General features: G+C 41.7%; 1 long non-coding RNA gene across 1 annotated transcript; it reads left to right on the plus strand.

Moving 5' to 3' along the window:
* The first annotated feature begins 11,860 nt into the window (after positions 1-11,860).
* On the plus strand, positions 11,861-119,210 carry LOC126262795 (uncharacterized). Its single transcript, XR_007546760.1, has 3 exons — positions 11,861-12,035; positions 82,446-82,555; positions 119,117-119,210. It is a non-coding gene; the product is annotated as an uncharacterized LOC126262795 (long non-coding RNA).
* Positions 119,211-126,716: the final 7,506 nt, after the last annotated feature.

The following is a 126,716-nucleotide window of genomic DNA, read 5'->3' on the forward strand; positions in this document are numbered from 1 at the left end:
CCCGAGAACACTGTGCTCCTTGTGGGAAAATGTGGAACTTCTCATTTGATCATTGAATATAGAAATGGTACATTTAGTTACTGAATATAATTAAGATTGAGTTATATTAGGTATTCATACATCAGAGGAGCGATGTGGGTGTCACATGTGTTCAGTTAGATTAGTTGCAGAAGGCTCTCTCTGGCGCGAGTATGAACGTGCAGGGTCGAGGCTGTGATGTCAGCAGTCGCCTGCTCGCTGGCCGTACACACGTGAGAGAGAGAGAGAGAGAGAGAGAGAGAGAGAGAGAGAGAGAGAGACGATCTTGGATTACGTAATGGGACCATGCAGTGGCTGTGTCCTAGAGCACATGGTGAACGAAATGTATGCAGCCATCTTGAATAACGATACTTTTCTCATCACCTGACATCGTGGTAGCGCCCTCTGCTGGTGGCGAAATTTACTAAGCCAATTGGTGTCCAGACCCAGTGGTGAACACATCTGCATGAAATTGGTTGAATAATAAATACAAGTCCTTTATTCCCACGAATCATTAGGACGAGGTGGCCAGTGAGGTTAGTACAAGTGTGCTTCCTTTACCAGCATTTTTTTACCTTAGCAACGAAACGCCAAGTGAGCTTTGTTTACCGGCAAAATTCAAAGTTTGCGCCAGTTTGTAGGAGGAAGTAGTGGTCGGTTGACTTAAGTCAGTGGAGGTAGCCCAAATGAGCTATCTTCGTGTGATTTTCTTTGTTTAGTAGAGATAACCGTGGTGTGGTGCATTATCCTGTTGGAATTTGAACTTCTCTCCTTTTTCTGGGGGAGTGGCACTTTCCTGCCAAAATTCAAACTTTCTGTCAAATTCGCCATCTTGAATGACGTCACCACTACCATCTTGGATGACGTCATGTGCTGTGGCCTAGTTACATGATGCCATCTTGGATGACGACATCGCCGCCATCTTAGATACATCTGGCAACAATGTGATCTTGTAGTGCCCTTGTCGCAATACTTATGTCTACTTCTATTTCACAGCATAAAAGTCACTCATACCAGGTTATTCGAAATTATTTTTAAAACGAGATGTAACCTAATAGGGGATGTTTACAGGGGAGAGAAAAACTATATGGGAGTGTTTACACAACCAACCAGAAGCGGTATGGGTACATCGCTTTACGAAATCTGCTTTCAGCAGCGCCAAGTAAACTTCGTTCGTCGTCGTTCAGAGTTGCTTGCCAACACTGGAAGCTTCTGCGCCTCCTAATCACGGTGTTATATGATGGTGCTTTGTTGCCATACACTTCCACCAGATTTGCATGGATTTGCGCAACATTGCTCTTCCTGAAATGCAGAAAATAAGTTACCGCTAGATTCTGCGCTTTATGAGGGATGATCATAAATTTTCGATAATTAACTGAAAAAGTTAACTGATTTTTTTTGTTAGTTTGTCCCTGTAGTCCTGTCAATGAAAATTATTTAAACCAACAAACTCTGGGAGGTTGCACGGGACACCAAAACTCTTCTCAAATGTCATAATTACCTGTGAGCAACTGTACATAACATGGGTACGAATGTGACGAACGTGAGAAACATCCATCACGAGCAATTGTTAATCCACTTCACTTACAGCGTGTGCACAACCTTGGGCCATCTGATTATCCACTCAGAGCGCAGTTTTCACACTTGCGTGTTCGATTCCATGATTTGAGCCCTCTGGATTGTGTTTCGAGAGATGTGCAACTGTGTTTACAAATCCCTTGTTCAAACAGAAGACGATCTGGTTGCATGGATAGTAGCAGCAGCAGTAGGAATTAAAGGCACCCCTACAGTGTTTGACCGTGATAGAACTTGACCCACCGTTTACATGTCAGTAGAGGTAATTTTTGAACCGCTACTGTAACTGAAGTAATTGTGTCGTGTTACTGTTCTCTCATGGTAATAAAGTTAAAATTTGTTTGTAGCACTTCTTGTCCTCACGCGAAAACACATTAGGAAAAATGTTTTCATTGTCCAGTGCAACTCTCAAGAGTTTGTTAGTTGGATTAATTGTCATCAAGAGAAAACTCATCTATTTCTTTAAAAACTCATCAGAGTAAAATATGACCGAGAAGAATATTTGCTTCTGCCTCCCAGTATCCTTTAGCGGCGTGCTACGTTGCTTTGTCGCGAAGATTTCAGTGCATATACCATGGCTACAGACCTGTACCTGCGAACCATAAATGTATTACTTTATTTTTTTGTAAATTATAATGAAAACCTTATGACTTCCCCGCCTACATACCTTTTTTTATCACTTCCAGGAGGCAGTGACTAGAGAATGGTAAGTAAAGTAGTCATCAACCTGAAGATTGTTCTCAGCACTACAGTGCTTTACTAGGCATGTTCCTATCGCAGATGGTATGCCTTTCTCTTCCTCCTTCTTTTGTACTGATTTACTCAGCTGGTTACAGGAGAACCTACAGTTTAAAGTGGATTCCAAACTACCGTGTAACTCGGCATTTTGCACATTAAAAACACCAGTAGCGAAAGAAGCGATAAGTGACGGGTTAAGACGACGTTGTAACATAATCACGACACACTAGCCCATTTTTGTTATACAGAAGTGAAAATCACGTATATTTGTAGGAAATTTAACATTGTCTTTTAGAATACTTGTGCACAGTGTAAAGCAATAGTTTGAGATGCAGCATACCGTCAAACGCAGTCAAATGATATCGCGTTTGATATCAGTAGTACAGTATATAACAAGACATCAACGATTCAGATACAGGGTGGAACCCGGTACAAAGGCAATATGTCTTGTGCGGTGTTATTGCCTGCGTGCGCGCCTTTACTGCAGATGGGAAACAAGGCATCATTAGAGTGCACTGCGTGTTGTGTACATAACCTATGACTGTGACAGTGCCAAGCAGGAAAAGATATTATGTGATGAAAAAGCTAAAATTGGTGCGTTAAAGGAAGTGGAACACTCTAACCGTCAAATCGACAAAAAACTGAACCGTTCAAGTACAGTGATTGATAATTTCTTAGATTGGGCGTACGATATGAACAGGACGGAAAACATGAGCACAGTAGAAAATTATCTGAGGCGTCGAAGCGGTTACTTTGCCGCAAAGCAAGGGCCACAAACCTTTATTCTTCTCAGCTCGTTGCTGACTTAGAGCTGACATAACTGACAGACATGAAAAGCAAATTTGCTAAAATGACAACTTCCATTCAAGAAACCCAAATATAAACAGACTAGATTGGAGTGAGCCGAAAAACATATGTTAGGCACTTAAGAATTGCATAAAACAGCATTCAATAATGAGAAGTAGTTTTAGATGGGCCCGATGGATTTCAGTATTATTGGTATGATCTGAGAACAGAGCAACAGATAAGAATGAGTTGAATTTTTGCTGATCAAGGTGGTATGATTTAGGCAGCCTTCTACGTTAAAGATATATCACGCATTGCTTGGCTTAACACTAGAATGAATTCTTTAATATTCACACTGAGTTGCTAGAGACAGAACTGATTGGATGTATGAGGACCTAGCGGACGAAGGTCCAATGTTTCAACAAGACAATGCATCTGTGCATGTTTCTGCTACATCCAAAGAATGATGATAAAAGATATCGGTTTTGTTCTCGCCTGCATGTAGCCTAAATCTGAACCCCGTGGAAAACCTTTGGGGAATACTTTCAAGGCGTATTTATCGACATAGAAGGCAGTTTGAGAACGTATGTGAGCTGAAAACAGCGATAAGAGAAGAGTGGGCAGCAGTTTCACCGCAAAAACTACAAACCCTAACAAAATCAATGCCGAGAAGAATTTTTGAGGTAAGTGGGAACGACAGAGGCTGGACAAACCACTAATGCAATAGCTCAACAACAAAATGAGTGCCTTCATACCAGTCTCCATCCAGCAAATGCAAACGTCTTAGTATGTTAGTAGTGTTATGAAAGAAACTATGTAATTCTGTTACCATTGATGTCTTATATGTATCGACTACTTTCATAATAAATTAGATAATGTGCGCTTCTGACATTGTACTATTACTTTCGTAGGAATCTTTCCCAGGGAATTTTCGCTACTGTAGAGTGCGACAGCAGCGACCCAAGCGGACAGAAAGCTTCACTTCTGCATACGATAGCTGGTGAGTGCGAGTAGTGGTGTTCATATTGATATGTAACATAATTTTTTGCAGTTGGGAGTGTATATAGTGACATAAAAATCGACGCTAACTAAAAAATGACACCACATTTGTCTTTCTTTAATTTCGTAAAGACTCAGGAAGTATGTAATGGTACATTACAGGATAGCTTAATTATGAGTATCTTGTAACACAGAGATATTTATTGAAGATTTTCGTTTTCTTTTAAGAACAACAAAATGGCTAGTAAGCTGCAGATCTTTTGAGGAAAGAAGCTGTACATATCTACTCAATAACGTTAGGTTCTCGTTACTAAAATTCCAGTCCAAGCTGCCTACATTATTTAATGTACCAAATAGGCCACCACAGCTGTGATTGATGGAAAACCACACTGACGTGATGATAAAATGTTAAAAGCAAAAAAGCTTTTTTCCAACCACAGAAGTAACCGGTTCCACAATGGTTAGATTAGATTCGATTAGATTTATTTTCATTCCAATTGATCCGTAGTGAGGAGGTCCTCCAGGATGTGGAACATGTCAAAAAACAACAATACATGACAAATATTTACAACTAAAATAAATAAGCTAATGTACCATTCCACAGGTCCCAAGTGGAATGATCGTCATTTTTTAATGAACACTAAGAGTCATTTTACAAATACTAATGCACTGAATTTAAAATAAAAAAGTTTTTTATTTATTTATAAGGTAATAAACATGTAATACAACTACTATAATACTTATTTAAAATGAACACATTACTGCACTGAAATTGTGCAGAAGTTAGATTGTACTTTTATATATATATACACAAATCAGTTGGTTTTACTGAGAAATTCATCAATGGAGTAGAAGGAGTTGGCCACCAATAAATCCTTTAGGCTTCTCTTAAACTGAATTTTATTGGTTGTTAAGCTTTATATGGCTGCTGGCAAGTTATTGAAAATGTGTGTTCCTGAATAATGCACACCTTTTTGTACAAGACTAAGTGACTTTACATCCTTATGAAGATTATTCTTATTTCTAGTATTGATTCCATGAATTGAGATATTGGTTTGAAAAAGTGATATATTTTTAATGACAAATTTCATTAAGGAATAAATATATTGGGAAGCAGTAGTTAGTATCCCTAGTTCCCTAAACAGGCTTCTGCAGGATGTTCTTGAGTTCACACCACATATAACTCTTACTGCACGTTTTTGTGCCCGGAAAACTTTAGCTTGGCTTGATGAATTACCCCAAAAAATTATCCCATATGACATTATGGAATGAAAGTAAGCATAGTATGCCAGCTTTTTCATTTTTATATCCCCTATGTCTGACAAAATTCGCATTGCAAACAGCGATTTGTTAAGACGCTTCAGCAGTTCTGTGGTGTGCTCCTCCCAGTTGAATTTATTATCAAGCTGTAATCCCAAGAATTTAACACTGTCCACTTCTTCTATCTTCTTGTCATCGTATGTTAGACATATACTCATGGGACTGTGTTTTTTCAAAGTTTAGTGACAAAGAATTGGCTAGGAACCAGTGAATAGGGGAAGTAAATGAGACTCATCAGTGGTTTTGCAGGATTTGTAGTAGAGATAGGAAGATACTAGAACAGGAGGGGAAAATTGCCGCCCTTCAGGCCGAGTTAGACAAGGCCAGGGGAGATCTTGACAGGTTAAGGAGCGAGAAGGGTAAAGAGAGGTGGGAAGTGGCAACAGGCAACAGGACAAACAGGCCTAGAACTTTGTCTGACAGCTTTATGGTGAATGTGGAAAGTAGATTTGACCTGTTGCTTCAGTTAGAAGCTGGTGAGCCTCAAGCAGTTGCAGGTGTAGACAGGGCACAACAAACTTTCAGCAGCAAATTGAAAAGTAAGAATGTAGGGAAATCAGTAAAGAGAAAGAAAGTGTTGTTGTTAGGTAGTTCCCATGGAAGAGGTGTTGGCCAACTTTTGCAGGATGAACTAGGATCAGAATACCAGGTCACCAATTTTTTTAAACCCAGTGCTGGTCTGGAGCAGGTCACAGAGGATTTAGGATCACTTTGCAAAGATTTCACTAAGGAAGACACCATGGTTATAGTGGGTGGGGCAGGTAACAGTATTGACAGAGGTCCTGGGTACAGTATAGAGAGTGACCTGGCGAAGATTGCATCAGCATCGAAGCATACTAGTGTTGAGTTTGTATCTGTTCTTGGGCGCCATGACCGACCTCATTTGAACTCTTCTGTCAAGAGAGTTAATTTGGAGCTGGAATGGCTGCTCATGTCGGGTGCGGGGTCACACATTGGTGTGGTTCATGTTGATTCTCTCAGTAGGTGGGATTATGCTAGGCATGGCCTTCACCGCAACAGGAAGGGGAAGGGTAAATTGGCTGGGGAAATAGCAGGAAAGTTAAAGGGGGGAGGCACTGTCGTGAGTGGTAAAATACCAGTGGTTATAGGGTTCAGAAAAGACCCTTTTTTAGGGCAGGGAGGACAGAAAGAAAGCAAATTTTAAGAGAGGTTAGAACTGAGACAAACCTTCAGTTTGAGAAAGAATTTTCAACTGTCAGCAGATATTTTAACTCTGAAGCTGTACTGGCCCATTTAACAACCGAAAACAAAGAAATAGTGGTTTCTGGTGATTTCAATGTAGATTTCCTTAAAGACTCTCCCAATAAGAACTTATTTGAGTTAGTAACACTATCATTCAACTTAATTCCCACAGTAAAGTTCCCCACTAGGATAGCCACTTGCTCACAAACAGCCATTGATAATATCTTTATAGAAAAGTCCAATGAACAAAATTATATTACAAAACCAATAGTCAATGGCCTCTCAGACCATGACATGCAGTTCCTTCTGTTAAATGTTAATACTGAACAGGATATAAAATCTGTTAAATCTGAGCTCAAGAGGGTAATCAGTAAGCCAAAAATTGATTATTTTAGGACACGCCTCAGAGACATTCACTGGACTGATGTTTACAGTGCTCATGGCATGAATGAAAAATATAACATTTTTGCTAATAAAGTGCTTACCTTGTTCGAACATTGCTTTCCCCCAAAACTTACCAAGGTTAGAGCAAAGTCTACAAAGAAGCCATGGATTACTCGAGGAATAGGGGTATCTTGTAAAACAAAAAGAAAACTGTGTCTGTCAATCTGAAACATTTCCAATGTTGATGCTATAGCACATTATAAGAAATATTGCAAAATATTAAAGACTGTAATACGGATGTCAAAGCAAATATATTACAAGGAAAAGATAGTCATATCAGATAACAAAATAAAGACAATATGGGATATAGTGAAGGAGGAGACCGGTAGAACCAGACATGAAGTGGAACAAATAGCATTAAGAGTAAATGATACATTGGTGACAGATGTGTATAGTGTTGCAGAACTTTTTAACAAACATTTTATAACTGTTACTGAAAAGATGGGGTTGTCAGGTTCAGTAGATGCTGCTATGGATTACCTTAGACCAGACATTTCAAGTAACTTTCATAATATGAATTTGACCCTCACTACCCCAACAGAAATAATGTCCATCATAAAATCTTTAAAATCAAAAACATCTAGTGGGTATGATGAAATATCAACAAAGTTAATTAAAGAATGTGATTCGGAGTTAAGTAACATATTAAGCTATCTGTGTAACCAGTCGTTTATCAGTGGAATATTTCCTGAATGGCTGAAATATGCTGAAGTTAAGCCACTGTTTAAGAAGGGAGATAAAGAAATAGCATCAAATTTCCGTCCAATTTCACTGTTGCCAGTATTCTCAAAAATTTTCGAAAAAGTAATGTACAGTCGTCTTTATAACCATCTTATCTCAAATAACATACTGTCAAAGTCACAGTTTGGATTTCTAAAAGGTTCTGATATTGAGAAGGCTATCTACACTTACAGTGAAAATGTGCTTAATTCATTAGACAAAAAATTGCAGGCAACTGGTATATTTTGTGATCTGTCAAAGGCATTTGACTGTGTAAATCACAATATCCTTTTAAGTAAACTAGAATATTATAGTGTAACAGGAAATGCTGCAAAATGGTTCAAATCTTATATCTCTGGTAGGAAACAAAGGGTGTTATTAGGAAAGAGACATGTATCAAGCTATCAGGCATCATCCAACCGGGAACTAATTACATGTGGGGTCCCACAAGGTTCCATTTTGGGGCCCTTACTTTTTCTTGTGTATATCAATGACCTTTCATCAGTAACATTACCAGATGCCAAGTTTGTTTTGTTTGCCGATGATACAAACATTGCAATAAATAGCAAATCAAGTGTAGTCTTAGAAAGATCAGCCAATAAAATATTTGTGGACATTAATCACTGGTTCCTAGCCAATTCTTTGTCACTAAACTTTGAAAAAACACACTACATGCAGTTCAGAACTTGTAAGGGGTGTCCCAAGAGTATATGTCTAACATATGATGACAAGAAGATAGAAGAAGTGGACAGTGTTAAATTCTTGGGATTACAGCTTGATAATAAATTCAACTGGGAGGAGCACACCACAGAACTGCTGAAGCGTCTTAACAAATCTCTATTTGCAATGCGAATTTTGTCAGACATAGGGGATATAAAAATGAAAAAGCTGGCATACTATGCTTACTTTCATTCCATAATGTCATATGGGATTATTTTTTGGGGTAATTCATCAAGCCAAGCTAAAGTTTTCCAGGCACAAAAACGTGCAGTAAGAATTATATGTGGTGTGAACTCAAGAACATCCTGCAGAAGCCTGTTTAGGGAACTAGGGATACTAACTACTGCTTCCCAATATATTTATTCCTTAATGAAATTTGTCATTAAAAATATACCACTTTTTCAAACCAACAGCTCAATTCATGGAATCAATACTAGAAATAAGAATAATCTTCACAAGGATTTAAAGTCACTTAGTCTTGTACAAAAAGGTGTGCATTATTCAGGAACACACATTTTCAATAACTTGCCAGCAGCCATAAAAAGCTTAACAACCAATAAAATTCAGTTTAAGAGAAGCCTAAAGGATTTATTGGTGGCCAACTCCTTCTACTCCATTGATGAATTTCTTAGTAAAACCAACTGATTTGTATATAAGTACAACATAACTTCTGCACAATTTCAGTGCAGTAATGTGTTCATTGTAAATAAGTATTACAGTAGTTGTATTACATGTTTATTATCTTATAAATTAATAAAAAAACTTTTTTATTTTAAATTCAGTGCATTAGTATTTGTAAAATGACTCTTAGTGTTCATTAAAAAATGACGATCATTCCACTTGGGACCTGTGGAATGGTACATTAGCGTATTTGTTTTAGTTGTAAATATTTGTCATGTATTGTTGTTTTTCTGACATGTTCCACATCCTGGAGGACCTCCTCACTACGGATCAATTGGAATGAAAGTAAATCTAATCTAATCTAATTAATGTACACAAATATTTTATTAGCTGATCTTTCTAAGACTACGCTTGATTTGCTATTTATTGCAATATTTGTATCATCGGCAAACAAAACGAACTTGGCATCTGGTAATGTTACTGATGAAAGGTCATTGATATACACAAGAAAAAGTAAAGGCCCCAAAATGGAACCTTGTGGGACCCCACATGTAATTGCTACATTTGGCCACAAAATGGAAAAATCTTAGCACATTCGCTTTTTAAGCGAAAGTAATTACCTTTACAGGAATATTCATGAATTAGAAAGTTGAGTAATGTGCAACACTGTGCGAATCATTGGACTCCACACAAAACTGTTACATATCACGGGAAGTGCCTATCATAATAAGAACAGAGAAGAATATGAATACAGGCTTCTCACGCATGAAATACGTGTTTATATTTTCTTGCTTTCAGTAAGGTAAACTACAGTTATACACATATTCTAAAGTATTTCTTCATGAATAAGTTGTAGCTTGTTTAACTAAGTCAGTGAGATTCGACTTTTTAAGTTTATTTCACGAACATGCATGGTCCCTCATAATTTAATAATGCTTGTATCGGAAAAATATAACTATTTTTTTATTAACTAAAAAAAATTAAAATCAAGGATCAATCTCATGGCTTGTTTTCTCGTCATGTAATATTCTGTCAGGCGGTAACAATAATTGTCGCAAAGTGAGTGTCACGACTGAGCGCAGATCGAACTCGAGACCTCGAAATTTGCAATCTGGCTCATTACCACTGAGTCACACTACACTGAGGTAACAACCGTCATATGACAGTGATATGCACTATGTGGTGGTAGTGTCGCGTACACAAAATGTGAAACGGCAGTGTATTGGCGAAGCTGTCATTTGTGCTCAGGTGATTCATGCGAAAATGTTTCAGACCTAATTATGGCCGAACGACGGGAATTAGCAGATTTTTAACGCGGAATGGTATTTGTAGCAAGAAACATGGGACTCCCATTTCAGAAATCGTCCAAGATCTGCAGTGTCAAGAGTGTGCCAGAGTACCAGATTCAGGCATCACCTCTCACTACGGACAAAGCAGTGGCCAAAGGCCTTAACGACCGAGAGCAGCAGCGTTTGTATAGAGCTGTCAGTCCTAACAGGCAAGTGACGCTGCGTGAAACAACCGCAGAAATCAATAATGGACGTAAGACGGACACATCCGTTAGGGCAGTGCACAGAAATCTGGCGTTAATGGGCTACTGCAGCAGAGCGCCTTTTGCTAGCAGCACGACATCGCATGCAGCGCCTCTCCTGGGCTCGTGGCCGTATCGGTTGGGCCGTGGACGACTGGAAAACCGTGACCTGGTCAGATGAGTCCCGATTTCAGTTAGTACGAGCTTAAGGTTGGGTTCGAGTGTGGCGCAGATCCCATGAAGTCATGAACCCAAGTTGTCAACAAGTCAGTGAAGAAGCTGTAGGTGGCTCCATAATGGTATGGGCTGTGTGTGCATGGAATGGACTGGATTCTCTGGTGAAACAGAACCGATCATTGACTGAAAATAGTTATGTTTGGCTACTTGGAGATCATTTGCAGCCATTCAAGAGCTTCATTTTCCCAAAGACCGAAGGAATTTTTATGGATGACAATGCACCATGCTACCGCGTCACAGTTGTTCAAGATCGGTTTGAAGAACATTCTGGATAATTCGAGCGAATGATTTGGCCACCAAGATCCCCCAACGGGAATCCCCATCGAACGTTTATAGGACCTAATCGAGAGGTCAGTTCGTGCACAAAATTCTGCTCCTGCAACACCTTCGTAGTTATGGAAGGCTATAGACGCAGCATGGCTCAGTATTGCTGCAGGTGCCTTTCGACGACTTGTTGAGTCCATGCCACGGCGACTTGCTGAACTAATCCGGGAAAAAGGAGGTCCGACACGATGTCAGGAGGTGTCCCATGACTTAAGTTACCTCAATGTATTAGAAAATGTCAACCAGGGAACTTAGACGGGCGCACGTTTTAAGGGAAGTCCTTGGGAAGTCCTTCGCGAGGGTACGTTTGCCGACGACGTCTGGTGCAGTGACAGGTGACGAGGTGAAGAAGCGGGCAGACGCCGTCGGTCCCGTTGACGCGCCGTTAGTTGCTGTAGCTGGAGGTATGTAGATGGGATGCGTGTGGCGCGCTGCCGCGACCGGTTCCTCCGGAGCCCCGCGGCAACGGGTCATCGCCGGCCGCCTCTCCTCGTTGTTTTTGCTCCCGCCGATGGAAAACATTTTGGTGGAGGGGGGGGGGGGGGAGAGGGCTGAGCACGGCGTCCTCCAGCAGGTCTTCGGCTGCCGCCTGGAAAGTAGTCCAAGTTCAGAGGCGGACGGAGGAGCATTGTCAAGACCGCGCCTGCCTGGAAGCTTTCTGTCGCCCCTGCGCTGGTGCCAGTCGGTACGTACTTTCGGACAGGAGGAAGTCCTTCGAGAATGCTGCGAACGAGAGTCGTTAAAAGAATATAGAGAGACCTGTCTTCTGAATAACAAGAACGCCGAAAATGACGACAAGGTAAGCTTCAACGATGGAGCGTAATTCTTCTGTACTTTTGGGAATGTTATTAATAAGTTCTTCTTTTTGAGATATTTCAAAACGAAATAAGCACTTGATCACATAATGTAGGCCTTCATGGCCAGTAGTCATACACAACCAAGAATGAAATCAGTATATTTTTGACTCTTGTTTGTGTCAGATCTTCTTCGGCACTTGGCCGAATCTGTAAAGATTAATTCAGCACTTAACATAGTGCCTAGGTTGGTATCGAGTTCCTTGACTACCAGAAGGCATTGTATACAGCCCGCCACTGTCACTTCGTATACAGAATCCGATATTATAGAATCTCGGGCCATCTTTATAATTGGATTCAGGGCTTCTCAGGAGATAAATCTCTACCGGCATTTTTTAGAGGAGACTCCACCCAAAAATTTAACTTTTCTTCAACTTTGCAGATTCCATACAAATTTTATAATCATGTCTATCATATAAAGATGTAACAATGCTCAAGTTGTGAAGTCCAGAACTAAATTGGTTTTTGAATTTTTAATATGCTTTTAATAGTATTCTTGAACACCAACTTTTGGTACTCAGATGTAAATTTTCACATTCCAAGTTTTTTAGGTACTTTCACACGACATTGTTCAATAATTCTATGTATACATTTTATGAGAAAAGTTATTACTTAGCTTTAATTTTCTTTTAAAATTTCAAACGTAAATTTACTTGGAATATCGGTACATAAATGTGGTAATACAATAGACAAACTAAATTTTCTATTGTGTTAATGCCAGAAGCAGACTTCGCTTTGTTTGCAGATGACAAAAATATTGCAATAAATAGTATGTCGAGTGTAGTTCTAGAGAGATCTGCTAATGGTACTTTCATGAATGTTAATAAATGGTTTAGAGCCAACTCACTGACATTAAACTTCGAAAAGACTCACTATATTCAATTCAGAACCTGTAAGAGGTTTCCGCCCAGCATATGCATAAAGTATGAAGAAGAGCAGATAGAAGAGGTTGACAGGCTTAAATTCCTGGGATTACAACTTGATAATAAATTCAGCTGGGAGGAGCACACCACAGAACTGCAGAAACGCCTTCACAAATCTGTATTTGCAATTCGAGTGTTAGCTGACATAAAAATCAAAAGCTTGCATACTTTGCCTACTTTCATTCCATAATGTCATATGGTACAATATTTTGGGGTAACTCTTCAAGTCATTTTGGGGTAACTCTTCAAGTCAAACAAAAGTTTTCAGAGTCCAAAAGCGTGTAATACGTATTATTTGTGGAGTAAATTCACGGACGTCCTGTAGAAACCTCTTCAAGGAACTGGGTATACTAACTACTGCCTCTCAGTATATTTACTCCTTAAGGAAATTTGTCCTAAATAATATATCTCTTTTTCCAACAAACAGCTCAGTTCGTACATACACTACCAGGAACAAAAGTGATCTACACAAGGAATTAAAAGCACTTACTTTAGTTCAAAACGGGGTCCACTACTCAGGAACACTCATCTTCAATAATTTGCCAGCAAACATAAAAAATTTAGTTACAAATAAAGATCAGTTTAAAAGGAGCCTGAAAGACTTACTAGTGGCCAACTCGTTCTACTCCACTGACGATTTTTTAAAATAGAAACAAATGATGTATTGTATATATTCATACTATTAGTATTGTTATTTCAGCTTTTTAAAAAGAAAGAAAGAAACTGACATGTTCCACATCCACGAGGATCTCCTTAGCACGGATCTATGGAACGAAAAACTAATCTAATCTAAGTAAATACCTCGGGATTAGATCCTGCATAAAGTTAATTGAGATTGGTTGATATTTAGGACAAAAAGTTGGCATTGAACGCAGAAATACAACCTTATGGGAAAATGGATTTTTAAATACTATTGAAAAACGAATGCCAGTGCAAGACACATACGTATTACCTTCCTGCTCCCGTAAGGCGGCTTTTTCTCGTAATTTCAAGCTCAGCGTAGTCTTTTACTTGAATTTTTGCTTCTCCAGGCAGTGTCTTGTGGACTGCTTCGTTGACCTCTAGCTAAGCACACCTTCTTCTGGGAGAATGATAAAGGACTGCTGGGACCCCAGCTCTCTTTAGTCTTCAGACATCACATACTGAACTGTAAACAGCTTTTGCAAGAACCAAAAGTATCTTCTTTTTAGACACAAAAATTTCTTTGGGAAGTTTCGATCAGATGACACTGCAAACTTTCATTCGCATTTTGTGTTTTGCCATCAGTGCATCTTGCCATTAGTGCATCAGATGTAAGTCTGTAATAGACAAGTACCAGTTTGACAACAACAGTCGTACTAAGACGAGTGTTATTATCTCTGTGCCGGCCGGGGTGGCCGACGGTGTTAGGCGCAACAGTCTGGAACCGCGCGACCGCTACGGTCGCAGGTTCGAATCCTGCCTCGGGCATGGATGTGTGTGATGTCCTTAGGTTAGTTAGGTTTAAGTAGTTCTAAGTTCTAGGGGACTGATGGCCTCAGAAGTTAAGTCCCATAGTGCTCAGAGCCATTTGAACCATTTTTTATTATCTCTGTGAGGTCCTGCTACTTGACCTAGTAAGTGCAACTCGAATACAGCCAAATCGTTTTGGGATCTAAGAGTAAACTCTCCAAAGATGTGAAACAGCCCTTAAATTTTTTTAAAAAATGTGGAAGTTTTAGGTTGTTTTCTCCCATTAACAGCGTAAAATCATCGGACGAAGACCAACTTCTGGAACACCACACCAGAGTATTGTATGATCGTTACTGTTCTTGATGTGTAGGGTCTCCATTGTAAGAGTCATTACCCCCCCCCCCTCCCCATTTTTCTGTTGTTTTGGCAGATATTTGCGATTTCATGTTTGCAAGGAGTAACTAGAGTCAGCCGACAAACAGTGCTCACGTCTTTCTTGCTATGCCCAGTGTCGGCAGAAACCATCGTTTCGTGTTCTGTTTCAAAATGAGTTTTAAAGCGGAATTTTACGCGACCATTCGATAGAGCGGTGCCAGATTAGTCTATTACGATATTTGTTTCATAGATATACGAGGGTCACTCCAAAAGAAATGCACACAATTTTTTTTAATCCAACTTTTATTCTACATGTTTGAAAGTCTTACAGTGTGTAGAAACATTCTTTAGGAAAAATATTTTCATTTCTCTTCATAATTTCCATCCCTCTCAACTGCCTTACATCATCTTTGAACCGGTGCCTGTATACCCGCACGGTAAAATTCTGGACCAATCTGTTAGACCCACTGTTTGGCAGCGTGCACAAGGGAGTCATCATCTTCAAACCTTGTTCCACGAAGAGAGTCTTTCAGTTTCCCAAAGAGATGGTAGTCACATGGAGCCAGGTCAGGACTGAAAGGTGGGTGATTCAGTGTTGTCCATCCAAGTTTTGTGATCGCTTCCATGGTTTATTGACTGACTCGTGGCCGTGCATTGTCGTGCAACAGCAAAACATCCTGCTTTTGCCGATGTGGTCGAACACGACTCAGTCGAGCTTGAAGTTTCTTCAGTGTCGTCACATATGCATCAGAATTTATGGTGGTTCCACTTTGCATGATGTCCACAAGCAAGAGTCCTTCGAAATCGAAAAACACCGCAGTCATAACTTTTCCAGCAGAAGGTGTGGTTTTGAATTTTTTTTCTTGGGTGAATTTGCATGAAGCCACTCCATTGATTGCCTCTTCGTCTCTGGTGAAAAATGATGGAGCCATGTTTCATCACCTGTCACAATTCTTCCAAGAAATTCATCTCCACAATTCTCGTACTGTTCCAAAAGTTCGCTGCATACCGTTTTTCTTGTTTCTTTCTGAGCCACTGTCAACATCCTGGGAACCCACCTGGCACAAACCTTTTTTAACGCCAACACTTTCAGTATTCTGCAAACACTTCCTTCCCCTATCCCAACGTAGCGTGACAATTCGTTCACTGTGATGCGTCTGTCAGCATTCACTAATTCGTTAACTCTCTCCACGTTGTCTGGAGTGTGTGCAGTACGAGGCCTGCCACTGCGATGACAATCCTCAATACTGCCGTGCCCGCTTTCATCACGTAACCTGCTTGCCCACCGACTAACTGTACTGCGATCGACAGCAGCATCTCCATACACCTTTTTCAACCTCTTGTGGATGTTTCCCACTGTCTCGTTTTCACAGCACAGGGATTCTATGACAGCACGATGTTTCTGACGAACGTCAAGTGTAGCAGCCATCTTGAAGACATGCTGTGACGGCGCCACTCACGGGAACAGGTTGAACTAAGTTTGAAAACAAGAGGGAAGGACGTATCTACACACTGTTAAACTTTCATACATGAAGAATTAAAACTGTATTTTTATAAAAATAGTGTGCATTTCTTTTGGTGTGACCCCCGTCTCTTAACAGGGACAGTAGAACATGAAGAGTAACCAGTACTCCAGCAGCGACTGAGTAGTGCTGATGCATGGCAGTAGCGGTCAGCATGAGTCAGGGAGGTGCTCTCACTACTGGAGTACTGGTTATTATACTGGTTATACACCAGAGAAAACGCACTTGACGGCACTTGGAAGGGTGTATTAACAATCTGGTGGAAAACTTCAGATGTTCCGTCAGCCTGCTCATGGAGGATGCAGTTGTATGTAGGAACGCTGTAACCCCAGGGAATTGTAGCGTAATTCAGTTATCTTGCAGAGGAACGACACTTCTGCAAGGACTGTCAGCAGACTCTCAGTGTAAATGAATAAAGCGTATTGCTCACGAATACGTGGAAAAACCCGTTACTTCTCGATCACTGTGTTGGCGACAAGTCATTGGGAATAGCAACAACATCGAGTAGGAGTTACTGTCCAGAGTGAACTACAGTCGAACAACCACAGAAAAGTAGCTGTAGGAAAAATAGGTAACAGGATAGGGATTCATAAGAAGAATCCTAAGAAAATAAAAGCTGGCTTGTGAACTGCAGATGTACAGGGGCTGGACAAAAATGTGGATCACCAGAAGCGTAATACATTACTATGCGTAATACGGTGTAGGGAAACCTCTGGCATCCAAAACAACTTCCAGCCATCTCAGAATGGATAAGCACATGTCAAGGGAATCTTGTTCCATTCTTCCTGCAAAATATTCGCAAGTTCAGGTAACGGAAATGGGAGTGGATAGTGATCACGCACCCTTCTCTCCAAAGTAGAACACAAAGGCTCAGTAATACCGAGGTCTGGTGAATGGTGGGCAGGGGAGATGCGACAACCTATCCTTGTGTTCACAAAACCAGTCCTGGTCAATGCGAGTTGTGTGAACAGGGGCCCTGCCCTATAACAACACACCATCACCAATGAGCAACAGTCATTGGATTTTGGGATGGACCTGATGAGCCAAAATAGTCACATAATCCTTGGCAGTAATGCGACCTTTCAGAGTAACCATAGGACCCATGGAATACGATGATATGGCTGCCCAAATCATCACCAAACTCCCACCATATTTCACTCTTGGACGTAAACTCTTCAGGAATTGAAAACAGTGTGAAGCAAGACTCATCTGACCAAATGACATTCTTCTGTTGCCCCATAATCCAGAATTTATAACTTTAGCCCCACGTTTTCCTACTACGGGCATTTGCATCACTGATGAGTGGTTTTTGAAATTCCAGCTCACCATGCAATTCCCGGTTTCTGGAGATCACTTCGTGTTGTCTTGGTGCTAACAGGGAACGCGAGTGTGAGAGTCAGTTCTGCAGTCACTTTTGCAGCTGTTGTTCTCTTATTTCTCGTCACAATCTTCTTCAATGGCCGTCTGTCACTATCACTCCACACGCACTTTCGTCCGCGTTGTGACTTAGCGGATGACAACACTTCTGCTACCTTAGTTACAGAAGCACCAATAATTTGCCCACATTCCAATTCACTTAGACCCGACACAATGCTCTCACAACTACACAGAAAACTGTTCTGACCACGGTCCACGCTGAACAACGTAGCACAGGTGCTATTCGTGGTCAAAGAAAACAACGCAATCTGCAAGCTTGGATAGCATGCGCATTTTTGTTTAAGCATGGCTAGGACATGCGTTTATATTGAAGCTTGCGTTTCCCGCGGTGTTTCCATATCTTCGTCGAACCCCTGAATATTTACGTGAAGATAGTAAATTGTTGTTCTAAGCAACAGTAATCGGTGTAAACATTTACTCTCCAGCGTACATCGATGTTAAATAGACTTGTAAAAGGATTACGAAAGTTTCAATTAAAAAAAAATTAGACGTTAACGTGAATAACTTGCGTCAGTGACTGTATATACGCGGGAGAATCAAATGAAAACCTTCATGTTTGTAATAACAAATCGAAATTTCGCGCCGTTATCCTGGAAGTTGGTAAGCGTGCTACAAACAGCGTGAAGAATGGCCTGTAGGTGGCAGCATAGTGCAGATGCAAACATACCGTCGCAGTATCAGTATAAAGATGGCCGCCCCACGTGCGACTTGCGCCAGGGAAGAACAGCGTTCTCTTATTCGGTTTTTGCGTAGTGAAGGTGTGAAACCTATTGAAATTCGTCGACGAATAAAGGTTCAGTACGCTGATGCATGTTTGTCACAGCGGCAAGTCTACGAATGGAGTAGGAAGTTCGCAAATGGTGTGACTTCAGTGGAAGATGCTCCTCGTCCAGGTCAGGCACAACGAGTTGTGACTCCACAGAACATTGCAGAAGTTGAAGCTATAGTGAAGGAAAACCGCCGAGTGACACTGAATGACACTGCAGCATGTTTACAGATTAGTCATGGGTCAGCAAACCACACTGTTCATGGTGTGCTCCAGTTTCACAAAGTGTCTGCAAGATGGGTGCCATGGCAGCTGACTCCTGAAATGAGAGAACGACGTGATGATGCTTGTGAAGAACTTCGGCGCTTTGAACGAGAAGGTAATGGTTTCCTTCCAAGAATCGTCACTGGGGACGAAACCTGGGTTCACTTCCACCAACCGGAAACGAAGAGAGCGAGCAACCCAGACCTTGCCCCAAGTGATTTCCAAATGTTTGGATTACTCAGAGACGCAATAGGAGGAAAGAAGTTACGTTCTGATGAAGAGGTACGCCACACGGTGCATGAGTGGTTGCGCGGACTACCAAAAGAATTTTTTTATAATGGAATTTATGCACTTTGTAAGCGCTGGAGGACTTGCAATGAGCGTGGGGGAGATTATGTTGAAAACTGATACAGCTTTGTACCACTTCAGCACAGTAAATAACATTTAAAAAAATATTTAAGGTTTTCATTGGACTTACCCTCTTAGCAACTTCATGGTGACTGCTAGCGTTGCAGAAGAAACGTAGTAATAATAAACCATGTAACAAACGAGACAGGACTGAAATAGGAAAGATACTCTGTGCTGAATAGCACTTAATAGTATTTTGTTTAAGAGTTTTGGCGTAACATAAAAACTTTAAATTTACATTCGTTGTTAACATATTTTACGCCTTCAGAAGAGTATTACGAACTACTGTCAGTCTTTATTTTCGAATCCTCTTCATCCCTGTTGCTGTCCATGTAACAAAACTCTTCTATTACTTTTAGCGTCTCTTTACATAATCTAATTCGCTCAGTATAGTGTGGCTTAATTCAATTACACTCCGTTATCCTTCTTTACTTGTTTTGTGATGTAGATAACAGATACATAATTGTAAAAAGTGGTTAGTTGTAGCTATGTTTTGAGTACCATTCTGGAATTCATGTGAAGTCATTTAGAATCAGCAATGCCGGATGACCATCTGAACCCAAGTATTCCCTGAAACACTATACCAACCTTTTCGAAAACAGCACCATCTGAAACAACAACGAGAACGACAATGTTGTCTTACACGAAGTGTATTCGCAGCTGCAAATATGGACTACCATCGGGTGTATAATGGAATGACGACAATGAAAATTTGTGCCGGACTGGGACTTGAACCTGGAGCCTTACCATGAGGCCAGACCCAAACTCCCCTATATCGTGAACCATGTGTCTCCAACCTGCACTCGTATATCCGTTATGCATATTTCGTACAGGATAGAAATTTTAATTGAAAGCCGCTCGCCCGGTGTCGGCGGTTATATACGATATTGCAATGCCTGTTTTATTCAGAACGAATGCATGTCCGAAGGAACATTGCGTCGTACTTCTGAACAACGCAGGCACTGCAGTGTCGTGTATATCGTATGTTGCCGTACGACGACAGTTGTTAGGGGAGGGAGGAGAAAGTTTGTCTAGGAGACAAATATCATGATGAGTTCCCAGAGAAGAAGTCCGTTGCATGTGGAACCAGTCAATTTCAATCACGACGTAATGAATTAAATTATTCCTAAATTTCACGTCGAAGGATTTGTTCGCCGATGTTTATCTCTAATACACTCCACCGACAGCTTCTTAAACACTACGTAGTTCAAACAAATGACACCATCGAACATACCTTCTTACCAAAAGTAAGTCAACCTGACTGTGTTTATCAGTTTACGTAAAAAAGGTAAACCAAGGAGAATGTAAATCTGGGCGACAGGACGAAGATTTCCACCGCCTTAATTCAATACAGGTCCGCTGTCTGACCACTAAACTGCGTCGCCTGCTTCTATCTTGGAAATAGCCTTTGGTCAGTACAGTGGGATGCCTGACTTCCTTTTGTCGGACGTAGCGCAGCAACTCGATGCAACATGGATTCAATAAGTCGTTGGAGATCCCTTGCAAAACCGATGGGCCATGCTACCTCTAAAGCCGTCCATAACTGCGAAAGTGTTGGCAGTGCTGCATCTTGTGCGCGAACTGTCCTGCCGATTATGGGCCATCAATGTTCGATAGGATTCATGTCGGGCGGTCTGTGTGACCAAATAATTCTCTCGAACTGTTCATAACGTTCTTCAAACCAATCGCGAACAATTATGGTCCAGTGACATGACATCGTTATTTGGGAACATGAAGTCCATGAATGGCTGCAAATGGTCTCCAAGGAAGCCTACTATAACCATTTGCAGGGAATGATCAGATCAGTTGGACCAGAGGACCCAGTCCATTCCATGTAAAGACAGTCCACACCATTCTGAAGCCACCACCAGCTGGCACAGTGCCTTGTTGACAATTTAGGTCCTTGGCTTCGTGGGGTCTAACCACATTAGAACCCTACCATCAGCTCTTACCAACTGCAATCGTAACTCATCTGATCAGCCCACGGTTTTCCAGTCGTCTAGAGTCCAACCGACATGGCCACGATCCCAAGACAGACACTGTAGGCTATGTCGTGCTATTAGCGAAGGCACTCGCGTCGGTCGTCTGCTGCCATAGTCCATTCATGCCAAATTTCCCCGCACTGCCTGCACGATCACCAGATCGGTCGACAATCGAGAACATATGGACAACATCGGACGACAGTTCCAGTGTCATTCACAAACAGCATTAACCCTCCCTTTATTGACCGACCAAGTGCTAATGTACCAGCATTTCAGGTTTGCAACGGCTTATCTGACGCTTACATTAACATGTGATCTTGCAATGTTAGTCCGTTAAATATGTTACCTAGGCTAATGTATTCCGGAAATTTCATTACTCTACATTAATTATTTTATAGTGCTGCGATTTTTTTCCGTCAATGTAGTTCAGCAACATCGTGCAAGACAGTATGTGATAAGAAAATTCTGTATGAAAAGCGACACCTACCAAGCTGATGAAATGTTTGCGGGATATCAGACGAATGTCAGTGTCGTCTTGGAGTATCTTTTCAGTGAGTTTCCCACCCATCGTCTTCAGATAAAATGTCGAATAGGAAGCTCCGCGAAACGTTGCTTCAAGAAACGGAGTCACTCGGCTGATAACCAGAGAATTTTTCCTCAGCGAAATTCATCGAGAAAGCGTGCGTTTCTAACAAGCTACGTAAATAATAGACGTGCTTTCCTGTCCGCAGTCGGCGAATTGTGTTGCTCATCGGTGTTTAACCGAGAGCACGATGATTTGAATCACGGTCGAGGAAGAATTTTTGTCACCGGATTTTGGACTGTCGAAGGAGGGGAGCTGACTGTGTATAGTCTTTATAAACAGATCGTGGGCCTATTGGACAAGACACCTCGTTTACCGTGGACAATGAGGGTGTAGTCGACGTACCTATGATCCATCTGTCTGACTGGAAATTATTGTCGATGCCCACCTTACTCTTCCAGAGAACCTCACTTCTTGGCAGCGCGAAGCTACATCCTCTTTCTACATTTGAGTTCTTTCTCACTGACAACAACACAAACTCAGAACTTATAATCTCCAGATTTCCGATTTTGTAAACGAATTAACGTTCCCCTCCTTTTACATAATATTTCAACAGCATTCCTAGTTGTTTTCTTCATATTTGTTAGGCATAGGTCTCGCTGTCTGAATATATACAGGTTGTCCCGGAAGGAATGGTCAAGGTACAGGAATATGACAGAAACGTTCATTCGAAGCAACAGTAAACTAGCTATGAGCACTTGTTCAGTAGAAGAGATATGTTTTAAAGTAGCAAAGATGAACAAGTGGTCGTAGCTCTTCAGGTATGCACTTTAGAGCCCATGTTTATTGGACTTTTTTCGTGTTTTGGTCCATACTAACAAATCTCAGTATGTGGAAAGCAAACAGCTGGCAGTAGAAGAGATTTGTTTCGCAGTGTCGAAGATAAAGAAGTGTTCATAGCTCTTAATGGCATTTTAGAGCCCACGGTTACTAGACTTTTTTGGTTCGAATGATCGTTCCTGCCATTTTCGTGATGATTAACCCTATATATTTATCATTCTTTCGCCTTACGAAAGTAGGGATCTCTCATTGAGTGAAACTTTTTTTAGCTTCCATGTTTTGTTCCGGCGGGACACTGTTATTTGGTTTCATAGAGATACTTTTGGTTGTTGTAATTTTTCAGTTGTAGTATTTGGTTTTATAGGGAGATATTTTACAATTTTGGAATTCGCTTTGCAGCTAAGGGAAATCCCTCCGAAGATTCACGTGGGCTGGATAGTTTTTCTTGACATCGTTACTATAAGATGGTGTAATCTGTTAACTCTTACTCTATTGCCGGCCGATGTGGCAGAGCGGTTCTAGGCGCTACAGTCTGGAACCGCGCGACCGCTACGGTCGCAGGTTCGAATCCTGCCTCAGGCATGGATGCGTGTGATGTCCTTAGGTTAGGTAGGTTTAAGTAGTTCTAAGTTCTAGAGGACTGATGACCTCAGAAGTTAAGTCCCATTTGAATCATCTTACTCTATTGCGTATGTTTCTTCTTCCTCTACATGCCTGATAACAGTTTTAGATCCTAATTGACTGGTGTCTATTATCCTGTCCATGCTATGCATTAAATTGCCGCACGAGATGGTTGCTTTCAACACATAATGGTATTGGTACCGTGTATAGTTAAATACTGATGGTTTCTTTTAGTAACTCACTAATTAAAGTATTACTCTGTAGTTTATTGCGTCCTGTTTTCACTGTTAATAAAGTGAGTCATGTGCTTAGTGGTTTTACGTTGCACTTCCATATTGTGTTCTTACACCTGTTGAGTAGCGGCAGTTCATCGCGTTTCTCGCTTTGGTAGTTACATCGTCTCTGTTGTGTTCCTTATATAGTGGCTTCCAACGTAACTTCTAGGCAGTTTGGACTGGTGTCGGTTGTTAGAATTTGTCAAAAGTTTACCTGTACGTCTTCCTGTGCCTGCGATGCTTAAAAACTAATAGCTGGCAAATGAGGAAATTTGACCTAATGTTCCATAGAGTAAACCATCGCTATTTGTTCGGATCTTATTGTTCATACTGATAGGCCTCCATTCTACTTGTTGGATTAAGAGCAAGACGACAGCTTACGGACTGTAAAGTAGAGATGATATGATAGGAGCCCTCAGAAGCTCTTGGTTATGGTACGAATTCAGTGTGGAAAAAAATGACGTACTGTTCTTGGAGATGAAGCGATTGGTTGAATATGTTCTTTTATTTTCTTATATTTCCTGTACAACTGTTGAGAACGCAACAGAAGCCACTTTCAGCGTGTGTTTTTTGTCTGAAGATGAACGCTGGCCGGTTGCGGCATTGTGAGATTCTCATGTGACTGCGTTGTAAAAATTATTGGTAAAATAAAAGAATAATATCGTTTCATAGCAATTTTAATCTGAATAATCCGAGTTTCACCTTTTATAAAGATGTTTGTTCCTCAGCTCCAATTATGGCGTCGCGGTGCTTGCGCCCTTCCACATCCACCCCCCTTTTCACCCAGGCCAGGCTTCTGACTAGCAACGGACCACCCACGTCGGTGTACAGGGAAACAGTAATCGCCGTTACAAAAAGCAGAACTCGGCATTATCAGATCTGAGACCGGTACACCTGAAGAAGATAGGAAAGGTGTCGGAATATCGTATAAAACAACAGTAACTCGTTTTTCAGCTCTAAAATTTTGAGACTATTTCTTGTACCGAGAAATATATGTAGATAAAACTCATAGCTACTTGGTACAGTCATTCATACTACTCGCTTACATATATCACAAGGAACTTACATATACTCAAGCATCCTTGATATAGAACGTCAAGTTAATCAATGTTTCCAAGACGCCCAAGATGATTTCGGTTCACTACGTCTTTACTTTCTAAAGAAAGTACTAGTCCATGGAAATGCCGCCAGGTTTACGAATGGAAATAAGATTTACTGATAGACAGGAGATTGGGTCTCATCTGCTTTCACGGAAGTAATGTCTGCTGTGTCCCAGTAGAGTGTGGACCGTCGCTGGTCATGATGCACGTCAATTATTTAGCCGACAGAATTACCGGCAATCTCAAAATGTTTGACTGACGATGATCAAGTTATCTATGAAAAAATTCTATCCAGTTAGATTTCAGAAAATATCATCCTGGTGCAAAGACTGTGAACAAGCTCATAATGTGGATACGTGTAAAGCTGTGTTCTTGACGAAACTACATGATAATGAGTCACGACTACGGTCAATCATTTCAAATATTTAAGAGTATCATTTTGTGGGATGACACAATGGAGTGGAAGGATCACATATTGAGGTTGAATAAAAATACGAAATCAGCGCGAGTAAAGTATGCTTGGACATAAATGCAGAATATACATATGCGGTGTCTTTTCTTTGGACATGCCCGAAAAAAACAGACATCATTTTCTTCTAGCAGGCACTATGAATTTATACACAAAGGAATTACAGACATTGGCTGCGAGAGGGCACTGATTTAAATCAATGGGGAAAGTTGAAAATATGTGCCAGGCCAGGATTCGAACCCGGGTCTCCTGCTTATTAGGCAGGCTTGCTGACTGCTGCGCCATCCAGAAACAGTGGTCAGCCTGCTCGCAGCCAATGTTTGTAATTCTTTTGTGTTATAAATGCAGATGCTAACCAAGCCTGCAGGCTGCACTGTTGTATTTGATCATGAACGGCACCACCGAATGTCCTCAAAACGTTGCAAATGTCAGTTGTGGTCGCAGGTTCGAGTCCTGCCTCGGGCATGGATGTGTGTGATATCCTTAGGTTAGTTAGGTTTAAGTATTTCTAAGTTCTAGGGGACTGATGACCTCAGATGTTAAGTCCCATAGTGCTCAGAGCCATTTCAGTTGTGGTCAGAACAGTGTTATATGTAGTTTTCACTGCGTTATGTCGAATATAAGTGGATTAGAACGAGGACAAATTATTGGTGCTCCTACGGAAGGTGCTTTCGTAACCAAGGAAACCGAAGTGTTTGGTGTTTCAAGAGGCACCGTATCGAGGGTTTATACCGCACACAGGGAAAGTGGAAAAACATCATCCGTTAATTCACAAAGCGGATGATCGTGACGATCGGTCATTAAGAGGATGGTGACGAAAAATAAGAGGACGACAGCTGCAAAAGTAACTGAAGAATTGAATGTCGCACTCGCAAAATCTGTCAGCACCAAAACAACACAAAGCAAGCTCCAAAGGAGAGAATAGCAGGGCTAGCTGGGATTCCAGAACCACACATCTGTCATGCAAATGCCTGAAGCTGGAACGCATGGCGCTGAGTTATAAAACCTGCACAATGGAAGAATGTCATTTGGTCGGGTAAGTCTTGTTCCACTCTGTTTCCAACTTCTGGCCGAGTTTGCGTCCCAAGAGTGAAATATAGCGTGAATTGGGTGATGATTTAGACAGCCATATAGTGGTATTCCATAGGCCCCATGGTCGCGTTACTACCAAGGATTAAGTGAGCAGTTTGGTTGTTCATGCCCATCCCACGATATAATGTTCGTATCTCCAATGGTGACGCTGTGTTCCGAGAAGGCTAGATCCCCGTTCACGTAGCTCGCATCGTCCAGGACTGGTTTTGAGAAGACGAAGATGAATCATATCATCTCCAATCGCCACCACAGCCACCTGATCTCAATATTATTGAGTCTTTGTGGTCTACCTTCAAGAGAATAGTGCGCAATCGCTACCCAACTGCGTCATCATTATCTGAACCTGACACTATTCTTCAGGAAGAATATTGTCAGAGCCCTTTGAAAACTATATAGGCTCCTTATTTGTCCATTCCGAGACGACTGGGAGCTGTTTGGAATGCCAATGATTTTCATGCACCTCGTTATGCATTGTGTGTGGTGTTTGTGATGTTTCCACGCTTTTGTCCACCCACTGTAGAATTAGTTGCAGGTGAACCTAATGGCAGACTCCAGGCGAGTGTTTGTTGGTAGGATACTGGCAAAGGATACATGCAAAACAGTAGACCTCACCCTGAATACTGCTCTAGTATATATATCAGGAGCCGGCCGGGGTGGCCGAGCGGTTCTAGGCGCTTCAGTCTGGAAGAGCGGTTCTAGGCGCTTCAGTCTGGAACCGCGCGACCGCTACGGTCGCAGGTTCGAATCCTGCCTCGGGCATGGATGTGTGTGATGTCCTTAGGTTAGTTATGTTTAAGTAGTTCTAAGTTCTAGGGAACTGATGACCTCAGATGTTAAGTCCCATAGTGCTCAGAGTCATTTGAACCATATACAATATCAGGTCGAACTAAAAGGGGACAACGTGTGTATATAAATTAGGGCGGTGCGAATGGTCACAAGCTCATTTGACTAGCGTGAGGGTGGAACAGAAATGTTGAAAAACCTTAACTGGCAGCCAGTGAAGAAATTTGGCGTACATCTCACAAGAACACGCTTAAAAAAACTTCAGGTTTCGTCTTACAGAAACTCCGGATATTCTTCAACCCACTACGTATCTACACTATCTGATCAAACGTATCCGTGCATTTAGGACAGCTTGATCTTTGCTGGGGACTCTTTCAGTGAGGAATATGAGTATTGAGGACACACTGTATGCTGGGGTCTAGAGCGTAGTCGACGTTTTAACTCATCCCAAAGGTGTTCCATTTGGTTCAGGTCGGGACTCTGGTCAGGCCAGCCCATTTCAGGAATGTTATTGTCCAGTCGCAATTGCGTGATAGATACTGCTTCATTAGCATGCTGATACGAGCAATCATTATGTCCGAAATATTGTTCTACTGTACGCAGTGTATAATGCTCTAAAGTGTGTTCGTATCCTTCCGCATTTGGAGTTTTCTTGAGCGCAATGGGCGGACCACAGCCTAACAAGGAAAAACACACCCTAACGTAACACCGCCTCCTCAGTACTCCATTGTAGACACTACACATGATGACTGGTAACGTTCTCCTGGCAATCGTCAAATCCAAACCCTTCCATCGGCCTGACAAAGGATATAGCTTGAGTCATCTCTTCAAATGGCAACGGCCTTGCCGCAGAGGACACACCGGTTCCCGTCAGATCACCGAAGTTAAGAGCTGTCGAGCGTGGCCGGCACTTGGATGGGTGACCGTCCGGGCCGCCATGCGCTGTTGCCATTTTTCATGATGCACTCAGCCTCGTGATGCCAATTGGGGAGCTACTCGACAGAATAGTAGCTCCGGCCAAAGAAAACCACCTTACCGACCGGGAGAGCGGTGTGCTGACCACACCCCCTCTTATCCGCATCTTTATCTGAGGGTGACACGACGGTCGGATGGTCCCGATGGGCCACTTGTGGCCTGAAGACGGAGTGCTCTCACGCTCATCTCTCCAAATAACTCGTTTCCGGTCATCGACCGTCCAGTGGCGTCGCTGTTTACACCACCTCAAGTGTCATTTAGCACTGACTACCGAAATATGTGGCTTATGAGGAGCTGGTCGACCACTGTATCCCCTTTTTGTTTTTTACAACTCCCTACACACAGCCACGGAGCTAATTGTGGTCGTTGATTTGCGTTTCCAATTCACAATCACACCACCTAGGGTCGACTTGAGCAACTTTAGAAGGGTTGAAACGTCCCTGATCGATTTGTTACTCAGGCGACATCGAATGAATATTCCACGTTCGAAGATCAGTTCTGCAGTTAGTCTACTGACAACACAATACTCCCTGCGTCCTTTTATACGGAGGGTCCGCTTCTCGTTACATGTAAGAGTCAATTCCGTATTACACAGATGTGTCCGGATACTATCGATCAGATATTATGTACGGAACTGATCATGCAGATAGAACTGGGGAGATTACACCTATCACAAAGTAGTACAAGTGATCATTCTTCCCACGCTCAGTCCTAGAAGGGAAAGGGAAGAAACTTGAATACGTGATGAAAATGAAATAGCACCGTCTGTAACGCACTTCACAGTGATTCACATAGATGTAGATGTAGAACCTGTGAAAGGCATGGTAGGTCATTTCTTTCGGTACTTCCCCATCAGAGCGTTGGATAGAGGGTTGAGGGGGAGGGAGCGGCTGCGGTGTTTTATAGTGACAGCAACGATCCACCCTTCCTTTCCTTTGAAGAAATGAGTCATTAGTGTTAAAGTATTCCCAGTGAGTCAGTACTTCACGAGACACCTCTGACCAGAGTTGCGGTCTGCCAAAACTGCGGTTCGGTCATTTTGGTACGATACATAAATGACGTGGTACATGGTAGCATCACCGACAGTTTTGGTAGCATTGGTAGGGAAAGAAATATAAATGAATGTGTGTGAAGAAAAAATGAGGACCGACAGCCCCTCTTTGTTTTTTGTTAGTTTGTTTGTTTTGTACATAATTAGAAAATCACATCGTTCAGTGTTAGTTCATTGTGCATTCAATATCTCTAAAAATATACATTGCATTTTATAAGTAATAAAATTTAGTAGACGGCGTAACTTCTGCGCTTTTTTGTAACCAAAGCAGTTACTTTGGATGCAAGTGCGGATTACATAAAAATATATAAATAAAAACAGATTATCGTTTTTTGTACTCAACAGGAACTTCTGTATCAATGTCAAAGGCAAGATTTCCCGTTATTGTTGATAAGTACGACAGTTGTTTATGAATAATAGAAATATGTTTTATATAAGCTCGACGAGATATTGAAGAGATGTTTGATTTTTTTGTAGTTTTCTTTAATTTTACCTTTTCTTTGAGGAAACTCCGTTTTCTAGGACTATTTGATCAATCTGTGTCTTTTTTTTTTTTTGTTCTAATTTGTACTTCATCGCACCTCTGTTTCGAGTTACAGATCAACAATTTTCGGATAAAACCTGACCTGACCTGAAATACTGACAGCTTCAATTTTTATATAAAAGCAGTTTATTTTTAACTAACAGCCAGGAGAATAAGTATAACAAAAACGCGACACTTGATATATCTTCAAAAATGCTTCATATGGCTCTGAGCACTATGGGACTTAACTTCTGAGGTCATCAGTCCCCTAGAACTCAGAACTACTTAAACCTACCTAACCTATGGACATCACACCCATCCATGTCCGAGGCAGGATTCGAACCTGCGACCGTAGCGGTCGCGCGATGCCAGACTGTAGCGCCTAGAACCGCTCGGCCACCCGATATATCTTCACTCAGTTCCTAGACAGCTCACCGCTTCCGGTTTCTAGAATAATCTAGTACGACACTGATCGCCAATGCGGACAAAGTAACGAAAATGAGGCAACGCTCTATAGGTATGATACACACTTAATGTAGTTACGATCTTAACTGACCAAAGCTGCTAATGAAACTAACGTAGTCCACACTTACTTGTGATAGTCTACGTTAGTTTTACAGCTCTGCCTATCACGATATAACAGAGATAGGTCCATTAGTCTTCCTTTTGGGTCGAAATGGGTCTAACGGCGCTTGAGAACGCATCGATTCCGGTCTAAGACACCAATTTCCAGTAGAGCAGAGTTCCGCTTCACAGACACTGACCTGTATCAAAAGAGCACTAAAAAAACTGGCGCCGCCAGCTTTGCGTGTCCCTAACTACCTCGGAGATCACCCGTCCGCTAGTGCGAGGAGGATGTGGGTTACTAGAACGCCCAAGCGCTACCTGCGTCCGCCTGGTCCGGTTCGAGGCGTGGGCGCCGACAGCGGGTCATTTTCTACCGCCGCGCCTCACTACTCAGCTGCGCGCAAGTCTCCTCGAGCGTTGAAAATTACGCTACATTTTCATTTCTTTTGGCCTGTAGCAGACGATACGCTAGTGAAGATTCCACAAGCTCGGGAAATTGCCTTCTAGTAATCGCCTCACAGCACTACAGTTCTCACGTAGGATTTTTTCCAGACTGTAACAGTTTTCTCCTGTATCCTACCGATTTTTTTTCTTTTCGTTCACCAATCTTCTTAATGGTTTTATGCAACCTGGCGCGATTTCCTCTCCTGCGTACAACTGTCATTACTTATTATTATTATATTATTATTATTATCATTATCAAGAACCATGTTAAGCTTGTTACATTTGCCAGTGCACTATGCTTTATATATTTATACCACTGACACCCAACATACACAATTACGAGGGTAATCCCAAAAGTAAAGTCTCCAATTTTTTTTATAAGTACATAGATCTGTTTATTTCTACAATGGTTAACATCAGCTTACAGCTGTTCAGAAAGTTATGAACCTCTTCTTTCACCTCGTCGTCGAAGCTGAATCGCTTTCCGGCCAAATGTTCTTTTAACCCAGGGAACAGGTGATAGTCACTGGGTGCCAAGTCAGGACTATAGGACGGGTGGGTGATTATGTTCCACTGAAACTGTTGCAGGAGAGCAACGGTTTGCCGAGTGATGTGTGGGCGAGCGTTGTCAGGAGAATGTGTATGCCCTTGCTCAACCTTCCGCTTCTCCGGTTCTGAATTGCCCGTTTGAGTTTTTCAGAGTCTCACAGTACCTGTCAGTGTTAATTGTGTTCCCAGTGGGCATAAAGTCGACCAACAATACCCCTTTCCGATCCCAAAAAACAGTTGTTATGACTTGACCGGCAAACCGTGTTTGTTTGAAATTCCGCGGCTTTTGCGAAGAAGGATGCCGCCACTGGCATGATTGTTGCTTGGTCTCGGGTGTAAAGTGGTATGCCCAAGTTTCGCCCCCGTCAGAACTGAGTCCAGAAAGTTGTCCTGTTCGGCAGCAAGGCGCGCGCAATTCGCACTTAGCGGTAACATCCAACGGGAGCTCCATTCTCAACGGCTGCCAAGCCAAGACGACTGAGCGCCTCAGCGGCTCAGCGCGGCGTGCGCATGTTTACACACAGCGCGCGAAGCACTCTTCATAACAGTGTGACCAACTGTCACACAAACAGAGTTCTGTACTTATAAAAAAAAATAGGAGACATTGCTTTTGGGATTACACTCGTATTTGTCAATGTATTTTCAGCCACTGTGGTATATATATATGTGAGAGAGAGAGATGCAGATATTGTACCTTTTCTGTCATTCTGTCATCACATCTGTGGCCACAGTAGATAAAAGCCGGAGAATGTACTGCCTGTCAGTGTTTCCCCTCCAGAATAAGTTCCACTGTCACTGTACACCGGCGAGCCAAACAATTATGACCACCTATTTCATAGCATGTTGGTCCACCTTTGAAACATAGTACAACAGCGATTCTGCGTGACATGGCTTCCTTAGAAGGTTTCCGGAGGTATGTGGTAGCATCTGTCAGTGCACAGAACATACAGTTCCCGTAAAATAAGGCCTGGTGACTTGTCGGTGCAGAGCTGACGCCTGATAGCACCCAAAACTTCTTCTTTTGGGTTCATATCAGGAGAATTTGATGGCCAAGACATCAGCTTGAGTTCACTGTCATATTTCTCAAATCACTGTAGCACGATTCTGGCTCTATGACATGTATAGTTATCCTGCTGGAAGGTGCCATCGCCATCGAGGAAGACATCACCCTTTAAGGATGTAGGTAACTGCAACAATGTTCGTGTAGTCCACAGCTGTCACGATGCCTTCGATTACTACCACAGGTCTCATGGAAGCCCACTAAGTGACCATTGACCTGGTGATAGAAAGAAAAGTGATTTTTTCTAACCAAGTGGCACTTTTCACTGGTTTACGGTCCAGCCTCGATTATCCCATGTCTACTGCGATCGTAATTGGCAAAACGTACACCTCGTCTGCTGCGTAGACCCCCATTCAATAATCCTTGAACGGTGTGCTCGAGAACACTTATATCTGCACAGGAATTGTAAGACGCCGTCAGAACTCCCATAGCCACCTATTCTACTTTACACAGTGGGCAAGCCTCCGAGGTCTACGTTCTGTGATGGGGCGGGGACGTCCAACACCTAGTCGCCTCCTCGACATTTCACCGCCGCCGGCCGAAGTGGCCGTGCGGTTAAAGGCGCTGCAGTCTGGAACCGCAAGACCGCTACGGTCGCAGGTTCGAATCCTGCCTCGGGCATGGTTGTTTGTGATGTCCTTAGGTTAGTTAGGTTTAACTAGTTCTAAGTTCTAGGGGACTAATGACCTCAGCAGTTGAGTCCCATAGTGCTCAGAGCCATTTGAACCATTTTGACATTTCACCGCCCTTCAGATACTTCTCGTAGATGCTCACGCGAACACCCGACCAGCCTCACAGTTCCCCAAGCACCAGGTCAGAACAATCTGAACTTTTTCAAAGTCGTTTGTATTAGTTGATTTCCCCATCTTCGGCGCATACCATGGCTAGGATGATTCCCCACTCGTCTCTGCTCCGCTTATGTGCTTTCTTTACCGCGTCACGTTGCCGTCAACGCCAACGCCAACAGGCGGCATTCAGTGTCGCTCTGGGCAGTGATCATAATGTATTGGCTTAACAGTGTAGAGCACGTTGCCATACTCTTTCTTCTTCCCAAATCTGGTGCTGTGTTCCAACAAATCGATAAATATCAGCTTTCTGGCTGTAATATCGAAGTCTTTCTGGCAACAAAATAAATTATTAGGCTTATTCACTCTCCAGAGGTTCGACTGAATGTGTATATATTGTTACATTTGAAGTGTGATAAAAAAGTAACGGGAATTTTTTAATTTCGAGGGCTTTATACATCCCGATTTTCACCTTTTTTATTTTGTTGTTACACATGTTCCTGATGCATGTTTGCATTTTCAGCTGTTTCGAATATTTAGTTTACTCTTGGCAGTCGAAAAGGTTATAGGGTTTTCGAGTGTTCGGCGAATTTTTGCTTTAGAAAAAGATTGATCAAATAATTTGCATTACATTACACTTGAACAATGGAATGAAGTATAGCACCGCATTCGGAACGTTCACTGTGGCTCTTCGCGAATCTACTATAAGTAAGACAAGAGTTTTCGAGTGGTATAAACGTTTCAAAGAGGGTCGAGAAGACGTTGAAGTCCTGAACCGCCCTGGACGCCCTAGCACTTCAATTACTGACGACAATCTACACCTACATCATACTCCGCAAGCCACCTAATGGTGTGGGGCGGAGGATACTTTCGATACTACTATCTGATCCTTCCAACCCTGTTTTACTAGCGAATAGTGCGTGGGAAGAATGATTGTCGGTAAGCCACTGTACTGGCTCTCATTTCTCGAATTTTCTCCTCGGGGGGAAGTAATATGTTGTCCGACTCCTCCTGAAAAGTGCTGTCCCGAAATTTCAATAGTAAATCTCTCCGTGATGCACAACACCTCTCTTGTAACGTCTGCCAGTGGAGTTTGTTTAGCAGCTCCGTAACGCTCTCTCGCCAGCTAAACGACCCCGTGACGAAACGGGCCGCTCTTCGTTGGATCTTCTCTATCTCCTCTATCAGTCCTGCCTGATACGAATCCCAGATAGATGAACAATATTCAAGAATTGGGCGAACAAGCGCCTTATAAGCCACTTCTTTCGTGGATGGAGTTACACTTCCTTAAGATTCTTCCGATTAATCTGAGTCTGGTGACTGCTTTTCCCACTATCTGTTTTATGTGGTCACTCCACTTCAGGTCGCTCTGGATAGTTACTCCTAGATGTTTTACGGCAGATGCAGTCTCCAGCTGTTTGTCATCAATAGTGTAGCTGTACAGTAGCGGATTTCTTTTCCTATATATGCCCAATATGTTACATTTATTTACGTTCAGGGTCAACTGCCAGAGTCTGCACCATTCATCAGTTCTCTGCACGCCGCCGTTCTGCAAAGTCTTACTATCTTCTGGCGTTACTACTTTGGTATAGACAACTGCGTCATCTGCGAATAGCCTTAAAGAGCATCCGAAGCTTTCTGCTAAATCTTTTATATATATTGTAAACAGTAACGGTCCTATCACACTTCCCTATGGTACTCCGAATATTAACTTTACACCTGTCGATTTAGTACCGTTAAGAGCGACGTCTTGAGTTCTATCAGCAAGAAAGTCTTGGATCCAGTCGCAGGTATATTCCCATACTCCGTAAGAATGTATTTTTTCATTAAACGGCAATGCGGGACGGTGTCAGATGCCTTACTGAAATAAAGGAACACGGCTTCAACCTGAGCGCCGTTGTCCACTACGCTGTGGATCTCATGGAGGAACAGAGCGAGCTGTGTTTCTCAGGATCTCTGTTTGCGGAGTCCATGTTGATTTTTATTGAGGAGATGTTCATTTTCCAAAAACGTCATAATTTTTCAGCATAAAACATGTTCCGTAATTTTGCAACAGATTGACGTCAACAATATAGGTCTGTAATTGTGTGGATCTATCTTACGACCTTTCTTAAAAACGGGAATGACCTGCGCTTTTTTCCAGTCGCTGGGTACCTTTCGTTGCTCAAGCGATCTACGATAAATTGCTGCTAGAAGGAGAGCAAGTTCTTTCGCATAATCTTCATAGGATCTTATAGGTATCTCATCTGGTCCTGAGACCTTTCCACTTCTAAGCGATTGTAGCTGCTTTTCAATTCCGCGATCGGTTATCTCAATGTCTGCCATTTCGATGTTCATACGACAGTTGAAAGGAAGGACAGTGTTACGATCTTCCGCGGTCTTCGGAAGACCGAATTCAGTATTTCGGCCATCCCTCTGTTATCTTCCGTTTCGGTGCCGGTGTGGTCGCTGAGAGAATGAATAGATCATTTTGACCCACTTACTGATTTTACATATGACCAAAATCTCTTAGGGTTTTTACTCAGGTCGGTTGACAACGTCTTACTTTCAAAATCATTGAACGCTTCTCTCATTGCTCTCCTTACGCTCATTTTCGCTTCGTTCAGCTTTTGTTTGTCAGCTAGGTTTTCACTTCTCTTAATCTTCGATGAAGTGCTCTTTCTTTACGTAGCGCTTTTCTAACACGGCTACTAAACCATGGTGGACCTTTTCCATCCCTTAAAACTTTACTCGAAATATACTTGTCTAGGGCATATTGAACGAAGTCTTTGAATTTTTTTCCATTTGTTCTTCACATCTTCGTCCTTGTCGCCGAATATTTGATGCTGACTGCTGAGATATTCTGAAATTTGTATCCTGTCATCCTTGCTGAGCGTATATAGCTTCCTACCTTTCTTAACATTCCTTGTAGAACCCGTCGTTATAGATGCTGTCACAGCCTTATGATCACTGATATCTTCCTCTTAGTTAACTGATTCGAAAAGTTCAGTTCTGTTTGTTGCCAGAAGATCTAAGACGTTATCCTCTCGAGTTAGTTCTCTAACTGTCTGCTCTAGGTAATTTTCGGACGAGACATCCAGAACAATGCCACACGATTCCCTGTCTCTGGCACCAGTTTTGATGGCATAACACTCCCAATCTATACCTGGCAAGTCAAGTCGCCCCCTATTACAACGACATGATCAGGAAAATTACTAATCATATTCTGCAAGTTCTGCCTGAAGCTCTCTATAACTACAGATCTTGACCCAAGTGGTCTATAAAAGCATCCGATCACCATTTTTGACCATTCTTTTATACTCAATTTCACCCAGATTAATTCACATTCGGAATCCGTGATAACCTCGCTAGGTTTTATCGAATTTTTTACTGCAATAAACACGTCGCCACCACTGGCGACTAACCTATCCTTACGATAAACATTCCAATCTGAAATTAGGATTTCGTTGTCGTTGACAATGTGGGAGAACTAAAGAAAATGGTTCTGGAAAATCGCCGAATCACTATCAGAGAGGGTGATGATGCTTTCTGATGGTTTGGACATCAAACATGTAGCAGCATAGTGTTTTCCGGAACTGTTGAATTTCGTTCCAAGACGACGTCGCTGAGTCATTGTTCAGGAATTGGTGAATGAAGTCGACAACGGTCCAGAACTTCTAAGGAAAGTTATAACAGATAACGAAACATAGGATGACATGGTTATGTCATCGAAACCGAAGCCTAATCGTCCCAACGGAAACTGCCTGAACAGCCAAGACGGAAAAAAATTGACAAGTTCAATCACATGTGAAGGGTCTTCTCACTGTTTACTTCGATTACAACTGTATAGCGTATCATGAATTCCTTCCTTATGGCAGTATGATCAATAAGGAATACTACCTGGAAACTATGCGCCGTTTGCCTGAAGCACTTCGAAGAAAACGACCAGAATTGTGGCAAAAACACTCATGGAAATTGCATCACGATAATGCTCCCGCTCACACCTCAATGCTTGTACTTGATTTTTGTTTGGTGAAAAACAAAGCCGCTATGTTGCCTCAGCCACCGTACAGTATTCGCCGGACATGGCCCCTTGTGGTCTCTCTCTATTGCCGAGGTCGAAGAGCACCATGAGGGGTTGTTGTTTTGCCACCATTGATGAGATGAAAGAATCGCTGCAGAAGCTGAACATCGTAACGAAATGTGAGTTCCAGAAGTGCTTCCAAAATTGGAAAAAGTGCTGACATAAGTGCGTTATTTCTGAGGGAGATTGCTTTGAAGGGGAAAAATTTGATGCTGATCAATAAATGAAGATTCTTTAAGAAAAAACGAAAAATCTCGTTACTTTTTGACCACACCTCGTACACTAATGATCAGCTGAATCAGACACTTTCCTGGTAGCCAGTCTCTTGTCCCCACGCCGGCCGCGGTGGTCTCGCGGTTCTAGGCGCGCAGTCCGGAACCGTGCGACTGCTACGGTCGCAGGTTCGAATCCTGCCTCGGGCATGGATGTGTGTGATGTCCTTAGGTTAGTTAGGTTTAAGTAGTTCTAAGTTCTAGGGGACTGATAACCACAGCAGTTGAGTCCCATAGTGCTCAGAGCCATTTGAACCATCTTGTCCCCAGTCCGTGAAGGCGTTGGTCTTCTTCACTTAGTACAAGTGTTTCGTAGCCTTAAATGGGACTTTGGGAAAGCTACAGATCAGTAATAGCCAGTAAAGGTGATTAGTTTTGAATATATTGCAAAAAATAGATCTGTCATGTTTCAACGAGTTCACTCACAATTCTGAGGGTCTTGGTGAATTGCCACCTTGCTGTAGAACAAGTAATAAAATAGAAAATACGTCGAAACACAACGGAAACTAACCAAGAATATGTCTACTCTATTTTGGAACACATACCGCGCTCGAACATTATGAATGACCTCGAAGACAACGATTTATTGACGAATAGCCAACTCGGATTCAGGAAGTACCGTTAATGTGAAAGACAGTTAGCTCCATATTCTCACGGAATAATTAGTGCTATAGACATGGGTTGCACATTGATTCCATATCTTTAGATTTCCAGAAGCGTTTAGACAACGTTCCTCACAAGCTACTTCTAATTAAATTGCGTGCCTATGGAGTATCTCCTCAGCTATGCAACTGGATTTGTGATTTCCTGTCAGGAAGATCACAGTTCGTAATAACTGACGGAAAGTAACCGAGTAAGACAGAAGTAATATCCGGCATTCCCCAAGGAAGTGTTGCAGGCCCTCTGTTGTTCCTGATGTACATAAACGATTTAGGAGACAATCTGAGCAGTGCTGTTAGATTGTTTGCAGATGATCCTGTCATTGACCGTCATGTAAAGTTATCAAATGATCGAAACGAGTTGCAAAATGATTTGGACAAGATATATGTATGATGCAAAAAGTGGCAACTGACTCTAAATCATGAAAAGTGTGAAGTCATCCCCAAGACCACTAAAAAGAATCCTCTAAATTACATGAAATCTAAATACTTATGGCTTACAATTACGAATAACTTAAACTGGAAAGATCATGTGGAAAATGGTTCAAATGGTTCTGAGCAACATGGGAACATCTGAGGCCATCAGTCCCCTAGAACATAGAACTACTTAAACCTAACTAACCTAAGAACAACACATACATCCATGCCCGAGGCAGGATTCGAACCTGCGACCGTAGCAGTCGCGCGGTTCCCGACTGAAGCACCTAGAACCGCTCGGCCACCAAGGCCGGCAAAGATCATGTGGAAAATGCTGCAGGGAAAGCAAACCGAAGACTGCATTTTATTGGCAGAGCAGTTAGGAAATGTAACAGGTTTACTAAAGAGATTGTTTGCACTACTCTTGTTCGCCCTCTTCTGGAGTGTTGCTGTGGACTGTGGGATCCGCATCAGATAAGATTAACGGAGGAAATCGAAAAAGTTCAAAGATGGCAGTTCGGTTTGTATTATGGCAAAATAGGGGAGAGTTCCACGGATATGATACACGAAGTGGGGTGGCAGTCACTAAAACAAAGGTTTTTTCACTGCGGCAGGAACTTCACATGAAATTTCAATGACTAACTTTCTCCGTAGAATGTGAAAATATTTTTTAGGCGTCCACCTGCAGAGGGACAAATGTTTATCATAATAAAATGAGAGAAATAAAAGCTCGCACAGAAAGATTTAAGTGCTCGTTTTTCCCGCGCGTTGTTCGACAGTGGAACGGTAAAGAAAGCTTACAGGTGGTTCGATGAACCCTCTGCCAGGCTCTTAATTGCGAATTGCAGAGTAAATATGTAGATGTAGTCCCCAGAGGGATCGAGTATTGTTTAACCGAGATGAATCAAGATAATGAGATTGTTGGCCATTAGTTCCGAAAGACGTTCACGGACACAGGGTCCGAACGACAAAGCTTACCGCATTACGATTGGCGGTGTCACGATGCCGGAAACTCGCGGTGCAAGGGCGTGATTGCACGGCGGCAGCCAAAGTAGTTGCTGGTAGGTTCCTATCACAAAATATGCTGACCACAATCGGACGGTCTTTACACAAGACTGCTACCAAAGTAATGGAAGTCAATGCTTGTGTGTCAAAATGGCACTAATGCTATCCGTGATTTGAAGACGTCCAGGATTTGCAACCGAATGGGGCTGGAGAGCAGCTCTCCATGCCATTTGTAAGATTGGGTGCCACACCATACTGTGAATTTTTGGTAAATGAAAATATACCCATAGCCTAAACGACAGAGCCTGGAGGCGGAAGCATTGCCGCTGCTTTGGCTCAGTGGCGCGGCACAGAATCTCGGCGCAGAAGTTGGGACATCTGTCTGGGCACCACTTCGCCGAACAATGGAGGAATTAGTGTGCCTCCGGTGCGATGTGGCTTCAATATAAATTCGAAAATAACTGCCCTGAAATTTCCCCGATTCGTGCCATCTTGCCTGTTTTCTAAATTAAGGAAAAATTATTTCGCTCCCAGCAGGCAGAGGTCCTCCATGGATGCAAGCATTTAGTAGTAACTGTTGGCCGGGAAAATTAATCTTACAACATAAGATGATTGATTTAGTGTAATTACTTTTTAATCTCTTTCCTTTCCCTTCTCCCCGCGACCACCTTCAATTTACATAATACGTTCATGACACTCTTAATACAGAGGATTGTTAAGAGTCCAAGTTCCGAAGCAGAATTTTTCTACAGCCGCTGAGACCGAATTATGAACAACCACAGAAATAGTAAAATCCGGTCGGAAATTACTGTCAATCAACTCGGAATTTTGCAAGCAACTCGAATCTGTAATTGAAATCACGGAATGAAGTTTACTCGGCTCTCCTTATCTGTGATAGAGACTGACATGGACAGCTGTCGCGGTCTCGCCACGTTGTATGCCTTCAAAAAGTCCCTTTGTTACAATTTCAGTTTCTGTCTTTCCATACCACTTTCGCCCTCTACAGCTCCTTCTACTACCGCTGAAGCCATTCCCTAGTGCCTTGCCAAATGTCCTATCAACCTGTCCTGGTTAGAGATTCCCACATATTCCTTTCCAAGCCGTTTCTGCGGAGAACTTTCCTATTTCTTACCGTTTCAGGCGACTCAATATTCATCATTCTTCTGTAACACCCCAACTCAAAAGTTTCGATTCTCTTTTTTTCTCAGTTTCCCCACAATACATGACTTACTTCCATACAATTCTGTGCTACAAATGTAGTCTCAGAAATTTCCTTTTTCGAATTAGGGCCTACTGGTAAACCCTGATTCTTTTATAATCGAATTTGTGTACTTGAAAAAGCTTCAACCGTCTGATTACTTAACAAATGAGTTAATGTGGTAAAATATTTGACCTAATGCTGGCAAACAAGAAAAAGTGTAGTTAACATTGGATTAATGTAGTCTGGGTGATTTGCATTCAATTTTAAGCAAAACTAGTTTCTCACGCGTCTCAATGTTTATGGCGTCATATCTCCTGAACTGTCTCACATAAGATATAATTTTGAATTTTTTTCCTTTATTGATTTTCGATTCCCCCCAGCTGGGAGGGGCAGGCTGATAGCAGCTTAATACGCTGCTCTACAGCCGAGAGAAAAATTAAACAAACAATGGTGAGACAACAAACAATATAAAACGGCGATAAAACTGTGATGTTAATAACAGTAAAATGGCGGAAAGTTGCGCAACGTAAAAGACAAAAACACGACGTTGGCGATGCGGATGAAAACACACAGTAAGGAGACACGCACAATTAAAAAAAAAAACACGGCGACAGTCTGGTTACTGTTCGTACGAGATAAAAACACAACTAGCGACAATATGGTAGCTGTTCACAACACTGACAAGGGACGCACAACACTGAACATTCACTTAAAACAGCACTGTAGAGGCGACACGGTGGTTGATTGGGGGGGGGGGGGGCGGACCGATGAATGGGAAATAATTTTGAAGGTATATTCAGTGATATATGTAGATATTGAGTGCGAAGTACGTTGTGAATAGACTTAGTAGTAAAGAAGTCATAAATTAAAACGGCATGCATAATGATGAAGTTTTACCGAATGAACAGCGAAAATGTAATAAGGTATAAACTTTTCTCCTTTCGTCGTTTCGTTGGGGATGTTAGCGAGAAAAAGTTTGGTAAAGATTTGAAATTACACAGAGATGACGAAATCATGGGTTAGCGATATGCGCATACACAGATGGCGACAGTATCGAATACACAGTGCATAAAAGGTCAGTGCATTGACGGAGCTGTCATTTGTACTCATGTGATTGATATGGAAAGGTTTCCGACGTGATTACGGCCGCCCGACGGGAATCAACAGACTTTGAACGCGGAATAGTAGATGGAGATAGACACATGGGACATTTAGCTTCGGAAATCGTTAGGGAACTCTACATTCCGAAATCACAGTGCGAAGTGTGTGCCGAGAATACCAAATTTGAGACATCACCTCTCAGCAACGGACAACTCAGTGGTCGACGGCCTTCACTTACCGATCGAGAACAGCCGCTTATGCGTGTTGTCAGTACTAATAGAGAAGAAACACAGCTTGAAATGACCGTACGATGAACGCATCCGTTAGGACAGTACGGCGAAATATGTCGTTAGTGGGCTTGGTAGCAGGCGACCGACACGAACGCCTCTGCTAAAAGCACGACATCGCTTGCAGTGCCTCTCCTGGTCTCGTTAGCATGTCGGTTGGACCCTAGACGACTAAGGGTAGCCTGGTCAGATGAGTCCCGATTGCTGTTGGTAAGAGCTGATGGTAGGATTCGAGTGTGACGCAGACCTCCGAAGAAGCCAAGGACCCAAGTTGTCAATAAAACATTGTGCAAGTTAGTGGTGGCCCCATAACGGTGTGGAATGGACTGGGTCCTGGTTATGATCGGCTACTTGGGAACCATTTGCAGCCAATCATGGACCTCCATTTCCAAACAACGATGGATTTTTTAAAGCTCATAATCTGTCATGTAACTGGGCCACAATTGTTCTCTATTGATTTGAAGAATATTCTGGACAGTTCGAGTGAGTGATTTGGCCACCCAGATCGTCCAACATTAATGCCATCGAACGTTTATGGGATATAATCCAGAGGTCAGTTCGTGCACAAAATCCAGAAACGTCAACACCTTCGCAATTATGGACAGCTGTAGAGGCAGCGTGGCTCAGTATTTCTGCAGGGGACTTCCAGTGACTTGTTGAGTTCATGCCACGTCAGATGCTGCGCTACACCAGGCAAAAGGAGGTCAGACACGATATTAGGAGGTATACCATGACTTTTGTCACCTCAGTGTGCGTGTAAAGTTTATTAGAAGTCGCTAAATGCTCTCATTCTTAAATACTGGATGAATATACCCCGGGAATTAGCACGCTATGATTTACGCTGCCTCAGGACAAACACACAGTTTTTTAACTGGCCTTACTGTGTTAAACTCTTACCTTCCGATTATACCTCTTAATGAGTAGATTATGACAGCATTTTAAATTTTTAAATACGGTCAGTAATTACTCTAAATACTGAAAATCAATATTTTGTTGCCCCTTAAAGCTGGTGGGTAGAAATCAGCAACTGGGAACGGGTTCTGGGATGGCGGTTTAGTAATATAGATGCTTGATACCTATAGACGTATTTCTATATTTTCTTTGCGCACGGCATCTCTGCTTCTTACATTCTCCTTGCTTCGTCCGTCATGCATCATATTGCTTCCATGGCAGCAGAATTTCTTCACTCTACTATGTCGTCCCCAATTTTGATATCAAGTTTGTCGCCTTCCTCATATCTGTTGCTTATTAGTAATTTCATATTTCTTTGCTTTATTGTGAATCCTTAGTCTGTGCTCTTTCCAGTTAATATTTCCAATAATTCTTTCAGACTTTCACAGGGGATAGTAATGTCACCAGCAAATATTATCATCGATAACTTTTTACTCTGAATATTAGTCCCACTTTTTAACCTTTTCTTTATTTTCCTCATTGCTTTTCAGTTTATCAGGTGGAACTGCAGATAAGAAGGACTGCATCCTTACCTTGCGCCCTTTTTATCTAATAACTTCTCTCTTGGTCCTCCGCATCTCTTTTCCCTCTTGGCTTTTGCACTGCTGTTAGTTAGCAATGGCATTAATAAACGTTACAGTCTCAAACGTTTTACTAGTGTGAAATTCGTATTCCAGGTAACCGACAAATTGCGGCTCGTATAAACAACTCCACACTGCATGCAAATTTTTTTCTAGTACCATAAATGTTCTGCATGATGGGGTTCAGTCTGAGTTCCGCAGCAGAGTTTCTGCTGTCCAGCAGGGGAATTAGTGGTCATGTCGCAATGGCGGATGAAGTAATCGTACGTGGCCCATGACCTGCAGAGTAGAAATGGACTGAGTGTCTGTCGTTCCCAGGATGGACGATATAGCAAATCTCAGTGAACTTGTTCGATACCAGTTAATAATAAGGCCAGACGCACAGGGCAGCCCAACTCCAAGTCTATAAGGTGCTAGCTAGGCTTCTCAGATACCTGTGTGTCAAGGGTCTACTGTAAGTACCTTGATTCGTGTAGAACTGGTGAAATCGTGACCACTAATGTATAGACAGCAGGGATCGCTATTATGTATTTCAGATCGTAGAAGTGGACAAAGACTCACAGTACAACTCATCATTCGGCATTTCACTGCAAAAAGTCATCATGTGGGTAGGCATTCGATCAAGAGCATTTGCTTACTATGAGGCATGACACCCACATATTACTAATCCAGCTACCTACATGTGGTAGGGCACAAAAGATACCGTGGACGGCGTACCACCACCATTCTTCTCTAGAGGTATGGAGAAAAGATTGCCTATACTGATCAGAGGTGTTGGATTAGAAAGTTTGGCCAATGTTGCCAATCTCTAGAGGAGGTTGTTATTGCCAGTGTGACGACGACTTCTGCATGCTACCAGGAAAGTATCTGATTCATCTGATCATTATTGTATGTAATAGTGTATGCGTTCAGTCGAACTTCTAGAGAGTGAATAAGCCTAATTATTATTCTGTCTTGCGAGAAATGCTTCGATATTTCAGGCAGAAAGTTGACATTTGCTGATTTGTTGGAATATATGGTCACATTTTGGAAGAAGAAGGAATATGACAGCGTACGCTGTAGCTCTAGTGAAGCAGCTGTTAGCGATGGAATACTTTTAGTTCACTAAAATTGGCAGCATTTAAGATGTACATTCGCGTTTCGCACCATTACGTCTGTTGTTCTTTCAGTACTGCGTTGCCGTTTGAACCCTGAGATGCGTCCATTCAACTGTGGACACGACGGACTGCACAGAAACGTAGAATCAATTGAGACACATTGTAGCTTTTCGTCGTTTTAGACGACCTTCGTTCTAATTTCTACTGCAGCGATTCTTCATATACCGTAGTAGTGAAGTTTCTGGACAGATGCATAATATCTGTCGAACAATGACAGCAATACAGATCTTTACTCTGCTATTGTATCCACACACCATATGAAGTATAAACTTTGCAACCCAATTCGTAATTTCCTTCTATCAAAATTTATCCTGTCGTCCCAGACATTAAGAATACTTGGAAGTAGGGATGTGATGGAGCGAAGATTAGGCACTGCCTAATAATTAATTCCAGAATTAAGCTCTCAGGGATGCCAGACCTGAATTGTATAGCAGTTGACATATCCTCAGACTGGAGCACTGAGTCTGCTCCTGAAGGGTGGCTTCATGCTTCTGATACATACTTTTCCACGATAAATAAAGATCAGCGTTTGTGGCCTTGATCAGTAGCTAATTTTAATATTCTTGTGACCACTTGCTATGGGAAGTTTATGCTTGCATGCAAAGGTAATCAAGCAATTTCCATTAGTCAAACCGCCACCCACACTCACACACACCACCTAGGAAAATTACCGTTTTAAAAGGGGTAGAACCATGTGATCAGGAGCATCTTTAGCCACAGTTCAGCTGGATGTACAGTTCACTAGCTTTGCCTATGGGACCCATACGGAGGTGGGAGTGCTATAGCAGTCCCACACTGAAAAAGAGACAGCCACAGCATCTCTACAGGGAATTCGGCCTACTGCCTGCACTACGCATTTCCTGAGTGGCCACCCAATGTCTAGCATAGAACCCCCGTCTAACCTACCTGACCGAGAATGACGTCGGAGCTTTCCAGGCCCTTAAACTGTTTTGTGTCAAGCAGGAAAGCTCAGCTCTTGGAATCTCTCTAGGCTAAGAAGGGAGATAGCGATCGCCCCTCCCCCATCTGTTCACCCAGAGTGTCTATAAGGTGCCAACCAAAGGTAGGACTGCCAGAGTACAAACTGTATGCTCTGCACCTATATAAAGGTATGGCGGGAGTGTCACACCTCCTGCATTACAGAGGCTTTGAACAAGTAGCAGGAGCGCCAAAGCGGTTGAGTGTTATCTCTGTCAGTATTGCGAGGTCTCATGGAATGGAGCTATTTATTTGGACGTCTAGTGATTTTACACATGCTTTGGTACTAGTGGTGAAAACTATGTTCTAATATTAAATTTTGTGTGTAACATTAAATGAAATTCAGACTTTATACCAGATGTGAAAACGTAGGGTCATGTGAATACCGATTTCTACCTCAGGAATGTTCTACAGGTTGACTTTTTAGCTAGCCATAAACGTATTCCTCGCAATCTTTCTTCATTATTCTTTGTAAACACAGACTCATACGTGTTACTGATCATAACATTCCACAGTTTTTCCATTATTTATTAAATCCAAATGTCACAATCTGAGTTATATGTTGATACGATTATGACGCTGAAAATTGGACTGAATGTAAGACATTCCAAACAACGAGGCATGTGACGTGTACACTTCGCTCTTCGACAGTTTTTGGTACTTAACGACTACATGAAATACTGTTGACTCTTTAAATTTATCTGTGCAACGATATTCATCACATACGTTAAACGATTAATCTGTTTCATATTTGATATTTCGAAAACAAAAATTTAGAAGTAGATTGCCGTCAACTGCTTTAAACTTAGCGCAGAATGTTCATTTTCGAAATCATGATATATAATACACATACAGTATATGTTAAGGTGATGTTTCGTAGTCTGTTGATGATCTTGAATATCCAAACTGGTAGCACATCGAAGAGATTCACGTATCTGCTTAAGGTGTGTTTCCCAACATCGTTTTTATAAAATACTTTGCTGCTGTGGAGAACCGTCTATTGAAAATATTTCATTTTACTGTAGAATATAATAAGGGGACCAAACTATACGAACACACTAGCACAAACAGCTCATTGCGGGAGTTTGTTTTCTAATTTATCTTTGTTGCTGTGGTGTCTGCCATCTGTACACGTATACCTCTGGAATTGTGCTGAGTCCATGGCTGAGCACCAATAACTTACACGATCGCTGTGATCTTGTGTTCTTCTACTGTCATATCCAACGTTACAAACCTCCGTCGAGAGCAAATTCCTTGTGCCTACTACATTTTGGTGTATCAGAGACATCTTGAGCAATGACAGTATATGGAATTCATATGCCAAACGGAATAGATAGTAGAAGGAACACCAAACTTGTAATAGCATCAGCGAAATTTTACAGAAAATTATGACCTTTAATGAGAATAGCACTGCTACAAAATGTGCACGTGCTGTTAACGAAAACGTTGCGAATGGAAACTGCATAAACAAAAACACTCAAGATTTAGCTTCTATTGCTAAATATCTTGTCAAGTTGGAGAATACAAAGAAGAGATCTATAAACCATAAGCCTTACATAACCTATCAATGAAAACGTTTATGTTGCCCAAAGTGTCTACTCTTTCATTGTTCTTTGCCACATGAGCGGAACACTCCCCTCCGCCTTTTAACTATAGCCCAACTTCGATAACTGGACGTTCTAGGTGGACTGTTTACAGCGAGTACACATTGTTTAGTAATTGTATCTAACAGTGTCGCCGTACGTAATATGTCTAGATAAAATGTTTAAGTAAGGTCATTAGTCTTTCAATGATCAGGAAAGATAAATAAGTAAGACCAGTTTAGCGAAATTTCATCTGAACCGTTTATTCCACATACAACACAGTGAACTCCCGTTTTAAACTCATGCGACAAATAAATACTTGCTTACTTCGGATTTTTCCCTTGTGCAGGACTTTCGAGACTCCTATTTACTGCAAGGGTTCTACAGATTCGCAGTCGCCATTAGTTGACAGCAATACTCTTTACGCGCCTTCACAATGGCGAACTGGCAATGAAAATTCGGAATAACATGCTTTCTGTTTAAATCAAGCGTTACACTTCCCGTATTTGCGTTATGCAGATAAGCAGCTTTCTATAAAATTCAACTTTATAATCCCAACTTCCACAGTGTTTAATGGTACTTGAAGACACATCAAATCAAATCAGATCAAGCCTTTGGATCGACTCTCTACACACATTACTATGCGGGCTATAATGGCTGCTACGACATTGCATTGATTTGCAGCATCACGACAGTACAGCCAAAATCGAGAGCTCGCACGTAATGCCGACGTTATGCGGAATCTTTTACCAAACCAAAGGAGTATAATGGTACGATTCGATCAAGTCCAGCATGGTCAATATCGGTTACGTTACGGAATGTGTTTGTATGGGAAGGACAACAGCGAAAGCGTACAATATTCAGAAAAAATCTCTCTGTGGCATCAGAAATACAAGCCTCTACAAAGAAACGAAATACTAATAAAATCGATCAAACGAAATACTAATAAAATCGGTCAGCATCTTCTGACATCTACTGTCTCCCACGAAAGCTCAAAGGAGGCGACGTCTCCAGAAACACACTTTTCAGTTCGGTAAAAAAAGACGAAAAACACTGTATCCACCACGCTTCATTTATCGTTCCACTTGAGTGCCAAGTAACGAGCCTTTCTTCAGGAGACCGCAACGTAACAGCGGTCACAGTCTATGTACCTTCTAATGACTTTGGAAGCCCTGAATAAACATTTCTCTTAGAACCAAATTTGGAAAAATAGCAAGGTTTCGACGATTATCTCCATGCTTTCACAAAGAGCGGGCAGCTGACTACCAAAAATGCATGAATGAGTTTTATTCTGTTTTGACTGGTTGTAAAGTATGATTGGGAACTTCATAAGAAAAACAGCCCTTGTCAATGTTTTCCGTTTTGCGATTTCTGCGTATTCTAGTAGCCGTCCCTGAGACTAACGACTTGTAATCAGATATGGCAGAAACGTCCCCTGTCCTGATTTATCGCAGCTCCAAGATGTGAAGGTTCTACAGAACTGCCTTTGTGAAAATAATTTCTGACAAAAACAGCCATTATCATTTGACAGCGGCTATTTCTGTATGAAATCAGGCGACAATGCAACCTCAATGTCCATTGTCGCCTTCGTAGTGCTTGGATTACTTCAGTCTACTGTTTGGCGAGTGACGGTTCAGTGTCTGCGAAACAGTAATGAATTGCGAAGGGAGTGTTCAGTGGCCTAAAAAGCAAAAAGTCAAGAAAGAAAGGAATATGTAACAAATAAGAAGAAGCTCATGGGTGAGGAACACATGAATTACGTCGGCAAAAATATTCCCGCCAAATTTGTAGGAGGTGACTGCAGGTAAGAACTGTTTACATGCTGTATTTCAGGTCTATGGTCCTTTGGTGGTACAAAACTTTTAAGCCACTTCAATCAACAGATACGGCCATTTATACCATATATTTCGTTACTCGAAAAATCATTCATCAAAGCTACAGGTGCTCCCTGTTGCCATAGAATCAGTAAATCTGGCAGGAAGAAGGGTTTCACTGTACAAGTCCAAGGGAAAAAAACAAAAACTGTGAATTTGTAATTATATAACACAAAAAAATATGTTTTGTAATTTTTTATCCGTCTATCCGTTTGTCTGTCCGTCTTCTGAACACTTTTTCTATTGAACAGTTGGGCCCATCACGTTCACATTTCAGTCGCACACTACGATTTATGGTCCCTTGACAGTGAAAAAATTGTCAGCTTCTAAGACAATGCAGTCAGACAATGCGGCCATTTCTGTCACATATTTTAAAACACTACTAGAAAATTGACTCATCAAAACCTACAGTACGCTTCCCGTTGACTTAGAATCATGAAATGTGGCAAGAAGTAGGGTTTCAGAGTATAAGAAAAGAAAAAAAAATCTGCAGTTTCCAAATTATTAATCACACGAAAAAACTTTTTTATCATTTTTTTATCCCTCTGTCTGTTCGTCTGTTCAGATCTTTTTTCTCTGGAACAGTTTCGTGTATCAATTTCAAATTTATGTAACATATTAATGTCTATAATCCCTTGTCGGAGTAAAAATTGTAAGCTTCTAAGTTTTGCAATCAAAAAATACGGCCATTTGTGTTATATCTTGATACTACATAACTCACTCATCAAAATCTGCAGATTGCTTCCCGTTGACTATAATCATGAAAGTCGGCAAGAAGCAAGGTTTCACACTACAATTAAAGGAAAAAAATCCGAAAATTGCTAGTTATATCACGCGAAAATAAATATTTTGGGTAATTTTTTTATGCATCTGTCCGCCTTTTTCTTCTGTTGCGACAATCCTTCTCTGGAACGGTTTACCGTATCAGGTTCAAATTTGTGTCACATATTAAAGTCTATGGCTCCTTGCTGGTGTAAAAAATTTAAGTTTCTGAGTCAGTGCACTCAAAAGATTCGGTCATTACGTCAAATTTTTTGATACTCGCAATCTCACTCATCAAAACCTGTAGGGTAGGCCCTGCGTCCAGGGTAAGCCCTACTTCCAGTTGACCAAGAATCAAGAAATTCGGCAAGAAGCAAGGTTTCACAGTACAAGTAAAGTATAAAATCTGAAATTCGTTAAATTGTAATTATATCACGAAAATATCTTTTGCCATTAGAACATACGTTACATTCAGCAGCTTTTAATAAGAGACGACCATTACTTTATGCAAACATAAAATGTAAGTTGTAGTCATGTTTTAGTAAGTAAATAAAATGTTTTATTAAATCAACATTGTACGGAACCCTCGGCGCACAAGCTCTACTCACACTTGGCCAATTTTTTATGTCCTCCTAAGTTTGTTCGTCAGGTGTTATTTTGCTTCCAAGATAGCAGAATTCCTTCTCGTCATGTACTCCATGGTCCTAAATTTTGATGGCAAGTTGTTCACTAATTTCATTTCTGCCCTTCTTAGTACTTTTCTCTTTCTTCGGTTTACTTTCAGCTCTTGTGCTGTGTCAGTAGACTTTTCGTTGCATTTAGAATATCTTATAAGCTTCCGTCGCTTTCACTCAGTACAGCAATGCATCAGCGAATCTTATAAGCGATTTCCTATCGATCACTAACGATATGAATATCAATTAAAATTATATTTCCGCCACAGAGTTTTGAACTTTTGAGTACTTATATCACGAACTGACGACGCTTTTTATCTCCCTTCACCCCCTTTCAGCTGATGGTAAAGAAGTATGAAAACATCACTTGCAGTTTTCAGTGTTTCGTCTTCCAATTTTATGGGTGCGAACATTAATACACACCAGCACCGTGCTGTGCACGTGCGAACACAACGCTCCAGTTTGCTCAGTTCTGTGCCGTTTTTCGTTACTCTGCGTCGCGCGTTTGTGGACGTAGCAATACACAGATGGGCATCCGCAAGGAGCAAGGGGGAGGGGGACAGGAAGAGGGGTCACCCACAGCCCACCCCCATTGTGGAATCTGGAGTACAAAATTGTTATTCATTGTAGATTTCTCATACACTTCCAGAAACGGTAGTCTGTGATTCTGTTAAACCAGGTGTTCCCACACTTTTCCTCTGACGGAGCACTTTCAGAATGCTGGTATTTAGACGGAAATCCTTGCTCATTTTGAAGGTTAATAATATTTTACATAATAATATCGTTAACATGTTGAAAACAAAACCGATATGTTATTAATAAAAGGCTGGTGGGTTAAGTTCGTAGCGGTTTTGTTCTACACGTTGATATTCCGATTGCTATGGGATTATTTATCGATTTTCATTTTTTATTTGGAGTTCGCTGTTGCTATTTGAGTTTACATACATATTGTCATTTTTTCATTTGGAGATAATGAGTGGAGTTTTGGACACCAGAAAATGGAGTGTCCAGTGGAGAAATCTGGACATTTCCGATATATTCTTCTGTTTGAATTCAGTAGAGGGGTGACAGCTGCGGAGCCAGCCAGAAACATTAGCAAAAAAAAAATGGTTCAAATGGCTCTGAGCACTATGGGACTCAACTGCTGAGGTCATTAGTCCCCTAGAACTTAGAACTAGTTAAACCTAACTAACCTAAGGACATCACAAACATCCATGCCCGAGGCAGGATTCGAACCTGCGACCGTAGCGGACTTGCGGTTCCAGACTGCAGCGCCTTTAACCGCACGGCCACTTCGGCCGGCCACCATGTATGGAGAGATAATGCTGTTGGACGGTTTCTCATTTTAAGGAAGATCGTGTTCAGGAAGATCTTCGGGTTTTGATGAAGATCGTTTAAACGGATTAATCCACAATAATACAACTCAGTGTACCCGAGAACTGCCAATTTTTTTTTGCATGAGATGGGGAAGGTTCAATAATCAGGTGTGTGGGTACAGCATGCTCTAAGCCAAAATCACAAAAATCAGTGGGTGGCCATAAATGCATCTCTGCTTGCTCGTCATCAGTTGGTTCGAGAACAACACCGACCATTCCCATCCTTTATCGTTATTGGTGGTGAGAAATAGTGTCTTTATGCTAACGCAAGGAAAAGAAAGGATCGGTTGAACTCAAAGCAGTTAACTCCCATACAAAGATCTGCGCGCATTCGCAAACGATAATGTTCTGCATCTGGTGGAACAGCCAGTGGGGTGTACTACGAATTGCTTCCCCGAGATGTAACCATCATTGCTGACATTTATTGTCAAGAAGTGAGACGTCTTGCAGACGCACTTCAAGAATGACCAGGAAGACTGCGTGAAGTACTCCACAACACTCGCCCACATTCTGCTAGACTCGCATTATACAAACGTCATTCTGCGCCCACCTTATTCACCTGATCTTGAATCCTCAGATTTTCACCTTTTCCATTCTCTATCGAGCAACCTTCAAGGAACTTCTTTCCGGATGAAAATGCGCTCCGAGCATGGCTCGACGAGTTCTTCGCTTCAAACGTCATTTCCACAGTCGCGGAAGCGAAATTTACCCCGGCGTTGGCAGATGTAAATAGTTAGAGGATATACGGGGTGTTCAAAAAGTCTCTCCGCAGCGCCGTATGATTGTTAGCCGCGCGTGCCGTACGCCGCAGTGAATATACCGAAATGAAACTCAGTGAAACAGGTTATTAATTGATTGAATATTCATTTTTACTTAGAAATTTTCAAATTAAATGTTGAAAGTGTTCCCCTGTTGTTGAATACACAATTCAGTTCGTCTAATCATGTTTCCAAACACAAGCTGTAATATTTCTTCTGTAACAGCAGTGAAAGTGGATATTGCAGTTTTCAATTCATAGAAATTGCAATCCAAACTCCTATTTTCATAGAATGGTTTCTCATGAATACACAATGGATTTGCAGTACTCCACATACGAGAATTTTGCGAGTTCATGTACCCGGATAAATGAAACCACTCCTCATCAATGAAAAACGTTTAATTAAGAATACCCCTTCTATTTTGTTGAACAAAATATTTGAACCATTGACAATAATGCAGTCTCTTGCCACGATTCAGTTCTTGCACGATTGTCACTTTGTATGGGAAAAGTTCTAATTTTTTCCTCACAGCTGTGTGGACCGTTCCGATACTAACATCGATTTCCTGGGCGAGGTTTCTTACTGACTTGTTCGGACTCATGGACACTTTATCGGAAATATCGAGTAGTTTGTCCTCAGACAAAACGCTAGGACGACAACTTCTCGGTGCATCTGTCACTGAACCCGTACTTCGAAATTTGTTAATCAAATCTCGAACAGTAGCGCAATGTGAGAGTGTTGTCTCCGGGAAAACTGAATTAAATGTTTGACGAACTGAAACTGTGTGTTTACCGCCAGCTTTGAACACTTGTTCGGCTGCAAACACCCGTTCTTCAATGGTTAGCGTTTTAACAGTGACTGAAACGAAAAAAGGAACTAAAACGTTCACGTCAACACGTAACGACACACACGAACGATACTACTGACGCTGGCTGAGATAAACAAAACAGTGGAATGTTGGGAGAGTCCACTTGAAGGGAAGTAACCAAGGCAGGCGAACAATCATACGGCACGGGCGGCTAACAATCATACGGCACTGCGGTGAGACTTTTTGAACACCCCTGTATTATTGATGACTGAAGTCTCTGTTGTTTAGTAAACTTGTGGAAAAACGCTACTAACTTATGCAACAACCTAATAGTTTTTCGCGGAGCACCTACTCACTTCCAGGGTTTGGGAAGCCATGTGCCAGAGCACCAGTTTAGGTAGTTATAGCATAGCATTAACAATAACAGTGAGAAATGCTACGAAGCTGCCTTCTTGCGCTGATCTATTCTCTAGACTGATTCGAACTTTTGCAGAACAGCGCTGGAATAAAGAGCCCTGTCTTTTTTCTGTTCCCCGTACCCGCTATTATTGGGTACAGAGCCGGCGCGTTGAGACTTGACACTTTACACGGCAGATCATTGGATGGCCACCGAAGGTCGGTGTCATTTTATGTAGCTTGTGTACTCATACTCATTATAGTCGTAACAGAGCCTTTATGCAAAATCATGAGTCGTCTGAGAGTTAAGGCATGTTATTTGAAAAATTAATACAAACGTTTTTATTTAGATCGTAGTCCACAATATGCAGGACATATCGTATTTGTACAAAATCATTAATTAATGCTTCAAGATTTCCAGAAAAATTCGTCTTAAAAACATGCTTTAAATTGTTGCGCATTTTCAACTTCTCGCGGCGCAATGACTAGTCCATTCAATTTCGGACATACAGCCGCGCAAATAAAATATTCTACACTGATATTTCGGCCGCGTATCGTCCAGCCATCCTCCGAGTGAGTCAGGCACAAGCCTGACGACAAGATGCCAAGCGCGGCCTTACATGATCCACCGCGGCGGTACTGCGCATGCGGGTCACAGATGCTGTTGTTGTTGTTGTGGTCTTCAGTCCCGAGACTGGTTTGATGCAGCTCTCCATGCTACTCTATCCTGTGCAAGCTTCTTCATCTCCCAGTAGCTACTGCAACCTACATCCTCCTGCATCTGCTTAGTGTATTCATCTCTTGGCCTCCCTCTACGATTTTTACCCTCCACGCTGCCCTCCAATACTAAATTGGTGATTCCTTGGTGCCTCAGAACATGTCCTACCAACCGATCCCTTCTTCTCGTCAAGTTGTGCCACAAACTTCTCTTCTCCCCAATCCTATTCAGTGCTTCCTCATTAGTTATGTGATCTACCCATCTAACCCTCAGCATTCTTCTGTAGCACCACATTTCGAAAGCTTCTATTCTCTTCTTGTCCAAACTATTTATCGTCCATGTTTCACTTCCATACATGGCTACACTCCATACAAATATTATTAGAAACGACTTCCTGACACTTAAATCAATACTCGATGTTAACAAATTTCTCTTCTTCAGAAACGATTTCCTTGCCATTGCCAGTCTACATTTTATATCCTCTCTACTTCGACCATCATCAGTTATTTTGCTCCCCAAATAGCAAAACTCCTTTAGTACTTTAAGTGTCTCATTTCCTAATCTTATTCTCTCAGCATCACCCGAATTAACTCGAATACATTCCATTATCCTTGTTTTGCTTTTGTTGATGTTCATTTATATCCTCCTTTCAAGACACTATCCATTCCGTTCAACTGCTTTTCCAAGTCCTTTGCTGTCTCTGACAGAATTACAATGTCATCGGCGAACCTCAAAGTTTTTATTTCTTCTCCATGGATTTTAATACCTACTCTGAATTTTTCTTTTGTTTCCTTCACTGTTTGCTCAATATAGAGATTGAATAACATCGGGGAGAGGCTACAACCCAGTCTCACTCACTTCCCAACCACTGCTTCCCTTTCATGCCCATCGACTCTTATTACTGCCATCTGGTTTCTGTACAAATTGTAAATAGCTTTTTGCTCCCTGTATTTTACTCCTGCCACCTTCAGAATTTAAAAGAGAGTATTCCAGTCAACATTGTCAAAAGCTTTCTCTAAGCCTACAAATGCTAGAAACGTAGGTTTGCCTTTCCTTAATCTAGCTTCTAAGAGAAGTCGTAAGGTCAGTATTGCCTCACGTGTTCCAATATTTCGCTTGTTGACTTATGTTCGGCGGCGGTGATACCATAACGTCTTCTCTGCAGTTTAATTACTCCAAGAGCCGGATTCCATGATTTTTCCAAATTAAAACGATTATCTGTAGTTATTAAATTATTAGCTAATCTAATCTCTATAGCTTCCTTGAAAACAGATTCCCAAAAGGAAGAGGAGGGTGTTAAAATCTTCACACCTCAACATGTAATGGACTATTCATTACGCCGTGAGAAGTTCAAAATGCACGTCAAGTACCTCTTCGGGGAGGAGATGGTTCATGGGTCCATAGTTTGAACAAATTACGACACGAGAGAGCAGGACTGTTGAGCTCCTTGAGTTTCTTACTGAAGTGCCGGGACCATGGAGTTGTCCCAAAATTTGCAAGGTTGATTCACTTCGTTAAGAACGCTACAGTAAATAGAATTTTGCATAGGGCCCGTTCTACTATTCCCAGAGAAAGAATTCGTTTTACTCGTCGGAAGTTGGACATTGTTTCTGAACACCTGTATCATCTGCATTTGAAGGTAGCAGCTGTTTTATCTCCTGACTGATGGGACTGGATTGATGGCACGACATGGGCTAAGTCTGATTGGGTTCGCGAAGTGGCTACAAAAAGATACTTTGCGAAGTACAGCCGATTCGACCAGCCTTCTCAGGTGGACTCTGTTATTCAACGCCCTTTCATAAAATTGACGGGTAAGGATCTGGAAGAAACTACGTTATCTGTCTTAAGGGCTAAATTTTGCCCCTACTCCGAAGACTTTGCCGATATCATCTTTCATAAGTGCTGTCCGACCGCTATCAGAGGATTCTGCTGAAGCAATCAGACGTGAAACCTGTCGAGCAATTTACGAGACATCGTCCACAAAGAGGTAATGTTTCCAAGGAAGAAAGATGTGCGATACGAAAGCTGCGTGAGGATACTGACACAGTCGTCCTGCCAGGTACCACAGGTGAAAGAAACAGGCTTCAGTAGAGAGGCATATCGCGTGGAGGCGGAGTTGGCCTTCGGCGCGACGGCGTGTGGGCGGCGGTCGCTTTGTGATGACGTCCCGTGCCGCGCTCCCCCCTTTCCAGGTCGGAGCCGGCGGCGCGCCGCTATGGTCCCGTTGCGGAGGTCGTTGAGCTCCCCCGAGAGACGGTGTCCCATTCCCGGTGGCACACATCCGAGACGCGGCGCACCTGCAGCGCAGTCTTCACACTACTTTCTTCACCTGCCGTCTGCCCACTGGAGCCAGCGGCGCCTCGCCCTGCGCTTTCTGATTAATGTTGGCACAGGATCAAACAAGACAAGCACCCAACGAACCTTGGGCATCCGAAGCAGCTTGATACCACACTTACGCTGGTGTGTAAAACGTAAGGACGAAAATGAGCCTCGCAGGATGTGACACTGCCAAGTAACATAGCTCGGTGAAATTTGGACCATACGTAGAAACAACAGTTACGGTATAGTACAGAAGGTTACCGAAAGAAATACTCAATGAGGCGAACAGAAACGACACTTTAGTTCGAAGTCACCGCGATTAATGGTGGTTCCCTGGATATTACAAAAGGTCGGATATTGTTCTTAATTCGGAGTGTTATCACCTTGGACGGCAATGAAAGTCCTCAACGTGCTCCCTCGTTGGAGGCAAGGATGGCAGCTAACTATAAATGTAAATTAATGCAGATGGATAGGAAAAAGAATCCCGTAATGTTTGAATGCTCCATTAGTGTAGCGCTTGACACAGTCACGTCTATTGAATATTTGGGTGTAACATTGCAGAGCGACATGAAGTGGGACAAGCAGTTGTGGGGAAGTCGGATAGTCGTCTTCGGTTCATTGGTAGAATTTTGGGAAATGTGGTTCATCTGTAAAGGAGACCGTTTATAAAACACTAATACGACCTATTCTTGAGTACTGCTCGAGCGTTTGGGATCCCTATCAGGTCGGATTGAGGGAGGACATAGAAGCAATTCAGAGGCGGGCTGCTAGATTTCTTACTGTTAGGTTTGATCATCACGCGAGTGTTACGTAAATGCTTCAGGAACTCGGGTGGGCGTCTCTGTAGGAAAGGAGGCGTTCTTTTCGTGAATCGCTACTGAGGAAATTTAGAGTACCAGCGTTTGAGGCTGACTGCAGTACAGTTCTACTGCCGCCAACTTATATTTCGCGGAAAGACCACAAAGATAAGATAAGAGAGATTAGGGCTCGTACAGAGGCATATGGGCAGTAATTTTTCCCTCGTTCTGTTTGGGAGTGGAACAGGGAGAGAAGATGCTAGTTGTGGTACGAGGTACCCTCCGCCACGCACCGTATGGTGGATTGCGAAGTATGTATGTAGATGTAGATGTAAAGAGTTCTTGTGGGAGGGCGTTCCATTCCTCCACCAGTGCAGTTGACAACTGTTAAATGGACGCTGGTGCACATAAACGTGGTGCACTACGTCACCCCAAGGCAGCCACTTGTGGTCGATGGGATTTAAGTCGGGGGAACGGCCGGGCCAGACCATGCGTCGAATATGATCTCGTTCCTCCGATATCCGAAAAATGGTTCAAATGGCTCTAAGCACTATGGGACTTAACATCTGAGGTCATCAGTCCCCTAGACTTAGAACTACGTAAACGTAACGAATCTAAGGACATCACACACATCCATGCCCGAGGCAGGAGTCGATCCTGCGACTGTAGCAGCAGTGCGGTTCCGGGCTGAAGCGCTCTTCGATTCGGTCGTGCATTGCCATCCATAACAATGAAGTTAGACCCGAATGCACTCTGGAAAGAGGCAGTTGGAGAAGGAGTACAGTGTCACAGTAACATTCACCGCTGAGTGTACTGCGTTCAAAGATTTGGAGGTCAGTACACACATGCAGTATTATGCCTCCGACAGCATTAAAGAGTGGTAGTCAACCTGGTCCCTACCACTCATTAGGAGGCATTCCAGCTTTCATAGTGGACAGTAGAGGGCAGAGTTTTTCAAGGCGTTTTCACTAGGTTTCTATAAAATTTTGACATAAGCCGTTTAGTAGGTAATTATTATTATACGAGGGCTATTCAGAAAGAAAGGTCCAATATCTCGCGAAATGGAAACGACAGTGAAACTGCAATGAAACTTTGCACAGATATGTCGGGCAGTGTCTCTAGTATGACTGTCGATCGCATCACGTCGCTTTTTTCAGTTCGGAGCACGTAAAGATGCCTAGAACAATAGTGTCTGCCGACAAGGATGGATGCCTGCAGCAATCCCTCATGATGTACTAGTCATTCATTTCCTTCTTCGTGACAATTCATTCTAGGCCGCAGACTGCAAGAGCAATAAGGTCGTCATTGCAGTGTTTTCGGTGGCAAGTGTTTAATCACCAACCATACAGCCTGGGCTTTGTTCCCTCTGATGTTCATCTCCGCTCACATGAACCGCTGGCTATGAAGGAAACATTTTACCACAGACAAAGAACTGCAGACCAGCGTAGAGAAGTGGTGGAAAGCGCAGGCGGCTTCCTTCAATGAACAGGACAATGGAAAGTTCGTACTACGCTACGACAAATGTATTAAGTCGGAGCGGCGACTATGTAGAGAAGTAGCTGGAAAGTATAGCAAACTGTTGCAAATAAAACACTTTTTTATTTTGACTGTGGTTTCCATTTCGCGACCGATTGGACCTTACTTTACGAATAGCGCTCGTATGCTTTAATTTGCTGCATCTCTGGTTTATAAATTTTGTAAATTTGCTTCCCTAGTTTATAAAGGACCATTACTGGGGAATCTGTGGGCGGTTAGAAAATTTTACTACTAACAGTGATACAATAGTGGGTGGAAGGTAGAAAAAGTTGACTGCTCCTGGCATAACACCTCGTCCATCAAAACGATCATGTTTGACAATGTTTCTGGGTGCAATAGGTGTTGTCATCCCTTGCCATATAAGGGTATATCGAGAATCACTACTCAGACTGAATTGGCACTCATTCGAGAAAGCCACGCGACCCCAGTCCTCCTTGACCCAGTTCCTCTGCTCTTGGAACCATCTGAAACAATGCTGCCGATTTGCGGGTGTCAACGGAAAAGAATGCACTGGTTGTCGGGCAGAGAGACATTCCCCGTGCAGTCACCGTGCCACTGTGGAGCGTGAGACAGCATGCCTTACAGTCCTGTTAAATGTGGTTACTATTGCATCTGCTGTTTGATATGGGACCAGTCTTGCCTTTTACCCAACATAGCGGTCATCTGCTGCTGTAATTGACCGTGGTTGACCACCTCATCTTCTTCGGGCAATAGTGCCTGTGGTTCGGAACAGTCCATTTGTACATAAAACTGCTGTGGGAAATACGAAACTCCTGGGCTACACTCGTTATACTTCGTCCTTCTTCCAGTTTCCTGAAAACTCTTCCCCTGGGCCACAACTGCTAGCTGATTGACACACGATGTCTTTTTAAGTTCCTTTAACTGCCTCGTAAGGCACGGGCAGTCACATTTTGGCGCTGTGGTCATGCTGAGCTCACTCGATGTTTCTGTGCGCAACTAGGAGACCTCTGGCGACACGCTTCCACGGTCACCTCACTTAGACCGAGTTGTTAATATGTTATCTTATTTTATCTATCTCGTCCTTAAGTTTCGCAGAGCGATGTATATGGTCAACATTATACAGACAACACAAGATCCTAAAGTGAGGAACTGAAGATGAAAACTAGTGATCGGAAATTAATATTTCTGGTGGTGCGTGGTTTCGAGTGACCAATTCATGTGAGGAACCTGTTTTGTAAACATATTGTGTTTCACAACAAATTACCTACCGCATCGACGTGGTTGGCTTTACCGTGAAGCCGGCTGAGGTGGCCGAGCGGTTCTAGGCGCTACAGTCTGGAACCGCGCGACCGCTACGGTCGCAGGTTTGAATCCTGTCTCGGGCATGCATGCGTGTGATGTCCGTAGGTTAGTTATGTTTAAGTATTTCTAAGCTCTAGGGGACTGATGACCTCGGAAGTTAAGTCCCATAGTGCTCAGAGCCATTTGAACCATCTACCGTGAAGAAACAATACACAATGGTCAACAATGCGTTCACAGTGAAGTTAATCACTATTTACAGTTCATTATTAGGTGCCAAAGATGGATCATTATTCTTAACAAAAAATTGGAGACAAGCATTTAATGTTTCTGCATTATGTAGTGCCTGGAAAGCTGGACTACTGTAACTGGCAGAAATTTGCGAGAAATCTGTGTCGTTCAAGCCGAAATGAGCGAGTATTGCTCAGGCTTCTCGACAAAGGATTGTATGCGCAGTAGAATTTGAGGATATGGTGTTGGATCTTTTAGGAGAAGACAAGCATCAACTTGCACGTTGAGCGCAAAGTAAGTAGGGTACTAGTGGAACAGCAATTACAGACTATCGTACTCACTGCCGCCGTGTTTCAGTGATGAATCTTACCTGACGTCCAATCGAAATGTCTTGGCACAGTTGTTGAAGAATATATCTCATGATGGCCATGAGAGGGTGTGTTCCATCAAGAAAACGCAGCGCCGTACTTCGATATTAATATCCGTGAACTCTAGAACAACAGATATCCTTATCACTGGCTTGGGAGGGGAGGTGCTGTCCCAAGGCCAGGGTAATTCCACGGTGTATGAATTCTCCTAACTTCATGTCTCATTATATAAAAGACTTCAAGAAGGCCTACGACTCAGTTGACAGACAAACACTATTCCAGATACTTTATGAATCAGGGATAGATGAAAACACCACAAGACTTGTTGAACAAACGCTCACAGATACAACATCAAGAATTAAGTTTCAAGGCGAAATTTCTGAACCATTCAAAATCAAAACAGGAGTTCGACAAGGAAACGGACTGTCCCCAATTCTCTTTAACTTGGTTTTAGATAAAATAGTAAAAACTTGGGAAAGCACATTAAAAAACAGAGGCACAAAGGGTATAAGCATGGGCCAAGGAAAGAATAAGTTTGAAGTGAAATGTTTAGCCTTTGCGGATGATATGGCATTGATAACTGAAAACTGAACAGTCGCAACAGTTGTGCTTGATCCGTTATACGAGATTGCTGAAAAGACTGGGCTAAAAATATCCTATGAAAAAATCGAGTATATAGAACACAAATATAATACAGGAAAGTTTATGAAAACAAAGTACGGAAAAATTAAAAGAGTTTATAGATTCAAATACCTGGGGGAGTGGATCCAAGCCAATGGACTGGATAACACAACAAATAAAGAAAGAATAAAAAAGTTAGAATTTCCATATAAATTAACACAAAACTACTATAATAAGAAATCAGTATCCATACAAGCGAAGATGAAACATTATAATTCAGTTATTAGGACACAAGCAACCGTATGGATCAGAGTGCCTAACATTGAATAAGAAAGATGAAATAAGAGAACTAGAAAAAATAGAGAGAAAAATACTAAGAAAAGTTCTAGGTCCTGAGAAAAACAAGGAAAATAGGTGGATTAAAAGGAGAAATGAAGACTTATACAAAAATACAGAAAAGATCACAGATACAATGAGGAAGAGACGGCTAAAATTTTATGGACATTTAAAAAGAATGGAAGAAACACGGATTACAAAAAAATTTTAATTACTTTAGTAAGCTGAAAAAAACCTGTAGGATGGATAGAAGCAGTAAAGAAAGACGCCAACAAAATAGGTGTTTCAGAAGAAATAATACGCCATAGGAATCACTTCAGGCTACTTATAGAAAACGCAAACTATGAAGAAGATGAGCCAAAACCTCGACCCAAGAGAGTGTGGACAGATGAGCAGAGACAAGCAGTTGGCGAGAAAATGAAGAAGTACTGGGAAGAAAAAGAAACACCATGTGTCTTAAGTTGTATGCGGTCCACAGCTGGCCAAATTCATAAATAATAAAAAAAAAAAGACAACAAACGTATTTGAGAGAGTGTGCCAAATTTTATGTGGCTTTTCATTGAACGAACCGAGACTGATTAAATTTAATTTGTCGCTGTAAATGTGTAAGATTTTTGTCATTACAAGAAACGAAATATTCATTTCTGATAATTTGTTCCGCATATCAAACTACTCAGTTTAGGATCCTCTACGCTCTACGGTAGGTACAGTTTTGACCCTGGAAGTTTGGGACACCCTGTACAAATCATGTTACACAATCGTATGTGCTGTGCCGATCAGGTATGATCCTATCGGTCTTTTTTTTGTCTCCTGTCATCAAAGTGCTGCACTCCGACAAATACTACTTAAGGATTTGTACTTCTTTTTTCTGGTTAAAGATAATGAACAATTGTCAGAAAATATCTTTGGAACGTTTCTACATTAAAGAATATTGGACTTCTAGAAAACTGACCTTGATGCACCAATATTTCTTCGGAATATTGCCTGTGATAATTAAGATACTTCCTTCAATAAGTTGTGTTCGTTTGAAGTTTCACTTTGAAATCCGAAATTAAAACTGACCTTGATGCACCAATATTTCTTTGGAATAGCCCCTGTGATGATTAAGATACTTCCATCAATAAGTTGTGTTTGTTTGAAGTTTCACTTTGAAAACCGAGATTTCGTGTCTGGATGTATTCGCAGAGCAATCAAACTTCTTCTCTCCTTGGCAGGGCTTCTGGTGTCTACTGGAAGTCACTTGGGCTGTGTACTCGGCATAATTATGAAGATGTAAGACTTACAGTGCGGTATGGTTCTGGAATTTAAAGGTTCCATGCAGTTGCTCCATGCAGTTGCAGAAACGGCCCGCCGAACACGTAATGAAGCTCGAGTCACTTCCACTACGACGAAGCAAAAGTAGTACAGACAGGCGACGCCAAACCGCTTCTCTCTTTACACCGAATCGCAGTCCATTCTCTCTTCCGTGTACTGGATTCCGTTAGAAAGTCTGATTGGAGCTTTCATGCGCATCATCCATGATACTCATAAACGCAGTCCATTCCATCAAAGAATAGTTTCATACAGTAACTCTTTCGTTTGGATAATGGATACGTACCAGCGAACTTCCACTTCTTTCTTTGATTGAGAGATGCGTCTTTAATCGAGATATCTGCATTCATAGTCCCTACGATTTTAAGTTACCTTAAATACTGTCACTAATACACGAGGACACGTTGTATCACAAACCAGTTGGTTATAAATGAAAAATTTATTCTTCTCTGACGCTAGGACCGTAAAACTGCGACCTGTTAATGATCACACTCATTTAATTTCTCAGTTGTGCAGTATCCCAATACTTTTTATAGGAACTGAGACTTACTATCGTCATGAACATTATGAAATTAGGGTTTGTAACTGAAGAGAAATTTTACATTCTGACTTGACCAATATTATCTCACATTAAAATGTACTTCAGCAAAACGCCCCATTTTCGACTACCCAGAACCGAACGCAACTTCTTTATGATCTTTGCCTACCAGTATATCAGTACAAATTTATTACAATAATTGAAAAACAAACAATGCAACGTAGGTTAAATGCTGTTTACGGCAACACAGCACAAGAAATGCAAGATACATTTACGTATACAATTTACATATAGCAATAATTACAGTAAATGTTAGAAAAAAAAGTTTGCATACTGACGCTGAATACATTAAATAAAATTTTTAAGTTGCACTTTTCGTATAAAAATATCACAAATTATTGGTCTTTAACATCCAAAACAGGCTCACTGATAGACCAAGTGCAGGGTACTATTATAAGTTACTTAGGGTAAAAAAAGTTCAATAAAAATTTGTCAAACGTGATGACAAATTAATAATTTCACTGTCCAAGTGCTGACAAAGTGTTGTTGTGATTGGCTTATTAATGCCGACAGACAGAAAAACAGTACAGCTATCTCCATCGAGCCAGTCTCTTCACATCTACATAGCGCTGCAAATCGGTTATTAGCGAGACATCTGAGGCCACGCCTTTTGCCTCTTGTCTGAGTTATTGTTCCTGCCAGACACTGTTGTTCACGTGTTTGTCTCACTCGCAGCGCCCTGCCAGCTCCCCTAACTAAAGTGCTACTCTTAACTATCGTTCGTTAGTCTCTGTTAGTATTTTCATTACTACATTATCCTTAGAACAAAAAAAAAAAACTTTACATATATTGTCTCTACAATATACGAGTACACTGATGAGCCAAAACATTATGACCGCACAATCACCTTAACAGCTCATGCATCCAAGTTGCTGACAGGAATAATGTACAGACGAATGGGAAATAAAGTTGAGGATGTGTTAGATGACGATCAGGTTGGCCTTAGGAAACGTAAAGGCACCAGATAGACAATTCCGACGCTCGGGTTGATAATGGAAACAAGAATGAAGAAAAATCGAGGCATGTTTATAGGATTTGTCGACATGGAGAGCGCGTTCGACAATGTAAAATGGTGCAAGATGTTCGAAATCCTGAGAAAAATATGGTAAGCTGTAGGGAAAGATAGGTAATAAACAATATGTACAAGAATCAAGAAGGAACAATAAGAGGAGAAGACCAAGAATGAAGTGCACGGATTAAAAAGAGTGTAAGACAGGTATGTAATCATTCGCCTCTGCTGTTCAATCTATACGTAGTAGAAACAATGACGGAAATAAAAGAAAGGATCAAGAGTGGGGTTAAAATTCAAGGTGACAGGAAATCAATGTTAAGATTCGATGATGACACTGCTATTCTCAGTGAAAGCGAAGAAGGAGTACAGGATCTGTTGAACGGAATGAACAGCCTAATGAGTACAGTATATGATCTGAGAGTAAATCGAAGACAGACGAAAGCAATGAAAAGTAGCAGGAATGAGAACAACGAAACACTTAACGTTTGAATTGGTGATCATGAAGCATATGAAGATAAGGAATCCTTCTACCTTAGGCAGCAAAATAATCCATGACGTACGGAGCAATGAGGACATAGAAATCAGCATAGCGCTAGCAAAAAAGGTCTTCCTCACGAAGGGAAGTCTACTAGTACCAAACATAGATCTTAATTTGAGGAAAAAATTTCTGAGAATGCACGTTTGGAGCAAAGCATTGTATGGTAGTGAGACATGGACTGTGGAATAACTGGAACAGAGAAGATTCGAAGCATTTGAGATGTGGTACTACGGACGAATGTTGAAAACTAGGTGGACTGATAAGGTAAGGAACGAGGAGGTTCTCCGCAGAATCTGCGAGGAAAGGAATATATGGAAAACACTGACAAGAAGAAGGGGCAGAATGATAGGATATATATTAAAACATTAGGGAATAGCTTCCATGGTACTAGAGGGAGCTGTAGAGGACAAAAACTGTAAGGGAAGAGAGGGATTGGGATACATCCGGCAAGTAATTGAGGACATACGTTGTAAGTGCTACTCTGAGATGAAAATTTTGGCGCAGGACAGCAATTCGCGGCGGGTCTTATCAAAGCAGTCAGACGACTGATGACTCAAAAAAATACGTATTATATTAATGGCCTTGATGACAACATTAATAGCAATCTCAAACTTGTCACAGGTTATCGTTTATGTATAACGAAGTACTGTCTGAAAAAGCTGCACAAATATTCAGTTGTACCTTTATAAGATTTCGGAATTGTGCAAAGATTGGCAGCTTGTTGTGAATTTTCAGGAATGTTAAATTGTGCGCTTCACGAAACAGAAAAACGCGGTACTCTGTGACTACAGTATCAATGAAAGGCAATTGAAATCGGTCAACTAATACGAATACCTGGATGTAAAAATTTGTAGGGATATGAAATGGAACGTTCCCGTAGGAACTGCGAGGGCAAGATTAGACCAATTACAACCCACAAAGAATCGTTTAGACATTCATTCTTCCCTTGCTCCATACATTAATGGAACGGAAAGACATGTTGTTGTTGTTGTTGTTGTTGTTGCGGTCTTCAGTCCTGAGACTGGTTTGATGCAGCTCTCCATGCTACTCTATCCTGTGCAATCTTCTTCATCTCCCAGTACCTACTGCAGCCTACATCCTTCTGAATCTGCTTAGTGTATTCATCTCGTGGTCTACATCTACGATTTTTACCCTCCACACTGCCCTCCAATGCTAAATTTGTGATCCCTTGATGCCTCAAAACATGTCCTACCAACCGATCCCTTCTTCTAGTCAAGTTGTGCCACAAACTTCTCTTCTCCCCAATCCTATTCAATACCTCCTCATTAGTTACGTAATCTACCCACCCTATCTTCAGCATTCTTCTGTAGCACCACATTTCGAAAGCTTCTATTCTCTTCTTGTCCAAACTAGTTATCGTCCTTGTTTCACTTCCATACATGGCTGCACTCCATACAAATACTTTCAGAAACGACTTCCTGACACTTAAATCTATACCCGGTGTTAACAAATTTCTCTTCTTCAGAAACGATTTCCTTGCCATTGCCAGTCTACATTTTATATCCTCTCTACTTCGACCATCATCAGTTATTTTACTCCCTAAATAGCAAAACTCCTTTACTACTTTAAGTGTCTCATTTCCTAATCTAATTCCCTCAGCATCACCCGATTTAATTTGACTACATTCCATAATCCTCGTTTTGATTTTGTTGATGTTCATCTTATATCCTTCTTTCAAGACACTGTCCATTCCGTTCAACTGCTCTTCCAAGTCCTTTGCTGTCTCTGACAGAATTACAATGTCATCGGCAAACCTCAAAGTTTTTACTTCTTCTCCATGAATTTTAATACCTACTCCGAATTTTTCTTTTGTTTCCTTTACTGCTTGTTCAATATAGAGATTGAATAACATCGGGGAGAGGTTACAACCCTGTCTCACTCCTTTCCCAACCACTGCTTCCCTTTCATGCCCCTCGACTCTTATAACTGCCATCTGGTTTCTGTACAAATTGTAAATAGCCTTTCGCTCCCTGTATTTTACCCCTGCCACCTTCAGAATTTGAAAGAGAGTATTCCAGTTAACATTGTCAAAAGCTTTCTCTAAGTCTAACGGAAAGCCATAATAATTGGTATAATAGGAAGTACCCTTTGCCATGCCCTTCCCAGTGGTCTGCAGAGAATGGATGTAGATGTGAATAAGTTTAACATGTACATCGGAGAAGCGTGAAAGAGTTGGAACAAAATTTGAGAAGAGGCGTAAAACTGCAAGGACGACACAGAGTAACTTCCGGCTGGATGTGAAGAAGGCTTAGAAAAGAATGGACAGCAGAAGCAGCGCAGATGTGACAAAAAGGATAAACAAAGTTAAGACTTACGAGACGGAAACTAGCTTGACATCAAAACAGTGAATGATACAATAATAGTAGAAGTGAAAGATTTCTGCTGCCTATGGCGGCACAGAACGGCTTAAGTAAGGAAGTCGTCGGAAATAGAATGGTACAAGCGAAAAAATCTTCCTGCTCTACAGGTATCAGATGTTGATATGGAAACGAGGCAGAAGTTATTGCATCTGTACATCTGAAGCAAAGCATTGTATGGAAGTGAAATGCGGTCGATCAGAAATTTTGAGAAGAAATTTGCCTCTGGAAGGAACAGAAGAATGAAAAAAACACGGTATGGCATGAAAAGACTAGAGTACGCAAAACAGATTATAGAGAACGTAATGTAAAGCGGTTAACTAGAGAAGCAGACATCAGCACAAGATAGGAATAGATGGAGGTCAACATCAAACCAATCAAAAAATTAAAGGCCAAAAAAAGTTATTTGTTGTTTTTGTTTGTGCGAAACAGTGCATGGAGAAGTATTGTTCTTTGTTTCCGAGAAAGTATTTTGAGCGTGTCGGAGGAAGTGAGTGGAAACTAAATTTCTAATGAGTAGGTTTAGTAATTACGGCGCGGCCCCCACGGGGCTAGAGAAAGCGCGGGTAGCAGCAAACTTGTGGCTTAGCTGCAGATTTCTGAGAGAAGTCATCAGTAACACCACTCACAAAGAAACATCTCACAGACTTAATGAGAACTTTCCAGACGCATCCGTTTAATGCGGCTTGTGTGAAACGGCAGCAGCGGAAAGTTCAAAAACCTGAAAAGTGAGTCTAACTAGCGTGAGAAATACAGGGGTAGCTCAGAGGAACTCTGAACATCATCTTTTAAACCAACTTTCACTGGTTGACAGACAAAACTAAACACTCGAAAGCTGACTTTATTTTTGTATCTAACGTTGTGCATGCCCAAAAGGTTGTAGTCGTGAGTACGAGGGACGCCATTCTTGGAGAAATTTTTTGAAATCTGTTATCCATTGGTAAACGATAAATATTGTATGAACGTAGCCAATTGTACATGCAGATAGCATAAAATTAACTATTAGAAAAACTGAATATGCCAAAAAATGAAAACATAAAATATTACAGAGTAATCCATAAAAAGCATTAAAACGTCTCCTGTCCGTTGCTAATGAGCGTGAATTTCGACATTCCTAAGCATCAAACGCTGCTAACTCATAGAAATGACTCTGTAAGCATTTTACACCAGGCAACAGTATTCTCAGTTTTGAATTAGTACAATGAAATCCAGCAAAATATTATGGGCCAACATATGCACGTAACAAAGTAAAAACATCGCTCGAGCAGAATAATTTAAAATTATGCTTTAAATTTATTTTTTCCCCTTTTAATTTTCCGTTTTAGGCTGACAGTGCTTTGTAAAGCTTAACGACGATACGGCTTTTGTGAGAGTTCCTTTACATGCTCTATAAGAAGGGCTCTGATAGAGAGAGAGAGGGGGAACCGTTAATATTTTTAACGTCCTGAAAAGATAAGATGTCTGTAATGACTCTGTGGAGGGATGTTTTCTATTATTCAGCTACCTTTCGTTCGTAATTAAAACAGTTTATTTAAATGGCAAGTGGTGGTACCCCAAAATATTAATCCATATATTGCAAAGGACTGGAATTAGCCAAAGTATGTCGTACTGGCTCCTTCTCAGTGCAAAAGTTATATATATTTTTTAGGGCAAAAGTGGCTGAATCGAGTGTCTTTCCAAGTTTCATTACGTGGTGTTTATAATTTAAGTTTTCATCAGCATGAATTCCCGATTTCCTACATTCTGTTCTTTCTAAAACTTCATCACCCAGCGCCATATTTATATTTTCAGTTTGACTTTTCTTCCCAACTGAACGTTATTTGCTATATTTATATTTAATGTTAATCTGTTAGCATTGAACCAAGAAAGTAGATATTAGAGGTCTAATATCAACTGTTGTATACAACGATTTCTTCGGAGCACTTGTTATCCTACTGGTATCAACTGTGAACAATATGACTTTGCCAGCATGATCTGAAGTGTGTACGTCATTTATATAAATTAGAAGCAATATGGAACCTGGAACACTGCCTTCTGGTTCTCCTATTTTGACTTTCTTTGCATTTGACACTGAACTGATTTTGCGGTTGGAATGAGCTGACAAAAGTTCTCAATCTGTATTCTGTTCTGTAGATATGATTCAAAGCACATTTTGCTAACCCTTGAATACCAAGTCCTTCAAATTTTTCCAAGACAACTCCGTAATTAACAATATCAAATGCTTTAGAGACATCCAAATCGACTCCTACTACACTCTTGTTATTTTGTAGCTGTCCAGTTATCTGTTCAGAGCAGCACGCCACAACTGTTTCTGTACACCTCTTGTGTCACAGCTACACGAACGAAGCACATCACTGCCATGACCACGAAGCGTGTGGACACCAACATCGATGCTAAGTCGATAACCGAAAACCCGTAGACGGGCAACGTTACAGCTTGTGGGCCGTGATTGGCAGAATTTTGTTCAGTATAAGAAAATCTCAATTTTTGATTCTGTAAATAATAGCCAGTGTCTCCTTTTCTATCTGGCCATAATTTACCTATGCCATCGTTAATGGTTTAGATGTACATGAGTCACATCAAGAGACTTGAGTGACAGAACAGCACGAATGCTGAATTGTGAAGCATCCGTCTCAAGGTCCAATCGTTTTTCTGCCGTAAAAGGGGCCAGACAGATAGCAAACTTCTACACTTTTTTAGTTTGAAGAATGTTGCCTGACAATCGACGGACCTCTGAGATCTGACTTCCTTTTTTCGAAGCTGATTTGGGAAGTATGACGTCTGTACAGCAGCTAGGAGATTATGAGATTACCAGTTGCTTCGACGTTAGTCAGATCATATTCGTTCATCATCCGGCCAAGGTACTGAATGCTCGGTTGGGAAGAATTCCACTTACTTCATTTACATTTGTGCCCACTATCTCTAAAACTGTTAAGTAGCTGTTTTAAACGAACGAGATGTTGCTCCTGGGCAGGTCATGTGACTATAATGCAATCCAAACAGTTCGCAGCGTGTGGTACTCCCTTTATATTTGAAATAAAGTTCTCAGTTTCGGGGGTGTAGGATGAGCTTTTCACCAATGGCTTTGGTCGCACACGCACATGTCAAATATGTTTCACACATATTTAACATATTTCACGCGTATCTGTACCCATATTTTACCTGTACGTCTACCGAATCTCGCCATGCAGTTTACGACGTAGTATCTCATGAACTACACTATTGGAAAAAACTAGTACATTCTTTTAGAGGTTTACAATTCACTCAAAATTTATTGTTGCAGCAGTCTACATCACCCCCACTATTGCGTAGTGTAGCCTCCACAGGCCGCAATACAGGCGCTAGTCGATCGTACAGATGACGAATATTGTGCTGGGATACGTTATTCCGCGTCTGCTCCACCTGTTCGCGTTGTTCTGGAAGAGTTGTTGATTGACGAGTCACATGAGTCACTTCTCATCCCATCATATCCCACACGACTTCGACTGGAGATCGTGCTGGCCAGGGAAGTTGCTGCAGATCTTCAGAGCAGGTTGTGTTTCACAGGCAGTGCGTGGATGAGCATTATCCAGTTGGAACAAGACATCACCTTTTTGTTGCACGAACGGCAAAAGAAGGGACAACAAAATTCTGCACGTACCGAGCGCTGGTTATCGTACGCTCCACCAACACCAAAGGTCAAAGAGAGTTGTAGCATACCTCTATGAGACAGCGCTCACCAGGTCTATGCCGTACGCACAAAAGACCATCACCTGCTTGTAGACAGAATCTGCTTTCATCACTGAAGACCACAGCGCGCCATTCCAAGTGATCCTCTGACGGCACCAGTCGAGATGTGGACGTCGATACTTTGACATGAGTAGAGGACGGGCTAGGGGTGTGCGTACCCGTAGTCCCACTGCTAATGAATGGTTGGCAACAGTTTTGTTTTGACACATGTGTGCTCATAAGCCCTCTTATCTGTGCTGTGGTACTGTACGATCAGCCACTGCTGCCTTTACAACACTACGATCCTGGCAAGCGTCTGTGCTTCGTGGACATCCAGAACATCGTCTACAGGTGTGAGAATGTTCACGTGACCACTGATACCAGCATCGTTTGCACAACTGGCGCAACACGACCCACTCGTGAGGCAGATCACTGAAAGGTCCATAGCGCAACTCGGGTGCCCACAATTTGACCCCTTTCAAACTCGGTCATTTGACTTTGGGAAGCATGATTGGCTGTAGGAAGCACGACTGCGTCTCCCTGACATGGTTGCCTGCTTGCTTCAAACGTTTGCACCACATTGAGTCTTCTGACTGTGAACATTCCCTATTAAAGATGGCGTTCTGATAGCTATGCACTACGCTATCTGTGGGCGGACTACGTTGAAACCATTATCTGTACATGTACTATCCCCAGGTGGCACATGTCATCGGATCAAAATCGACGTCGTCATTCCAGGTGCGCAAATTTTTTTCCGGCAGTGTATGTGCTGTACAATGATATAATTTTGCAGGAACATCCAATGGTATATTTGCCTACCACATGCGAAATGTGTTGTGATTAGAGTTAGTAGGAAAGAAGTAATAAGTTAAAATGGCAGTTCATGTTGCAGCAGTTTCTCACGCATCTCAGTGTTTATGACGTCATATCTCCCGAACTATGTGTCGTACAGTGATATATTTTTCTAGGTACATTCAGCGGCATGTGTGGATAGCGCCTGCGAAATGTGTTGCGAATAGAGTTGGTATTAAAGAAGTAATAAATTAAAACGTCATTCATGATGCGGCAGTTTTACACGCATCTCAGTTTCATCCAGTGATTCGGACTTAAGGCAGTTTGTTTTGGTTATAGATTCTCACAGGGAAAGCTTTCCCGTGTGCCTGGTCAGCCAGTGAGACGAATGGGGGAGGTATCGTACACTAGCCACAAGGATGTAAGCAGAGTATCGACTGGTGAGGCCCCTCTCTCTCTCTCTCTCTCTCTCTCTCTCTTTGAGTGTGTGTATGTGTGTGTGTGTGTGTGTATGTGTGTGTGTGTGTGTGTGTGTACATTAGCTAAATTTCCTGCGCATCAGTGTCTGACCTATTATGCACCAAACGCAGACTCATAGCGATCCCTATTTTCATAGCAAACTATATGAATTTCGTTCTGTAGGTAGCTTAATCTGGAAGTATCACATTAACTATGCCCATCAACGAAGAACAGCTCATCATAAAGCTGACATATAAAGCTTTAAGTAATTAAAAAATTCGCTTTCCTAACCAATAGTTTCTTTGAAATTTTTTGAAAAAAGATGTAAAGCAGGAGGCATACACGTGAAATCACTGAGGTGACAAAAGTGTGAGATACCTCCTAACATCGTGTCGGACCTCTTTTTACCCGGCATAGCGCAGCAACTCGACGTGGCGTGGACTTAACAAGTCACTAGAAGTCTCCTACAGAAATACTGAGCCATGCTGTCTCTACAGCTGTCCGTAATTGCGAAGTTGTGGCCAGTGCAGGATTTAGTGCACGAACTCACCTCTCGATTATGTCCAAATGTTTGATAGAATATACGTCGGGCGATTTGTGTGGCCAAATCATTTACTCGAATTGTCCAGAATATTCAAACCAATCACGAACAACTGTATCCTGGTGACGTGGCGCATTGTCAGCTATAAAAATCCCATAGCTGAATCGTCTCCAAGTAGCCGAACGTAACTACTGTATTTCCAGTCAATGATCGGTTCAGTTGGACCGAAAGAACTAGTCCATTCTGTGTAAACACAGCCTACATCATTATGGAGCCACCACCAGCTTGCACAATGGCTTGCTGACAACTTGGTTCCATGGCTTTGTGGCGTCTGCGCCACACTCGAGCCCTCCCATTCAATGCTGGGCCATCAACAAGTAGCGTGTGAACCATTCAACGAAGCGTCATCGATATGGGCTTTCGGAGCACAAGGCCCTCTTGTGTCCTCTTGGTGACTGCACGACACAAAACTTTATGCCTCGCCTGGGTTCGTCAACACCGACATTGGACTGTTGATGACTGGAAACATGTTGCGTCTTCGAACGAGTCTCGTTTAAAATTGTATCGAGCGGATGGACAACAGTCCCCGGCATGTCAACAGAGACAGTTCATGCTGGTGGAGGCTCTGTAATGGTGTGGGGCGTGTGCAGCTGGAGGGAAATGGGACCCTTGATACGTCTAGATACGACTTTGACAAGTGATACGTACGTAAGCATCCTGTCTGATCCATTGTGCGTTCCCACGGACTTGGGCAATTCCAGCAGGACAATGCGACACCCCACATGTCCAGGATTGCTACAGAGTGGCTCCAGGAACATTCTTCTGAGTTTAAACACTTCTGATGACCACCAGACTCCTCAGACATGAACGTTATTGAGCGTATCTGGGATGCCTTGCAACGTGCTGTCCAGAAGAGATCTCCACCCCCCTCGTACTCTCAACGGATTTATGGACAGCCCTGCAGGATTCATAGTATCAATTCCCTCCAGTACTACTTCAGACATTAATCGAGTCCCGCAGGGGCCCTATACAATATTAGGCAAGTGTACCAGTTTCTTTGGGTGTAGTACTGCTGCAACGGTTGGCGGTTCAACTAGCGTTCCCTGTATGCACCTGTAGGTGCATATCACCGCGCGGCGACTTAGAACGCAGATTACCAGCTTTCTTTGTGTTCCCACACTAGGAGGGGGGTTTGCAGCTGCAGGCAGTCGCAAAATGCGCGTTAATTCTGCGCTGCGTGGAACTTTCAACAGTGAAAACGAATGCTTCCACTTGTTGCAAAGGAAAGGCAATTGAGAATGAAAGTACATCGTTGGTAAACGTGATCTGTATATTTAGCATGACATTATGAAAACAATTCCAGGCGCTCCCGGGCCGCCTTAGCGCTGCAGCCCTTCTTCCCCATTTTCGGCCCCTTTTCTGCTGATAACTAAGTAGTGTGAGACTGTTAGTTGGAGCGACAGTACCTAGTCAACAACGAAATTACTACAACTTATATACAACAAAATATGAGTTCTATCGCCAAGTCTTTAATTTTTAAAGTCAACTGACTTTTTAAGTTACTCTAGCCTCTAAACGCCAAGTTTCTTTCGACCAGTTCCAGCTGTATCATACAGGGTGATTTAGCTGCCCATACCGATGGGTTTTATGCGACCTGCAATGCCTTCAAATTCCACGTGTAAGATTTGCATATTATCTCGCTCACTACGCACAAGCTATCAGTCCTACAGAAATTTAATGCAGTTACATTTTGTGGCGGTGTACATTTTCGCTAAAGGCCGTAGTTCTCGAATTATTCAAGAAAAACGTACAAAAGTGATCTTCAAAGGCGTTTTCTTCAATAACTCGAAAACCATGGCTTCCAACGAAGAGTGTACCACAATATGATATTTAACTGCATTAAATTTGCTACAACAAGGTTCTGTTTATTTCTTCTGCAGGAATAACAGTGTGAAAGCTGCGAACGAGAGAGTATGAAGATCATGCGCGCGTGGTTTTTGACGGCATTTTACGGCATTTTACGTCGCATGAAACCCATAGGTAGGGGCAGCTGAATCATCCCGTATATTTCCCATGCTGACAGCGACGAGCAACCTAAGTGGTAAATATCTGACCCGAATTTTAATCTGGATAACAATATCACCAGATTTTGTTGCAGTATGGATGGCTGCTATAATCACTTTGAGTGAGACTGGAAGACGTTCTGAATTTCACGGGACCTGGTATACTAACATTATCGGCAGTCACGGTGAGAGGGGACGCGGAGTTTACGCAATGCCGAGCTTAGAGTGGTTATTCAGAAGTTTATCCATGATATCACAGGACTTTTTCTTTCTGTTACTTAGCCCAATTCGGTCACTAGTGTGGTGTTGTTACTAGTCGTAGAGAAGGCTGAACCAATGGGAATACCCGTAGGCAAGAAACAAGTTTCCTGCAGCGAAAACACCGACTCTCTGAGAGGTCAAAATCTTTAAAAAATCTTGAGAGTTGCTGTGAACTCTGAATCTAGGAGTCTGTCGCCACATCCCATGGAGGAGAGAAGCTAGTCGTAGCGGAACGTGGAATATTAATTGCCGTTCCAAATATCGTAATGGACTTTTTCACTTTCGGGCAGATCTGCTATTTTATGGCAGTAGAGATGCTGCATGTAATAGCAGATTGGTAATTGTAACTAGGTTCAAAATGTTTCAAATAGCTCTGAGCACTATGGGACTTAACATCTGAGGTCATCAGTCCCCTAGAACTTATAACTACGTAAACCTAACTAACCTAAGAACATCGCACACATCCATGCCCGAGGCGGGATTCGAACCTGCGATCGTAGCGGTCGCGCGGTTCCAGACCGAAGCGCCTACAACCGCTTGGCCACATCGGCCGGCTTTAACTTGGAAAGTCGAGTATACGTTGATTTAGCCCAAACCTCTATTTGGTGCCAGTTTTGTTATGAACTGATTCTCCGCGAATGATGGCAGTGAATTTATTACTAATACTATAATCACAAACACAACAGAAGTTCATACAGTAATAGAGATCGGCCAAGTCGTCATAGAATTCGAGGTACATGCGGAGCCGGCAGATTTATTTTCGATGGCGGTGACCTTTCCCCCAGGATAACAGAACTAGAGAGTCTGAGAACTTGCCCCTCCCTCCCCCCCACCCTCTCTCTCCATACAGGCTGTCTACACGGGGCCTGACACAAGCACCACAAGTGGTAGGTACGCGACCTCAATGCTGGCGTCCTATTCGGTACGGTTGTCGTCTTTCCTGGCACCACCGCTGTTTCAGTTAATGTCGAATGCCCTCGCTCGTCCCTGGTTTGTGCGTCGTGTAGTATTATTAGGTGCATTACAAAGGATACATATGGGAGGTGTCCCCGCTTCCCCCCCTTGCTGGGTAGCCCACATTGCCACCCGCGCCGCTCCTGCCAGTCAGCCCTCACGCTATTCGTTCTTTCTTTCGACAGTCGACTCTACTGAATCGAGTTATCGAATAGTTGTACTTTCCTATGGAGCACGCGCGTCCGCGTCATCGTATTTTATACGTTTCTGTCTGGCCCATAGATAGCTAACACATACCTACGAGTAAAGTCGTGGCCATTCTAGTGATCTCTGTACGTTATTCTGTCGCGAATATTCTACTCTTTTTATTTTTACAGAGAACCTTCGATGCGTAGCTTTATAAATACGGACTATTCGCCGAATAGGAAGCTAGTTTACATTCAGAAGCATAAACGCCCTTCATGAACGTCATTCTGTTATGCGTTGTCTGTCCTAGATCTGACTATCCTACTTTGCACACGCTGTACATAATATTGGCTTGTCTCCCTGCATCTATTCTTCAACGCTGCGGCGTACAAAGATATGGCTGAGGTCGACAATGAAGAAGGATCGACTTAATGGCTTAGCTCTGTTGATCACTCACCCTGACGATTTAATTAACCAATTTGCCAGGAAGAATAGGCACATAGAATTCATCATTTAAGGAAGAGAACGACAATTGTAACTTTTTTATACCATACGATGGCATTGTCTTGTATATGTGTATAATCAGTTTAAATAAAATTTTCTTAAACTTTGCATGTGACTTGATTATTTTTACTCCGGTGAAAGTAAAGGTAGCTCAAGATATCTCTAGCGCCCTCTCCTTGAGGTTTTTCTGTATCTACCACTGCAGAGCATAGAACGGGTTGAGCGCGGGACAAATACGCTTTCGTGACATCTTGTTGTTTAGAAAAGCAGAATTGGATTGTTACATAGTATAAACAGCCATGTATGTGACATCATACATACTATAATGGTGTTCCACGATAAATTCACCACTCTTCCTCCGAATGGCCATCGAGTTTGTCAAATACTCGTATTTTAGCGAAGTGTGGACCTGACGCATGCGTCCCAGTTGTTCATATATATTCATGGTTAATGCTTAGTTTGTAAGTCTGGTAATCACACAGGCTTGGTAGGGCTTCTTTAATGGTGACAGTGGTATGAAGGGCTTGCATGACAAATGGTAGAAAATAAACGTGGAGGATGTCGTTAAGATATCAGTGGCCATTGTGGAGACATCAGAACTAGAGGTGTTCTGGGTGGCAAGCGAATCGGAGACCACGCAACAGTTTCTGGAATATGATGTGTGCCATGCAGTGTTTTACCCGTTTGAAAATAAATATATAAGTAATTTTTAGCACCGATTTACTTATTGTTTGTCCGCCACTGAACGCCGCAAATAAAACTGTAACTGGCCATGCTCCAGAATACGCAAAGTTTCTTTCATCAGCCGGAAAGGTTATGGTCAATGCTTTTTGAGATGCAAAGAAATTCATTTTACTTATCTTGCAAATGGTAAAGCAATAACCGACAAATTCTGTGCAAACCATCGGGACCAATTGATTGAAAAAATATGCAGGGAGTGAACTGAATTTTGTAATACAGAAAAGATACCAGCTTTCGTCAGTGCAATGTACCAACCCACAAAGTTGCTTATGTAATGGGAGAATTGAGCAATATGAAATACAAATTGTGAAATATCCACCTTGTTCACCAAATTTTACATCCTCTTGTTTCCACACTTTCCCACAGCTACATAAATTCTTGGTTGGTAAACATTGTCAGTTTAATCAGGACCTTCCAGAATCTTCTTAATGGTCGGAATATATTCACAAGGGAAATGTCAGACAATGAACACCAATATAATGGAGGAGAGGCTATTTTTTCAACAAAAATCAATTTTCCACAGCTAAGCCAAATATTTTCGTATCGCCCTGTATTCTTTCGATTTAAGGACAGGATATGCTGCGTATCTAGACCATTTATCATTTCGTAGCCAAGATCCGTTCCATTTATAATATTTGTGTCTCCTTTGAGACTACACACTATTCCCTCCACTCCACTCCACTTTCAGTTCTTTGAGATTTCGCTGAAAATAACCGAGTTTTACTATGCGCTACAGCTCAAAATCTCCTTTTATGTAATGTGTCGTACTTATTCAATGACTGATTATTATAAACAGAAGCTTTCTTGGGGCCCAATTTTAGGTATCTTTACAAGCTATATGCAACTGTACGAGGAGACTTTCAAATGAGATTCAGTCATTCCGCGCCGTGGTTGAAAGCTGTGACACCCGACAGGCAGGCAGCAGAGCTGAAACTGTGGTAACGCCATGATCCCTAAAAAAAACCTCATCCATAAACTCTTGTAGCTCTCATAATTCACTGAAACAAAACAAAATAAATTTGAAAAAAAAAAGAAAAAAGAAATCCGTGGCAATATATTGCTACTAGTCTACTGCAAGGCGTTTCAGTATTATTTGCTAAGCTACCATCAGATAATTACTTGGGTAAATAAATAGGGTGTAAATCAATTTTTGAAGGAGCTAGGCACCCAGAAAGGGGCTGCTTTAACTGTGTTATTCAACGATAAATTGGAAACCACTTGCAATGAAGAAGCAGAAATATGCGGGCAAACAATCACAAGAGAGATTACCATGCAACAAGAAGTTATGTAGATTGCAACTCTTCATACATTAAAAAGTGGTTCACACCATGAAGATGCTTACATTATCTAAGTCTGAACCTGAAGTACATTTACATGATATGCTATGAAGGAGCATGCAGGAATCAAAACTTATGATGGTCGTCTGGTTAAATTAAAGAAGAAAAACCAACTATTATACCAATAATATAATTTTTTTAAAACAGCAGTTATGTCGTAAATCACAAAAAGGGACCTACGCACGTTCAACACACTATATTGTCAGCTCTTCAACATAATGGAACCACTATCACAGCATCAATAGTTATATCAGTATCTTCATTTGGAAACGCGATTTCAAGAATAAAGACGTCGAAAAATGATTGAAAGTTTGTTGTTATTTTATTAATTTTGAATGCCAAAAAACAATGACAAAAGAAAAAAAATGGATACGTCAATGGTTGAGAAAAATTACTCCAAGTTAAGTTGCTCAACTGTAATCCGATGTCCCTTGCGGTATATGAATAATTATTAATAATGTCACGGGACGGAACATGGTAATTAGAGAGGAAACTGCAGTTGAAAAGAAGTTAAGAGTAACAAATTTCTGGCGACAGGAAGATTATTTGATTGATGATTAATGTTGTAATATCAGCAAATTCCAGCAGTATCACTGTCATGAAAACCAGCGAAGCAATTACATCTGTCGTACAGTAATTTTTGTCAGTTAGTTAAAGAAAAGTAATGAAACAGTTCTTTTATGTTTTGTGATTATTATTTCCTATGGAATGAAGATCGGTGCTACTGCAGTGTAATATATAAATATAAACAAATATATGCAGATTTATATTTTGGTCAGCACATAACTTAAGTATTGCTTCAGCTGGATGTCCATATTCTTGTCATGTGTGACTGTTTCGTCAGACTGGTGTGCATTTTACAGGCTACCAGTTGTCTAAATGTTCAAAGTGCAAGCAGTAGTACGTAGCTGCAATGAGGAATACTGCTGTGATTTAATTCGACAAGCTAAAAGTGTGTTTCAATATTTAAAATAAAAGTCCTGTTCCAGAGAATCAATTATAAACCACATTCCGAAGTGATAAATATAATTATTATTCCAGAAAGTAATGCCACTTAAGGATTTTGTACTAAAATACTATATAAAAGAATTCAATATGAAGAGCTAGGTTTTTGCTTTGTCTTTTAAATGAGTAGTACGAAAACATTCATGGATGCACAATACACTATGTGATCAAAGGTATCCGGACACCCCCAAAGACATACGTTTTTCATATTAGGTGCACTGTTCTTCCACCTGCTGCTAGGTACTTCATATCAGCTACCTCAGTAGTCATTAGACATCGTGAGAGAGCAAAATGGGGCACTCCGCGGAACTCAACGGACTTCGTACGTGGTCAGGTGATTGGCTGTAACTTGTGCCATACGTCTGTACGCGAGATTTCCACGCAAACATCCCTAGGTCCACTGTTTCCGATGTGATAGTGAAATGGAAATGTGAAGGGACTCGTACAGCACAAAAGCGTACAGCCCGATATCGTCTGTTAACTGACAGAGACAGCCGACAGTTGAAGAGGGTCGTAATGTGTAATAGGCAGACATCTGTCCAGATTATTACACAGGAATTCCAAACTGCATCAGGATCCATTGCAAGTACTATGACAGTTTGTCGGGAGGTGAGAAAACTTGGATTTCATGGTCGAGCGGATGCTCATAAGCCACACATTACGCTGGTAAATGCCAAACGACGCCTCATATGGTGGAAGGAGCGTAAACACTGGACGATTGAACAGTGGAGAAACGTTGTGTGGAGTGACGAATCACGAATGTGGCAATCCGATGGCAGGGTGTGGGTGTGGCGAATGCCCAGTGAACGTCATCTGCCAGTGCGTGTAGTGTCAACAGTAAAATTCGGAGGCGGTAGTGTTATCGTGTGGTCGTGTTTTTCATGGAGAGTGCTTGCACCCCTTGTTGTTTTGCGTGGCACTATCACAGCTCAGGCCTACATTGAAGTTTTAAGCACCTTCTTGCTTCCCACTGTTGAAGAGCAATTTGGTGATGGTGTTTGCATCTTTCAACAAGACCGAGCACCTGTTCATAATGCATGGCCAGTGGCGGAGTGGTTACACGACAATAACATGCCTGTAATAGACTGGCCTGCAGGGAGTCCTGACTTGAGTCCTATAGAACACCTTTGGGATGTTTTGGAGCGCCGACTTCGTACCAGGCCTCACCGACCGATGTCGATACCTCTCCTTAGCACAGCGCTCCGTGAAGAATGGGCTGCCATTCCCCAAGAAACCTTCGAACACTTGATTGAATGTATGCCTGCGAGAGTGAAAGTTGTCATCAAGCCTAAGGGTGGGCCAACACCATATTGCATTCCAGCATTACCGATGGAGGGCGCCACGAACTTGTAAGTCATTTTCAGCCAGGTGTCCGGATACTTTTGATCACATAGTGTATACTATTTCAAGCATAGTGGTGGTGTTAAGTTCCTATGGGACCAAACTGTTGAGGTCATCGGTCCCTAGACTTATACACTACTTAATCTAACTTAAAACTAACTTATGCTAAGGACAACACAACCATGCCCTAGGGAGGTCTCGAACCTCCAACCGGGGGAGCAGCGCGAACCGTGGCAAAGCGCCTGAGACCGCGCAGCTACTCCGCGTGGTATTTCAAGCATACTCTGAGGCCAAACAGTGCTTTCTGCTTTTTTGTAGACTAGGAAACATGGAATATTATTTGAACTTTTTACCTTTTCGTGTTAAATACCACCACATTGTGCCCTTGCTTCGAAACCGAAGTAAGCACAGGGATTTGTATTTCCACCAGCTCCACGTTCACACGGCTCTAGTGGTGAGGGAGAGAGAGAGAGGGGGGGGGGGGGGGCGAGTACCGTCCGAGAGGCTGATGGCGAATGGAGGTTGTGTAATGCAAATCTCCGGTGTCTGCGAATCCCCCGTTTCTTCATGCACCACTGAAACTCAGGCCCAGGACTGGTTTAAAACCAGTGGCACAGATATCAATCTCTGATAGTGAAAGTATTGTTATTTTCTTGCTTCTTTATACAGAGATCTTTTGTTCTGCAGTTCTTTGTAGGTTATGGAATCTAAACAGTATAAATTGGGATGATCTTCTGTGCCCAATCTGACTTTACATTTCGTTTCTTACAGCTGTATGACGTGGTTGGCGAGACTGATACTGGTAGTGGCAGCAGCAGTTGTAGTTGGATCAAGTAACACTACAAACATTGTGTCTCCAAGCAATGTGAATGCTATTATTGGTAAGTAAGTTTCATAATTGTAACAGCAATAACTTCATGTCCACATCAAGGAAATTTGAGGCTAGATGCAACCATCTAATTTTCCTCATTTTTAACCTTTGTTCAATGCTGCTCTTCCAGCGGCAGAAAATTTGTCATTTAATTTTATTTGGGGGCTGGGTAGCTCGAATTATCAGATCATGTCCTTCTTACATTATTCTAATGTTTGCATTGTTTGTGTTTTGTGCAATCTAAGATATGTGTAATTTTCAATATCTGGTGAAACAGGAGGAAGTCCATCACTCATATAAGTGTGCGCAGTAAATTGCCCAAGAGCTTTATCTTGACAACCAAATTGGCATATCTCAATCACTAACATGTTATCGACTTAGAAACATCAACAATATAAGCCAGTAAAACAGGAGTGTCAAATAGTGCATAATGGTATTACGGTTTACATCTACATACATACACTGCAAGCTACCTTACGGTGTGAGGCGGAGAGTACTTCTGCTACGACCTTCTTTTTCCTCCTTCCATGCTCCATTCACGAAAGGCACGTGAGAAAAAATATTGTTGGTAAACCTTCGTATTAGCTCTAATTTCTCAGATTTTTCTCGTTGTGGTCATTAAGCAAGACGTACGTGTGTGTGGGAGGAGTAAAGCAAAGCTATATCTTTGTACCAGGTGATTATAATTAAATTGACGGTGGGCCGACTGCTGCAGGACACTGAAATATAGTGGGTATGTTCATTAATCGCAGAGTGTGCTGAAAAAATAATATTTCCAGTTTCCGCCACCAAGTGAAAATACAGTGCTGTAAGCAGACAGTACGTGAAATGTCCCCTGTTTTGACGTCACTATGCTGTTTGTCACTTTGTGACGTGTGTTGATTTCTTTTGTGAAGTGGCTGTTGATGTAAAGAGTTAAGAAGGTAAAAGTTTTCCATACCAAATGCAATGGCTGTTGAGAAGAAAGACCATGCAACAATGACAATGCTCCATTGCAGGAATATCACCAACAGAAACAGCTGTGAAGAAGCACCACGTCAATACGTGGGTTGAGGAATATGATCAGCCAGCCGCTGTGGCCGAGCGGTTCTAGCAGCTACAGTCTGGAACCGCGCGACCGCTACGGTAGCAGGTTCGAATCCTGCCTCGGGCATGGATGTGTGTGATGTCCTTAGGTTAGTTAATTTTAAGTAGTTCTAAGTTCTAGGGGACTGATGACCTCAGCAGTTAAGTCCCATAGTGCTCAGAGCCATTTGAACCATTTTGAACCAGATGGGCCAACACCACATGTTGCTCGCCAGGTGAAAGATTTGCTTCAAGAAACCTTCAGTAACGACCACATCATCCCTTGGAAATTTCAAGATGTGTGGCCTTCCGGATTTCCCGACCAGAATCCATGTGACTTCTGGTTGTGAGGATACATGAAAGATCGTGTCTATCAGGATGTATCCAGATTCTTCCTGAGCTGAGGGATAGCATACATCGACATACCGCTCCGATTACACTGGATAAGCTATGAACAATTGCTGACTATGCCGTGTTACGGATGGACCATGTTGCTGTATCAGGAGGCCACACTGAACTCCTGTTGTAACTTGTGTCCATGTCCTAATAAGCGTTCCAGAACCACCATTATCATAGGTTTGATCGTTCCTCCCCTTATCCTGAACCCACATGACATTCTGTCTGTATACAGCACCATATTTTCACCTGGTGGCAGAAAATGGAAATATTATTTTTTTAGGTTATTCTGCGAGCACACTGTTTAATGAAGATACCTATGATGGGAGCAGCCTGAAATGAACACATCCCGAACTGCAGCATTTGGAATACCGTCAGTTTATTTATAACCCCTGGGTATATACATATTCTGCAAATCAATGTGAAGTACATGGCAAATTGTATGTCCTGTATAGTTATTAGGACTTTTCCTATTCCATTTGCATAGAGAGCAAGGGAAAAATCATTGTTTAAATGCCTCTGTGTGTGCTATAATTAATCTAATCTTGTCCTTGCGATCCCTAGAGTTTGTATATTCCTAGATTCATCCATTAAGTGGTTTTAGGAACTTTCTAAGTAGGCTTTCACAAGATAGTTTGCATTTATCTTCGACCATCTGCATATCATTTGTTTTAGTGTCTTCGTAACACTCTCTCACACGTCAGGCAACAATCAAACCTTTGACAATTTATGCTCCCCTTCTTTGTATCCGCTCAATATCCCACGTCAGCCCTGTTTGGTACTGGTCGCACAAACTTGAACAATATTCTGGAGTACGTCACGCAAGTGTTTTGTATGCCATTTCCTTTGTATTTCGCCAGTATTCTACCAGTTAAATGCCGTCCGGCATCTGCTTTACCTAAGACTGAACCTATGCGATTGTTCCATTTTCTATCCCTACAAATTGTTATCCCCAACTAGGAATAGGTGTAGAAAGATACCAACTGTGTGTCACTGACCTTGTAGTCTTAGGATACCTCATGTTTTCATTTTGTGAAGTACACAATTTTAGATTTGTGGACATTTAAAATGAGTTAGCACTTAGAAATCTTTTCTAAATCTGACTAAATATTTATGCAGCCTTCCTCAGACAGTAGTTTATTATGGATAATTGCATCACCTGCGGAAAGTCTGAGGTTAATACAAACATCGTCTACAAGGTCATTAATATACCACATGAGCAGCAGTGGTCCCAACATATTTCTCTGAGGCACACCTGAATTTATTTCTACATTCTTCTGTTCTTTCGGAACAGACACCACATATAGAAAGGATGATTTTTCCACCGTGTACAAACTCTGGAGACTGATCGCAGAGAGGATATGGAACAAAAAAGATCTAATGAACTTATGTCTGGAAATGCATAGTTTCTGTGCAAGAGAAAATTTATTCAGTCGTACATTGTTACGGAGACTGGTCTATTACTCGCTGTTCCATGCAGCTACGGTTACAGTATGTGCTGAAAATGGGTTCCACATGCCTCAACGCATGTGTGTATGTGCCATACCATGTTCTTCCTCACATGTACACAGCCAGGCTGCAACTGAACAGTGTCAAAGGGAGCATGAATACGCTTCTCCAGTGTCTCCACACATGGAATGGGCTCTGCATACACGATACTTTTGACATGGCCCATAACCAGAAATCGGACAGGTTGAGGTCTGGTGAACGAGCAGGCCATGCAACTTGACTCCCTCGTCCAACCCACTGACCAGGGAAGACACGTTTGAGACTCGTCCAAACGTTAATGGCGAAGTGGCCTGGAGCACCATAATGTAGCAGCCACATATCCCTTCGACTCATGAATGGCACTTCTTTCAGCAGTGGAGGCAAAGTCACCTGCAAGAAACAGTGGTAGTTCCGGCCTATTGGGTGATTTGGAAGGAAGACTGGTTCCAAAATACAGTCACCAATTATGCCGGCTCACACATCCCAGCTGTACTAATGCTGATGGCTCGCTGTCACCTTAACCATGGGGAGGAGGAGGAGGAGATTAGTGTTTAACGTCCCGTCGACAACGAGGTCATTAGAGACGGAGCGCAAGCTCGGGTGTGCGAAGGATGGGGAAGGAAATCGGCCGTGCCCTTTCAAAGGAACCATCCCGGCATTTGCCTGAAGCGATTTAGGGAAATCACGGAAAACCTAAATCAGGATGGCCGGAGACGGGATTGAACCGTCGTCCTCCCGAATGCGAGTCCAGTGTGCTAACCACTGCGCCACCTCGCTCGGTTTAACCATGGGGGTTCTGCATACTATCCCACTGATGTCTGTTATGAAATCTGAAGATACCACTCTGCGTAAAGGTGGCCTCATCTGTGAATAGGGCAGATGACACAAATCCGTAAACAGTGGTTGCCTGGTAAAGAAACCAGTGACAAAATTGCTCCCGATTTAGAAAGTCTGTCGCTAGTAAGCCCAGCACATGCTGTGAGTGATAAGTGTAGTAAAAATTGTCATGGAGAATGTTCGACACGGTCGTCTGGCTTACCTTGTACTGTCTTGAAAGCTGCCTGGTACTGAACATGCCAGTCGCGTTCTACAGTGTCGATAACATGTTCCTCCAAGTCTGGTTTCTGAACATTTTCGGTACATCCTTCATGATTTCATGCTTCCTGAAACGAACTGATCCCAGGCAAATGGCAAAACACTGTTGCAAACATGGAATACTGTGGGAATACTAGGGATAAGCATGATACAGCCTTGCTACCCGCCTTCTGTTGCCATTTGCCTTTTTGTATGTAAACACCATGTCGGCAAGCTCTCGATTCGAATACAGAACATTGTGTACAATGCTGTATCACATCCACTACAAAGTGAATCAGCAAAAGAATGAACTGGAAACAACATAACCAATTACTGTGGCAGGAAAGGGCACTAGGGCATGACATATCGAGGAACAGTACCACTCTCTAGGAGGAAAACATGCATACTGTAATTGTAGGTTCATGGTACATCACGTATTAGATAACAGTCTCTGTAACAAAGTGTGGTTGCATAAATAGTCTCCAGCATGTAAACCATGCATTTCCAGACACGAGTTCATTAGACATTTTTGTTCCATATCCTCTCATCGATCAATCCATAGGGTTTGTACATGGTGAATAAAATCACCCTGCATAACTCAAGCGAGGCTGGCCACTGTGATCGAACGGTTCTAGGCGCTTCAGTCCGGAACCACGCAGCTGCTACGGTCGCAGGTTCGAATCCTGCTTCGGGCATGGATATGTGTGATGTACTTAGGTTAGTTAGGTTTAAGTAGCTCTAAGTCTAGGAGACTGATGACCTCAGATGTTAAGTCTCATAGTGCTTAGAGCTATTGGAACCATTTGAACTCAAGCGAGAAGCAAAGACGGCAAGTGATGCCTTCAGTGCAGATGCAGACCAATCTTGAACTTTTGCAGGAATCGGCAAGATGCCGTGAGTAATAAGGATAATGGGCAAGGAACACTACATCAGTAGTGTGTGGATAAGTTGACAATTTGGATCTGCCAGGAGGCGTACCAGGGTGGTCTGTCCGCTTGCAATGACCACTGTGTCTGGATGGTGCAGTGGTCTGTGCATCTGCCTAGTAAGCAGGAGAGCCAGGTTCGAATCTCGGCCAAGCACAAATTTTCAATTTTCCTCATTGATTTAAATCAATACCCACTGGCAGCTAATGTCTTTAATTCCTTTGTATGTTGATTCTAGGTGGTTCCAGGACTGTTCTTTTTGATGTGTTGAAAGAACAGACAACACTTATTTGATAGGGATTCCATCAGGTACTGGAGTTTTGTTGAATTTTAATGGTTTCAGCTGTTTCTCAATGCCACTGATTCTAACATCTCATTCACTCTTCTTTGCTGTGGTAAAAGAATTAAATTGGGGCAATACTCCTGGTTTTTCCTTTGCAAAGGAACGTTTGAAAATGGCGTTTAGCACTCCTACTTTTATTTTGTTACCCTCAGTTTTAATTCCTTTGATCTTCATGAGCATCTGTACACTAACTTTGGTGCCACCAACGACCTTAACATTCGACTAGAATTCTTCAAGTTTTGTGAAGGAACTTATGATAATATCCTGCCATGGTAGTCAATGAAGGCTTCAGGCATTGCCCCCTTGACACCCAAATATGTTTCATTCATCATCTCTTTATTTACAATCTATGCTTTCTCTTGCACCTTTTATTCATTAATCTGTTTCTTTAGACTATTCTTTACACTGATTATATGCCATAGAGGATTCCTCCCATCATGAACTGTTCTGATTTCTTATACATATATAATTCAGTAGTCTCTGTTTCTTTATAAGTTTCTTTACGGTGACTCTATATCATGGAAAATATCTCCCCTCACAAACTGTACACATGTGCCTGAGTGCATGTTCAACTATTCTTCCAAACGTGAGCTATATTCCTCTACATGCACCTGTTATGAGCTAAAAAGTTTCACGTTTGTCATTGAGATAAGACACTACTGCCTCTTTGTCTAGTTTATTGAACACATATATATTTCTGCTTCTTTTAGTTGCCCTTTGTACTTTGTTAAGCATTGTTGTACAACTACCTCATGGCCACTGATACCAGTTTTGAGGTGCACATTCTCAAAGAGGTTAGGTCTATTTGTTGCCATTAGATCAAATATTTTTCCACCATGAGCAGAATTCTGAACTAGATGTTCTAGGTAGCTTTTAGAGAAGGCTTTTAGCAATGTTTCCCAGAATGTTACACCACTAACAAAACTGTAATTATCCAAACTGACTGTTGAATGATTAAAATCTCCTCTGATGATTACATTTGATTGGGAACTCAAGTACTAGTGATTTGAAGTTTTTTTCTAAAGTTTGAATACATCACGAGGTGAGTATGGTGGTTGATAGAAGGATACAATTATAATTCCATGCACACTCCTGGTACTGAGTCTTACCCAAATAATCTTGCATGCAGCTTCAGTTTCCATCTCGATGGATTTGAGTTCCTAATCTACTGTAACATACACCACCCCCGTTTCCCATTTCAATGTTTGCTTGAATTTTCCCCAAAAAAACTCACTGCTGTTGATAAAGTCTATTTGTTGCCATTAGATCAAATATTTTTCCACCATGAGCAGAATTCTGAACTAGATGTTCTAGGTAGCTTTTAGAGAAGGCTTTTAGCAATGTTTCACAGAATGTTACACCACTAACAAAACTGTAATTATCCAAACTGACTGTTGAATGATTAAAATCTCCTCTGATGATTACATTTGATTGGGAACTCAAGCACTTTCTGTCCCGAGTATTATGTGACTTCCTGCTTTTTATGATTGCTTAAAAATCTGGCACTTCATTGTGAATGCTTCAGTAGTTACCCAGTACGATTTTAATACCCTCACCTGTGAGGGGTATTTCTTTGGATCTTACATCAATACTTATGGGTCTCCTGCAACTATCTTTATCTGGACTAGATGGAGAGTCACCTAATCTAAAAAATCCTTCTGTGCACAGCACACAGTCAGCTACCTGGTTAGCAGCCTCTTATGTGTAGTGAACACCCGATCAATTTAAGGGGAACATACAGTTCTCAGTCCTATGGTGCGACTGTAGGAATTCACATCCTAGCTTATCGCATAATTTTTTAAGTCTCTGGTTCAAGCCTTCTACTCGACTCAGAACAGGGGTCCATGATCTGCTCTGGGCACAATACCGCATTTTGTGAGCTTCCTCAAATGTCCAGGAGAAAGGCTTGTATTCTGAACCTTCTCTGCCATTTGCTGGAACGTTCAAAGAATGACCTCAGATCCCACTCAGCAGACATTGTTTGTCCCAATGTGTGCCACAATCTGCAGTTGGTTGCACTCTGTTTCCTCACTGACTGCCGCAATACCCTGTTTGTTGTGTTCAGTGAGGTCCCAAGGCATACACACTCAGTGTTCCTTCCCATCCCTTGTTGCCTTTTCCATAAGAGACACAATTATTCGGTGTATCGTGTGTTTGAAGTGCCAATGATTAATGGACCCCTACCCTTTTGTGCCTGCTTGCCACTGACACGGGAAGGAGAGGGTTGTCCAACAGGTTAAGTGAGTCTCACTGGCTCACTTTCACTTTCAGTGAAAAACATCACCTCAGATTTGTTTGTTAGGGAATGCATGTAACACCCTGAGCTCTCCATAGTCCCTGTCATCCCCATGCTAGTCGCCTAGCCCTACTGTTATAACGTCAAGTTGAACACATATATTTCAGAACGGCACAACACATATAAGTCACAGAGTAAGTTGACAAGCAATACATGTGAACACGGTAACATTCGAATGAGCACCGAGTCCAAGTCGAGCGGCCGCTGCCTGGCTGGCCGCTTAGGTGGCGCAGCTGCTGCATGGCTGGCAGACAGCGCCGCACGTAGAGGACGCGCGTAATTGCGCGGCGGCACTTTGAATGATCGGCGAGTCACAACACTTTTCCCTCCTTTGAAATTGTTGCACTGGTCTTGATGGAGGTGGCCTGGAGATGGCTATCGTCCATAGGCGTTGTTTGACTGGCCGTAAAGTCTCGAGGAGGAGGCTTCCCGTACGGACGGAAGTGTCCCCGATGATAACGGGTCGAGATGAAAGGAGACGTAGGGGTCGAATCTGCTGGGGCCCCGTGCACCAATCTGCCCATTGCGGCAAGTCCAGTTGATATAACAGGAGACATGGGCGATGTGTCGGCATCCGTTGAAGGAGGAGGCGAGTAGATTTGCTTCCACAGAGGATGGTCATCCGGTTCCTGCATGGGCACGTCTCCTGGTGGCGTCCGTTCTTGTGCTGGCACCGAGACGACGGTGAGAGGGCTGCGTTGTGAGTATTGCGAGATGCAAAGATCCCGAGCGTCAGGTAGAGCCGAAGGTGGTGTAGCGGCATTCGGAACAGGCGTTGCCGGCACACGAGGCCGAAGCTGGTGCGATGACGCACTGCAACACCCGTGTCCGTCTGGATTTCATACAGGCGACGGCCACGGTGACCATGATGACTTCGGGGCGGCGGCCTGTGACGCACGAGGGCCGCAGGCAGCGACCATGTGTGCTATTTCAGAGTCGATGCTAGGCCAGTACACATGACGGCGCGCCTGAGATTTTGTGCGAGACACACCCCAGTGCCCTTGGTGAAGGAGGCGCAAGACGGAAGCACGCAAAGACGCAGGTACCACAACACGCGGCGAAGCATTGTCGGTGGAAAGGAGGATAACACCATCCCTAGCCGTGAGGCGGTAGCGCAAAGCGTAGTAGTTCCGCAACGGGTCAGAAGTCTTAGCGGACGGACGATCTGGCCAACCCTTCTGAATACAGCGTAAAACCTGGGAGAGGGTAGGATCAGAACCCGTAGCAGCCGCCAGCCGGTCCCCGGTGATGGGGAATCCGTCCACAACTCGCTGCTCGGCAACATCCAGGTGGAAACACAAAAGTTCATCCCTATCGAATGCCAGATCAGGACCCATGGGAAGGCGAGACAGTGCATCAGCATTCGCATGTTGATCCGTCGGCCGGAAATGAATCTCATAATTGACAAGTAAAGAGCCCAACGCTGGAGGCGGTGTGCCGCCTTGTCGGGAAGTGACGATGATGGATGAAACAAGGAAACAAATGGTTTGTGATCTGTAACAAGATGAAATTTGGATCCATAGAGGAAAACACCAAACTTATGAAGAGCATAAATAATGGCCACAGCTTCTTTTTCAATTTGAGAATACTTTTGTTGGGTATCCGTGAGTGTTTTGGAGGCATAAGCAATGGGTTGTTCAGAGCAGTCAGAAAAACGGTGCGCAAGGACTGCACCGACCCCGCATTGAGAGGCGTCTGTGGCAAGAACCAGATGTTGGCCAGGTGATAAGTAGCCAGGCACGGGGCCTGTTTCAGCATAGTCTTCAGTTTCTGGAAAGCCGCATCGCATGACGCGGACCAGTGAAAAGGCACGTTTTTATGCAACAGGCGATGCAACGGCTGAGCCACCGAAGCAGCAGACGGTAAAAACTTGTGATAGTATGCTATTTTCCCCAAGAAGGCCTGCAGCTCCTTAACAGATGTAGGGCGAGGAAGGGCATCGATCGCAGCGACAGTTTGCTGAAGTGGACGAATACCATCCCGAGAGAGTTGAAACCCCAAGTAAGTGATAGATGCCTGAAAAAATTGCGACTTATGAAGATTACACTTAAGACCGGCAGTCTGTAAGACATGAAAAAGTGTGCGGAGGTTCTGAAGATGTTCCTCAGTTGTGGAGCCTGTGACAACAATGTCGTCCATGTAATCTATACACCCAGGGACAGGGAGCAATAATTGTTCCAAGAATCGCTGAAAAAGAGCAGGGGCGCTGGCAACCCCGAATGGCAATCGGTGGTATTGATAGAGGCCGAAAGGCGTGTTAAGGACCAGAAACTGCCGGGAAACAGCGTCGAGAGGAAGTTGATGATAAGCTTCTGACAGGTCAATTTTAGAAAAATAGTGGCCACCCGCAAGTTTAGTGAACTATTCTTCAGGTCGGGGCATAGGATAAGTGTCTATGAGGCATTGTGCATTTACAGTGGCTTTAAAATCGCCACAGAGACGAATATCACCATTGGGCTTAGCAACGACAACGACACGAGAGGACCACTCACTGGAAGTGACAGGGAGCAAGACCCCTGAAGCAGTGAGACGATCCAGCTCCCGTTTTACCCGATCACGAAGGGCCACAGGAATGGGCCGAGCCCGAAAAAACTTAGGCCGAGCAGTGGGTTTGAGCGTGATATGAGCTTCAAAGTCGTTTGCACGGCCTAATCCAGGAGAAAAAAGGGACGAAAATGTCGTCGACAAGGAGTCCAATTGAGCATAAGGAATAGCATCAGAGACGATATTGACAGAGTCGTCTATGGAGAACCCAAAAACGCGAAAGGCATCGAAACCAAAAAGATTCTCTGCGTTACTCTGGTCGACCACAAACATGGGAACAGTGCGAACGATGGATTTGTAAGATACCTCAGCATTAAATTGTCCCAAGAGAGAAATCTTCTGTTTATTGTACGTCCGTAATTGCCGAGTGACAGGTGACAGGAGTGGAGAACCCAACTGAAGATACGTCTGAGAATTAATTATAGTGGCAGCAGGACCGGTATCCACCTGCATGCGAACATCTTGACCTAGGATTTGGACAGTGAGGAATAACTTCCCTGAAAGGGAAGAAGTGCAATTGACAGACAACACAGAATCAGAACCAGCGTCATGTTCATGAACATCACGTATGCGGTCGGATTTGCAAACGGAAGACACATGACCTTTCTTTTTGCAGTTGTGACACACAGCCCAACGTTGGGGACAATCCTCGCGTGAATGTTTCGTAAAACACTGCGGACATGAAGGAAGTTGCCGGGGGTTTTGCTACAGTTTCTTAGCGGTTTGTTTACGGTTAGGCCGAGGCTGCGCGTGGGAGCGCACTGCGGCCACGTCGGCCGGCAGGGACGCGCCGCACGCGTCGTCAACAGCGCACAGAGGTTGTATTTCCCCGACATCACCCCACGCCTCTATTTGCGCCCCAGCGGCGCGAGAAATTTCAAAAGACTGCGCGATGGAGAGGACTTGATCTAGAGTCGGATTTGCCAACTGAAGGGCACGTTGCCGAACTTCTTTGTCGGGCGCCGGCCGGATAATAGCATCCCGTACCATGGAATCGGCATAGGATTCTTTGTGAACGTCAGTAACAAATTGACACTTTCGACTGAGGCCGTGAAGCTCAGCAGCCCAAGCGCGATAGGATTGATGCGGTTGTTTTCGACAACGATAAAAGGCAACACGAGAGGCTACCACATACGTTTGCTTTTGAAAATAGACAGACAGAAGTGAGCACATTTCAGCAAAGGACAAAGACGCAGGATCTTTCAAAGGAGCCAATTGCGACAACAACCGATACATTTGAGGTGAAATCCAGGAAAGGAACAGAGACTTACATGTTTGTTCGTCCGTGACATGAAATGCCAAGAAGTGCTGTCGAAGACGTTTTTCATAATCAGACCAGTCTTCCGCCGTCTCGTCGTAAGGAGGAAAAGGAGGTATAACCAACGACGAGAAACGCCCCGCATTTGACGCCGCGACAAAATCGCGAATCGCCGATGTGAGAAGCGTTTACTGTTCAATGAGACCTTGCAATAGTTGCTCGACAGTAGCCATGGAAACCTGTGGGTCAACGGTGAAAAGGAAGAATCCACTACCTCGTCGCCAATTGTTATAACGTCAAGTTGAACACATATATTTCAGAACGACACAACACATATAAGTCACAGAGCAAGTTGACAAGCAATACATGTGAACACGGTAACATTCGAATGAGCACCGAGTCCAAGTCTAGCGGCCGCTGCCTGGCTGGCCGCTTAGGTGGCGCAGCTGCTGCATGGCTGGCAGACAGCGCCGCACGTAGAGGACGCGCGTAATTGCGCGGCGGCACTTTGAATGATCGGCGAGTCACAACACCTACCACTGATGTTTCACTCACGAGTCAAGTGAACAAGTAGTGATGGATCTTGTGCTTCCTGTAGATGAGACAGGATCTACAGGAGAGGATAGCACTAGAGGTAACTTTGGAATCCTGGTACATGACTCTCAGGAGTCACCGAGCGAGGTGGCACAGTGGTTGGCACACTGGACTCACATTCAAGAGGATGACGAACCCATGTATGACCATCCGGATTTATGTTTTTTGTTTCAGACAAATGCTGGGATGGTTCCTTTCAAAAGCATGGCCAATTTCCGTCCCCATCCTTCCCTAATCCGAGCTTGTGCTCTCTCAAATGACCTCTTTGTTGACGGGTTGTTAAACACTAGTCCCCTCCTCCTCCTCTCGCAGGAGCGCTCCCAACACACCCATTCAGTGCAGCTCCCCATTTCTTGGCAGTAGTTACAGGGATTTCCAGCTGCTTACTAACAGCAACTAATGCATCCTATGGCAGAGAACAGCGTGCACAGTGAGGCTGCAATGTGGCTGGTGCACTAATTTACAGAATAATAAACAAATAACTTTAAACTAAGCTTGCTGATTCTCTTTTAGTTTGTAGGTATGATATGCTACAAGTGTTACCAGTAGGATTTTAGAACTGAAGCGATTAACAGCCAAAACCAGATACCTGTTTCTGCAACAGAAATACTTGGTATAAAATTTACTGTCTCTCTGAAACATTTTTGAGGTTATGGTCACTAACAAATTTCTTATAAATGCAGACAGTATACACTGCTGTTAAGAGAGAAACTAATGTGATACGATATTACATTACCTGTTATTTACAAATACTGATCTACTATGAAAAGAATTATTCACAACACTCGCAGCTTAAAAATTTTTTCAAAAATTTGCATCTGCAAGTGTTAAAAAACTCTCAAAAATATATCTTTTTTCGCAGTATACAATGAAATTTCAGAACTATTATTTTTCAATGAAGATTTTGTTGCTGAAAGTATCTAAATAGAACAAATAACTTTTACAGTTTATGATACAGTATGAATTTATCGTGGCACGCTCAGATGTTCAAAAGTAAACAGGACATGAACAGTAAAATACTGGAATCTAGACTTTTGAATCGAACTAATCAGGCACATGCGGTCTCACATGCAATAAAATTTGAAAGTCAGGTTATATATGTAAATAAACAATGAACTGCTCAGATTTTTTTATTTACCTGGACTTGTGACACCTCCTACACTAACGTGCCAACGATTAACTCTGCAGTGTCAGATTAACACAAACAAAATTACAAAAATTGTGGAGCAACAGTAAAGCATGTCATCCAGCTGAGGTGGCTAACAGTGCTTCAATCTAAGTACGGTACGTATTGGAAATGTGAGCACGAGTGAGTTACCTATACATGATAATATTACTGATGCCTGCTGTGGATCGCTTCGTTTATATGTGATGGACATATGCATACCATGTACTTACCTTGTGGATTCTGTTTCCGATATTAGCATGTTACCAATGGTACAAAAAGGACAACCTAAGACCAGCACATACAGCACCTAATAGCTCACCAATTTGTATCTACAGAGAACAGACAGAAATTGTTTTAAGATTTGAATAACCTTAAACAATTTCACCACTGTGTATATTACATATGATGCATATCAGTTTTTCCATTTTACCATGTGCATCATATTCGATCACACAAGGGGCCCTGGTTATTTGCCTATGGTGGGCCCCACATTCTACTGGCAAGTGGCAAAATTTCTGTAATGTTGGTTTGGTAGTGGCAGCACTGGATGACAAGCAATCATTATTTGATTACAGTATTGCATGTAGTGTCAGTACTGTACGTGTTTCTCGCTCATACTACCATTTTGTTTACATAAGTGGCATTGAGTAGTGCTTGTTTTCCATAAGACTTTGTGGTTGTTTGATGAACAATGGACTCACAAGAGAAGAGAATCTGGAAATAATTGGAGGTATCAAGTTTATCTAATGAATCACTGTTAGTAATTCTGATCCAAACTATTGTGCTCCTTCCTTGAGTGAGAGTAGTAGTGAAGATGAAGTAATTCCATTGAAGAAAAAAATTTATTCATGCAAGTTACGAATAATATGTCCACAAATGGCATAAATGAAGTTTCATCTTCCATTGATGAACACAGTGAAAGTGAGTTGTCACCTAAAGAGATATTGTGTACTGATGGGCTCCCTACTTCACGAATAAAGTGGTGTGGTGTGCAGGGAAATGGAAACAATTTTGTTTTTTGGTAACTGTGGAATAGGCAATGCAGTTTTGGGCGATCTACCTGGAAATATTCATCCTATTGACATTTACAATTTTTTCCTTGAGAAGAAATGTGTCATTTTATAGTGAAGGAAACAAATTGTTACGCTGAATGAAAGATTGTTAATAGAATAACCCCAGAGGCATTATTATATTTCCCAAAATATATCTGATTTCTTGATCCATTGCATACATTTTTGTGTCAATGGAAACATAGATGAAAATAAAATATCCTCAAAATTAGCAAACTTGGGCATCATCTGAACACAAAATTCCAAGAAGCCTTCACTCCAGGTGAAGCTGTTTGTATTGATAAAACAATGGTTCCATTTGCAAAAGGTTATATTTTTGTCAGTACATTCCTGAAGAATGTTTTAAATACAAAGTGAAATTACACAAAATTTGTGCTATAGGTGGATGTACTTGGAATGTTAAAGTGTATTGTGGAAAAGAAATTAATGCTATAGATTTAACAACAACAACTGTTTTGGAGCTAATGGAATCACTTTTGAATTCTGGAAGAACACTCCTTGTGGATAACTTCTACACTTCTACAAACTTGGTGCACATTCTTCTAGAAAAACAAAAAGGGGAAGTCAAAAGCTATTATCACAAAGATGTTGAAGAAAGGGAAATGGTGGTTGCAGGAAACAACACTAAGGTAGTAGATGGTAAGTGGTGTGAGAAGAGGGATTACATTTTTTCATAACCAAGCTCTAACATGAGCTTATGGCAGTGAAAACAAGAAGAGATAGTGCAGCCAAACTCTTTGAAATCAAAAGAAAATCTGTGGCTTCTTGCTCGTGGAAGTCAGTGAAGTGGTGCCATAAAGTGGGCTTTGAATTACTATTCAGTACTTTTCTTGTAAATGCTAATACTTTGCATGTTCAGGTTACAAAACAAAGAAATGGGTGTCATTGTTTTCCTGGAGGCATTTGCAAATGAGTTACTCAGGGCTGACGATACTTAGGAGACACTAATGTAGGGGAATCACGTACCAGTTGAACCGCTGTGAGATGACATTGCAACAGCTGTTACCAGAAACCCACCAAGGCAAGTGGGCAAAATCATGCTATCAAATATAGTAAGCAGATCTCATTGAAGTGCCAAATTTGTCCTGAGAGTTTCATGTGCATGGATTGTTTTTTGTGTTGCAAAAATGTGTAAAAATGTAAGTTTTTAAATTTGATAATTAAAGTAGTCATATAACAGGTAGTTGGAGCTTTTATTTGCCAATAATAACATGTTCCTCAGATATATGAGTGTGCCTCAAGAGTGATGCACCTGGCTAAATAAAACTTCTAGTTGCATCTGAAGTTTAAAATGGGCCAAGTGCCTCATATTTGATCACATCATATGTATCAGATTAATAGCAATTTTTTAAAGTTCCATGAATTATCAGACATGCAATCTTGAATTTTTTAAATAACATGAAGGAAGAAAGTTATGACCAAAGTAAAAAAATTACCAAAATGCTGCCGGCAGTCAAATTGTTATCATGGCCTTTGTATTATCACGTATTGCCAAACTTATTTTGGGTTCTGACTTTTTGCATCACTACAGTTTCAGGATACATTTGCACTCAGAATAAATCTGAATAGGATCACAAACAGTTAGATAGCCTATGGAAGACTGCCAAAACTTGTGCCTGAACTTTTGCTCCTTTTCAGCAAAAGAGGCAGTTCAGTAAAAATGAAATTAGTGCTGCCAGCTGAGCCAACACGTTATGTGCACAAACAAATCATATGGGCTCATTTGATTCATTTTCTCATGTCTCTAATGAGACACCTGTTCAGGCCCAGCAGTTCATGTTTTGTGTGAGTGGGTAGTTGTCCAAAAAGGGTTCCCCACCTCCCTCTCCCCCCACCACACCCTGCCTCCATCCCATCCACTCCCAAAGAAATTGTAAATAGAAGCAAAATTTATGAAAAGAAGAGTTAGGAATGAAACTTACAATAAAATTCCAAATGATTCTTAAATCATTATTTACTTAATAAAATGCAATACAATATAAAAAATCACTTCCATACCACGAAAACTTTGCAGCACTTCGGGTGCCATGAACTAGAAAGTACTTAATAAGTCATCTGAATCTAGTTTATCACAAACTTTGCAGTAAACAAGCTAAATAGAGATATGTTTGATCTGATATTGCACCATTGTTGATCTTAAAAAGTCTTGAATCAGTATAAAAACTTCCTTCATTAGAATAGAATGGTACAGGAATAAAAACTGTAAGCAAACAAATCGTACAAGCTCTGGATTCAGTCATTTTATCCACTTATGTCTTTTTAAAAGCTCTACAATTTCCCTCAAGGTTTTTGCCTGCTCTTCAAAAGATGCAAAAATGTGTCTATCATTTATCAGTCTCTCCCCCTAAAAATCATTTACATAAAATTTTATATTCAAATTGATGTCTGTAGCATGTTCTTGAGTAAATTTTTACAACAATTAAAAATAAAAATTTGATGGACTGGTTGTTTTTGAGTAGCACAATCAGTTGGTTTAATATTTCAAAGTATGGTTTTCTGAAAACTTTTTGAGGCCTTTTGAATATGATGTTTCTGTTATTACCTTGAACGAGATGTTTTAGAGTTTTGTGCTGCCACGTAATTTTAGGTTTGTAATTATCAAGGTCAGCAACAGCATGAACACTTTCATGCAAAATTCCCACTAATTTAAAATTATGCATAAACATCAGTACATGCTTATATTTTTTTCATTTTATTTGAAGACACATAGATTAGATTTCTATAATTCTGAGTTTGAAATTTCTGCTGGAGAACAACTTCAGTAGCACTGTTAAAATAGCACTAGAACCTTTGCAATTAATCATAACATTCAGTTGCTTCTGGTGATGCCATGTTATTAGTTCCCTTGTCAGTAGAAGAGTCATACCAAAACTATAGCAATTGTTTATAAGTTGTCCTTATAGCCTTCAGAGATTTTATTCATACTGCCCATTGTTGCCTGCTACTCTCTCATTGGCTGCATATCACAAACAACTGACACACCTTCTTTTGTTCCCATCATACCTTGTGGCAAGTGCTGACAACTTTCCTGTACAATACACATATGTACACCACTGGTCCTAGTTTTGACTTTTACCGACTGTTGTAAATAGTGAAGAACAATATGTTACTGATTACTAAAATCTCTATTATGTGTATCTGTTATTGGATGCTCTCCTGAGGGATATCATGCCAAATGCTCTCTGAATGGCACGTTAGATCATCAAAATCCTGAGCTGTTTGGAAGGCACTGCCCATAACCCTCCAAACATTCTCAACTGGAAAGAGATTCAGTGACATTGCTGGCTGAGGCAGTGTTTAAGCCCAGGATGGATTCCCATGAATGGCAACAAAATGGGCTGTAAAATATAGTCAAAGTACCGCTGTGCTGTAAGGGTGCCATGGATGACAATGAAAGGGGTCGTGCTATGAAATAAAATGGCACCCCCGATCATCACTCCTGACAATTGGGCCATGAGAGGTTGGTACCCCACCACTGTCCGAGGTGTCTCCAATCATGTCTTCGCTGGTCATCAGGGCTCAGTTCGAAGTAGAAGTCATCACTGAAAACAATTCTACTCCAGTCAATGAGATTCCAGGTCATGACATGTCTGGAGGCACTTCGGACAGCAGTGGGATACAAACCTGTCTGTCACCTGCCATACAATGTGATGACCAGCAGTGATGGTCAGGGGTGCAATTTCTTCCCATACCAGGGCCCCTTTGGTTTTCATTCACAATACCCTTAAAACTCAGCAGTACATTGACAATATTCTATGCCCCATTTTGTCCTTCTGGTGTGTATTTGTGAAGAAGAATTCCACGGACATCAAAGAATACAGTGAGCACCACCTTGATTTTGCTTCACACCTGCCACACTTTCTTCGGCCTTGGAGACTAAGGATGCTTCCAATGTGATGACTGTCTTTTTGTTTCTGGGTCATATCCGTACACCCATGACTCATCTACAGTTATCACAGTGTTCAGAGACCCAGGATCAGTGTTGGTGGTTTCCAGAAGGACCTGTGCAATGTCAAAACAAAGGTCTTTTTGTTCCAGCGACAACAACTTGGGCACAAATTTCACAGCCACTTGGTGCATGTTCAAACCATCACACAAAATTGCATGTGCAGACTCTTTACTCACCCCAACCTCTTGAGCAATCTCCTGTACAGTCAAACGATGATCTACCATCACCAAATTTTGCACCCTTTCAACCACAGCTACACTCTAGGCAGTCTGGGGCCTGCCAGAACGCTGGTCACTCTCCGCTGTTGTTCATCCGTGTTTGAATCAGTGAACCACTCCTTAATTTGTGTTACACCCATTACATCTTCTCCAAACATCTGCTGAATCTTATGAATTGTTTTGCTTTGAGAATCACCAAGCTTTTGACATAATTTGATGCAGTATCTTTGCTCAACACATTCAGTGTTCTTGAGAGAATTGGTAATCCGACAAACATGTTGTGCAGCACCTCACTTAGCGACCGACAGGCAGTGACTGACACGCAGGAAGGCAGGGACAAAATTCATGCATGGGCATAAAGGTCTCTTCCTTTACTGTGTTCAGTGGCATCACACTATCATCTCTATTTTGCACGGGAAAGGTCAGATACTTTTTAGACAGACCTCATATGACAATGTGCTTACTATGACTGTGAGCTTCCCTCAAAAAAGAATGATGACTGGTGTTATCCACATTGGGCCATAAACAGATTCCGTAATCTGTACTTCTGGTCAGGTTGTCCTTGCTTCACTCTGCCTGGCTTGCAGTCTCCGGCCTATCATACCCACCATTTATTGTGATGCTTTCTGAGAAAACGTCAGCTCAGTGAAATAAAGAACCTGCCTACATTAGGTAATCAATGACTTTATCATGCAGAAGTAATAGTTGTTGTGTACTTGATATTTTTCTGGGAATTCACCTAAAACCAATATAGTACACAATTAGATGAGAAAGGAATTGTGCACAGCTAAAAATGAATGATTCCCAAAAAGGAACAATCACCATTGAACTAGTTCCCAAAGATGAAAGATTATGCCCATCTCTGTAGCACATCCTGTATATGCAGCATCACTGGCAATCCCTTGTTGATACCAGCCATCTAGGTTTTGGAGTGGTGCTATATCAACAAGTAAGTGGATCATGGCAACCGCTTAATTTTTTTTCTTCAAAACTGACTGTCTCCTAGACCAAGTGGAGCATATGTGATAGAGAAATAATGGCCATTCATGAAGGTATTCAACACTTCCAGTCATATGTGGAGACATGTCTACTTGTTGTGTTCAGTGACCACAAACAATCAATTTTGCTTTTACAAAGCCAAGGGAATCATTTTCACCAAACTGCTCAGACAGCTGGAGTTTATTAGACAGTTTGCAGCAGATGTTAGGCATATTAAAGATGCCAACAATTTGGTGGCAGACGTTTTCATTACTCAGTGCCATATCTGGTAGTTTCAACCATGATCAGATGGCTTCAGTGCAAGCTGCTGACACACAACTTCAAAAACTTATCAAAAGCCAAGATATGAGTTTGAAGCTCAAGCATCTGCCCTTCAAGATTGAAAAACTCTCTTGTAGTGTGATGTCTCTAAACATCAACTTTGCCCATACCTGCCTCCTACTTTCTGAAGACAAGTGTTCAACTCAATACATGGTCTTGCCCATGTTGGAGCAAACAGTACAATTAGAATTATAGATATGTGTGGCCTTATGTTAAATGAGACTGTTGCACTTATGTGATGGCATGTGCAGAGTGTCAGAAAGCGAAGGTAGGCTAGCATGTATACAATCCTGTTTGATGTTTCTCCAAACCCTCGCAGTGCTTTGCATGCATGCACATTCATTTAGTGTGCCCACTACCCACAGCGGATGATTAATCATACATCTTTACTGCAGTTAATAATCACACACACTGGGTGGAAGCATTTCCCTTTGCTGACATCTCTGTAGACTGTCACTAAAACCTTTTTGACTATTTGGATTGGTCACTTTAGATATCTGAAGCATGTTACTACAGATCAACAAAGTGGACTATATCCAGTTCTGGAGGACAACAGTGAACACACAATGAAAATTCTCCTAAATGGCAACCCTACTGTGGTGTCATTGAGGAAGATAAAGCCTGCCTACCTGAAGACAATCCATCAAATCAATGCAGCATCCATAGACCACTGCCTGTGCCAAAGGACACAGCTGACCTGAAAGAAAGATGGCGACGCACATAGATGTGGTAGTAAATCGGTCCATAAATTGCGAGTATTTAGCGTCAATAAGGTGCAAGTTATGCGACAAAATCGTATCAAGTGGCATTAGAATTTGTTCAGTGTTGCATATTTGGTATCATTCGCAGTGCTTCGCGAAAATAAATCAAGAAAACATCTCGTGTACGTGTGGAACAAAGTGTAACGGACGTCTGGCAGCGAGTGAAATGCGCCGCGCAAATCGTGAAATCATAGTACTCGAATCACTGCAGAAAGAACTGAAAGCCACAAGAGAACATGCTCTGTTGTTGGAAAATATTATTAAAAGCCTATCTGACCCATCGCATAAAGAACTCGGTCAACTTCAAGAGTACAGTGTACCAAAGAAATGTGCAAAACCTAAATTTGTTTCCAGTGCGTTAAAAGTTCCGTTAAGAAATCGATTTCAACATCTTATTACAGATTGTGAACGTAAAAATGTTGAAACAAGCAACTCACACCAAGACTACGACTCGGAATCGACGGACAGGAAATTTATAAAGCGCAATAAGTCAGTAAAACGTAACTGTCTCGATGTTGCAAACAAAGTGCCTCCTAAAAACTTTAGTAGGCCTACAGTTTTGCTTGCTGACAGCCACGGAAGAGGAATTGCAGGAATTCTTCGTTTCCAGCAGGATCTCAATGTGACAAGTGTTGTGAAACCTGGAGCAGGCCTAAAAGAAGTTTTGAAAAACTATAAAAACAATAATCACGTGACACAAAGCGAATGCATTGTAATATTGGGCGGTGCAAACGATGTATATAAGAATGAACTAACAGTAGCAAACAGAGTGCTAAGAGATGTGCTACGTACAACAGAGGATCAAAAAGTTATTGTTGTAGGCATTCCACACAGACATGACCTTACTGAATCTTCTTGTGTGAACAGAGAAATCCAAAAAGCAAACAGGATGTATGAAAAGATCTGCAAGACCACTTCAAACGCTTTTTTCCTCAGTATTGACGATCTTGAAAGACAGCACTTCACAACACATGGTATGCATTTAAATAAATGGGGCAAATCGCTGCTCAGTGAAAAGATAAAAATGGTAGTGGATATTGTTTCTCCTAGATGTAAGAAAAGTGATCCTATTCCACTACCATTGGTAAAGGACGCCTGCAAAGTATCTTCCCTACCATGTACTCCAGTTGCAGCAGTAACACAACATCAGGTATCACTGATTACAAAAGAATGTGCTGGGAGAGAGGAAGCTGTAACTACAGTTACAACAGGTAGAACACCTCATTCAGGAACTAGGATAACAGAAACAGCAAAAGTGGCAGCATATTCAGCAACAAGTGTACCAACAGGTGATCCAGCTGTCCATTCTGCAGCAACATTTGAACTACCTACAGTGGGAACCCAGCCACTTAGATCGTGCCACGAACAAGAAGACGCGAAGAGACCTCCGAGAGTAGAAGCAGTATCGAGTGTAGCGGGCAAACGGAAAACTGTACCTCCATTACGTCTAAATGATTTTTTAGTAGAAGGCAGCAAGGGGAAGAAGCCCGTAAGATAAATAGTGCCAGAGATTTAATAGCCTCTCAGCAAAATAGTGCATCTGTAAAGAAAGACAGGTTTGATTTTATAATCTGTTATCTTAACACTGAAGGAGTAAGGGATAAAGAATTTATTGTCAATGACTTTGGATTAGAAAATAAGTTTGATATCTTTTGTTTAAGTGAACACTGGGCTAGTGAGAGTGAACTTACATTTATTAAATTTGATGATTATATTCTTGCCAGTAGCTACTGCAGAAAATTGCATTTAAGAGGTGGTGTGGCAATATATGTTAACAAGTCATTTAGCGGTACATTCAATAGATTAGATCTAGATTTTCTGTGTGATGAACAGAACTTTGAAGCTGCTGGTATAGTAATAGACAGTTTTAAGTTAGTTGTAATTTCCCTGTACAGGTCACCTAAGGGTATAACCAATGTATTTTTAGAAAAACTGGACCTGCTGTTACATGTACTTACAGATACTAGATGGATACATTATGATATTGTGATAGGTGGAGATGTGAATGCTGAATTCGATGTCACAACACAAAAACGTACTGTCACTGAACTCCAAAACCTACTAAGACAGTGCAACTTACATTCAGTCAATAACAAACCTACAAGAGAACATGCATGTCTTGACAATATATTTGTAAATTTTAAAACAACAGAAGAATCATGTTTTGTGACAGTATTTCCATATTCTGATCATGATTCAGTATCTTTAAATTATACAAGTAGGTTCCCTCTTGATAAGAGTTATGTAAATAAGTTTGTCCCAGAAGTTGTGGTCACTAGACCAGTCACAGATGAGAAAATTGACAGGTTTCGTACGTCCCTTTCTAACAGAGATTGGTTTGGCCTGTGTCATGATGAGACACATTATACTCTAAGTAATTATCTGCCAGCAAAGGTACTATTTGATAGGTTTCTCAAAGCATTTCTGGGACACTTTAATGACTGCATACCAATAAAGAAATGCAAAGTAACTGACAGAGTCCTAAAAGCAAAAGTTCCAAATAGACAAAATACATGGTACACAAAACAGCTGTCTACTATGAAAAATCAAGTTATGTTGTTGTACAATATTTATAAAAATCTGAAAACCAACCATGCTAAACTAGCCTATGTTAGATCTAGGAATGAGTACAAAAAAGCAATTGTGGAAGCCAAACAAGCACACAATCTCAGAAGTATTGAGAAATCCACCAATAAGTGCAAAGCAGCATGGACTCTAATAAATAGTGTCGCCAAAGATAAAAGAAGTGACAAAATTAGTATCTCTCCTCAGGAATTTAATGACTTTTTTATTAAATCAGTTGAGGAAGTAGGAAGTGCTATAATTAAACCTGAAATCAGCTCATCACAGTTACTGTCAAAAAATATTGCTAGGTCATCAACAAACACAAGTACCTTCAATTTTTTTGAGGTCTCACCTGGTTTTGTGTTAAGAATAGTGAAGCAGTTAAAATCATCAGACAGTGTAGACATATATGACCTGTCTTGTAACATGCTTAAGAAAGTAATAGACTGTATAGTGTACCCCCTAACATATTGTATAAACAAGTGTATACTGGAGGGTTTTTTCCCTGATGAGCTTAAACTGTCTAGGGTAGTTCCAGTACATAAAAAAGGAGATAAAAATTCTGTCTCAAGTTACAGGCCAATATCCATAGTCCCAGTTTTCTCAAAAGTTCTAGAATGCATAATTTACCAACAATTATCTGTTTACTTTGATAACATAGGATTAATAAGTGGATCACAGTATGGCTTTAGGAAAAACCTGTCAACCATTGATGCCATAGACAATGTTGTTAAATACATCCATCAAGTATTTGAAGATAAATGCTTTGCCCAAGTGACTTTTTGTGACCTAAGCAAAGCCTTTGACTGTGTAGAACATACACTACTACTCGAAAAAATGGACTTTTACGGTGTTAAAGGTAACAGCCTTAAGCTATTAAGATCATATTTACAAAACCGTAAGCAAGCCGTCTGTGTTGGGAAAGAAATGTCCAGTATAGAACAAGTTGAGGTAGGTGTTCCGCAGGGATCCGTGCTGGGCCCTTTCCTTTTCCTAATAATGATAAATGACCTGCCATCATTTATCAAATCCAGAACAGTACTCTATGCTGATGATACAACATTTCTGAACAGCAGTAATGATCTTAATAGCCTTAAAACATGTGTTACAGAGACAATTGAGCAAGCTTCACTCTGGTTTAAAGCAAATGGGTTCTTGCTTAATGAAAGCAAAACCCAGCAGATGGTATTTAGTTTAAAAGACAAGTTTCCATCAGATGATCCTAGTTGTGTTAAATTTTTGGGGGTATATTTGGATGATAAACTTTCTTGGAATCCACATATTAAGTATATTAGCGGTAAATTGTCTAGGGTAATCTATTTGTTAAGGCGATTAATGCACTGTGTACCTAAAAATTATGTTAGAGTATCTTACTACTCATTTTTCCAAAGCATCATATCCTATGGCATTATTTTATGGGGAAACTCCACTTGTGTGCATGATATACTATTGCTGCAAAAGAAAGCTATTAGGATAATTACAGGCTCACCATACAAGGCTCATTGTAAACCTTTGTTTACTCAACAAAAAATCATGACAGTAATAAACCTATATATTTATTATGTTTTAATCTACACAAAAAAGAACTTACCTAAAGTAAAACACAGGGCAAATATACATTGTTACAGCACTAGGACAAACAGCTCTATCTATACGCCCTACCACAGACTGTCAAAATCAGTTAACAGTTATGAACTTATGGGCCACAAATTATTTAACAAACTTCCACAAGGTATACAAAATTTACCAGAGCAACAATACAAACAAACACTTTATGACTGGTTAGTTGTAAACCCATTCTACAATGTAAAGGATTTCATGACCTGTGATATTAAACTGTAAAGTTCTTAACAATTCTGTCCTTTTATAGCATGTACTGTACTGTATTGTATTATATGTATGACTTTGTCTATTGCTGTAATGGCTTAAAGACAATAAAATTATTATTATTATTATTATTATTATTATGGATGACATCCTTACCAGTGTAACTTTCACCTCAGTTGAACATTGCTCCTGTTTGGCAAATACCATCTTCAGTTAGTGCAAGGGCCAGCCAGGTGGTACGGCATAAGTACCTACACATTCCCAGAGTTCCACTTTGTCAGGTGGGGAGAGAAAGGTGGGAGTGGTGTGTCGTGTGGTGGCAAGACTATTTTGAGTGTTAAACTGAGTCGCTGACAGAGACAGTTCATATTTTTGACTTTCTTAATTGCAGTTTAGTCCTCTTTGTACATCCATGCTGTTTGGACTTGATCATAATTTGTACTTTGTTTTGTGTATACTGCTCAGGTAGTAGATAAATTTTGGTTGTTCTTTTGTGTCTGTGTATATGTCCTTATTGTGGTTAACATCCCCACAAGTTGAAACACATATAGATGTACTGTCTACACACAGACTACTATCTCCCATTTTTCATATGAAAATATTGCTGTGACATAGTTTTACGTAATGTTAGACATGTCATAACGAGTGGTTTGACTACCAAAAACATTGTCCATGCATAAGCAAATGTATAAAATAAATGTCAAATTAAAAGAGACTATGCATCCAACTTTCATGAAAAACAATAGGGAATCCTTCACTTATCTTACCAAACTGAAGTTTAGAAAAGCCTGAGGGAAGTGCCATCATTTATTTTTTGTAGTCCTTGGCAAGCCATTCAGATGGTACTTTGTATTGCTGTACTCTTTCAGGAAACAACAAACACTTTGAGCATGTGGCTCCAGGATGTGACCACCCTCCCTTTCAATTGTCCATAAACCCACAATGAAGAATCTTGAAAGTGTTAGTTACTTCATTTTGGTACAATTACTCTCTTTTAGCAGAAAACTCACTAGTATAGTGCAGCCAACACATTCGAAAAAGAATGTGTCCCAAGAACGAACATTTTTAATATCCATCTGTTTATGACTCCACATTGAATTGATGCTACTTGAAATAATAGTGTGTAAGTGGAATGACCCAGCTTTTAATTTTAGAAATGAATGCTCCATTGTTGTGATGTATACATCCATCCATTTATTGACATGTTTTGACAATAAATTGAAATTCAACACTTCTTCATTTTACTTGGTGTAATAATAATGATTTTACAATGTTCCTCAGAACTGAAATTACACTCACATGGTAAAACATATGACAACAAGAAAATACATTCACAAACTTTAGGAATCAACATATTTGAAACAACTTGCAAATATAAAGTCATGAAATAAATACTGATTAACATGGCAACAAGCACGAACCCTAACTGTTCCCTGATGCAAAACCATACATGAGTGACTCACCTGCATTTGGCACTCTAACTTCACCGAACATATTCCTACACAACTGAATTACAAACTGCTTTCAAAGTTGTTGTTGTTGTGGTCTTCAGTAATGAGACTGGTTTGATGCAGCTCTCCATGCTACTCTATCCTGTGCAAGCTTCTTCATCTCCCAGTATCTACTGCAACCTACATCCTTCTGAATCTCCTTAGCGTATTCATCTCTTGGTCTCCCTCTACGATTTTTACTTCCATGCTGCCCTCCAATACTAAACTGGGTTATCCCTTGATGCATCAGAACGTGTCCTACCAACCGATCCCTTCTTCTAGTCAAGTTGTAACACAAACTGCTCCTCTACCCAATCCTATTCAATACTCCCTCATTAGTTATGTGATCTAACCATCTAATCTTCAGCATTCTTCTGTAGCACCACATTTCGAAAGCTTCTATTCTCTTCTTGTCCAAACTATTTATCATCCATGTTTCACTTCCAAACATGGCTACACTCCATACAAATACTTTCAGAAACGACCTCCTGCCACTTAAACCTATACTTGATGTTAACAAATTTCTCTTCTTCGGAAATGCTTTCCTTGCCATTGCCAGTCTACATGTTATATCCTCTCTACTTCGACAATCATGAGTTATTTTGCTCCCCCAATAACAAAACTCCTTTACTAATTTAAGTGTCTCATTTCCTAATCTAATTCCCTCAGCATCACCCGACTTAATTCGACTACATTCCATTATCCTTGTTTTGCTTTTGTTGATGTTCATCTTATATCCTCCTTTCAAGACACTATCCATTCCGTTCAACTGCTCTTCCAAGTCCTTTGCTGTCTCTGACAAAATTACAATGTCATCGGCGAACCTTAAAGTTTTCATTTCTTCTCCATGGATTTTAATACCTACTCCAAATTTTTCTTTTGTTTCCTTTCCTGCTTGCTCAATATACAGATTGAACAACAACGGGGAGAGGCTATAACCCTGTCTCACTCCCTTTCCAACCACTGCTTCCCTTTGATATCCCTTGACTCTTATAACTGCCATCTGGTTTCTGTACAAATTGTAAATAGCTTTTCGCTCCCTGTATTTTGCCCCTGCCACCTTCAGAATTTGAAAGAGAGTATTCCAGCCAACATTGTCAAAAGCTTTCTCTAAGTCTACAAATGCTAGGAACGTGGGTTTGCCGTTCCTTAATCTAACTTCTAAGATAAGTCGTAGGATCAGTATTGCCTCACGTGTTCCTTATATTTCTATGGAATCCAAACTGATCTTCCCCGAGGCGGCTTCTACTAGTTTTTCCATTTGTCTGTAAAGAATTCGTGTTAGTATTTTGCAGCCGTGACTTATTAAACTGATGGTTCGGTAATTTTGACATCTGTCAACACCTTCTTTCTTTGGGATTGGAATTATTATATTCTTCTTGAAGTCTGAGGGTATTTCGCCTGTCTCATACATCTTGCTCACCAGATGGTAGAGTTTTGTCAGGACTGGCTCTCCCAAGGCTGTCAGTAGTTCTAATGGAATGTTGTCTACTCCTGGATCTTTGTTGCGACTCAGGTCTTTCAGTGCTCTGTCAAACTCTTCACGCAGTATCATATCTCCCATTTCATCTTCATCTACATCCTCTTCCATTTCCATAATATTGTCCTCAAGAACATCGCCCTTGTATAGACCCTCTATATACTCCTTCCACCTTTCTGCTTTCCCTTCTTTGCTTAGAACTGGGTTTCCATCTGAGCTCTTGATATTCATACAAGTGGTTCTCTTTTCTCCAAAGGTCTCTTTAATTTTCCTGTAGGCAGTATCTATCTTACCCCTAGTGAGATAAGCCTCTACATCCTTACATTTGTCCTCTAGCCATCCCTGCTTAGCCATTGCGCACTTCCTGTTGATCTCATTTTTGAGACGTTTGTATTCCTTTTTGTCTGCTTCATTTACGGCATTTTTATATTTTCTCCTTTCATCAATTAAATTCAATATTTCTTCTATTACCCAAGGATTTCTACTAGCCCTCGTCTGTTTACCTACTTGATCCTCTGCTGCCTTCACCACTTCATCCCTCAAAGCTGTACCCATTCTTCTTCTACTGTATTTCTTTCCCCCATTCTTGTCAATTGTTCCCTTATGCTCTCCCTGAAACTCTGTACAACCTCTGGTTTAGTCAGTTTATCCAGGTCCCATCTCCTTAAATTCCCACCTTTTTGCAGTTTCTTCAGTTTTAATCTACAGTTCATAACCAATAGATTGTGGTCAGAGTCCACATCTGCCCCTGGAAATGTCTTACAATTTAAAACCTGGTTCCTAAATCTCTGTCTTGCCATTATATAATCTATCTGAAACCTGTCAGTATCCCCAGGCTTCTTCCATGTATACAATCTTCTTTTATGATTCTTGAACCAAGTGTTAGCTATGATTAGGTTGTGCTCTGTGCAAAATTCTACCAGGCGGCTTCCTCTTTCATTTCTTACCCCCAATCCATATTCACCTACTACGTTTCCTTCTCTCCCTTTTCCTACTGACGAATTCCAGTCAGCCATGACTATTAAATTTTCATCTCCCTTCACTATCTGAATAATTTCTTTTATTTCATCATACATTTCTTCAATTTCTTTGTCATCTGCAGAGCTAGTTGGCATAGAAACTTGTACTACTGTGGTAGGCTTGGGCTTCGTATCTATCTTGGCCACAATAATGCGTTCACTATGCATTCCTATTTTCCTATTCATTATTAAACCTACTCCTGCATTACCCCTATTTGATTTGTGTTTATAACCCTGTAGTCACCTGATCAGAAGTCTTGTTCCTCCTGCCACCGAACTTCACTAATTCCCACTATATCTAACTTTAACCTATCCATTTCCCTTTTTAAATTTTCTAACCTACTTGCCTGATTAAGGGATCTGACATTCCACGCTCCGATCCGTAGAACACCAGTTTTCTTTCTCCTGATAACAACATCATCTCGAATATTCCCTGCCTGGAGATCCAAATGGGGGGCTATTTTACCTCCGGAATGTTTTACCCAAGAGGACGCCATCATCATTTAACCATACAGTAAAGCTGCATGCCCTTGGGGAAAACTATGGCCTTAGTTTCCCCTTGCTTTCAGCCGTTCGCAGTACCAGCACAGCATGGCCGTTTTGGTTAGTGTTACAGGGCCAGATCAGTCATTCATCCAGACTGTTGACCCCGCAACAGGGGGCACTTAATATTCTTAGATTTCTTAACAGTGAGCAACAAGATTCTTTTGGTCTTGCGTTACGCCTATTTCTAACAATTGTTTTTGTGTAATTTTAATATTCTAATGATTTTGCTTGTATTACCCCAAAAGATAGTGCCATACCTTATAACAGCTTCAAAATAGCTGTGATAAATACTTTTATTATCTCCATGCTGGTCAAATATAACAAAATCTTCATAGCAAAGGTCAGGCTGTTTAACTTATTTGCTAGGTATTCTATATGTGAAGACCAGGATAAATTTTGGTCCAAATGTATTCCAAAAAATTTAACACAATCTGATTCTTTTAGTTCCTGGTTTCTGCAGGTAATATGAATTTCATTTATCTTAGAGTTTTTAGTTTTGAACTGTAGTAAATGTGTTTTTCCAATATTCAATTTTAACCCATTTAGTTGGAACCAGTTTTCTAAACTGTCTAGTAGATTTGTGACAGTTGAGGGAATTTGTTCTGAGTGATTGCTTTTGATGAGGGCAGATGTATCATCAGCGAATAAAATTGAGTGTGAATTTATGTTTAGTGGCAAGTCATTTATGTAAAGTAAGAATAAAATTGGACCCAGAACTGAGCCTTGTGGAACGCCTTGTGTATTAATCATCCATTCAGAGAAGAAATTTCCCTTGCTTGATGATGTAACTACTCTTTGTTTTCTCTTTGTGAGGTATGACCTGAACCTCTATAAAACACGGACTGAGCTGTAATATAGTGTTCTCTATATCTCTTGCTGAAGTTTCTTTAAATTTGTTAAAGCATTCTTCTACCTTCTGACCTAATTGTACTTCTTTGGTATAACCATCTACATCTGCAATGGACTTTGACACATTTATAAAAAAAATTGCCATAAGATTCTGAAATCAGAGCAGGATTGGTTATAGTTTTATTTCCCACCTTAATTTTGGAGATAACTTGGCTGTTAGTTCTCATCACCAGTTCTGATTTTACGATGGACCAGACTGCCTTCCAGGAGTAATGTTTTTGCAGCATAGTATGGGCTCTTTCAAAGGCATGGGGCCTTTAGGCTGGTGCCTACTAGTCCCAATTGGCAAAAAAAAAAAAAAAAAAAAAAAAAAAAAAAAAAAAAAAAAAATTGTATTTTGTAAAGCAAACTTATGTTAAACTAACAGATTACACATCTCTACAACATGTCGTATTCATGATCTATGGAACAAGTATTAAAATAATGTAATGTAACTTAGTCCAGAAGATGTCAGACTTTGAATCAGCCATCTGAAGTATAGGATAATTTGATTTGATTTATTATTGGTCCCGTAGATCATACAATTTGTACAGCAAAGCACATCATGATATAGGACAAGTCAATTTGAAAAATTATGTTAATATGGTATATGATGAGAGATGACAGTAGTGGCACATAACTCACATAGCAGAATACATATAGGATATATAGACAAAATATAAAAAAGTTGGTGTGTGATGAGAGATGACAGTGGTGCATACTGCACATAGCAGAATACATATGAAATACAGACAGAATATTAGTAACAAACAATAATTAAATTATCTTACTAAGTAGAAATATCTACAAATGAATATACGAGGTGTGGCTAGAAAAAAACCGGACTAGTACTGGTGAAACAATAAAACGAATGCAATAAGGCTGAAAGTCGCGTGGCCTGTCACGTGACTCTCGCTCCGCCTACTGCTCGAGTTTCATCTGCCTCCTGCACTCAGTCTGCCCGTGGCGTCTGTTTTAAGTAGTTGACGTTTTGTCTGTGCGTCGGAAAATGTTGAGTGTACAGAAAGAACAGCGTGTTAACATCAAATTTTGTTTCAAACTAGGAAAATCTGCAAGTGAAACGTTTGTAATGTTACAACAAGTGTACGGCGATGATTGTTTATCGCGAACACAAGTGTTTGAGTGGTTTAAACGATTTAAAGATGGCCGCGAAGACACCAGTGATGACACTCGCACTGGCAGACCATTGTCAGCAAAAACTGATGCAAACATTGAAAAAATCGGTAAACTTGTTCGACAAGATCGCCGTTTAACAATCAGAGCAGTGTCTGAGTTGACAAGGAAAGTGTTAGGAAGATTCTTCATGAAAGATTCAACATGAACAAAGTGTGTTCAAAAATGGTTCCAAAGTGTCTCACAATTGAACAGAAGGAACGCCGAAGAATGATTTGTTCTGACATCCTGGAAAACATTGAAAGTGATCCCACCTTCTTACAAAATGTTATTACTTGCGATGAATCATGGTTTTTTACTTACGATCCCGAAACTAAACGCCAATCGATGCATTGGAAAACTCCTGGTTCTCCACGACAAAAAAAAGCACGAATGTCAAAATCGAATTTCAAGGCAATGATGATTGTTTTTTTTTGACATCAAAGGGATTGTGCACATTGATTGGGTACCAGAGGGACAAACAGTGAATCAGCATTACTACATTAGCGTCCTGGCTACCCTACGTGAGCGAGTACGGAGAAAACGGAACGATTTGTGGAGAAAAAAGTCATGGATCCTTCACCAAGACAATTCCCCAGCTCACAGTGCGTTGTCAGTGAAGACGTTTTTGGCAAAACACAACATTCCCATCTTAGATCATCCACCCTACTCACCTGATTTGGCCCCCTGTGACTTTTTTCTTTTCCCTAAAGTCAAGTCAGCTTTGAAAGGAACTAGATTTGAGACTGTTGAAGCAGTAAAAGAAAAAGCGACGGAAGTAATGTATGGACTTACCGAAAATGATCTGCAGCATTGCTATGAACAGTGGAAAATTCGTATGGAGCGGTGTAGAGACCGAGGAGGAGAGTACATTGAAGGAGATAACATGAAATTGTAAATAATTGTAAATAAATGTTTTTTCCAGCATCAGTCCGTTTTTTTTCTAGCCGCACCTCGTACAGCTTATTACAAGTAATTAAAATATTGTGGTACATAGTTCACATATAAGAATACATGTATGAGATACAGACAGAATATAGATACGATACAATAATTAAATTATCTTACTAAGTAGAAACATCTACAACTGAATAAACAGCTTATTGCAAGTAATTAAAATTTTGTTTCAAGAAATTCATGTACGGAATAGAAACAGTGATTTAGTAGCAATTCCTTTAATTTAATTCTCATTATTTTTGGGTTTTTGCTTGTTTTTATGTCTGTTGTGAGGTGGGTATATATTTTAATGCCCATACATTTAACCCCATTCACTTATAATTTTGTGTTGTGGGCTAAATTTGTAACTGTGTTTTGTTTCTGGTGTCGTGTGTGGCAGTCTGCATTTCTGTAGAGGGCATCCAAGTGCTGTACTGTAAAACAAGCTAGTTCCAATATATAGAAGCATGGCAGTGGCAGGATTTTTAGCTGTTGAAATAGTGGTTTACAGTGTTCAGTTCTTTTTTTACATTTGATTATTCCTACTACTTGTTTTTGTAACTTGAAAATTGTGAGAGAATCAGAGCTCTTTCCCCAGAAGATTAAACCATAGCACAAGAAAGACTCAAACAGGGCATGGTACACCAGCTTCAAGATATCTACACTGGCTGTGTCTTTTAATGATCGTAATAGATAGTAGGTTTTACTAAGCTTTTGTGACAATGCCTCAATATGTGGTTTCCAGTTTAGTGTGTTACTGATGGTAAGTCCAAGAAACTTGGTGTCCTGCCTGTTCATAATGTCTTCTTTGCCAATAACTGTAACTGCATTGAAGGGGGTTAGATTTTGTCTAGTATGGAAGTTCATACTTACAGATTTTTGAGTATTTATGAGTAGACTATTTGCTTCAAACCACAATTGTAAATGACAAATAGTTTCATTAACTGCATCTTGCAATGTGTCACCTCTACTGGTTATCAGGATATTTGTGTCATCCACATACAGAAAGGAGCTGGCATTTGGTATGTGTTCTGGGAGATCATTTATGAACAATATGAAAAGAACAGGGCCAAGGACAGATCCCTGAGGGACACCATTTGTTGTATGTAGTATATCTGACCTGCAGTGCCTGAATATCTCTGATTTTCTTATTTCTATATATTGCTTTCTTTGACTAAGGTAGCTATGGAACCAATTGTGGGCTACACCTCTAATCCCATACTTATGGAGTTTCATAAGCAGCAGCTTGTGGTCGACCATGTCGAAGGCCTTGGACTGATTAAGAAAGATACCGACAGCAGGTTGTTTATGCTCAATGAAACTTGAGCACTTTTCTAGAAATGCATACAGAGCATGTGTGGTGGACCTATTTTTCCGAAATCCGTATTGGGAAGATGTGATTATGTTGTTAGAATTTTAACATATTTCTAATCTAGTTAACATACAGTATTCAAATATTTTTGAGAAGGCAGATAGTATAGCAATTGGCCTATAGTTTGTCATGTCCGTTTTCTCTCCCTTCTTGTAGAGAGGTATAATTTTAGCAAGTTTGGAAATGTTCCCTCTAGAAATGATGTATTTATGATATTTGACTGGGGTCCACTGATGTAATCTGAACACTTATGAAGTAAGAAGTAGGGTATCAGATCATACCCTGCAGAATAAATTTTTTTGACTCTTTTTTTTTTTTTAATAATATCTTCAATTTCATATGGTGTTGTAGGAGATAGGAAAAGGGAGTTCAGAGGAGTATTATTTTTGATACAAGAGTGTGCAGTGTTTGGAGAGTTAGTCAGGAGATTTGTGGGAGGAGAGTGAACAGTATTTGAAGAGTTGGTTAGGAGATTTGTGGAAATTTCTGAAAAATAGCTGTTGAAATTATTGGCAACTTTATGTGCATTTTCAGTCTTTTGTCCTTCTATATTTAGTGTGATTTTATCCTCTATCGTTAACTTTCTACCAGTCTGTTCATTTACTATACCCCAGATGGTCTTACATTTGTTGGAAGAGCACCTAATTGTTTTATCATTATGAGATTTTTTAGCCCTTTTGGTAACTCTCCTGTATGTGTTTTTGTAATTTTATAGTATACCTTGAACTCTTTGGATTTGCCACTGTCCAGTTTGCTAATTCTGTGCAGCAGCCTCATATTTTCTGATGAAGTTTTAATACCTTTTGTGACCCAAGCATTATGTTTTTTGTTAGTGATAGTCTTTGTTTTCTCTGGGAAATGGCAATTAATGTAATATTCAAATATCTGCAGAAAATTGTCATATTTTTCATTTGTTGTTGCGGAAGTAAATACACTTTGCCAGTCTTCTTTCTCTAAGCTAAGTAAGAAGTTGTTTATGTTGCTATCACTATAACTTCTACATTTAATAACTGTTTCTCCTGTTGGGAATACATTGAGTGGTGGATTAAAATATATTGTTAGTGCTCTGTGATCTGAAAAACCAACATCTATAATTTTTACAGAGCAAACAGTGTTAGTAGCAACGTGATCAAGACAGCTGTTTAATCTCATAGGACATATAACTTTCACATTTAAGTTGAATGACATCATTAAATTTACTAATTGGGACTTTTGAGCAGATTCTTCAAGGAAATAAATGTTGAGATCACCACATATTATTATATTTTTTGAGTGTGACAAGCTTTTTCTAGCAATAGTGCAAAGTTTCTGAGGAAGACTGAAAAGTTACCACAAGGTAATCTATATGCACACATTATATACATATTTAGGTCGGCAAGTACTACCCCAGCTATTTCAATGTCTTTGTCTAAGGAATACACTTCACAGGGATGGAAAGGTTCACAGCTAATGCTATTTCTCATGTATATACAAGTTCCACGACCTTTGTAATTTTCCCTAGAACAGTGGTGGACTAAACTGAAGTTTTGTTCGCTAATACACAGTAAGTGCATGTCTGACAAAACATTAGTATCACTTGTAAGAATTTCAAGTTCACTTACTTTCTTTCTCAATCCTTGTACATTGTGACAGTATATGTTAAGGTTGTCACGTTGTTCTATGTGAGGAAGATTTATGTCTGCTGTGTCCTGTGCAACCCTTTCATATTTGTTCCTTTAAAAAGAAGACAGAGAGAAGTAGTGTGGAATAAATGGAGGCAACATGTTGAAAAATGAGATTCCAAGGAAAAAGGATAAGCTGTTGTGAATACCACATCCAAAATTGAAATAAAAAATAGTTGCCAATCTGACTGTAATGCTATATCTGACAGAAAACTTAATGGTTTTCCTCAAATGAAAGCTGTTTTTTTCTTCCGAGTTACCTGTTAATAATGTAATTGGAGTAGTAGAGACATGCCTACTTCTAGCAAACAGAAGTTTCGCACTTATTTTTGTATGAAGGTAATTATGAAGCAGACAGTAATACACAAAAAGGCTGATACTTAATATACATGATGAAACAGTGAATTATGTTAGGAAAGTGTTTCATGATACACATGAGTATCTGAATTGCATTGCATGTGTTACACAGATAATTAGTGTTTATGAAAGTAGCAACTGTTCTGCTAATCTTGTTATGTTCATTTATCAGATATCTGTGTACTAATACAACACAGTAGCTTAATGATGGTTTTTTATTATTATAGCATCAATTTCATGTGTTCAGCATCACTAGATGTTCTATGTTCTTCTTCATTATTGGAGCAGTAGATCACTATTGATTACATGTATCATCTCTGGTAGTGTCTAAATAACATGATATAGCAAAAATATTAAAGAGTCACAAAACTGTGGCCAGTAGTAGCAACAGTAGTTTTATTTGCCCCCAGATCACTCTTGTAATGATGTTGGACATATCATGGTATTACAATATAAGAACAATGAAAATAACATAATTCATACATACAGGCATTCACATACTTATAGGTCTACTTTGACAGGGATGTGACAGGTTGTCAGATGTGGCCTTATGATAGGAACTGTCCCAGCATTTGCCTGAAGTAATTTACGAAAACCGTGGAAGAAATTATACTTCTCATAGCATTATATTAAGAAAGTGTCTCATGACGTATGCTAATATTTGAAATGTAATGTTTTGGCTGATTTTTGTTACACCTAAAAATTTTGACTTGTTACTTACTAGTTGCCTTAGTTTCAGAAGTCATTTTTCATAAAATGTGACATCCTCATTATCTCTGTTTAACAGGAGCTTTTCTCAACATACACAAGCAAGGCAATGGGTTGTATGACTGTGGGCAGACAAGTGTGAATGGAGTAATAATGTCTGAAGCTATGTCATGGATGGCAAAAAATCTCAATGAAGATGGTGGCAGATCCTTTCTACCTAATATAACACTTGGTACGTTATTAACCATATTGCAAGATAGTTTAAGAGAAAAGTGTAATTGTTTAGGCTTAAGTCAAGAGGAAAAATCTGTTATCATGCTCTAGTACAGTAAAGCTGTATTGTGTTAGGAAAAATGTGTGTGTGTGTGTTTGTGTGTTTACTAAGTAATAAATCCTGATATATAAACAAAAAAGTTACTCAGCCATACTGAACAATAAGTGACTAGATTACTGCAAATATATCAGGAAGGAAAGTCTTGATGTTTCAAAAATATTTGGCATACTTGCTAAATCAAATCATAAGAGGATGTGGCTAGTATACCAAAAATTTATAATCATTGATATGGCAGAAGACATTGGGGTCACGCAAAATGTTGATGATTGGCAAAAAAAAAGTGTAAGAAATTACAGAACTGCCTTGCTCTGTGGATATCAGCCAAATATCTCCTTTGTCATAAATGTGAAGACATATTGTAACTGCTGTAGTTGAGTCAAGAAGATCTGGTATTGTATATTGCCAGCAGAAAGTCGTGATGACCTGTTAGATGCAGTTAGCACCATACCTCCCTATTTCTGAGTTGACTTCTTCAATATTTCACAGCAGTTTAGTGTTTCACTCTAATGATGTACTATAATCAGAAGACTCAATTATTATAATGTGTTACACATAACCACATATTGATACAAAGTGTCATAAATGACTGTCAATCTATTAACTGTACCTCCCTCTGCTACATATTTTCATTTTTTCTGCCTTATCTCAATTCCCATTTCAAAATTCTGACAGTGCTTTTAACAACTTTATTTACAAAAATTAACTACATCTGTTTAGAGAAGATTTACCAATGTTAATGAATGAGTAACTTTTGGGTATCAGTACTGTGTTTCATTTTATACAACTTTTTATGTGATTGTTCTTTGTGGTTGTCTTCACTTTATAGTTGAGATTAGATTACATTAGATTCAGATTTGTTTCTGTAGACTCAAAAATGAGATGATTCTCATGGTTGTGGAATGTGTCAGAATGTATAACATAACAAATATGGAACATTTGAATATAATACTCATTTCCCTAATCCTTTGTCAGGATATTTTCAAGATACATGAACACATTACATTTAAACTGGAACTGTTAATATTTACAGAATTAATACACAGTCTCAATGAAATGTAGTTATGCACCATTAATAAATTTATCATACACAAAATACCTAATCTTGACTGTTCTAACTAAGTGCTGTCAAAACTTAAACCTAACAGCCATCTTTACTTAAGTTGGTCTCATTGTCCCTTTTAAGATATAGAGATGAAGGAGTTGCCTACCAAAAAGTCTTTTGAAATTTAAATGGAGCACAGTTAAAACAGATTATGCTTTATCTGAAACCAGGTTTCCTTAATACTGGACCCCTTTTTGGACCAAAGTAAGTGATTTTAGGTCTTTGTGTAGATTGTTCTTATTCCTAGTATTTATTTATTTAATTGTATGGCTAGGGCCCCCCATCAGGCAGGCCATTCGCCAGGTGCCGGTCTTTCAATTTGATGCCTCTGTGGTGACCTGCAGTCGATGAGGATGATAGGATGATGATGAGGAGAGCACAACACCCAGTCCCTGGGCGGAGAAAATTGCCGACCCACCCGGTAATCGAATCCGGCCCAGAGGATTGACAATCCATCACACTGACCATTCAGCTACTGCGGGCGGACGTTCCTAGTATTGACACTATGTATTGAGCTGTTGCCTGGGAATAGAGACATATTATTTGCAATAAATATAATGAGAAGCAGTGGTTAGACTACCCAGTTTCTTGAACAAGTTTCTACATGATGTTCTTGAACTTAGACACTACAAATGAGTCTTATTACATGCTTTTGCACTCTAATAACTTCTGCTTTGTTTGACAAGTTACTCCATAATATGACCCCATATGACATAACAGAATGAAAGTAAGCAAAGTATGCAAGATTTTTTAAAATATTATCTCCTACATCTGACACCATTCGCACTGTAATTACAGACTTGTTTACATGCTTCAGCAATTATGTGTTCTGCCCTTCCCAATTGAATTTGTTATCAAGTTGCAGTCCCAGAAATTTAACACTGCCTAATTTCTCAAGCTTGTACTTCACTTTGCTCAAATTATTCTGCAGTAGCCACCAGAAAGATCGCGGGAGGCGCACATCGGCACGGCGCGTCACGGACAGTAGTTGCCGCAAGTAAAGTCCCGTCCACCAGAGGGCACGCGAGAATTCGGCCTTGCCCTCTGCCGGCGGAACAACAACAACTCAGGCAGCACGGGCTGTGCCCAGTCAGTTCACATTGGGCATGCCTAGCAAACAGTTCCCGGTATACACTATGTGAAGTGCGATGGAAAACGTGAATCGTGTTACTACACAATTGGTGACAAGTAGGGTCGTTCTTTCGTGTGTTGCGTCATTGTTCCGGTTTCGCAGCTTATCCACAGCATGGAGGATTTAGTGCGGGTTTTGGTTGAGCAGCAGACGGAGCTCATGGCAACCATGAAACAAGTGCTTCCGGCGTTGCTCTCCATGTAGTCTGCTCCACCGCCGTTCCCTCCTCCCTTTCCCCCATATGACGAGACGGCGGAGGATTGGGACGCATATGAACATTGCCTTCGGCAGCATTTCCAGGTGTTTCATGTTGCCGATGCGGAGGTATGTCGTGCTCTTTTCTTGTCTTGGATATCTCCCTTGCTGTATCAAGTTTTGTGGTAGCTAGCGCCGTTGCAGGAACCTTCGTCCTTGTCTTTTGACGCATTGTGTTCATTGCTGTCTCCATATTATCGCCATCACACGCATGTTGTGGTGGCTAGGGTCGAGTTCTATCAGTGCAAGAAACAGCCCCATCAGTCTTACCGGGCGTGGGCCACTACCCTGCACGGTCTTAGTCGCAAGTGTCATTTTGTCATGGAGCAGTCGCGAGAGTCGTATGCCCATGTTATGGTGCGCAACATCATTGTTCGTTCGGCCCCTGATAGGGAGGTCCGGCAATGGGCCCTGCAGTTGGAAGACACTTCCCTTGAGGAAGTCCTGTCCATTGATCAATCATATGAAGTCTCTCATGCCGCAGGTCAACAGTCGGAAGTGTGGTGCGACATCGTGGCGGTGCAGGGCGGCGCAGCTGCGTCCACTGTGTCCGGGGTGGACGACGTGCGAGCAGTACAATCTGGCCGTTACGGCCACTCCCGCATGCCGTGTAAACAGAGTTCTGGCCGCCAGCCCCTGTTACTGTCCTGTGCGTCGTGCTATATACATCATGATCGGTCAGGGTGCCCCCTGTGTTGGGCAGTTTGTCGCAAATGTAATAAAAAAGGACACATTGCTAAAGTTTGCAGCTCAGCCTCAAAAGAATCAAAGGAAGCAGGTACAGAGGACATGGACGTTGACGTTCAGGAAGTTTCATCAGGCCAGGCTCCCAACGCATTGGCACACAAACTCTTTATCGAGGTGTCGGTTCGGTCACGCTGATTACAACTGCAAGTCGATATGGGCGCAGCAGTTTCCTTGTTGAATGCACAAACTTACTCCAACCTTGGGTCGCCCCCATTCAGCGTCTACGCGGTTATGATAAACAGTTCATTCCCCTACTGGGTCAATTCACTACCGAAGTTACTTACAAATCAGTCACTCGGCCTCTTACTGTTATTGTTGTCAGTGATGCGAGCTCCGCTAACCTTTTTGGATTGAATGCCTTTCAAGCTTTCGGTTTTTCTATCACAGACACCATACAGTTGGTCTTCGAAGACGTTCCCTATCAATCATTGGAATCTTTGATCTCTGACTTTAAGGAGATCTTTGGGGAGGGCCTGGGGTGTGTTTCAGACTTTGAAGCTCACTTAACGTTGAAGGCATCGGCTCACCCACGTTTTCTACGCACGAGGCAGATCCCCTTGGCTCTCCGCCCTCAGGTACAAGCAGAGCTAGACTGGCTAACAGTCCTTGGAGTCGTTCTTCCCATTTCTTCTAGTGAGTGGGCTTCGCCCCTTGTGATTTTCAGGAAACCCTCGGGAAAATTACGTCTTTGTGGCGATTTCAAGGCCACCATTAATTCCCAATTGGTGGTGGACACCTATCCCTTGCCTCGTTCTGATGAATTGTTCTCCGCCGTTGCGGGAGGCCAATATTTTTCGAAAATCGATCTTTCGGAGGCTTGTCATCAGATACCACTTGATGAGGACTCCAAACAGCTGGCGGTAGTCAACACCCCATTTGGCCTTTACCAATACCAGCAGTTAGCCTTTGGAATATCCAGTACGCCGGCGATATTTCAGTGTTATCTTGAGCACGTCACGTCGACAATCCCTCATTGTATTAGTTACCTGGACGACATAATTGTCATAGGCCACAGCACGAAGGAACACTAGCACAACCTTCGAACCATCTTTCTCAAATTCAGGTCTGTGGGCCTGCGTTGCAACCTGTGTAAGTCAAACTTCTTCCAACCATCCATTGAGTATGTGGGCGACACCATCTCTCGGCACGGCGTCCAGCCGCTAGGACGTTTGGTCCAAGGTATCGTTGATCTTCTGCGGCCCGCTTCGCTGAAGGAGTTACAAGCTTTTTTAGGCAAGATTGCCTATTACCACCGGTTCATTCCCAGGGCTTCCACCATAGCCCGCCCACTGTACTGCCTTCTGCGCAAGGGTGTTTCTTTTGATTGGTCGCCTGCATGCGAGCGAGCATTCACCTCGTTGAAGGGCCTCCTCACTTCAGCACCTTTTTTGGCTACTTTTGACCCCAATAAGCCATTGGTCCTGGCTACAGATGTTTCGCAGTATGGAGTGGGGGTGATCCTGGCCCATCACAATGCAGATGGCTCCTTTCAGCCACTGGCGTTTGCATCTAAAACTCTTAGTCCCGCACAGGCCCATTATTCCCAGATGGAAAAAGAGGCTTTGGCCATTGTCTACGCTGTTACCAAGTTTCGCCCTTTCTTGTAGGGCACGAAGTTTCAGTTAATCACAGATCATAAGCCATTAATATCGTTATTTGGCCCCACCTCTCAGATTCCGGATAGGGCGGCCCACAGACTGCAGCGCTGGGCCTTGTTCCTCTCTAAGAACCATTATGACATTCATTTTCACCCTACCGGACAGCATGCCAATGCCGATGCTCTTTCCTGTCTTCCGGTGGTCCCGGATCCTAAGTTTGATCGGGAGGAGATTATGTGTTTTAATTTGGATGTGGCGTCCTGCCAAGTGGTTGATGGCTTCCCGATCACTAGTTCTAGTCGCCAGGGAAACGGCAGCTGACCCGGTTCTCCGGCAAGTAGTTCGCCTCGTTCAGCAGGGGTGGTCGTCCCGACCTCCAGGCCGGGCCTCGGACCCTCTTCGTAATTATTTTGTTCTACAAGACCGCCTCTCAGTCTTGGAAGGAGTTCTCCTTCTGGCTGCCGATGATACAGCTCCTCACGTGGTTGTTCCTGCAAGTTTGCGAAGGGAGGTCCTCACGTTATTTATGTGAGGGGCACTGGGGTGTTTCCCGTACTAAACCCTGGGCTCGCAGACATATGTACTGGCCCAATATTGACAGAGAAATTGAGCACTTGGTGGCCGCCTGTTCCCAGTGTGCGAGCCAACAGGTGTCTCCCAGGACAGTGTTCTCTTCATGGCCGCCTGCAACCCAGGCATGGGAACGTGTTCACATAGATTTTGCGGGCCCGTTTCTCAATGGCTTTTAGCTCACTGTCATTGATGCTTATTCCCGATTCCCATATGTGGTTCACTGCTCCTCAACCACTTCAGAAGCTGCAATTCAGGCGCTAGCAAAAATCTTTTTTGTGGAAGGTCTGCCAGTCACCCTGGCATCAGTGAATGGAGTTCAGTTTCTTTCGCAGACATTCCAGTATTTTTGTAGGCGCTTTGGTATTTGGCATGTTTGCTCTCCCCCCTTTCATTCACAATCAAATGGGGCAGCTGAGCACATGGTGCTCATTTTTAAGATGCAGATGAAAAAGTATGTTCACGAATTTCCTGCGGAGGAGGCGTTGACGTTTTTCCTGACGGCATACCGGACCACACCAATGGGAGAACGCAGCCCCGCAGAACTCCTCCACGGGTGCCAACCTAGGACTCTGCTGCACCTCCTCTGGTCTGGTCCTCACCAGTCTTTGCACAACGGGGTACCCGGCTTTCCACCGGGTATGTCGGTCTGGGCATGTGGGTTTGGTCGCAATCCACGTTGGATACCGGTGGTGGTCCTGCGCTGCAATGGCCACCGGCTCTATACCTTGCAGGCGGGGGACCGGGATGTACGTCGTCACCAAAAAAAATCTACGTCCAAGTTTGGGCACCCACCCTCCTACCCATCGGGTGCCGGCTTCCCCATTGCCGGCACAGATGTTTTCTCAGGGGACGCTACTGCCCCTCCCACCTGTGACTCTGCCACACTGCGATTGTTCTCAGCCTTGGCAGCCTCCAGTAGCTCCAGCACCAGCATCGCCATCATTAGAGATGCCCTGGCGAGAGCCGGCCCCCCTCGCATGCCCGGTTTCTCAGGAGGCTGGTTCACCTGTGGTCAACCCTTCCCCATCGTCCCCGCCACTGGGTCTTGCCCCTCCCAAGGCGGACCGGTATCCGGATTTCGATGGCTTGTCGCCCGTTCTGTCCCGGGCTCTGGTGGTGGGACGAAGGGGGCCTCTTCGTGTGGGTCACTTCCACCGTATGCAAAGATTCCAGCTCGAGGGTTGGCAGATCCCCCCGATGCCAGCCTTCCAATGGACGTGAAGGTCATCGCTACTGCACGACGCTCCACCTTCTGACGCAGTGGATCACAGTGGCTTCACCCCCCGAAGAAGGAAGAGTGCAGTAGCCACCAGAAAGATCGCGGGAGGCGCACATCGGCACAGCACGTCATGGACAGTAGTTGCCGCAAGTAAAATCCTGTCCACCAGAGGGCATGCGAGAATTCAGCCATGCCCTCTGCTGGCGGAACAACAACTACTCAGGCAGCATGGGCTGTGCCCAGTCAGTTCACATCGGGCATGCCTAGCAGACAGTTCCCGGTATACACTATGTGAAGTGCAGTGGAAAACGTGAATCGTTAACACAAATTATTTAAAGATAATGTTCATAACTTCTTGTTAACTAATCCATTCTATTCATTAGAAGAATTTTTAGAAATGCCCAATATCAACTTAAAAATGTAAAAATTTATTTTGTAAAATTAATAGGTTAAGTGAACTGACGAAGTCTATTGCATGTAACAATGCTGAATGACTAATAAAGAATCTGAATCTGAATCGTGTTACTACAATTCTATAGTGAGTAACATGTGCAAGCTTGTCCAGCTAGCAGTGCAGTCTAACACAATGCTTCCTGAGTGGGGAGGCATGCCGATCCCTGGCACAAACCCACCCGGTGGATTAGCGTCGAGGTCCAGTGTGCCAGCCATCCTGTGGATGGTTTTTAAGGCGGTTTTCCATCTGCATTGGCGAATGTGGA

The sequence above is a fragment of the Schistocerca nitens genome, chromosome 6 (assembly GCF_023898315.1).
Source record: "Schistocerca nitens isolate TAMUIC-IGC-003100 chromosome 6, iqSchNite1.1, whole genome shotgun sequence".
Classification (NCBI taxonomy): Eukaryota; Metazoa; Arthropoda; class Insecta; order Orthoptera; family Acrididae; genus Schistocerca; species Schistocerca nitens.